General features: G+C 37.2%; 1 protein-coding gene across 5 annotated transcripts; it reads right to left on the minus strand.

Annotated features, from left to right (window-relative positions):
- Nucleotides 1–21,045: 21,045 nt before the first annotated feature.
- HSD17B4 (hydroxysteroid 17-beta dehydrogenase 4) lies at nucleotides 21,046–113,596 on the minus strand. Of its 5 annotated transcripts, none has more exons than XM_035291032.3 (25): nucleotides 113,558–113,596; nucleotides 110,488–110,541; nucleotides 91,087–91,194; nucleotides 90,646–90,705; nucleotides 89,082–89,103; nucleotides 88,934–88,980; nucleotides 87,337–87,421; nucleotides 85,744–85,931; nucleotides 76,363–76,454; nucleotides 73,996–74,020; nucleotides 72,328–72,456; nucleotides 69,633–69,736; nucleotides 67,061–67,297; nucleotides 64,298–64,349; nucleotides 60,232–60,303; nucleotides 58,179–58,282; nucleotides 52,408–52,473; nucleotides 38,051–38,120; nucleotides 37,345–37,451; nucleotides 36,165–36,251; nucleotides 33,000–33,086; nucleotides 31,598–31,736; nucleotides 26,500–26,627; nucleotides 23,022–23,088; nucleotides 21,046–21,471 (listed from the first exon to the last, which is right to left on the minus strand). In XM_035291032.3, exons 7-25 carry the CDS (start codon nucleotides 87,357–87,359, stop codon nucleotides 21,461–21,463), a joined length of 1,788 nt encoding a protein of 595 aa, XP_035146923.2. In that variant the 5' UTR covers nucleotides 87,360–87,421; nucleotides 88,934–88,980; nucleotides 89,082–89,103; nucleotides 90,646–90,705; nucleotides 91,087–91,194; nucleotides 110,488–110,541; nucleotides 113,558–113,596; the 3' UTR covers nucleotides 21,046–21,460. The 5 variants fall into 5 exon arrangements, with proteins under 5 accessions (XP_035146923.2, XP_008989881.2, XP_008989882.1 ...); XM_017969723.4 differs by having other exon boundaries at nucleotides 21,336–21,471; nucleotides 113,399–113,596; XM_008991633.5 differs by lacking the exon at nucleotides 23,022–23,088.
- Between the last annotated feature and the right edge of the window lie 30,583 nt (nucleotides 113,597–144,179).

Here is a 144,179-nt window from a genome sequence, read left to right on the forward strand (position 1 = left end):
TTGGTCTCCTTCCTCCCTCCACTCCGCTCCCCTCGACTATAATCATCATACAGTAACTGCCACAGTAACCTTTGCTAACAACATAATATATTGGGACACATTTTTCCTATAGTGAAAAATCTTCCTCTATCATTGTGCTTTAGGTGTGTATTATATTATAGCATATAGCTGAATTTTCTTTTTTTATGTCACTATTGTATTTTCCTAACATTTAAATGTTTAAATATACAATAAACTGAAAGAATTTTACACTAGGTACCTCTATACCCACCTCCTGAATTAACATTTTTGTAATTATGTATTTGTAATTATGTACGTAATCGTTGCAATTATTGTAATAGTATACCAGTACTATTGTTACCAGTGGAGGGTATCCAGGTACTTGGCGTTTTGAACAAAGAACTGGACAAAATGCACGAAGAAAGCAAGGAAAGAATGAAGCAACAAAAGCAGAGATTTATTGAAAATGAAAGTACACTCCACAGGATGGCAGTGGGCCTGAACATAGGGACTCATGAGCCTCTTTACAGAATTTTCTGGGTTTTAAATACCCTCTAAAGGTTTCCCATTGGTTACATGGTGTGCACGATGGAAATGAAGTAGTGGCTTTGCAACTGCTTAAGAGGCTGATGTGAAGTTACAAAAGTTACACCCTATGCAAGCATCTGATTGGTTGTGGAAAGCAACCAATCAAAGGCTAAAGTGAAGTTACAAAGTTACACTTCTATGCAAACAAAGACTTGGCTTACAGTCAGTTTGATTGGTTGTGGAAAACAACCAATCAGACTCTGAAGTGAAGTTACAAAGTTACACTCTATGCAAATGTCTGATTGGTGGCAAAAAGCAATCAATCAGAGATACTTTCAATTACCTATCTGCCACACAGAGAAAAGCAGGGAGGAAGGGTTGCTAAGGGAGTAACCTCCAATTTTTTTTGTCATTTACATGTGGAAAGTTGATTTAGTTCTATGAAGTCAGCATGAATTGGCCTTAGGTTCCCTGACTCCAGACCCCATTCTCCTGCCTCATTATGCTTGTGCTATCACATCTGTCCATCTATTTATCCATCCTTTTTTTATGCATTTCAAAGTAAATTGCAGATATCAGTGCACTTTATCCTTTAGTCCTTTGGCATGTATTTCATGGATGAGAGTTTAATATTTATTTATACTTTTTACTAACAAAATTTATGTACAATCAAAGGTACGAATCTTCAGTGTAGAACTCAATGTGTTTTGACAAATGTATTTACCTGTGTAATGCAAATCCCTATCAAGATGTAGGATATAACTACCAGAGGACTCTCACCTTCCTTCCCAAACAATCCAAACTGCCCTCCTCAGCACAAGAACTTTTTTCTGAACTTTTCCACCATATTTTAATTTTCTCGTTCTAGAATGCCATTCACTCAGTGTTATATTTTTGAGACTTATCTATACTGCATAATGTAAAAATACTTCACTATTTATTTATTTAAGAGACATGGGGCAGTGGCTATTCACAGGGCTGATCATTGCACACTGCACTCAAGCTTCTGGGCTTAAGCAATCCTCCTACCTTAGTAGTAGCTGGGACTAAGTAGCTCCTAAGTAGCTGTGACTACATGTGCACACCATTGCATCTGACTAGTTCACTTTTTAAATGGTTGAGTGGAATCCCATTGTATCATGTCATACCATAATCTGTTTATCCATTCCCTACTGGATGGACTTTTAGTTATAAAAAAAAAAACTGTTATAAAAATTCTTGTATAAGCCTTTTTGTAATATGTTTACATTTATTTTGAGAAAGTAGCTAGAAATTGAATTAACTCACAGGAAGTGTACATTAGTTATAAGAATACTGCTATAACTTTTTCTAAAGGGATCGTACCATTTTACACTGCTACAAGTGTCTTAAGACTTCCGGCTGATCCACATGCTTACTAAGATTTGGTATTCTCAGTCTTTCTCACTTTCATTTCAGTTAGTATATAATGGTATCTTACTAAGGTTTTAATTTTTCATTTCCCTGATGACTCATGGTGTTGAGTAATTCTAAGGTGACATGTGACATGTCCTAAACATTTGCCCATTTTTAAAAATTGGGTTATTAATGAACCTTACTATTTTTGATATTTAGAAAACAAATGGGAGGAATGGGATAAATTGTATGCATAGTAATTCGACATCTTGCCAAGAATCTCAAGTTGTATGCCAATCATTTGGTCTCATTAATATACTTTATTCAGTTTAAAGATTATAAGATAGAAAGAGCCTTAAATGAACAGAAAGCATATGAAAAGACAAGTTAAATGATGACTAAAGTGACTTAAAATAGTTATTCTCTAATAATGAAAATTTTATGTGAATATACTTAAATAAGATGGCAAAAACAAAGCTCCATTAGTAAGCAAAATATAAATAAGCAACTTTTTAAACTATTTCTTGTTTCTTCACCCTAGTTCTGTCCCTTGCCATTTATAATTAATAAAATCTTCCTTAAAGACATTCATACTTTCATAAATTGTTTAAGGCAAATAAAGATGACAGTTCTTTCAGCTGGAACCACTGTCTTCCAGTAGTTTTTGCCAAAATGACAAACACAAAGGGAAAGAGGAGAGGCACCCAATATATGTGCTCTAGGCCTTTTAGAAAACAGAGAGTTTTGAACAAAACCTTGTTGGAGGAAGATCCAAGATGGTCCTTTAGGAGCAGCTCAGGATTGCAGCTCCCAGTGAAAGCACAGAGGGTGAGTGAATTCCACATTTCCAGACAAATCTTTATTGCCCACAGACGAGGAGATTCCCAAATGGAGGAGCCCCACGGGTCGCCAGCATGGCTGTTTTGGCCAGTGTGGCTGTTTTGGCCAGCATGGCTGTTTTTCCAGTGCCCTGGCACGGCGGTTCTCCATACAAAATACACTGGTCTGGTTGCCGTTTTAAGCTAGCAATTGGAGCTCCAAGAAGGCAGATTCGCCCATTCATCTGATTAAACAGGGGTCTGAAACAGGGAGCCAGGCCAGGAGATTCCCGGGCAGTGCCATTGTTTCAGCTGGCACAGCGGGTCGCCGCATGGAAAATCACACAGATCCCGGCACCCTTTCAGCAGGCGACTGGAACATGGGAGACGGTCAACCATTCAACTTAAAAAAAAAGCGGGGGGCTCTGAGGCAGGGAGCCAGGTGATCAGGTTGGCGGGTCCCACCCCACAAAAACAAAAAAAAAAAACAGCAATTGGGAACGCTCAGGGTTGAGAGTTTCAAGGCAAGCACAGCTGAACCTGGGACGGCCCAGCTCTGTGGAGGAGGGGCGTCTGCCATTACCGAGGCAATCCACCCCTATAGAGGTAGTCCGCCATTGCTGAGGCAGCCTGCCATTGCCAAGGCAACCCACCATAACAGAGAGAGTCTGCCATTACGGAGGTGGGCCACCATTGCCAAGACAGTTCTAACCACACCCATATAAACAGGACTGCAGGGAAGTTCACATGGCAGCAGGGCAGAGCCCACAGAAGCTCAGCAAAGCTTCTGCAGGCAGACAGTGATTAGGCTGCCTCCTTTCTGGGCAGGGGAACCCTAAAAAAAGGCAGCAGCACAATGGATACTCATAAATAAAGCCCTAATGCACCAGGACAGAGCACCTAGGAAAAAATGGGGAGGAAGGGGTTTATGAGTTCTGATGCAGCAGACTTAAATGTACCTTCCTAGCAGCTCTGAATGAACAATGGAGCTCACAGCTCAGCACTTGAGCTCCTATAAAGAACAGACTGTCTCCTCAAGCAGTTCCCTGACCCCTGTATATCCAAAGAGTCAACTCACAAAAGACTGTTCAGACTGACATTTGGCAGGCATCATTCAGGGACAAAAATAGCAGAAGAAGAAACTGGTAGCAATCCTTACTGTTCTGCAGCTGCTGCAGGTGAACCCCAGACAAGCAGGGCCTGGAGTGGACCTCAGCAGTCCTACAGCAGAGGGGCCAGACTGTTAGAAGGAAAAATAAAAAACAGAAATAACTTCATCAACAATCTGGATGTCCACTCAGAGACCCAATCTGAAAAAGAGCAACTACACAGACGACAGGTATATAAATCCACAAAGATGGGAAGAAACCAGCGCAAAAAGGAGGAAAACACCCAAAACCAGAACACCTCTCCTCCTACAAGGGATCATAACTCCTCACCAGCTGTTGTGGTTCCCTCCTCATGAGGGAACAAAGCTGGATGGAGAATGAGTGTGATAAAATGACAGAATCAGACTTCAGAAGGTGGGTAATGAGAAACTTCTGTGAGCTAAAAAAACATGCTCTAACTCAATGCAAAGAAACTAAGAACTTTAAAAAAAGATTTGATGAAATGATAACAAGAATGGACAACTTAGAGAGCAATATGAGTGAATTGATGGAGCTGAAAAACACAATACGAGAACTTTGCAAAGTGTGCACAAGTTTCAATGGCTGAATTGACCAAGCAGAAGAAAGGATATCAGAGGTCGAAAATCAACTCAATGAAATAAAATGAGAAGGCAAGATTAGAGAAAAAAAGCACAAAAAGGAATGAACAAAGTTTCCAAAAAATGTGGGACTATGTGAAGAGACCTAATCTATGTTTGATAGGTATACCTGAATGTGATGGAGAGAAAGAATCCAAGCTGGAAAATACTCTTCAGGATATTATCCAGGAAAACTTCCCCAACCTAGCAAGACAGGCCAATATTCAAGTCCAGGAAATACAGAGAACACCACAAAGATATTCCTCAAGAAGAGCAACCCCAAGGCACATAATCGTCAGATTCACCAGGGTTGAAATGAAGGAGAAAATGCTAAGGGCAGCCAGAGAGAAAGGTCAGGTTGCCCACAAAAGGAAGCCCATCAGACTCACAGCAGATCTCTCAGCAGAAACCCTACAAGCCAGAAGAGAGTGGGGGGCCAATGTCTTCAACATCCTTAAAGAAAAGAACTTTCAACCCAGCCAAACTGAGCTTCATAAGTAAAGGAAAAATACAATCTTTTGCGAACAAGCAAGAACTCAGAGATTTTGTCACCCCCAGGCCTGCTTTACAAGAGCTCCTGAAAGAGGCACTACACATAGAAAGGAACAACCAGTACCAGCCACTCCAAAACCATACCAAATGGTAAAGAGCATGAACAAAATGAAGAATCAGCATCAACTAACAGGCAAAACAGCCAGCTAGCATCAAAATGGCAGTATCAAATTCACACATAACAATATTAACCCAAAATGTAAATGGGCTAAATGCCCCAATGAAAAGACACAGACTGGCAAATAGAATAAAAAGCCAAACACATCAGTGTGCTGTATCCAGGAAACCCATCTCACAGGCAAGGATACACAAAGGCTCAAAATAAAGGGACGGAGAAAGATTTATCAAGCAAATGGAGAGCAAAAAAAAAAAGCAGGAGTTGTAATTCTCGTCTCTGATAAAATAGACTTTAAAGCAACAAAGATCAAAAGCGACAAAGAAGGACATTACATAATGGTAAAAGAATTGATACAACAAGAAGAGCTAACGATCCTAAATATATACAAACCCAGTACAGGAGCACCAAGATACATAAGGCAAGTTCTTAATGACTTACAAAGAAACTTAGACTCCCACACAATAATAGCGGGAGACTTTAACACTCTACTGTCAATATTAGACAGATCAACCAGACAGAAAATTAACAAGGATATTCAGGGCTTGAACTCAGACCTGGACCAAGCAAACCTGATAGACATTTACAGAACTCTCCACCCCAAATCCACAGAATGTACATTCTTCTCAACACCACATCACACCCACTCTAAAATTGACCACATAATTGGAAGTAAATCACTCCTCAGCAAATGCAAAAAAAACGTAAATCATAACAAACAGTCTCTCAGACTACAGTGCAATCAAGTTAGAACCCAGAATTCAGAAACTAACTCAGAACTGCACAGCTTCATGGAAACTGAACAACTGGCTCTTGAATATTGAATGGATAAACAATGAAATGAAGTCAGAAATAAAGAAGTTCTTCAAAACCAATGAGAATGAATACACAACATACCAGAATCTCTGGGATACATTTAAAGCAGTCTCTAGAGGAAAATATGTAGCAATAAGTGCCCACATGAGAAGAAAAGAGAGATCCAAAATTGACACCATATCATAAAAATTGAATAAGATCAAGAAAAATAAAAACCTACCAGAAGACAAGAAATAACTAAGATCAGAGCAGAACTGAAGGAGATAGAGACAAGAAAAACCCTTCAAGAAATCAATAAATCCAAGAGCTGCTTTTTTGAAAAGATCAACAAAATAGACAGACCACTAGCCAGACTAATAAAAAAGAAAAGAGAGAACAACCAAATAGACGCAATAAAAAATGATAAAGGGGAAATCACCACAGATTCCACACAAATTCAAACCATCATCAGAGAATATTACAAACAACTCTATGCAAATAAACTAGTAAACCCAGGAAAAAGGAATAAATTCCTGGACACTTGTATTCTCCCAAGCCTAAACCAGGAAGAAGTCGAAACCATGAATAGACAAATAACAAGATCTGAAATTGAGGCAGCAATTAAGAGCCTACCACACAAAAAAAAGCCCAGGTGCAGATGGGTTCACAGCCAAATTCTACCAGACACACAAAGAGGAGCTGTTACCATTCTTTCTGAAACTATTCCAAATAATCCAAAAAGAGGGAATCCTTCCCAAATCATTTTATGAGACCAACATCATCCTAATACCAAAACCCAGCAGAGACTAAACAAGAAAAGAAAATATCAGGCCAGTATCCATGATGAACATAGACGCAAAAATCTTCAATAAAATACTGGCAAGCCAATTAACACATCAAAAACAGCACATCAAAAAGCTTATCCACCATGACCAAGTAGGATTCATCCCGGGGATGCAATGCTGGTTCAACATACACAAGTCTATAAACATAATTCACCACATAAACAGAACCAAAAACAAAAACCACATGATTATCTCAATTGATGCAGAGAAGACCTTTGACAAAATTCAACAGCCTTTATGCTAAAAACCCTCAATAAACTTGGTATTGATGGAACGGATCTCAAAATAATAAAAGCTATTTACAACAAACCAACAGCCAATATCATACTGAATGGGCAAAAACTGGAAGCATTACCTTTGAAATCTGGCACTAGACAAGGATGCCCTCTCTCACCATTCCTATTCAATATAGTACTGGAAGTTCTAGCCAGAGCAATCAGGCAAGAAAAAGAAATAAAGGATATTCAAATAGAAAAGGAGGAAGCCAAATTGTCTCTATTTGCAGATGACATAATATTATATCTAGAAGACCCCATCGTCTCAGCCCAAAATCTCCTGAAACTGATAAGCAACTTCAGCAGTCTCAGGATATAAAATCAATGTGCAAAAATCACAAGCATTCCTATACACCAATAACAGACTTAAAGAGAGCCAAATCAAGAACGAACTGCCATTCACAATTGCTACAAAAAGAATAAAATACCTAGGAATACAACTTACAAGGAACATACAGGACCTCTTCAAAGAGAACTACAAACCACAGCTCAACAAAATAAGGGAAGACACAAACAGATGGAGAAACACTCCATGTTCATGGTTAGGAAAAATCAATATCGTGAAAATGGCCATACTGCCCAAAGTAATTTACAGATTCAATGCTATCCCCATCAAGCTACCAATGATCTTCTTCACAGAACTGGAAAAAACCACCATGAACTTCATATGGAACCAAAAGAGAGCACGCATAGCCAAATCAATTCTAAGTAAAAAGAGCACAGTGGGAGGCATCCCACTACTGGACTTCAAAGTATACTACAAGGCTACAGTAATCAAAACAGCATGTACTGGTACCAAAACAGAGATATAGACCAATGGAACAGAACAGAAGCCTTGGAGGCAGCACAACATATCTACAACCATACAAACTTGGATAAACCTGACAAAAACAAGCAATGGGGAAAGGATTCCCTGTTTAATAACTGGTGTTGGGAAAACTGGCTAGCTATGTGCAGAAAGCAGAAACTGGACCCCTTCCTGACACCTTACACTAAAATTAACTCCGGATGGATTAAAGACTTAAACATAAGACCTAACACCATAAAACCCCTAGAAGAAAATCTAGGCAAAACCATTCAGGACATAGGAGTAGGCAAGGACTTCATGACTGAAACACCAAAAGCATTGGCAACAAAAGCCAAAATAGACAAATGGGAGCTAATCAAACTCCACAGCTTCTGCACGGCAAAAGAAACAGTCATTAGAGTGAATCGGCAACCAACAGAATGGGAAAAAATTTTGCAGTTTACCCATCTGACAAAGGGCTGATAACCAGAATTACAAAGAACTAAAACAGATTTACAAGAACAAAACAAAAAACCCATTCAAAAGTGGGCAAAGGATATGAACAGACACTTTACAAAAGAAGACATACATGAGGCCAATAAACATATGAAAAAATGCTCATCATCACTGGTCATTAGAGAAATGCAAATCAAAACCACATTGAGATACCATCTCACGCCAGTTAGAATGGCGATCATTAAAAAATCTGGAGACAACAGATGCTGGAGAGGGTATGGAGAAATAGGAACACTTTTACACTGCTGGTGGGAGTGTAAATTAGTTCAACCATTGTGGAAGACAGTGTGGTGATTCCTCAAGGATCTAGAAATAGAAATTCCATTTGACCCAGCAATCCCATTACTGGGTATATATCCAAAGCATTATAAATCGTTCTACTCTAAGAACACATGCACATGAATGTTCATTGCAGCACTGTTTACAATAGCAAAGACCTGGAATCAACCCAAATGCCCATTGATGATAGACTGGATTGGAAAAATGTGGCACATATACACCATGGAATATTATGCAGCAATCAAAAACGATGAGTTCGTGTCCTTTGTAGGGACATGGATGAACCTGGAGACCATCATTCTCAGCAAATTGACACAAGAAGAGAAAATGAAATACTGCATGTTCTCACTCATATGTGGGTGTTGAACAATGAGAACACATGGACACAGGGAGGGGAGCACTACACACTAGGGTCTGTTGGGGGGAATAGGGGAGGGACAGAGGGGGTGGGGAGTTGGGGAGAGATAGCATGGGGAGAAATGCCAGATGTGGGTGAAGGGGAGGAATGCAGCAAATCACACTGCCACGTGTGTACCTATGCAGCTATCTTGCATGTTCTTCACATGTACCCCAAAACCTAAAATGCAATTTTAAAAAAAAAACCTTGTCAAAATGATTATTATGCGATGATAACCAATTTCAGCAGCTAAAGCTAAAAGACTTTAGTGATTCATTAAATCCAGAACCTAATACAAAATTCCTTCTAGAACATGTTACTAAAAAACTTCCCTGAATTTTAACTGTCTGTAGTTCAACCAGATAGAGATATTACTGATGTGCCAGCAGAAATTGTGTATGCTGTTTAATGAATCAAGAACAATCTAGAAGCTGTAATGCTGAGAAACTGTTCTACTATAAGGTCAAACTTTCAAAACAGAAAAGTTAGGTATTAATAAATGTATAAGACTGGTTACATTTTTTTTACTACCTCATATTCATTCTTGTATCCTGTACCTTCATTCTATGCTGGTGATATTCTCCTTCAGCCAAATACTGATTTTAGTGGAAATGTTTATTCAACACCCCTGTTTTTTTCTTCTTTCTCTAATCACTTCCCTTGTCTTCCTAATCGTTCTATTTCTGCTAATAATAAAGGCAGGTAAAATGTTCAAAAAAAAAAAAAAAGAAAACGGAGTTTTTCCTTTGGCCATGTATATGCAAATGTATAAGAAAGGTGATATTGTAGACATCAAAGGAATGGGTACTGTTCAAAAAGGAATACCCCACAAGTGTTATTTATCCTGGCAAAACTGGAAGAGTGTACAGTGTTACCCAGCATTCTGTTGGCACTGTTGTAAACAAACAAGGTAAGAGCAATATTCTTGCCAAAAGAATTAATGTGCATATTGAGCACATTAAGCACTCTAAGGGCCGTGACAGCTTCCTGAAATATGAGAAGGAAAATGATCAGAAATAAAAGAAACCTGAGAGAAAGGTATCCAGTTCAACTGAAGCGCCAGCCTGCTCCACCCAGAGAAGCACACCTTGTGAGAACCAATGGAAGGGGCCTGAGCTGCTGAAACCGATTCCTTATGAATTCATGGCATAATAGGTGTTAAAAAAAAAAAAAAAGATCTCTGGACTGTAAAAATGTTTCTCTTCTTTGACTAGAAGTGTGATGTTCTCTCACTAAAATATTCAAATCGAATTTTAATTGTGTCCTTATTTATTATGTAGTGTCTTTACTATTCAAATTTAAGGCATTTCTTGCTGAAAGATGTGAGGTGGCTTATTGCACAACAAGTTACTTAATTGGTTAGAAAATGGACAGATATTATTTATGAAATATTTGTACTGGTTTGAAGATAGTCCCTCTAAATCATCATAAAAGAAATAATTTACAAAACTAAAAAGTAAAAATTTTAAATTTATTTAAAAATAAAGATGACAGTTGAAATTTTTGTTTTCTAAAGGAGTGGCAGTCAGCACCTATATCCATGTCCCACCCTACCGACAAAATCCAGTCCCTAGCCTGTTTTTTGTCCAGCTAGCAAACTGAGAATGGCTTTTTCAACTTTACAGTTGTTTTTTTTTTAAGGAATATGCTACAGAGATCATATGTGGCCCATGAAGCCTAAAACCTTTACTGTCTGGCCTTTAAGGAAAATGTATGCTGACCCCCTGCTTTAACCCATCATTGTTCTTTACTGACACTCATGTAACTTCAAGAGATTACGGTGTATAACGCTGTTCAATTTCACTTCAAATGAAACTACTTAGTCTGTTTTCTGGGTTAATTTTATGACTTCTTCCATGCTGCCTACAAAAACTACCCCCAGCCAGTGCTCCCTGTAGCAACACATGGTTCTTTCTACTTGTCTATTTTTCAATTCTTGTCAGCTATGGGTTTAAAAGTTATATAACCAAGCTTAGCTTCTTAAAAGATGGATTCTGAATGAAGCTACAAACAGATCTTATATGGTTAAATTTTAAATTTTAGTGCCTCAACACTCTGCAGTCTCAGGTATTTTTTTTAAGCGATGTTAACCCTGATGTCTAGAAATCAGTTAATTAGGAAACTTCAGCCAATATACCATGTATAGATGTAATATAAATCTAGATGCATTTTTAGCCAAGGCTTGCAATTTCTGTATTTTTTCTATTTATGCATTGTAAAATAGGTTTTCTCTCCTCTCCCCTCATAAAAATAGCTTAGTCCACATTGACCTAAAATGTTCTTCTCTTCAGAAAATTGCTTTCCATAACTGACAGCTTTTAAAGTTTCTGAACTTCAGAATTTCTCAGTGGAAATGGATTATCATTTAACTTTTCTGCTTTATTTGTTGACCTAACAGGCAAATTTAAAACGTTGGGTAATACTATTCAAATCTATTTATTTCCAATGGAAAAAAACACCCTTATTGTTTGCCTTAAAATATACACAAAGTTCTGTGAGAAGTCAGAGATTATTCTACTAAGATGGATTGAGAACAGTCTCACGCAGGTAACACTTGGAAAGTTTAAGGATATATAGTTTACCTGATGTTAAGGTAAAGAAGCAAATTAAGAGAGCTAAAGAACCTTTGGGGTGGGTATTTGGGATTTGGCTTTGCAGTCTTCCAAATCTCCTGATATTAGAACTGGTGTGCTCTCAGGTCTTGGTTAGGGTTGATCCTATCAGTGTACAAAAGAGCTAACACAGCAGACCTTGAGCCTGCTGCCCTTAGATATACTTTTAAAGTTGACCCCTGGCTGGTATCTGGGAAGTTCGATTTGGGGAATTTTCCCACTATTCCCTCACTGAGTGGCTCTCTGTGCCCTCTTTGTACAATCAATGTGGTTTATGCTAAACACCTGCTTTCCTCCTGCGTTTGGAATTTGGGGATGTGTTCAGGAAGAGGAGCCAATGTGAATAAGGTCCCAGTAAAAACCTGGGGAACTGACTCTAAATGAACTTCACTGGTAGTCAAAGGAAATCACAAAAGAGGCAAGTAGAAGTCAGATTTACAGATGCATTAAGAAGTTAATATAGGGATTTCCACCAACATGGCCTAACAGTAACAGCTCCAGAGTGCAGTTCTCAGCAAGAGTGACACAAAAGGTGAGTGATCTCCGCATTTCCAACAAAGGTCAGGTTCTTTTCAATGGGACTGGTTGGACAGCGGGTGCAGCCCAAGAAGGGCAAACCAAGGCAGGGCAGAATGCTGCCTCACTCAGGAAGTTCAACTGGCCAGAGGATCAGGGTCTCTTCCCCTCCAGTACTATGGTTCAGATACCGCACTTCTCCCATGGTCTTTGCAACCCACAGACAAGGAGATCCCTGCCGGACTGAAAAATGCCACAAATTCCAGCACAGATCTGAGCTGCAGCTCCAGTGGGTGCTGTGGGTTGTCAGCACAGATCTGGGCGGATGTTTCGACTAGCAACAAGAGCGCCTACAGGACAGAACTTCCCACTCCCCAGAAAGAGGGGGAACTGAAAGCAGGGAGACAGGTGATATGGCTTGGTGGGTCCCACACCCATAAAGACAAGCAATCTAAAGCCCTGTAGCTTGACAGTTTCCCAGAGAGCACATCAGTTTGAGCTTGACCTGGGACCATTGAGCTCGGTCGGGGAAGGGCATTCACCATAGCTAATCTTACCTGTGTAAGCAAAAGCCAGAGGAGACTTATACAGAATCCGGACAGAGCCTGAGGTAGCCCAGCAGCACCTCTGCAAGCAGACAAGGGACAGACTGCCTCCTCAAGCAACTCCCTGACCCCTGTATAACCAAAAAGATGAAACATACAGGAGAGCTCTGGCTGACACCTGACAGGTATATTTCAAGGACAAAGCTACCAGAGTAAAGATCAGGGAACAATCCTTGCTGTTCCATAGCCCCTGTGGATCATTTCCAGGCAAGCAAGGTGTGCAGTGGACCTCCAGCAGTCCTACAGCAGAGAGGCCTGACTGTTAGAAGGAAAACTAAACAACAAAAAGAAATAGCTTCAACATTAACAGAAAGGACATCCACTCAGAGACCCCATCTGAAATCAACAACTTCAAAAATCAAAGGTAGATATATCCACGAAGATGGGAAGAAACCAGAGCAAAAAGGATGAAACCATCAAAGACAAGAACACCTCTCCTCCTCCAAAGGATCACAACTCATCACCAGCAAGGGAACAAAACAGGATGGAGTATGAGTTTGAGGAATTGACAGAAGCAGGTTTCAGATGGTGGGTAATAACAAACTTCTCTGAGCTAAAGCAACATGTTCCAACACAATGCAAAGAAACTAAAAACCTTGAAAAAAAGGTTAGACAAAATGCTAGCTAGAATAACCAGCTTAGAGAAGAACATAAACGACGTAATGGAGCTGAAAAACACAGCACAAGAACTTCACAAAGCATACACAAGTTTCAGTAGCGGAACTGATCAAGTGGAAGAAAGGATATCAGTGATTGAAGACCAACTCAATGAAACATAACAAGAAGGCAAGAATAGAAAAAAAAGAATGAAAAGAAATGAACAAAGCCTTCGAGAAATATGGGATTACATGAAAAGACCTAATCTACCCCTGATCAGTGTACCTGAATGTGACAGGGAGAATGAATCCAAGCTAGAAAGCACTCTTCAGGATATTATCCAGAAGAACTTTCCTAACCAAGCAAGGCAGGCCAGCATTCAAATATGGAGAATACCAGAAAGATATTCCTCAAGAAGAGCAACCCCAAGGCACATATTCATCAGATTCACCAGGGTTGAAATGAAGGAAAAAATGCTAAGGGCAGCCAGAGAGAAAGGTAGGGTCACCCACAAAGGGAAGCCCATCAGACTCACAGTAAATCTCTTGGCAGAACCCATACAGGTCAGAAGAGAGTGGGGGCCAATATTCAACATCCTTAAAGAAAAGAACTTTCAACCCAGAATTTCATATCCAGCCAAACTAAGCCTCATAAGTGAAGGAAAAATAAAATCCTTTACGGACAAGCAATTGTGGTGAGATTGTTGTCACCACCAAACCTGCCCTACAATAGCTCCTGAAAGAAGCACTAAACATGGAAAGGAACAACCACTGCAAAAATATACCAAATGGTAAAGACCAACAACATAATGGAGAAACTGCATCAGCTAACAGGCAAAACAACCATCCAGTAACAAAATGGCAGGATCAAATTCACACATAACAATATCAGTGTAAATGTAAATGGCCTAAAGGCACCAATCAAAAGACACAGACTGGCAAACTGGATAAAAAGGCAAGATCCATCAGTGTGCTGTACTCAGGATACCTATCTCACATGCAAAGACACATACAGACTGAAAATAAAGGGATGAAAGAAGATTTACCAAGCAAATGGAGAGCAAAAAAAAATCAGGGTTGCAATCCTAGTCTCTGATAAAATGCCCTTTAAACCAACAAAGATCAAAAGAGACAAAGAAGGGCATTACATAATGGTAAAAGTATCAATGCAACAAGAAGAGCTAACTATTCTAAATATATATGCACCCAATACAGGAGCACCCAGATACATAAAGCAAGTTCTAAATGACCAACAAAGAGACTTAGACTCTCAAAAAATAATAGTGGGAGATTCTAACACTCCACTGACAATATTAGACAGATCAATAAGACAGAAAATCAACAAGGATATCCAGGACTTGAACTCAGATCTGGACCAAGCAAACATAATAGACATCTACAGACCTCTCCACCCCTCTACAGAATTTACATGCTTCTCAGCATCACATCGCACTTACTCTAAAACTGACCACATAATTGGAAGCAAATCACTCCTCAGCAAATGCAAAAGAACAGAAATCATAACAAGCAGTCCCTTAGACCACTGTGCAAGAAAATTAGAACTCAGGATTAAGAAACTCACTCAAAACCACAAAACTACATTAAAACTGAAAAACTTGCTTCTGAATGACAACTGGATAAACAATGAAATGAAGGTATAAACAAAGATGTTCTTTGAAACCAATGAGAATGAAGACACAATGTACTAGAATTCTGGGACATATTTAAAGCAGTGTCTAGAGGGAAATTTACAGCAATAAATGCCTGAGAAGCAAGGAAAGATCTAAAATCGACACCCTATTATCAAAATTTAAAGAGCTAAAGGAGCAAGATAAAAAAAACTCAATAGCTAACAGAAGACAAGACATAACTAAGATCAGAGCAAAATTGAAGGAGACAAGAGACCCAAAAACCCTTCAAAAAATCAATAAATACAAGAGGTGGTTTTTTGAAAAGATCAACAAAATAGATTGCTAGACAAACTAATAAAAAAAAGAAAGAAGAATCAAATAGGTGCAATAAAAAGTGATAGAGGGGATATCACTACTGATTCCACAAAAATATAAACTACCATCAGAGATTAATACGAACAACTCTATGCACATAAACCAGTAAATCTGGAAAAAAATGGGTAAACTCCTGGACACTTACAGCCTCCCAAGACTAAATCAGGAAGAAGTTGAATCCCTAAATAGACCAATAACAAGGTCAAAGTCGAGGCAGCAATTAATACCCTACCAACCAAAAAAAGTGCAGACCCAGATGGGTTCACAGCCAAATTCTACCATATGTAAAAAGAGGAGCTGGTACCACTCCATCTGGAACTATTCAAAACAATACAAAAAGAGGGAATCCTCCCTAACCCATTTTATGAGACCAACATCTTCCTGAAACCAAAACCTGGCAGAAACATAACTAAAAAAGAAAACTTCAAGCCAATATCCATGATGAACATTGATGCAAATATCTTCAATAAAATATTGGCAACCCGAATGCAATAGCACATCAAAAAGCTTATCCATCATGATCAAGTAGGCTTCATCTGGAGCTGCAAGTCTGGTTTAACATACCCAAATCAATAAACGTAATCCATCACATAAACAGAACCAAAGACAAAAACCAAATGATCATCTCTATAGATGCAGAGAAGGCCTTTGACAAAATTCTACAGCCCTTTATGCTAAAAACTCTCAATAACCTAGGTATTGATGGAATGTATCTCAAAATGATAAAAGCTATTTATGACAAAACAACAACCAACATCATACTGAATGGGTAAAAACTGCAAGCATTCCATTTGAAAACTAGCACTAGACAAAGATGCCCTCTCTCACCATTCCTATTCAGTATAGTATTGGAAGTTTTAGCCAGAGCAATCAGGCAAGAAAAAGAAATAAAGGGTATTCAATTAGGAAAAGAGGAAGTCAAATTGTCTCTATTTGCAGACGACATGATTGTATATTTAGAGGATCCCATCATCTCAGCCCAAAATCTTCTGAAACTGATAAGCAACTTCAGCAGTCTCAGGATACAAAATCAATGTGCAAAAATCACAAGCATTCCTATACACCAATAACAGAGAGCCAAATAAAGAATGAACTCCTATTCACAATTGCTATCAGATATAAAATACTTAGGAATATAGCTAATAAAGGATATGAAGGACCTCTTCAAGGAGAACTACAAACCACTGCTCAATGAAATAAGAGAGGACACAAATAGATGGAAATATATTCCATGCTCATGGTTAGGAAGAATCAATAATGTGAAAATGGCCATATTGCCCAAAGTAATTTACAGATTCAATGCTATTCCCATCAAGCTACCATCGACCTACTTCACAGAACTGGAAAAAACCACTTTAAACTTCATATGAAACCAAAAGAGAGCCCGCATAGACAAGACAATCCTAAGTAAAAAGAACAAAGCTAGAGGCATCACACTACCATCCTTCAAACTATGCTACAAGGCTACAGTAATTGAAACAGCATGGTACTGGTACCAAAACAGAGATATAGACCAATGGAATAGAATGGAGGCCTCGGAGGCAATGCCACACATTTACAACCATCTGATCTTTGACAAACCTGACAAAAACAAGCAATGGGGAAAGGATTCCCTGTTTAATAAATGGTGTTGGGAAAACTGACTAGTCATGTGCAGAAAGCTGAAACTGGACATCTTACACTAAATTTAACTCCAGATGGATTAAAGAGTTAAACATAAGACCTAACACCACAAAAACTCTAGAAGAAAAGCTAGGCAGTACCATTCAGGACATAGGCATAGGCAAGGACTTCATGGCTAAATCACCAAAAGCAATGGCAACAAAACCCAAAATAGACAAATGGGATCTAATTAAACTCCAGAGTTTCTGCACAGCAAAGGAAACAATCATTGGAGTGAACTGGCAACCAAAAGAATGGGAAAAAATTTTTGCAATCTACCCGTCTGACAAAGGGCTAATATCCAGAATCTACAAAGAACTAAAGCAGATTTAAGAGAAAAACACATACCCATTCAAAAGTGGGCAAAAGCTATAAACAGACACTTTTCAAAAAAGACATATATGAGGCCAAGAAACATATGAAAAAATGCTCATTGTCACTGGTCATTCGAGAAATGCAAATTAAAACCACATTGAGATACCATCTCACACCAGTTAGAAAGGCAATCATTAAAAAATCTGGAGACAACATGCTGGAGAGGATGTGAAGAAATGGGAACATTTTACATTGTTGGTGGGAGTGTAAGTTAGTTCAACTATTGGGGAAGGCAGTGTGGTAATTCCTCAAGGATCTAGAGATCAAATTTCCATTTGACCCAGCAATCCCAGTAATGGGTATATACCCAAAGGATTATAAATCATTCTATTATAAAGACACATGCACACGTATGTTCATTGTGGCACTCTTTACAACAGCAAAGACCTGGAACCAACCCAAATGTCCATCAATGATAGACTAGAAAAAGAAAATGTGGCAAATATACACCACAGAATACTACACAGCCATAATAAAGGATGAGTTCGTGTGTTTGCGGGGACATGGATGAATCCGGAAACCATCATTCTCAGCAAACTAACAGAAGAACAGAAAACCAAACAGTGAATGTTCCCACTCATAGGCAGGTGTTGAAAAATGAGAACACATGGACACAGAGAGGGAAACATCACACACTGGGGTCTGTTGAGGGGCTAGGGGAGGGACAGCAGGTGATGGGAAGGTTGGGGAGGAATAACATTGGGAGAAATGCCTGATGTGGGTGATGCGGGGAGGGAGGCAGCAAACCACCATGACATGTGTATACCTATGCAACAATCCTTCAAGATCTGCACATGTACCCCAGAACTTAAAGTGCAATAAAAAAAAAAAGAAGTTAATATATTTCTCATTGAAAGGGAAGAAGAATTAAGGAGAATGGGGCATTTGACAATATTAAATATTACAGAAGGGTTAAGGAGCATGACTAATAAGTTACCAAATCTTGATATGAGTAGTTCTCTGATGATTATTATTGACAGAGATGTGTAAGATAATTAAATCATAACTTCCTTACATTTTAAGTATCTAGTGTATATAATCAACACTTTCATTAATGTATGGTGGTATTTATTTTAAAATGCTATTTCTATTGGACACTAAGTTTTTCCAAGCTGATCAAAAACAACTATTTAGTACAATAGACCAACAATGAAAATATTGCCATTGTTCTTTTTAATTCAGTTGGCATAACAGATCACTATGAATTAAATTTTCAGATAGTATACAGTTCATGAGAAAAAGGCATAATTGCCAGAAATATAATTTGTTTCTATGCCTACTACTTATCTTGTTCACTCATTAAAATCAGTTAACATATTGAGGTCTTCTACTATGTTCCATCACTCTTCTGAGTATTGCAATTCCAAATTTCTGAAACCTTCTCCCCGATCCCTGAATCTACATTCTTGTTTCCTCAAATAAAGTGTTGTGCTGAGTTCTACAAAGCCCTGGTTCGGGATTGAAAGATATATTCCTCAGCATGGTACTGTTACAAGAACAGACACACCAACCAATGGAACTGAATAGAAAACTCAGAAATAAGAAGACTGCAAACCTACAACCATCTGATCCTCATCCAACTTGACAAAAACAAGCAATGGAATAAAGATTCCCTAATAGGTTTAATAAATGATGCTAGGAGTGCTGGTTAGCCACATGCAGAAATTTGAAATTGGACTCCTTCCTTACACCTTACACAAAAATTAACTCAAGATAGATTAAAGACATAAATGTAAAAATCCAAAACCATAAACTCTAGAAGAAAATCTAGGTAATACCATACAAGGCACAGACATAGGCAAAGATTTCATGACAAAAATGCCAAAAGCAATTGCAACAAATGCAAAAAAAGGCAAATGGAATCTGATTAAACTTAAGAGTTTCTGCACAGCAAAAGAAACTACAATTAAGTGAATAGACACCCTACAGAATGGGAGAAAAATTTTGCAATCTATCCATCTGACAATGGGCTAATATCCAGAGTCTACAAGGAACACAAACAAATGTACAAGAAAAAAACAAACAACCCCATTAAAAAGTGGTCAAAGGACGTGAACAGACACTTCTCAAAAGAAGACATATATGTGGCCAGCAAACATGAAAAACAAACCTCAACACCATCACTTATCATTAGAGAAATGCAAATCAAAACCACAATGAGACACCATCTCATGTAAGTCAGAATGGTGATTATTAAAAAGGCAAGAAACAACAGACGCTGGTAATGCTGTGAAGAAATAGGAATGCTTTTGTACAGTTGGGGGAGTGTAAATTAATTCAACCATAGTGGAAGACAGTGTGTAAATTCCTCAAAGACTTAGAAGCAGAAATACCATTTGACCCAGCAATCCATTATTGAGTATTTACCCAAAGGAATATAAATCATTCTATTATAAAGGTACACGTACACAAATGTTCACTGCAGCACTATTCACAATAGCAAAGACATGGAATAAACCCAAATGCCCATGTTATGATAGACTGGATAAACAAAATGTGGTACACCATGGAATACCATGCAGCCATAAAAAAGAATGAGATCATGTCCTTTGCAGGACATGGATGGAGCTAGAGGCCATTATTCTTAGCAAACTAACACAAGAACAGAAAACCAAATACTGTTGTTTTCACTTATTAAAAAGCTGAATATGAACATATGGTGGGGAACAACATACAGTGGGAGTGTTGGGGTGGGTGAAGGTGGGAAGAGGGAGAGCATCAGGAAGAATAAGCTAATGGATCCTGGGCTTAATACTAGGTGATGGTATGAGCTGTGCAGCAAACCACCATGGCACATGTTTACCTATGTAACAAACCAGCACATCCTGCACATGTACCTCTGAACTTAAAAGTTTAAGGATTTAAAAAAAAATTTTTTTAAAGACATATTACCCCAATTGCTAGGTAAGCCAACTACAGGAATTGCCCTGCCACTTTGACTAAGGTCATGACCCCACTGCAGAGCAGGTCATAACCAATGACTAGTTGCCTCAGGACAATTCTGAATGGCCATGCCAGCTTCGGAGTTCCCCAAAAGATCGTTCAAGGCCTATGATAACAGCAACCACAGCCTAATGTCCCTGTCTGCCCAGTCCTGCTTCCTTTGCTTCCCCTGGCAGGTGCTGCTTTTAAAAGCACTCCCAAATCAACTTCCCGTACAGGAATCTCCATCTCAAAGTCAGCTTCCTGGGAAACTCAGCTGTACTAGCCACCCACACATATTCTCCTCAGCTGTGTTACATGATTGAAATTTACTCCATCCCTGACCTTAGCATCCCACTTGCTGGTCACCTCTGCAGACAACTCATCCAAAGAGCATCTCACAGCACACTTCATCCAAGCTAAATGTTGAGGAAAATAGTGACGTGGCAGTACTTGCTACTGACCATCTTTTTTATTTGAGACTGCTGATTATTCAAGAGAGCTATACTTGGTAGATTAATAAACATTATATGTAGTAAAGAATTTCCAGCAAACAGAAGGGGAGAAGAAAGAAAACTATTTTGAAACACAAAGAACTTTCTCTTGCTTTAAAACAGAATACTATCAGAACAAAGTGTGAAAAATGAGTGCATACACATGGAAATTCACATAAAAACTGGAGTATCAATAAATAAAAAAAATAAAAACAGAAAATCACAAAAAAAAGTATTAAAGGCCTTTATTGATTTAATTTTCCTTTCAACTTATCAATGCTATTGCAAATTCTAAAGAAACTGGATTTGGGTGAAATTTTTTTATTATGAAGATACAGATCTAAGAACAGAAGGATAATTACGTGCTATCTTATATAGAGTTTCTTGTAAAAATAATGATACATGAAAAATTAGTAGAAAATGAAAATCTGAAAAGTTATCTCATATCTGAAAATGTTAAGCAATTTCCCCTGCATCTTAGGTCTAATCACTTTTGCAGAATAATCAAGTATATTTGGGTGAAGTGAGTAATTATTCCATTTTTATTAATAGTGCAGTATGCCCTTCAGAGCTTGGCATAGTCTTTAAGAATCATCTGAAGTTTCTGGCTCAGCATGATGTTCCCTTTGGCCTTCAGTCTGCCACTAAAGAATGCCTGCAAGGAGAGGAGGGAAAAGAGTGCCAACCATTAGCATGTTATAGTTTATTAATTTTTTAAGATCATTATTCAGGCTGAATACAATTGAGTTAATAATTCTAGACAACAAAGGCAACTTTTATTTCACAATGACAATTTAATAACTATACATAGCATGTATTTTTAAGATATCTAAGGAAAAAAGAAAAAATGATTCCTATGTATTTTAGAATACTACACAATAATTCATCTGAACTCACAGATCTGGGAGTTCTGTTTCAACCTACATTTCTGGCTTTACTTTATATTCTTACATATGAATTTGAGACCATATTAATAAAAGGCGATACTGTATTCCTCATAATAATATTCAATTCTGAACTTTCAAAAGCAGATTTAAAATATTTATATTTTCATGAACTAGAAAGCCATGTAATGACAAATTAAAGAATATAACACAATAGTAAATAGATCATAGCTACAGCTTCAGAATGCCTGAGTTAAAATCCAGGCTTTGCCCCTTAACAGCAAGGTGAGCTAGAGCAAATGCTTAGATGCTTAGCCTCTTTGAACTTCAATCTTCTCATATATAAAAGGCATGACAACAGTACCTATATAACACAACTCTATTGTGTGAGTTAAATAAAATAATGTTTACAGTGCTTAGCTTAGTAGTTTGACATGTGATAGGGAGTCTCACTTCATCATTATTACCAAGCAAAAGCTGGTGTGTTAAAAAATGAAGGGTTCCTGTACCACTTCTGTAGCTAACCTGATACAGAAACTTGTGCAAGTTGCTTAAACTCTCCTTCAGTGCAAATTCCCTGTTAGTAAAATAAAAGTAATAAAAAATAAGTTTTTATAGCTTACATAAAATATGAAGTGAAAAAGCCTCTAGATTTCTAGCTAAATGGAGAAAATAGTGGTATTTTATACACTTAGCATTATAAAGCAGCTCCACAAATATAATCTCACTTAAGAATCACAGCTGGCAATTTGAAGTGGGCACATCAGCAGTTGTTACCCCAGTTGACATATGAGAAACTGAATTTCAGACAGCTTATTAAATAATCTGCTCAAGTCTACAAAGTCAGCAAGAAGTAGGGCTAGGGCTTAAACTGAGGTCTCTGCTCAGCAACGCTTGTTAACAATATTTGTTAACTCGCAGCACTTAGTCTCAGAAGCAAACCCTCATGAACTGGAGAAAAGGCAACAACTTTTTATTCCAGAAATACTGAGAGAGAGCTCATTCAGTCATGATCAAATGCATTCAAACAAGAGACCAGGATTTCAAAACTAAGATTTTTTCCACTATGCAGTTACAAAAACAAACAAACAAACAAAACAATGATCAGCAATTCATGCAGGGAAGGAGTCAGTACTTAGACCCTTAGACAGGCTGCTAAGTACTAAACTGTGAAACGAATTTATAACCTAAAACAAGAACATCTAATAACTTTAAGTAAAAATATCCATTTTAAATAGTTATTTTTGAGAAGAATTTTGTACATAAATCTTTCCTTCTATTTTCTTATTTCTTAAAGTTCTTAACCATATACCCAAATTACCAGTTTCCCAACTCTTCTCTGCCATGCACCTGACATCACAGCAAACTCTCAGGGGCACTGGGGAATACTGTAAATTTTGGAGGAAAATACAGTTATAATGGTCAAACACAAAGAAACTAATTGTTTCAAACTGCTTTATAAATACAACTGTTGGGTAGATGGTTTGGCCTAGGAGTGCCATGCAAAAAGTAGTAAGACTATAAATTGCCATAAAGGAAGAAGGTCTGGAAGCACTGTGCTTTCCAGAAAGACTATACCAACTATCGATTGACTGACTGAGACAGGGTCTTGTTCTGTCACCCAGGCTACACCCAGCATGATCACAGCTCACTGTAGCCTAAACCTCCCAGCTCAAGTGATCCTCCTACCTCAACCCCCAGGTAGCTGGGACTGCAAGTGTGTACCACCACACCAGCCTAATTTAAATTTTTTTTTTTTTTTTTTGGTAGAGACAGGGTCTCTCTATGTTGCCTAGGCTCAAACTCTTGGACTCAAGCAATCCTCCAGCCTCGGCCTCCCAAAGTGCTGGAATTACAGGCATGAGACACTGTGCCTGGCCTATACCAATTTTATATTCCCTCCAGCTGCATATGAATTATCTTATCCCAACTGTAAAAATAGTATTTTCTTACACTTTGAAAATATGAGGCAAAAATAACATGCTTTAATTTGCATTTTTGGATACTGGGAAAAATCTTTTTTCTCTTGTGTGTCAGTCATTTCTATTCATGTCATTAATTACCGTTCCATATCTTTTGTTCACTTTTTCTATTGAGGTTGTAGTGCTTTCCAGAATTTTTTCTATATTAATAATATCAATATGCTATATATTATCATTTTATTTATTCCCTTGATTTATGGAAATATACTAGAGTCTGACATGCAGAAGTTTCTAATTTCTATATAGCCTAATCTACTGTTATTGAGCCTTCATTCCTTACTTCTATACTTGCTTTAATCTACCCAAGTATTAACTGAATGTCTACAGCATACTAGGCAATATTCTAGGCTAGGCTGAATATCTGTACCTGTTCTCACAGAGCTAACATTAAACTAGAGGAATCAAAAAGTAAAATGCAAACAAATAATTAAAGCCTGTTATAAATGCAATGAAAGAGAAAACAGGAAGCTGTTAGAATATAGCAGGAAGAAACTACTTTGGATGAAATGAAGCCAGCCATGCAAACAGCTAGGAGGAGAAATTCCAGCAAAGGCAAATGCATAGACATTGAGGGAGTAAAAGCTGATGGGAAGGAACTGAGAGGAAGGACAAAATAACTAGAATTACCATTGCAGCTGATGAGGCAAGTGGCATGGGATGAAGCCAGAAAAATGAGCAAGGGAAAGAAACATCACATACAACACGGTACCAGGTAGCTTGGATTTTATACACATGCAAAAGGAATCTTGGAGATTTTATCAAGTGTGATGATAAATATGAACCAGCAATTAATGACCGTAGTAGAGATGACTAATATACATAAATAATCTGATTTACATTTTTAAAGGAATACTCTGGCTCCTGGGTAGAGAACAACAGACTGAATAGGAGAGACAAGCCAGGAAGAAGTAAGACAGGTGAGAGATAACAGAGGCTAGGATCACAGTGATATCCCTAGAGAGGGAGAGAAGATGAATTCAAGATATATTACGAAGAAAGATCAGAGAGAAGTAAGGATGAAAAGGATACAGAAGGGCAGAAGGAATCTAAGATAATTTTTACATTTCTGGGCTTACTGATCTGGGTAGACAGATGATGGTGCCACTGATTAAGAAGGAAGAGACGGGAGAAAAATAAATCACAAGTTCTATTTTGGTCACAGTAAGTTTGACATGCTGGTAAAATTTCCCATTAGACTGGTTAAGTCAAGGGGTAGTTCTATCACTACGGAGCTCAGAGAAGGCTAAGTGGTGCCAAGTTCCTCCCACGGTGGCCTTTGAACTAGTTGTTCCCTCAGCCTGATGACTCATTCTGGTACTCTGTTCAAGTCTCTAGCAGGCATTTCAGGTATCTTAGAAAACCCCCATCAGGACTTTAAACAACCCTATTTAAAATAGTTCCCCTGTCCTGTCACACTCTAACCCAAGGGTTGGCAAACAACAGCCAGAGAACCAGATCTACTCGGCTGTCTGTTTCTGTAAATAAAGTTTTACTGGAACACAGTCACACTCCATTGTTCACATATTCTCTATGGCTACTTTAAGGCTACAATGGCAAAGCTGAAGAGCTGCAACAGAGAGACTATCTTGCCCACAAAGTCAAAAATATTTACTATGTAACCCTCTGCAGAAAAAGTTTGCCAGTCATTGCTCTAACACTCTATTCTGCCTTATTCTTCTGTAACTTGAGATTTTATTTCCTTTGCATTAGTACACTAAAAGGAAGAGTTTTGTCACAATTCAGTAGGGTTTTGTCACAATTCAGCCAATACCTAGAACCTGAATCAAAGTAGGTACTAAATAAATTCCTGGAAAGAAATTAACAGAGGGTTCACTGCATTGCCAAGCACTATACTAAGCTCTTCGTACATATTACTGGGTTTAGTTCTTACAACAAGCCTTTGTAAACATTACAATTATTATACTCATTTTACAAATAAGAAAATTAAAGTTCTGGATGAAGTGACAGAGCCAAGATTCAAATTTAGATTTTATCGGATGCCAAAGACTACTTTTTACCTACTATACTATTTACAGTCCCTTTTAGTTTTTCTATACAAGAAAACTAAATATTTCCTCATTTATTTAAACTACTCCTATGCAAAAGCTATTTTTTAATAACTGCACTCATCCACTTGTTTGAACGCCTTCATTCTAACTAAAAGTTAGTTCTCTTGGGATTTCCAGCTACATAATCACAAAATGAAAATAAATTTTTCTCCTCCATGCTAATTGCCACATTAATTACTTTACTTGATAAAATTTTGTATATTTACTTTAATTTTGTGTATTTGTGGACTGGCCAAAAGTTTCAGAATAATATTAACTAAACAATGGTCACAGAAGGCACTCTTGTCTTAATCATGATTTTCCACTGAAATGCCTCTAAGATTCACCTTAAGTAAGACATTAGCTATTATGTTAAAATATTCTATTTTCAATATTCAATGATTTCTTAATTTTATATATTGGGAATGTCTAATTTTATGTAGTATCTACTAATATGTGGTTTTTCACCTTTGAACACACAACAGAATATTATTTAAAAATCTAGATGTGGGTTCTACATTATTATACTGCATCCTGAAGAGAAATTTCACCACCCCCCCCAAAAAAATCAGTCTTAAAAAGTGTCAGCTGAAACTCCATTAAAAAAGAAATACAGGATCTGTCAACCAGAATATCAGTATCAACTGTGTCATCTTCAGAGTTCTAAGAAACCTGTCTTATAAATCAGACTTTGGGAGTCAGCTCAAAAAGTGCACCTGTCAAAGAAGAAGCAATAAAACAATGAATAATGAACATCTGAGAACATTACCTTCTGAGGGTCAAGCCTGCCCAGGACCACCTCCATGAAATCTTCATCTGAAAGTATGATTGTTGTATCGGCAGCACCTTTTGCAGGGCCTTGGTACACTTTTCCAGAGCCACTTTTCAGGTCAATAGCTGGAAAAAATAGGAAGAAACCAATGTGTATCTTTTTCTCTCCACAAAATAAGGGTAAAATAAACCAAGTCAAATGTTTCCAAGTTAATACGGCGTTTATTCTACACTTATTCTATCGATCGATTATACATTATTTGTCATTTAGAAAAAAGCAAAATATAGAAATACAAGAATACAGAAATTTGAGGTGAAGAGGTGGAACTTCAAATTCTGTAATGGCTCAGGTCACGGTCTCCAACCACCACCATCACCTTAAGTTTACAGATACCTACAAGATCACATCTAATCTTATTGCAGAAGTGAAGAAATAGATTGTATTAATTTTCTCTTAGTGGCAGAATTCATTATAGCCATCTTACTGTTGATTTTACACTCTGTATTTATGTAATTAAGCTTCTGAAAGGGTCCATAACAATTTCAGTTATACTTTAAGCATTTAATAAGGAAGGGGTGAGGTAACTTGGCATTTGAAATGAGAATATGACATTTGAAAACTTGGAGACCCCTGAGGCTCTTATTAGGATATATACTTTACAAATCACAAAGGGCTACTACAGGAGAAAGAAGGAACTGTTTTTGTTTATGCCTCCTTCCCTTAATATTAGAAGGTCTTTGCTGGCACAAACACGTTTTGTCTTTGTATCCCCTATACTTCCTTGAAGAGAAAGTACTTAGGAATATTTATTAAATGGAAAAGCACATGAAAGAAGGATATCTACCCTCCAAATATATATATAAAATATATATATTAATAGTAACAAACACAAATAAAAAAATTCAGGCTAAAAATTAAGGTTAAAAAAAAGTCACACCAAGAGCACACCACTTTTGTGTTATTCTGCCAAAAGTTCATAAACTAAAACTAGTCATAAAAAAATCAATTAAAAACAAACTAAGAAACATGCTATAAAATAATTGGTCTGCAGTCTTCAAATATCTCAAAATCAGGAAAAGCAAAGACTGAGGAACTCCTCCAGATTAGAGCAGACTACAGATCTAAGAACCAAATGTAACGTACAATCCCAGATTGGACCTTGATCAATTCTTTTTCTTTCTTCATTTTAATAATAAAGGACATTATTGGGACAATGTTTGCTATAAAGGATATTATTGGGACAATGTTGAAATAGTAACAAGATCTGTGGATTGGATTACCTAATATACTGTATCAATGTTTATCTCCTGATACTGATCATTGTTGTGTGACTAGTTAAGAGAATGTCTTTGTTCTTAGAAAATGCTACTAGGATACTCTCTTAGGCATAAAGGGACATCTTGTCTGCAAGTTACTCTTAAATGCTTCAGAAGAAAAAAACACATATGAAGGAAAAAATTAGTAAAGAAGATGGGATCAAACTTTAACAATTTGACAAAACTGGATGAAAGACAGACAAAAGTTCTCTATAGTATTTTTGCAAATTTTCCATAACTCTGAAATTGTTTCAAACAAAAAAATTACAAAATGATGTTACTAAGATGAATAACACACAGAAGATAAAAAGTCAGAATTGTTTTAAATAATGTTGTGCATTTGTGTGTACTTTTGAAGATAAATGTACATGAGCATGCAGCCAGGAGCTGCAGTCAGTAAGTCAGAGAAGAAGCAGTCAGTGTTACTTAGGGAATAGAGAGTGACCCTGAGGCAGATATGTCTCCAACAAACAGGACCCCACTTCTAAATGGAGAACATATTTCTTTCCAAATAATATCTTTCAAGGCTTTTCTATAATTGAATGAGACACTCACTTCAATCCAAATCCAAAATTTGGAACCAACACCCTTGATATTTAGTTTATATCCAAGTTGAGAGACATAAGCAGCAATCTGGTTTGACTGCTAGATGAGCACCAACCCAGGAGCTCACAGGTTTTAATAATCACATGGTATCCTCAAGAATTAATAATTCTGGTATCAAAAGAATGCTAGTTCTCAAACCTCTGTATATTCTTATATATTGTGACAAATGTCTAGGATTAAAAATAGCTAAGCTCTAACATTTAAAGAACATCCTCATCCAGTCACATTGTCATATAGTACATATACAGTACATAACGGAGGCTTGGATTTAGTACAGATATGCAGACTTAATTCTATGAAATTAATTATAGGACTTTTTTAAACTTGAGTTATTTTATTATTTAACAAATAATATTCAAACAAAAATCCATAGTATTTGTACCACCTTGCTATCTAAATGTAAATTCCACTTATGTTCCTATAATGGAAAAGATTACATATATGTGAAAGGAAACCAAATTTAAATTCAGAAGGATAACAATCAAACTGCTCGATGACAAACACAGCTTAGATTATCACCCTAAAAAAAACAAAACAGATTTTGCTCGGCAACATTGTATTTAGCACATGGAAATAAATCTTTGTAAAAAGTTTCAGTAATATTATTTTACAGGTATTGGATACATACAGACAATAGATTCCTATTTGAAACTATAGGACTGCCTGTGCCTAGAATACCAATAAATTACATATTTAAAACCTGTGGGCCAAATTCTATGATATTCATCTTGTTTACAGACAAATGGAAATATTAGAACCGCTGTTCTATAAAGTGAACAGGAAGAGCAGATAATCCTTCAGGACCAGCAAAGATTTTCCTTCCATTTTCTTCCTGCATGTCATGAAGCAAGGTGGTGAAGCTAACGTTCTTAATTCCAATTACAAATTCCTCAAATATGGTTTCCAACTCTCTGCCTCCAGTTATGAAGTTACTCCTAAATTCCAGGTCCACAGTGCCCACAATTTAGTCCAGATCTTGGTTGGCTATAGTTTTGGTCACAACTTAATCATCTTCTCTCCCAAACCTCCCTCCTCTACCTGTTTCTTACTTCTAGTAATGGAGCCAACATCCTCAAGCACACGTGCTCAAAACCACAGCATTAGTTTTGACTCTCTCATTCCTGTTGTTTTTTAGACATAATCAGTAGCTAAGTTAGTCAATTCAATCTTAGCAATAGTTCTACATTGGCCCTCTCCTGTCCTTTATTACCATTTCCTTAATTGAGGTCTTCCTTCCCTTTACTCTGCAATGCAACAACCTTTGTTTCCTCAACCCCAGTATTTCAGCTTTCCTGACACACTGCCTCTAAATAATTATTCCTATGGATTTAAAAAAAAAGGCGTCCTGTCTATTCATATTTGTAGTTTCCACATAACAGAGAACTTGACACATATTCAAATGTTTAATGAATGACATAATCCTCCCATTCTCTGAAAGCAGAGCACCCTTTTCCATGTCTCTTATCACTTGTGCTCTATAAGAATTATTTATGTACATGTACAGGTCCACAATTCCTTATCTGAATGGATTGTTTCAGGCTGGGTTTTGAAATTGGGAATCAGATTTTAGGAAAGAAATATAATGCATAAAACATGTATTACATATTATGCAACACTCTAGAAACAAGTATATTACTTCTTTACTTGACTACCTCACACTAGGTGACAATCGACAGCATCATGTAAGTTCAAGTCAGGCTTCACCAGCAGTTATGAGAAAAAAACTGTTCATTTCTAGAGCTTTTTGGTTTCTGGAGTTTCAGATAAGAATAACTATGTTTTAATTTTCAGAAGGAGACTGTACTGTAGGCCACATAAATCCTCTGATTCTTTTTCTTCCTTATGCCTTTATATCATCTTTCATTTTCTCTGCATTTTTACTGTTGCTTAGAACAATAAAATAGTTTTCAAAGGGTTTACTACAACAACTTCTGCTAGTTTTAGAAATAATTAGCAATAAATACTATAAAATATTTGTTACTTATTGTTTCATTATCATATTATACTGATTTCACTCATACTAAATAAAAAATAAACATCACTATCCATACAACAAACCTATTATTTTAATAGAAGGTACAGTATCAATTTCAGAACCTTTTGTTAAAAAGGGAGCCATACTATTTTCTAAAACTATGCTTTGTACATGGCTTTTAGCACTCATTCAACATGTACAGAGTCAGGCTAGTTATTGTATGTTATAGACCATATTAGAAGCTAGAAATAGACAAACTGCAGCCCTTTCTCAGGGTTAAGCCCAAGGTCAAATAAGAGAAAACATATAATTATAAATCCTCAAAATACAGTAAGAAAACTGTGGCAAGCAACAGACTGTTGAAAAGGAATTGAGAGACTTCTCTATCTCCTATCCATTTTCATCTTTTCAAACTAATTGAAGAATCTCTAGGAAAATAAAGGTGTATTTCCTTTATTTTCCAAAATGAGGAATATTCTATTATTTTAGAATATTCTATAAATAAAATTTGTGCCATGATTAAGGATGTGAGTTATACAGCAGACACAAAAGATCTGATAGAATATTTTTTCTTGGCTCTTTTTATCCTCTAATTTCTCTTTCTTTACAAAATGGTACCAGGGTCCATTTGGACCTCCATATTAGTGAAAAAGAAATATGACTGCTTTCTTTCTGCAGCAAGATGTTTTATATTGAGTGCACAGAACTCTAATAGATAATTTCCCTAGACTAAAACAAGTACCTTTGATTACACTCTGTATACAGCAAGAAAATAGTAATTTTATACTGATGATTAAGATAATACAAACTACTATTTTGATATTAAGAAAATAATTTTATAACTGTCAAATATAATGACTTAAAAATACTTCATTTTGAATTGATCAATTTGCCTTATGTTTAAGAAGCTAAAGATTAGATAGATAAAGATGCATATAGCCAAGATTACTGTTTAAACTACTTTCAAGGATTACGATGAAATCTTAAAGCAGGTATTTTCATTTCAACTGATTCCCTGTATCCTACACACACATACACATTTGGGCATTCCCAAACCTGTTCATTCCCACATGGGGGAAAAAGCAACTTACCTGAAAAGGTAAGATTTACCTACCTTCAAAGGTCTTTAATTGTTAAAAAGATACTTTATTAACTAAAAGTCACCTTAGAAAATAATAAAATCACGGCTATAACTTACTCCACTTAGCTCCAACATTTCCGCCTTTAGTTATATGCCACTCAAACACAGCATTTACTTTCTTCACCACCTCATGCCCAACATCCTTTAGGCGGCGTCCTATTTCCTCAAACACAAGGGTACTCTGAAGCTCCCCGCCCTAACAACAAAAAAAAATTTTTTAAGTTCTTTAAAAATAACTCAAGGAGAAAAGTGATTACAAAATATATGGAAAAAAAGTGATTTTTTAAAAACTGCACAGTTACAGTTTTTTCAAACAATGTGTCTTATATAATTTCTTTATATTTATATATGTCACTCAGAACCTCAGTCCTCTTAATAAGAAGATTTTACTTTTATTAAATTTCAGAAATAGTATTTTAAAAGAAAAATAGGAACTGGACAACCTATGTTTCAGCTAACTGCAGGAAGATCCTGATGAAATTAATCAACTTCTATGGTCTCATGTTTTTATTTATAAAATGGGACTAAATTACATGAAGTCTGAATTTCTTTACAACTCTAAAACTTCTTAAGTTTTTGGGGTTTTTTTTTTTTTGTCTTGTTTTGTTGCCCAAGCTAGAGTGCACAATCTCAGCTCACTGCAACTCCACCTCCTGGGTTCAAGCAATTCTCCTGCCTCAGCTTCTCGCATAGCTGGAATTACAGGAGCCTGCCACCAAACCTGGCTAATTTTTGTATTTTTAGTAGAGACTGGTTTTCATCATGTTTGCCAGGCTGTCTTGAACTCCTGATCTCAAGTGATCTGCCCACTTCAGCCTCCCATAGGTCTGGGATTACAGGCATGAGCCACTGAGTCCGGCCTAAGTTTTTTTCCTTAGATTATTCTTAAGGGACTTTAATTTTCAGTCACCTATGTGGTTTATAATAGACAATTCAAGATCATGGGTATGAAAACCTCAACATTACAAAGTTAGTATTTCAGAGATAGAATATAAACATTTTTATCAAAAGTCTCAGCATGCTAATAAATAATAATACAATATTTTAATAAGTTATATATACTATTTGTTTATATATTTGCATACAAAGCTTTATACAAATCTTTAAATCAAGAAAAAGTACAGGATATTCAAGTTTTTAATCTACTTTTCTCCAAATTGTTGTTTGCTTAAGATTCTGATTAAACAACTGATCTATTTACTCTAAAACTAGAAAATCATGTTCTCTTGAAATATATCCCAGTATCCTGCAAAACAAATTGCCAGAGTATTCCTTTTATTCCAAGTAGTTCTGAATCAATGTTTTGAAACATTGATCAAAGTTTGAAAAACTTTCACTTCAAAAATTAAGAATAGTTTCCTGTTTGTTAATTTTCTAAAGTAGCCTAACCATTCTTAAAGTCACCTTAACTGAAATTCTTAATGAGAAAGTGGCTCGGACACTAATTTTTATAACCTACTTCAGAGGGTATCTTAGCTGAAATATCAGATGTTGGTGCAAGATCCACATATGCATTTGAAAGGACAATGTCTCCAGTTCCTTGGACCTTAGAAGGAAAAGGGAAAAAAAAAAGTTTATTCTGAATTACAATGGAAGTGCAATTTCACTGTGAAACAGTACATTTAAAAGAAATTTATGTTTGCCTCATATGAAAAAGAATTTAATAATCCAAATAAAAGGCTGATATATCAAGTAAATGTCAAAATGAATAAACACAAAGGCTTTCTGATTTAATATAACTGATACTAGCCCTGGCTTTAGAATAAATTGGAGCCCTTTAAAATATATATATATATATATATTTTTTTCATTCTCATATATATATAAGAATGAAGTCCCATCTCCCAAAATTCCAATATAAATAGGCTGGGATAAAGCCTGGGCCTTGGTATTTTGTTTTTTTTTTTTGTTTGTTTGTTTGTTTGCTTTGCAGGAGGGTAGTCAGGGGATGAACTCTTATAAATAGAATTCAGTCTATGCTGAATCCTTACAAATAGTAAAAGGCATAGAACAATAGCCACATGAGGTAATGATACTCAAAGTACATTTTGTCTGCTAATATAGAATAAAATTGGCTAGGAACTAACAGTAATAGTGTTTTTAAGTAGTAATTCCAGGTCTTATTTCAAAAAGAAGTATACACAGCATAAATTAAATGCCTAAATAGGCTTTGATCAAAATAGTCATTAAAGAAACTCAAATTCAAATTCCTCATCCTTCATTTCAAATTATTCCAATGGCTATTCTTTCATACAAATTATGATATTGCTACAAATGTATAGGATAAATTTCTAAAGTTTAAGGTAGCATTTATTAAAACTTTGATTTTTAACAATCAAGAAGATCTTCTCTTGACTACATCCCATCATATTTTGGAGAAAACAAAAGATCTTTCAAGTAATTTGTTCGTTTTACTTCAAATTATATACATTGAAAAGCATGGAAAGATATCATTAATGGACAAAATGCACTTTAGTAAATTACTTTGTTACCAAGTCAACCAAATCATTTTAAAACACTGGCTTAAAATGTTTCTTGTATATTAAGAAGGAAAGGAAAAGAGGAATTCCTAAGAAAGGAAAAGAGGAATGGAGGAAGGAAGGGAGAAAGTGAGAAAAGGAGAAAGGGAGAGAAGGAGTACTAAAACTAATAGAAAAACAGTATCTATCAGCTCTGAGGAAAAATATAGCAAATATGCTGGAAAGATAAGATGGCACACTTAGAATTTAACAAAATGGCAAGAATATATTATATTCAGACATTTAATCATTTCTCAGCCCTTCAAGTTTGTATCCATAGAAATTATTTACATACTACTCATCACGAGAATTGCAGGAAAATATCATGGTCCTCAACACTGTTAGAGTTCATAATCTTAATCAAAAAGCAAAACTTACTCATATGAAACAAATCAGAAAATGAGAAGGCTCCAAAATATGTGGCACATATATTAGCTGTAGAGGCTTTCAGAGAACACCAGTGTGAATGTATGTATGGGTAGAAAAGTAGGAAGTAGTAGTAACAGCCTGCCTCTAAGAGAAAGTGGAGCTTGCACTTAAGTCTAAAGGACAGGAGGAATTTGTAAAGTAAAATAAACAATATGTACAGATTGAGCAGGAAAATGATATTGCAACCAGCAGAAGTAAGAAGAATTTTGCAAAGTTATCTATTTGTGAAAGAAAACACAATACAGAAAAGACATTTAGGGCCTGTGATCAAAGCCCTGAAGCCATGCTGATCGGGTTTCTATCCCAGCTCAGCTACTTGCTGTGTGACTATGAGCAAGTTATTTAGGACACCTAGATTAGATTTTCTTTGGAATCTAGATTTTCTTATATTTACATGCAGACTTATTATGCATATTAAAGAAAATACTATTGCCAGTTTACAAGTTCTCAGTAAGTAGAAGCCGTTACTATTATTGTTGGAGTTGTTTAAAATGCTCTATATAGCATGAAATGATGAGGCCAAAATGTATTAGCCTGGTCAACTCTGTTAACAAAAACTGTCTTTTAATTAATTGCAAATAAAACAATGATTACATGTCCTTTTAGTATTTTACTGGAGCATTGCTAACAGCCTCACCCCAAAAACCTCACCCTACAGAGAGATATACCTTTATTTGGCTTGTCATCTACTATTCGTTAGGCCAGGACTCTGTGATAAAACTTGTTAATTTGTGGATTTTTGTATAATAAAGATGCATATGATTTCTGTCCGGAGAAAAATCATAAAGGATAAGATTTTACTTTCCTGTAGGAAAGTAAAATTTTTGTCTCTAACATTGCAAAATTACTTTAGAATGCCTTTTGTGTTGGACCATATAAACATTTGTTCTAATTGTCTTTTGAACATGTTTTATCATATTGCAAGATCCTTCATTAATGAGTCAAATAGATTGCTGTCATGTTTTCATTGCATATTTGTACAATGCCTTTAATTTTTTTTTTAAGTCATGCCTTTTTTTTTGAAACAGAGTCTTACTTTGTCGCCCGGGCTTGGAGTGCAGTGTTGTGACCTCAGCTCACTGCAACCTCTGCTTCCCAGGTTCAAGCAATTCTTCTCCCTCAGCCTCTCAAGTAGCTGGGATTACAGGCATGCACCACCATGCCCAGCTAATTTTTTTTTGTATTTTTAGTAGAAACAAGGTTTCACCATATTGGCCAGGCTGGTATCAAACTCCTGACCTTGTGCTCCCCCAAACTTGGCTTCCCAAAGGGCTGGGATTACAGGTGTAAGCCACCATGCCTGGCCTAAATTTTTTAAGATGATATTTTTGACAATGATTTGGTTGACTGGTTGAGCCAAAAAGAAATGGTTGGTTGAGTTTTCAGAATAACTGTGCCACTGCTACATAGGTAAGTACCAATTTAGTTGAAAAGAAAAGAGAAAATAAAACACAAGGTGCAAAACACTTCTATTTTATTTTTTTAAGTGTTGCCTGATAAAAATTTTGAAAACGCCAGACAAGATGTTTCTTATTTTTAATTAAAATTTCCCATTACTTAAAAAGAAACTTTCTAGGTTTTGTCTCAAATCCATAATAATACCCCACCCCCAAAAAAATGCTAAGATGGAACACAAAGATAAAGCATGTGAGAGGGTGGCAAAGCAAAATTCATACCTTGGTTTGAAAATGAATTCTGTTTCCTTCCTTCCACATCTCAGTTTGTAGAGTTTGTCCTGGATATACTGGTTTTGCAAAACGAGCCTTTAAAAAAGAGTTGTAGGGTTAAAAATGTTTTAAAATGAAACTGGTTTACTTGTGGAAGAAAAAAAAAATTGGAAAGGAAGTTAAAGAGTACAAAAGAAAGAAATGGAGGTTTAAAGATATTTAAACTCATAAAGACCTAAATATAATATGATACAATTAGTAGAATAAAGATGTAACTAGTATAAGTAAGCTAATTCTTTATCTTTCAAAGTATGGAATAAAAAAATAGTGTTTTTTTCCTTGACAAATCAAGAAATAAAACAATGATTATATTAGGTAGAATTATATAGGTACCACCAGAACAACTTAAAGAAATAATTAAAAGTGGTACAAATTAAGTCTGAGGACTGAGGCCTAGGGTGGGTATACAGGGAAAAATAATTCCACTCTTTATTCATAAGTTTCTGTATTATTTTCTCTGCATATATATTATTGGATAACAAAAAATAGCTGTAATAAAATAAAAAGCATGAGAGTTATCAGTGCTATCAAAGGCAATACATCAGAAAATGCATTTTCACTGGTGCATGGGGGATAAATTAAAAGCTTTTGGAGCTATTTGATAATGCCTTAAACTTTTTCAGTGTACATCTTTTGGCTTAAACTTGCACAAAAATAATGTCAGCATGGATTTTTTTCTCGTTATTTATAATGGACAAAAATTTGAAATCAACTAAAAAGTACAGATTTAAAACAATATGCAGTCATCATATTGCTAGAGATGTATGCTTATTAGACTTCAGATCAGCCACTTAACATTTTTAATTAAATTAAGGCAAATTATAAAAGTTTTTAAAAAAATAAATCTTTAGGTTTCAAGGCATATGTGCTGATATGTATATGTACCTAATTAATTTATGAAGCAACCCAGTTAATCTGTTAAAATTACAACTGTGCATCCTTCCTGGTGCATGTGCAACAGAGCTATTTATAGCTACAAAAAGACAGTGTGCTGACTGTCAGGTCAATAAAATAATAAAAATGTAATTGCTGTAGTACAATACCTATTTTAAATTATATCACTAAAACCCCTTTTCTTCTCTAAAGATAGTGGAATTAATATTCAAATTATGTAATAATATACATTTACCTTAATTGCCTTGAATCTTGACACATCATTATCCGCAAAGTGCCGTAAAACATGCCTGGCAGAAAATCCAAATGTACATAATCCATGTAATATGGGCTTGTCAAAACCTGGGAAAAGACAGAACACTGAGTTAGACACAGGCACCTTTAAAGTTTAAAAATCAAGTATGGTTAATTCAGGACGTTAAAAATGTCTTTAAACTGCATTAGCATGAATTATATCATCTATTTAAAGAAACACAGAAGGTATTTTTTAAGGAGTATTTCAAGGGAAAAAATTATAAAAGAAAGAAAGAAAAAAAACAGGAAAAGAATGTGAGATATCTGGAAACAGAATTGTTTAGTTTTGGTTCTGACCATGAAATCATCCAGGGTACTCTCAATATCCGCGTAGGCAGATGATCTTTCCCTAACCTTTCAGTTTCTTGCTCTCTCTCCAAGGACCTTGTCCTTTGTGATAACTCAGACACCCTCATGGTCCTATCGTAGACCTTGCACTAGAAGAAAATTCCCTCCATCATAATCTGAATTTCAAGCGCACTATTTTCTGAATACATTTCCTACCTTGCCATATCCTTTGCATAAATGTAATAACTAACATTTTTAAATGTTACTCAAACTACCAGTCATAAGTAGTAGTGTCTTTACATTATTTAGTTAGTTAAATAGCTAATATTTTTCTTTGATACATATTATCAGCAACTCACCTGCTAGGCTAGCAAAGTTAGGATCAATGTGTAAGGGATTCCAGTCTCCACTGAGGCGGTACAAAGCAGCCTGTGGAGAAAGCATTACAAACATAACTAGAACTCAGTGTTTTCTTAGAATACATTAAATGAAAAATAAGAAACATGGCTGGTTATTGTATAAGCACTGCATCGTAATGTACCTGAGGTTCTGATCTTAAAAATAATTATTTTTAACGATAAAGATCACCTATAATTAAATGTTTTTTAACACTTGTCACTAAAATCAATGGGAGGGGAAAAAAAATGTAGAGAGAAAAGCCAAGAATTATACCGGGTTAAAACACTGTTACTACTGCCTAAAGAGAAAGTCACAAAAAGAAGTCAATCAATTTACTCCCATTTATACACAGATAAGGTAAATGTTTATAGTCTATTCTAAGCAAGCAAAATTTATGCCAACTTTCTTACTGGGTTGTTTTAAATTGAAGCTTCAAAGGCAATATCAGACATAGAAACATCAAAGACTTCTCACCATCTTTCATTCTACTGGTACACTATATCCTGAACATTAGCTCACCCTGCAGGAAAACTGACTGAACTGATAGGTTGCTATTATGATAAAAGTTTTGCTGAGTCTAGATTTCCATATCACTAGTTTACTTAGGTAAGGGAGGATTAGCAGCAAGGCCTGGATAACAATAGGGAAAAAGTCACCATACTTACTGGCATTTAAATGATACATTCTTCCAAGTTAGAGAGCACTTACCAGCACTGAAAGGAAGAAATTCACCAAAGAACTAATAGTAAGTATATTTAATAAAATTGTAAACTTGACCCGTTTAGGTCAGCCTCAAGACTTCTTCCCTTTTTCATTAATTGCTGTGATGTTTTCCAAAGACTACTGAAATGTGTAAAAAATAGCCATGTCGGAAGCTCTCGGTGAATCCGCGGAGAGGTGAGTCACAGCTGCATTTCCAGACTGATCTATGTTGCCCACGGAACGGGGAAATTCCCAAGTATAAAGGAGACGCGGGACACCAGGCAGAGGTACCGCCTGGCGAAGCCGGCAGCCGGGATGGCGGCGGCCGGCCCTACCCAGCGCTCCCCACAGGGCGCGCTTGTCCGGGTGCCCTGTTGAACCGGCAACCTGAGACTTGAGAGGGCTGGACTTGAGACTGAACAGGACTTAGACAGTGGGCCAGCCCAGGGGATTGCAGGGACACAGCGTTTGGGGTAGCCCAGTGGGACGGACAAAACCACGATTCCAAACGCTCCCCATGCAGACGGTCCCTGAGACACTCTGTGGGGGAGGGGCGTCCACCATTACCGAGGCAACCCGCCCCTACTGAGATACACGCCCACTGCTGATGCACCCTGCCATTGCCGAGGCAACCCTCTACAACAGAGAGACTCCGCCGCAGGGCATAGCCCGTGGCGGAGACCGCAGCAGAAGAGCAGAGCCTGCAGCAACAGGGTGAACCACACAACAGCAGGGCAGAGCCTCAGCAGGCAAACAGTGACTAGACTGCCTCCTAGCTGGGCAGGACACCTCAATGGACATCCAAAAATAAAGCCCAAACCCCCCAAGACAGAGCATTTGAGAAAAAAAAAGGGTTTTTTTAATGAGCTCTGTTGCAGCAGAATCAAATACAGCAGCCTAACACCCCTGAATGAACAACAGAGCTCACAGCTCAGCAATTGAGCTCCTATAAAGTACAGACTGTCTCCTCAAGCAGCTCCCTGACCCCTCTATATCCAAAAGACTGACATTTGGCAGGCATCATCCTGGGACAAAGATAGCAGAAAAAGAAACTGGTAGCATCCCTCACTGTTCCGCAGCTGCTATAGGTGCACCCCAGACAAGCAGGGCCTGGAGTGGACCTCAGCAGTCGTACAGCGAAGGGGCTAGACTGGTAGAAGGAAAACCAAGTAACAGAAATACTTCATCAACAATCTGGGTGTCCACTCAGAGACCCAATCGAAAAGTCAGCAACTACGCAGACGACAAGTGGATAAATCCACAAAGACGGGAAGAAACCAGCGAAAAAAGGAGGAAAACACCCGAAACCAGAACACCTCGCCTCCTAGAAAGGACCAAAACTCCTCACCAGCAAGGGAACAAAGCTGGATGGAGAATGACTGTGATGAAATGACGGAATTAGACTTCAGAAGGTGGATAATGAGAAACTTTTGTGAGCTAAAAGAATATGTATTAAATCAATGCAAAGAAACTAAGGAACTTGAAAAAAGATATGAAAAAAGATTTGAGAAAATGATAACAAGAATGGATAACTTAGAGAGGAATATGAATGAATTAAAGGAGCTGAAAAACACAATACGAGAACTTCGCGAAGCATGCACAAGTTTCAATAGCCAAATTGACCAAGCAGAAGAAAGAATATCTGAAGTTGAAGATCAACTCAATGAAATAAAATGAGAAACCAAGATTAGAGAAAAAAGCGCAAAAAGGAATGAACAAAGTCTCCAAGAAATGTGGGACTATGTGAAAAGACCTAACCTACGTTAGATAGGTGTACCAGAATGTGACGAAGAGAATGAATCCAAGCTGGAAAATACTCTTCAGGACATCATCCAGGAAAATTTCCCAGACCTAGCAAGACAGGCCAACACTCAAATGCAGGAAACACAGAGAACACCACAAAAATATTCCACAAGAAGAGCAACCCCAAGGCACATAATCGTCAGATTCAACAAGGTTGAAATAAAGGAAAAAATACTAAGGGGAGCCAGAGAGAAAGGTCGGGCCACCAACAAAGGGAAGCCCATCAGACTCACAGCAGATCTCTCGGCAGAAACACTTACAAGCCAGAAGAGAGTGGGGGCCAATATTCAACATTCTTAAAGAAAAGAACTTTCAACCCAGAATTTCATATCCAGCCAAACCGAGCTTCATACGTGAAGGAAAAATAAAATCCTTTGCGAACAAGCAAGTACTCAGACATTTTGTCACCACCAGGCCTGCTTTACGAGAGCTCCTAAAAGAGGCACTACACATAGAAAGGAACAACCAGTACCAGCCATTCCAAAATCACACTAAATGCTAAAGAGCATCAACATAATGAAGAATCTACAACAACTAACGGGCAAAACAGCCAGCTAGCATCAAAATGGCAGGATCAAATTCACACATAACAATATTAACCCTAAATGTCAATGGACTAAATGCACCAATCAAAAGACACAGACTGGCAAATTGGATAAAAATCCAAAACCCATCAGTGTGCAGTATCCAGGAAACCAATCTCACATGCAAGGATACACAAAGGCTCAAAATAAAGGGATGGAGGAAGATTTACCAAGCAAATGGAGAGCAAAAAAAAGCAGGAGTTGCAATTCTCATCTCTGATAAAATAGACTTTAAAGCAACAAAGATCAAAAGAGACAAAGAAGGCCATTACATAATGGTAAAAGGATCGATACAACAAGAAGAGCTAACGATCCTAAACATATATGGACCCAAAGCAGGAGCACCCAGATACATAAGGCAAGTTCTTAACGACTTACAAAGAGACTTAGACTCCCACACAATAATAGTGGGAGACTCTAACACTCCACTGTCAATATTAGACAGATCAACCAGACAGAAAATCAACAAGGATATCCAGGGCTTGAACTCAGACCTGGAGCAAGCAAACCTGATAGACATTTACAGAACTCTCCACCCCAAATCCACAGAATATACATTCTTCTCAGCACCACATCACACCTACTCTAAAATTGACCACATAATTGGAAGTAAAGCACTGCTCAGCAAATGCAAAACAACTGAAATCATAACAAACAGCCTCTCAGACATAGTGCAATCAAGTTAGAACTCAGAATTCAGAAACCAACCCAGAACCACACAGCTTCATGGAAACTGAACAACTGGCTCTTGAATGTTGACTGGGTAAACAATGAAATGAAGACAGAAATAAAGAAGTTCTTTGAAACCAATGAGAACGAAGACACAACGTGCCAGAATCTCTGGGACACATTTAAAGCAGTCTCTAGAGGAAGGTATATAGCAATAAGTGCCCATATGAGGAAAATGGAGAGATGCAAAATAGACACCCTATCGTCAAAATTGAAAGAGCTAGAGGAGCAAGATCAAAAAAACTCAAAACCCAGCAGAAGACAAGAAATAACTAAGATCAGAGCTGAATTGAAGGAGACTGAGACACGAAAAACCCTTCAAAAAATCAATAAATCCAAGAGCTGGTTTTTTTGAAAAGATCAACAAAATAGACAGACCACTAGCCAGATTGATTAAAAAGAAAAGAGAGAACAACCAAATAGATGCAATAAAAAATGATAAAGGGGAAATCACCACAGATTCCACAGAAATTCAAACCATCATCAGAGAATATTACAAACAACTCTATGCACATAAACTAGTAAACCTGGAAGAAATGGATAAATTCCTGGACTCCTGTGTCCTCCCAAGCCTAAACCAGGAGGAAGCTGAAACTATGAATAGACTAACAACAAGGTCAGAATTCGAGGCAGCAATTAAGAGCCTACCACACAAAAAAAGCCCAGGTCCAGACGGGTTCACAGCCGAATTCTACCAGACACACAAAGAGGAGCTGGTACCATTCCTTCTAAAACTATTCCAAATAATCCAAAAAGAGGGAATCCTTCCCAAATCATTTTACGAGACCAACATCATCCTGATACCAAAACCCGGCAGAGACCCAACAAGAAAAGAAAACTTCAGGCCAATATCCATGATGAACATAGATGAAAAATCTTCAATAAAATATTGGCAAGCCGATTGCAACAGCAAATCAAAAAACTTATTCATCATGATCAAGTAGGATTCATCCCGGGGATGCAAGGCTGGTTCCACATACGCAAGTCTATCAACGTAATTCACCACATAAACAGAACCAAAAACAAAAACCACATGATTATCTCAATTGATGCAGAGAAGGCATTTGACAAAATTCAACAGCGCTTTATGCTAAAAACCCTCAATAAACTCGGTATCGATGGAACGTATCTCAAAGTAATAAAAGCTATTTATGACAAACCAACAGCCAATATCATACTGAATGGGCAAAAACTGGAAGCATTCCCTTTGAAATCCGGCACTAGACAAGGATGCCCTCTCTCACCACTCCTATTCAATATAGTACCGGAAGTTCTAGCCAGAGCAATCAGGCAAGAAAAAGAAATAAAGGGTATTCAAATAGGAAAGGTGGAAGCCAAATTGTCTCTATTTGCAGACGACATGATAGTATACCTAGAAGACCCCATCGCCTCAGCCCAAAAACTCCTGAAACTGATAAGCAACTTCAGCAAAGTCTCAGGATATAAAATCAATGTGCAAAAATCACAAGCATTCGTCTACACCAATAATAGACTTAAGGAAAGCCAAATCAAGAACGAACTGCCATTCGCAATTGCTACAAAAAGAATAAAATACCTTGGAATACAACTCACAGGGAACGTAAGGGACCTCTTCAAGGAGAACTACAAACCACTGCTCAATGAAATCAGAGAGGACACAAACAGATGGAGAAACATTCCATGTTCATGGTTAGGAAGAATCAATATCGTGAAAATGGCTATACTGCCCAAAGTAATTTACAGAATCAACGCTATCCCCATCAAGCTACCATTGACTTTCTTCACAGAACTGGAAAAAACCACCATGAACTTCATATGGAACCAAAAGAGAGCCCGCATTGCCAAGTCAATTCTAAGCAAAAAGAACACAGCGGGAGGCATCACACTACCGAATTTCAAACTATATTACAAGGCTACAGTAATCAAAACAGCATGGTACTGGTACTAAAACAGAGATATAGACCAATGGAACAAAACAGAGGCACCGGAGGCAACACAACATATCTACAACTATACAATCTTTGATAAACCTGACAAAAACAAGCAATGGGGAAAGGATTCCCTGTTTAACAAATGGTGTTGGGAAAACTGGCTAGCCATGTGCAGAAAGTAGAAACTGGACCCCTTCCTGACACCTTACACTAAAATTAACTCCAGATGGATTAAAGACTTAAACATAAGACCTGGCACAATAAAAACCCTAGAAGGAAATCTAGGCAAAACTATCCAGGACATAGGAGTAGGCAAGGACTTCATGAACAAAACACCAAAAGCATTGGCAACAAAAGCCAAAATAGACAAATGGGACCTAATGAAACTCCACAGCTTCTGCACAGCAAAAGAAACAGTCACTAGAGTGAATTGGCAACCAACAGAATGGGAAAAAATTTTTGCAGTTTACCCATCTGACAACGGGCTGATATCCAGAATTTACAAAGAACTCAAACAGATTTACAGGAAAAAAACAAACAAGCCCATTCAAAAGTGGGAAAAGGATATGAACAGACACTTTACGAAAGAAGACATATATGAGGCCAACAATCATATGATAAAATGCTCATCGTCACTGGTCATCAGAGAGATGCAAATCAAAACCACATTGAGATACCATCTCACGCCAGTTAGAATGGCAATCATTAAAAAATCTGGAGACGACAGATGCTGGAGAGGATGTGGAGAAAAAGGAACACTTTTACACTGCTGGTGGGAGTGTAAATTAGTTCAACCATTGTGGAAGACAGCGTGGCGATTCCTCAAGGCCTTAGAAATAGAAATTCCATTTGACCCAGCAATCCCATTACTGGGTATATATCCAAAAGACTATAAATCTTTCTACTATAAGGACACATGTACACGAATGTTCATTGCAGCACTGTTTACAATAGCAAAGACCTGGAATCAACCCAAATGCCCATTGATAATAGACTGGATTGGAAAAATGTGGCACATATACACCATGGAATATTATGCAGCAATCAGAAATGATGAGTTTGTGTCGTTTGTAGGGACATGGATGAATCTGGAGAACATCATCCTCAGCAAACTGACACAAGAACAGAAAATGAAACACCGCATATTCTCACTCATAGGCGGGTGATGAAAAATGAGAACACATGGACACAGGGAGGGGAGTACTAAACACTGGGGTCTACTGGGGGGAAAAGGGGAGGGTCAGTGGGAGGGGGAGGTGGGGAGGGATAACCTGGGGAGAAATGCCAAATGTGGGTGAAGGGGAGAAAGGAAGCAAAACACCCTGCCATGTGTGTACCTACGCAACTGTCTTGCATGCTCTGCTCATGTACCCCAAAACCTAAAATGCAATAAAAAATTTAAAAAAAAAAATTAAAAATAAATAAATACATAAAAAAAGCCACATCTTTCAAAAATTACTGATTTTTTACTTTTAAATTATTTATTATTTTTAACAAGTTTTATTTATAGAAATATAACATTTTCTATAATTCATAAGAAAAATATCATTTTCTTTTTAATATGCTTTGCATAATTCCAACAAGCTCTTTCCCTTTCCCATCACTCCATATAATGGTTCTATAGATTATTCACTTTCTCAATGACTCAATATTCTTTCTTTTACATTTCTTCTTAATATAATGAAATCAAATAAACAATTATTGAATACTAATTACTTGAAAGATCCTATATGAGATGCTAAGAGAAATAAATAATTTTTTAAAAGCACTTTATATAATAAAATGCTAGGAAATATATATCATGATGTTATATACAAATGAAAGAAAGACACATTTCAAGGCCTCAACAGGAAACTGTCAAACACATGCTAGATCACGGCATTTGGTAACAGACAGATCTGGATTCAAAGCCAGCTCTCCCTTTAATGGGCAAGTTTCTTCACCACTCTAAGCCTTAATTTCTCATTTAGAAACATTTTGAGGTTAACAGCACTTACTCTCACAGAATAGCTGGAAAAAGATAGGATACAGTTTACAAGGTATTATCTTTGATAAATAATACCTCAATAAATGTCAGCTATTATTTTTTAAAGATTACAGCAACAATATAAAAAACCAAGATTCTCAGATTAGTACTAATATTCTTATCCCACAGATATCAGTCCTATAAGTGGAAACTGTTCTAAATAAATCATATTAACATGAAATATCTCACATTATTTCAATGATGGCATTGCTTCGTATACATAGTAGAGTTAGTTAAACAAAAACAAAAAAGGTTTGCTTTAAGGGAAATAACAAAAGCCAACTGACTGGATGTTTGGCCCATTCAATTATAACACAAAATAAGCATTGTTCAATTGATAATGACCACTGCCAATGCTTATTTTCTAAGTGTTTTGAAGAAATGGCATATTTCAGAAGGAAAGCTAAAAGTTTCTTGTTTTGTTTCATTTCTGCCTAGAAATAAGTCATTATAAATAACAACCACCAAAAAAATAAGAAAAAGAAAAATAGCTCTATCTTTTCTTGCATATTAAAAGTAAGTAGGAAGATAATCTGTATACAAGTAAACTATTTCTTAATTTGATTTTTAAAAATTAAGTTGACCAATAAGTCAAACTAAATGCTAAGTAAACAGGCTCAGGAAACTAGTGCTTTCTAAGTCCTCATATCTGCCAAAAATATATAACTAAACAAATCTCAAGCCCATAGTGTAACTAGAAGACAACACTGCAAACTTGAAATTCCAGTAAATTTCAAAATAAATACCACTTGTCTATCAGTGCTAACTTTTGAGCACCCTCTGAGAGCTACCTCAGAGAGTGGCAGGGCTGGGGGGTACAAAAGCAGTACATGGAAGAGGGAAAAGGAAAATCACTCCCAGATTAATCTATCTTAAGGGAAAAAGTACTGAAATGAATCCTGGAAGATTAGAGTAATGACTACAGTGAAAAGAATGAACAGAACACCATCCTTCCAGTGGCCCTCCCAGAAAGGTACCACTTTTGGGGGAGAAGAGAATAAAACAAAGATATCCCCTTTGGAGACTGGATGGTGAAGAAAAAAAGAAGCAAGAGAGGAAATTAATAATCCTGCAAGATAATTTTTTTTAATTTTTAAAAATAAAACACCTCCCCACAGTGCCCCTTCTTTAAAGCCATCCACTATAGAAACTGCATTTTGCTACACAGAGAGAAAAGGGCAATTTTGACCTAAGAATCTTAGAAACCATCCCAAACCAAAGAATGCACAGAGGTAAATCTTCTTCATCTATACAACACTGCCATAAAACTAAAACTGAAAACACAAAACAAAACCTTTTAGTAAATAAACCCCCCCCCACCGCCTCAAATAAACACACTATAAAACTCAAGCATTTGGGGATATGAAACAAAAACTCTGAATCAAAAATCCAAAAACTAAGAATATAAATGGAAGATGTACATGAAGAAATAAATAAGTGGTGATTAAGTTCAAGAAAGAAATGGAAAGAAAAAATCAAAATCATATAAGAAATGGAGACTAAATTATAAGGTAACCAAAGGAGAACACATTCAAATAAAAATGAAATAAGGGGTATGGCAGAAAGGGAGGAAATGAGCCATGAGAAAAAAATGAGATTGTGGAGGAACTAAAAAAAAAAAAAAACAGAAGAGAAGTATTTGACGGACATAAAAAGATCCAGCATACAGATAAATGGAGTACCCAAAGAAAGGAAAACAGAACAATGAAAGAGAACTAATATTTAAATTTTTAATACTATAAAACTAAAAAATCTGAATATACATATTGAAAAGGTCTATCAGGTACACAGGAAGACTGACGTGTAATAAGCAAGACTGAGACATATCCCAGCAAAATCATTAGTCTTTAAAGATGAAAATAATCTTGAGGGCCTCAGGGTAAAGTTACTCAGATCAAGTAACTTACAGAGGAAGATAATTAGATTGGCATCAGACTTTTCAAAAGCAACATACAACAATGATGCAGCATCTTTAAGAAATAAGATTTTATATCCAACAAAGCTGTCCCTTCAAGTAGCTAGGGTAAATAGTTTTAAGCATATAGAAACCAAGGCAACACTATATACATGAGCTCTTCTCAGGGAACCTTCCACAGAAGGTGTTTCATCCAACTAAGAGCTAAGAAGTTTTGGCAAATGGGTTGATATATTCAATTGCAAATCTAAGACTAAAAGATGCAGAATAGAGGAAATAACATATAAATGTTAAATGCTCTAAAACAGTAAAAATAATGCATCCCCCAAAATGGGAATAAGAGGGGAAAAGAAAGTAAAATAAGCCCTTTTGACTGTTACACAAGAAACAAATGAAGCCAACGGACAGCAATAAAAACTAAAACACTAGATAGTGAAGGATTAAATGGAAAAATGAGGCACTAAGGGCATTAAAAAGGGTATATAAGACTCCTGCTTCTGGCCATAATGAAGGACCTGGAATGGACTTACTCTTCCATCACAAATAACTAGAAAAATTATAAAGGAGAAAAAAAAGATGGGGGTTACCACTGCTCCTAGACATTGGACAGTAGGCAATGCAGGACTACAATTCTTTATGGAAAAGAAACAAATAAGATGAGCTCTACAATTGAACAGCTTCCTTCAGATAGCAGTTTCCAGACCGCAATGAAAGAAGGAAATCTTGAACGTAGCAAAATGGTCTCATTGAGTTAAAAGATAGAGATTAGAATTCTGTAAGGATAAAGCAGCTGAATTTGTGTGTACTGAAGAGGAGGAAGTTACACAGAAAAATAACTCGCTAAATGGGGGATTCTCAATGAGGGCCTTTAGAAAAAGGTCCTGGAAGATGATATGCCACATGAAGAAAGAGGCCACATGGGGAAGATTCGAAGCACCCCAGCCAGTAGCTAGCACGAAGACCCCAAATATGCGAAAGCCATCTTGGAGGTTTCCAGCCCTGTCCAGCTGCCATCTAAAAGTAGATACATTATTTGTAGCAGAAAGATCACCCAGTCAACTCAGAGTCTTGGAAAATAATAAATCACTGTTTGTTCGTTTGTTTGAAAAAAAGAAACAAACAGGTAGTAGTTATAAAATGCGTGGTAATTTTTGTGGCTTCTCAGGACTTATTTTTGATTTCCAATGACTTATGTGAAATTTTCACCCACAAAGAATCAGTGAAGTGAAGGTGACATGTATTAAAAACTAAAGGTGATGGGTGCTGTGGCAGCCTTGAGAAAAGTTCAAAGGAGTCTTTTCTGGAGCTGCAAGTAGGGCATAGAACATGGCAGTCAGCGACATCTCTCAGATGATGAGACCAGAGGATGTACAAGAGGTTTTTTCTTTTAAAAATTGACAATTGGTTTATCATACTGTGATCATTTGGTAAAAGAAGAATTAATAAAAATTATGAAAATATTCTAGTGAAACTAAATTAATGCTTGGACTCTTCTAGATTAGATGAATGCTTGTGTTGCTTTGATTCTTAATGACTTTGCATGCGTTATCTATGGTCCCAAAGGTCCAAATAAAAATAAGACAGAAAGAATACTCTAGAATAGATGACTTGGTATTTGCAACATCAGGAATGCAATAAGTCTCTGCATGTAAAATACAGAGCTGATCAGCAGTTCACTTTAGATAATCCCATCAGATAAGAAGTACTTTCTGGTAGGTATGTGCAAGTGACTCAGATGCTTCAACCAGCATCCATGATCTTTCTACAGCTTTGTGGCCCCACAAGGGGTGTTGTAAATGTGCAAAGATCTCCTACTAGAAGAACTGTTTTTGAGCCTATGTCTGTATTCAGTTCAACGACATTAATTTTATCAAAGAATTATATTTTACTGGATACTAGAACTGATATGCCAAATATTAACTTTACTTAATAATAATAGTATATGTATAGTATAATATATGTATCTGGAGAAACTATGGATATTTGTTCTCATTTTCCTCAAATGCCAAGCCTGACATCTCATAATTACTTATTGTTTGATCTTTCTAGATTATTGTAGTAGAACTGTCTGTCTATTAATAATTCGAAAAACTACAAAGTATACTTATATTGTCATACTCATTTGTTTTGTTTTGAGACAGGGTCTTGCTCTGTCACCCAGGCTGGAGTGCAATGTGCAATCATAGCTCACTGCAGCCTCAATTTTCCAGACTCAAGTGATCCTCCACCTCAGCCTCCTGAGTAGCTCGGACAACAGGCATAAGTCACCATGCTCAGCTAATTTTTTTAAAATTACGTTTAGTGGAGACAAGGTCTTGCTATGTTGCCCAGACTGGTCTCAAACTCCTGAGCTCAAGTGATTCTCCCACCTCAGCCTTCCAAAGTGCTGAGATTTAAGGTATGAGCCACTGTGCCCAGCCTGTCATACTAGTTTGAAGATGAAGAAACTCTCCTAAAGACATTATAAACAGACATTCCAGAAGTGATACTGGTAGACTTAAAAATTTATAGTTTCCAGTTTTCTTACTGACTGAAAAGTTACTTAGTTAATATAAATACCTAGCATAAAGTTTATGTATAATGGCATCATTTTTCCTCATTTCCATTTATCTTTAAAGATTTGCCAATCATCCTCCACTAGTCTCCAATGTGAACACTCTAATTCTTAACCCTTAAACACACATCATGCTCTTCTCCTTTCTTACACTCGATCATTACTTTTCAACACACTGCAAGCCCTACATATCCGGAGAGAGAACACCCATATGCCATCTCAGTTAAGTACCATTTTTACTACCGAACTCTTTTATGTGTCATTCCCTAATGAGTATCCCTTCTCTGAATGTCTACTACACTTATACTACAAATCAAAACCTTAAACATTCATTGCTTGGAATAGGTACCCCTAGTTATTTCAGACAACTATATTTTGAGTATCCAAGCGCTCTTTCCATTCCTTGACAATAGATGAAATTTCTTCTCATTGACTTGTATTTCTTATAGCACGGACCCAATTTCAGATGTCCCACAAATTCCCTGAAATTTAGGCAAAGTTTTATGCAAAATGTTTTTTGGGGAACTGATATGTAGCTTTCATCATATTCTCTAATTATGATATGATACAAAATGACCAAGAACCTCTGCTAAATGATGAGTGCCCATTATTCACATAAAAAATATTGTTAACTTTAAAACTGTCCTTTGTCACACAACAAAACCTACCTTAAAACTAACAAAACGTTTTAGTCATCTGAAAAAAAAGTGACAAGAAAGAAAACTCCTCTACTTACTGTGTGTAGAAATTCAAACCTTGGAAACTATTCAGCTTTTATTTATAGCAGATACATTTTTTATTTCAGTATAATAAAGAAGCATTTCTTGGGTTTTCTGAAGCATGAAACCATGAGCCTTTTCTGTTTTTTAGTACTATAACAGAATTAGTTTCTCAAGCCTTATGTAAACATAAATATGAATGCATTCTTAAGAAACTGATAAGAAACATTAATGGATAGAAAAAGTATTTAAAGGCAAGAATAAAGCAATGTTACCTCCATCACCTGATTATAAAGTACTGAAAAAAACCACGATACATATGTACCAACTTTAATTCTCTCTGGCTCATGAGATTACATTTCTATTTGCTAGAAAACGTAAGTCCTGCAGAAGTTTTCATATCAAACATACCAAAAAAATTTTTTTAACTTTTATATTGAGTTCAGGGGTATATGTGCAGGATTTTTACACAGGTATTCGTGTGTCATGGGGGTTTGTTGTGCATATTATTTAATTACTCAGGTATTAAACTTAGTACGCATTAGTTATTTTCTCTGATCCTCTCCCTCCTCCCATCCTCTAGCCTCTGGTGGACACCACTGTGCGTTGTTCCCTTCTAAAAAAATGACAAATTTTTTTTAAAAAGTGAATTTTATGAACAATTTGCTGTTATTACATGCTCACATCACTCCAGAGGTTTAAAGATTTTATGCTATATCAGCATGATTAGTTTGCTGGCCATCTTAGAGAAGAATCTTGAGGTCTCTCAAAAATAAACTTGCTTTTCTCATTTTTATGGTTGTCTTTTCCTTCTGAAACAAATTTTGGTATGCTCACACAATTTGTGAACTGACAGAACATTTTATCTCCTTCACTAGTAAACAAACTTTTTATGTCAAACAAAAAAAAAAAAGATTAAATCACCTACTGTTTCTAAGATGCTTTATTTGCCTGTTCTTTAAAGTTAGTATAAAATAATCTGTTTCCAAGCAGTGTGGCATTGCTTTCTTTCCCAAAGAGGAAAGGATGACTAATATTTGCCTTTTAACTATTTTATCCTGCACTTGCTCTGAGGCTTTCATGAAATTCTTCACTATTAAAGTGGGCAGTCTCTTCAAAGAAAGCACTCCACTGCCAACAACATGCAATGCTTTTTAAATTGGCTAATAAAAAACAGTTTTATATTTTATTTTGGTATCTAGTGGGAAAACATTAATAACTTAAAAATTTAGAAAGAATAGCTTGCAATCACAGGAAACATATCTTTATGTTTATTATGTTGAACAGGCACCACTTTTTATAGGGTATCAGAGTTATAAATAAAAAAGTATCATCAACCAGGTAGATTAATCACTTTTCAAAAATACAATCTTACCTGATTAAGAGAGGTGGTATCTGTAAGCACAGCATCAGGAGGTCTATTAGGTACAGCTACAGCTACCTGAAATCAAGACATTATATATTAAATCTTAAATACAAATTATCATTGTTCTCTTTAACCAAACATGGTTTGTGTAACATTTGATACACAACCATGTTTCAATATAATAAACTCTGCAAATTGAATAAAAGGGTTTTTTAAAAACAAAAATCATGTTCAGGAAATAATGATTTAAAATTTCATAACACCTATCTTCATCTACACTATGATTTACCTGAAATGACCTTTTTAAATGTAAAGAATTATGTAATCAGATTCATTCTCCAGGCCACAATGAAGAAAAGGTTAAGGAAAGTTTTTCCCTATGTAAAAGACGATAACAACTACAAGAACTAGACATATAATTCACATCTAAATTGATTCAGTCTTTAAAACTGGTCTTTTAAGACCTTGCATATTTTAATTTGCCATCTTAACAAAATAATACATTTTAAAGTTAGCTACCAAAAATATTTGAATTATTATGACACCTTAATGCCAACACTTAAAACTACTTTTTGATGAAAATTTTGCAACATTTACAAAGTAAGTATCTGAGTGTCAGTTTATGGTTGATTTAAACCAAAGTAAACATAAAAAATTAAAGTGCTAATATCTGCTTTTCAATAATTTATAATAGAAGTCAAATTATATTACACATTTATTCTCAATTAGGTAAATTTTCCACAATAAAATAAACTTTTATTCTTTGAAAGAGTTAAGAAGAAATTAGTGATTTTTCATTACTAAAATGCCACACTTAGATATATTCCCAAACTTATCCTCACAATCCCCCCTCCACCAAAAAAAAAAAAAAAAAAACATTAAAAAGACCATGGTGGAAGTTGCTGCTTCTAAAAACAAACAAAAGGCAGGCTGTTGTTTTTCAAAAATCACTGCATGAATTACACTCCTTTGTTTCAGCTGCATCCAGTGTATTTTGCAGGATTTATTTATATATTTATTTTCAATGCATTCTACTAGGTTTTGGAGGACCTGACTTCAATCTACAGGTCCTGGGCAGTCTTTTAAAATTTTTGAGTTCCAAGAATGCTCTGAATCTGTCTTGACTCTGAGGGCTGCCTGATTGAAAATAAATAAAAATTTTGAGTTCCCTTTATTCCACAAAATCCATTGTAAGCCATATATACAAAGGGCATTTAAGATGGACAGTGTTGCCATGGTAGTTTAACTGTTAACAGACTGGCAACTCATTATGGCATAGGGCTTCACCATGTCTTGGCATTATCTCTGATTTTTTTCTCAAATCAACAAGTGATACTTGTGAAAGTGCTTAGAGAATGATATCTAGTTTAGATTATTTCTGGTCTACAGTAATTCATTACTGCCCAATATTAAAAAGAACATACAGGAGGGCTGAGGTAGGCGGGAAACCTGAGGTCAGGAGTTCAAGACCTGCCTGGTCTGAAACCCTGTCTCTATGAAAAATATAAAAATTAGTAGGGCAAGGTGGCAGATGCCTGTAATCCCAGCTATATGGGAAGCTGAGGGAGGAGGATCACATGAAGCCAGGAGGCAGAGGTTGCAGTGAGCCAAGATCGCACCACTGCACTCCAGGCTGGGCAATACAGCAAGACTCCATCTCAAAAATAGAAAAAGAAAAGGAAAAAAAGAAAAAGAACATATAGTTAAAAAGGAAAAACAAATAGCATGTTATGTTTCCTTCATCTAATACAGCCTGACTTGTATTTTGCCCTTTCTAAAATAACATCTTTACTAAAAGCTTGGAAGTTTCCAAAGTGAATATAACATTTCCAAGCATTTCATTCAGACAATCCCACTGCATATGCTTGTGTAGTGTGCAACTTGCCCTGGGGTTCTTAATAACTCATAATTTGCTACCTGTGAACAGATACAACCTCACATAAATAATATTTAATACCTGTAAAGGTAATTTTTTCACATCCAAGCAATAAGTGAGCACAATTTTTTTTTAATGTGGGCCCAGGACATTGTTTTCGTATAGTATTGATCAATATTAATTTTTCAAACAGCTTTACTGACAAAATACACATATAATTCACCCATTTAAAATGTAAAATCCAAAGGTTTTCATTATATTCGCCGAGTTGCCCAATCATCACCAGAATCAACTTCAGCACATTTTCTGTCCCCAGTAGAAAATCCTATACCCATCAGCAGCCACTCTCCATTGTCTTGTTTCACCTCCAGCCCTTGGCAACCTCTAATATACTTTCTGACTTTGCAGATTTGCCTATCCTGGGTATTTCATATAAATCCAGTATGTGGTCACTCGCTATCAACCTGAAGACCTTTCCTTAGTATTTGTTGTAAGGCTGTTCTCTCAGATTTTGTCGTCCAGGAATGTCTTGATTTTGCCTTCATTTTAGAAAGATCATTTTGGTGGTTATAAAATTCTTAGTTGATCATTATGGTGTTTGTTTTTTTCTTTCAGCACTCTGAATACATTAGCCCACTATCTTTTGACTTCCTTCTTTTGTGATGAGAAGTCAGAGGTCAGCTCTTATTGGGGTTCCTTTGTAAGTAATGAGTCATTTTTTCTCTCATTATTTTCAACATTTTCTTTTTGTTTCTGGCTTTCAACATTTTTACTACGATGCAGAGAACATAGATCTCTTTAGATAAATAATCAATTTGGAGTTGACTGAGCCTCTTGGATGTATACATTAATGTTTTTCATCAAAAGCCATTATTTCCTCAAATTTTTTTATGCTCCTTTCTCTCTTTCTGATACACCTATTACATGAATGTTAGTGCGCTTAATGATATTCCACTTTTCTCTAAGGCTCTTCATTCTTTTTCCTTTTCTTCACGGAGGTTCTCTCCGTTCTTTAGTTTGTATAATCACTATCAATCTATCTTAAGCTTTTTTGATTCTTTCTTCTGTCAGCTCAAAACTACATTTGGCCCTTCCAGAGTAAATTTTTCATTACAGTTATTATACTTTCAGCTCCAAAATTTCTATTTGGGTCTCTGTAATAATTTATGTCTATTTAGTCATATTTAAGCATGGCTTCCTTTAGTTCTTTGAACATATTTATAATAGCTGCTTTGAAGTCTTTGTCTACTAAATCCTCTCAAAGGCAGTTTGTGTTGCCTGTTTTTTCTGTCTATGCGTCACACTCTCCTGTTTCTTCCATGTCTTGTAATTTCTTGTTGCTAACTGGGCATTTCAGATAATAGATTATAACAACTCTAGACACTGATCCCAAACCCCTTCCAAGGCTTGCTGTTACTGTTTATTTGTTTAGTGACTTGGTTAGACACTTATATGTGAATCTATTCTCCCAACAGCATACAGCTTCTGATACTGTTCCTCAGAGGGCATGCCTTGAATATGAGCAGTCACCCTAGGATGACACTGGTTCTCTTTTACTGTCTCTCCTTGATCTCTCTGTTAAACTGTCTGCTTCTTTTGGTATCATACCTAGTTGTTAGGTTCCGCTAATTGCCAGATGACTACTCCATTATTTTCAACAGTGTCCTGGGGTATAAATTGTTCAACAATCTGAGCCCATTAAATTCAAGCCTCTTTGCAAGGGTAGTCAGTGAGGTCAGTCTTTGAGGTTTGTTACAATCCCAGGAGGGATTTTCTTAGCTATCTCTTTTTCTGGTTCTTTCTAGTAAATGTCTAGCTGGGCTACACTTTAGCTTCCTTCAGCCTTCTCTTAATTGCTTATCACTACAGTCACACCTTGCTTTTGACAGTATGCTTATGCTTGAACTTGCAAATACTCAAGTTACAAGAAGTGTCTGTTTCCTTAAGAAGAGCATCAGAGCTTTGTGTTATTACAGGCTGCCTCTCTCTCTAGGCAGAACTTCTGCCGAAATAGTGACATACTTCCCTCCAAGTGATACACTTTCTTTACAAGAAGGAAGCGGGGCAGGGGTGGTGGCTTCTGTTCTTCTCAGCTTGTTCTCCAACCATGGAACCTCCATGCTTTGGGAAAGATAGGGCAAAGGTAATCAGGGACCCAGTATTCTCAGCCTGCCACAGGTAGGGTAAAGTTTCCACTCTATACTTAGGGCTGAATGGAGAAAAGAGGCTCACGAGTCAGTAAATTTTACCTCAAATAGAGCATCTGCAATTCAGAGCTAGTGGAAGGGAAAAAAAAAGTTAATAGCCTTCCCTCCTGGAAAGGCAGCATGGCAGAGGGCTCCTACATTATTGGCTGCAAACACTTGGGGTACAGTTTCTGTCATGCTCAGTCAGGAGAGGAAGAACGAAGGGAGAGATTATGGCTCAAATTCCACAGAATCTCACTGTTCTTGCCAAAATGTAATAGATTTTCTTGAGTAAATGTTTCTTTGTTTGCTCTATATCCTTAGGACAATTTCCAGAGGCATTAAATAGCTGTGTTTTAAAATAATTTTTTACATGCCATGGTTGTTTCACTAACAAGAAAGTCCAAGGAGCTTCTTATGCCACCATTCCAAAAGTCTTCTCCCAATATTGCTTTAAATAATACTTTATTTACTACAGAAGAATATTCACTAAAGAATAATCTTATTATCACAAATAACTTAAAGCCAGATTAATGTGAAATCCAAATTATTAAACATTTTTAGGAAAAATATGTTTTTATAATTTGAGAACAAAAGAATAATCAGAATTGTCTTATATAAGAGAAATACTTAGGTCATTTAATAAATGAAGATTTTAATCTATACAAGAATCACTTGTGTTAGATTTTTCTAAAAATTTTTGGGTCTGCAAAGATTGTACAAGAAAATAACAAACATCCCCATTAGTATCTCAGATTCATTATATTTAACTCAATAAGGCTTTTCTATATATAAAATACGTTGTATATAGAATAAATATAAACTGCACTTCAAATTCAAGGAACACACTCTAATTCAAAGTATTGATTACCAAGTCTCTACTCTATAAGATTATATATACGGTAACATGGCAAGATCAACAAGCAGTTGGCCTTTAAACAATGTGGGGCTTGGAAGCACTGACTCACCATGCAGTCAAAAATTCATGTATAACTTTTGACTCCCTAAAATCTTAATACCTAATAGCCTACTATTAACCAAAACTCTTACCAATAACATAAATCACCAACTGAATTACAATTTGCGTTATATGTATTATATACTGTATTATTACAGTAAAATAAGCTAGGAACCATTTTCTACATTGGCTGCCGCCTCGTCTGAAATCAGCACATTCCATGGAGGAAAGAGTCCTGCTTTGTTGCATCTTGTATCCTAAAGATTAATGTTGGTAAATGAGTAACTCTAGCATTTGTACAAGGCTCCCTAAAGATTCCTGTAGCACTCAACCAAGCCTAGGGACATAAATGAATCTGGAGATTCCTGGAGTCTTGTTTTGAAAAAGACTTGAAATACACATAAGAAGAAAGGCATAACGATAAATGTTCACTTGTATCTACAACAAAAATTAATATTAATAATTAATAAGCTAGAAAAAAGAAAATGTCATGAAAATCATAAAAAAGAAAGAATATTTCCTATTCAGTAAGTAGACATAGATGATCATAAAGGTCTTCATCCTCATCATCTTCACATCAGGTAGGCTGAGGGGGAGGAGGAAGAGGAGGGGTTGGTCTTGCTGTCCCAGGGGCGGCAGATGTGTAAGAAAATGTGCCTAAGTGGACTCTTGCAGTTCAAACTCAGGCTGTTCAAGGCTCAACCACATAGGTAAGAATACTTTACTACATATATATTTTGCTTATAAAGCCATGGCTTACCTTGACTTTGTCTGATGTCCGTTTTCCACCAAAGCCTCCAGAGCCAACAAGAAAGAGAGAGAACTGATTGTAGCATGTAAGTTCCTTCTCAGAGTAAGAAAAGACTGAAAAGTAAACAAAAGAAAAAAATAAAAGAAGTTACTACCAAAAGACATAACTAGTTAACCTAGAAATGTTCAAGATATGTTCAAGACGTAACTAGTTAACCAAGATATGTTCAATTTCCTTTCAAGGTTTCAAAAACAAAATCCAATTACTGAAAGAGTTCTACCATGTAAAGGTGTCCAAGTTTGGATTACAAAGCATTCATTTTAATACATTCACTACCTGACTCTGAAAGATAGAGAGAAGAGGAGCTTCAAAATCCTTTCTTTACTGTGAAATAGCAGTTTCTTTCACTTTTTCTTAAGCCTCTCAAACTGCTATTCAGATCCCAATTCTTTCCACCTTAAACATTTCAAACAATCCCACTAGAAAGAACAAGCAACCACTCTCAAACTTTCAAACATTCTGCCAAAGCAGTCAAGAAAAGCATGGAGAGAAAATAAGTGGGAATGAAGGTATAAGTCACTTGATGGCAGGATCATGACTGTTCTGCTCACTCTTATTCTCCCATCAACTAGATTAGTTCTCGTACAAAAAAAAAGGCACCTAATAAATGTTTATTAAATTAATTAATAAATCAGTGAATATATGATATGAGTGAGCAAGTTAGCAAGTAATGAGTAAGACAGCTGTCCCTCTATTTACTAACTTAGTAAGGACAGATTAAGTATTATCTGTTTGATGTCTAGCTCTGCAAAACTAGAAATATGATTTTCAATTGCATACTAAAGAAAAATCTAATTATAACCAAAAATTAGAAAAGGCGTGTCAATGTATTTAAAATAAGATTCTTATTTTTATCACACAGGCAATTGAATACCCAATTTCACCTATAATTTGTCTACAAATTCAATATACTATTACCAAGTTATATTTCAATAAATGGAGCAGATCAAGAGAGAATAGTAAAGACTAAACAAGGTTTCTACAGGACTTTTGGTTTTTGGTATATTACATTTGGTACAATGGTGAGAAGACTGAAAGAGAACTGACAGAACAGTAGCCAAGTGTTGGCCAACATCTGGAATGACAAGTATGAAAACCTAAAAAGAGAAGAGAGAAGAGGAAAAGCAGGAGAAGGAAGGAAGAGAACATATGTAATATTTAAGAGTATCAGAAATGTTCTCAATAGATTATTAAGCAAAAGCAAAGCAAGTTCCAAAACAGCATATACAGTATAATCTCCTATGTATTTATAACAAAAATTATAAACTTATATCTAAATATTAAATAATGTCCAATTTTATACTGTTCTGTTTCCCAAATTACTGACAATGAATATCTACTTATACGTTCTTAAACTTTAAAATTTATCAATTTAAATTTCATTTTTAAACTTTAATTTATAAAATTTACAAATTTTAAGCATATCTTTAAACTTATGTTTAATTACTAGTATTTCAAAATTTATTAAACTACTATACTCTTTTTTCCCACTGCAAATAAACTGTGGCTGTGATGTTTAAACCACATCATAAGTTAAAGTCTAGAAACTTATAAATTACAATTCTAGGAACCTAACTACCATTTGTAAGAATAATTCAGTAGTCAAATATGTTTCAAGTTCCAGATAACTAACACATTAAAGAATACCTAAAATATAGCCTAACTGCCAAGGGAGGACTAACTAATATTTCTTCCTGCTAAAAACAGATGCCAGAAAGCTTAACTCTCCTCTACATTATCAACACAAGCTACATTTTTCAGCTTTGTGCTTTGGTTATATTGTTTAAATCCAATGAAATGTGCCCCACTTCCCAGCCTGAGTTCAGATCTAATTCCTTCTCCCCCTCCTTCTTTATTATTCTTAAAGAGTTTTAAAAAGTTTATCTTGTTTTCTTACAAACTGGAAGACAAATACAAACTTATTAATCAATTTCTATAGTGAAGTATGTCACACACAAAGCCTATCAATCTAACAATATTATAAGAACTGTAGATTAATTACCATCAATAATTATCACTACACCGGATCCTTTATCTAGGACATCAGCAACAACTGCTTCACATTTTAATTTTCCTAGAATGAAAAGTAAAAGAAATACAGTGTCTTAAAAATGAAGGATTACTATAAAATTGAAAGAATTTAATAGCATTTTCCCTGTAAGCTCAGCAAAATTGAAAAAACTATAGTTCGAAATATGTTCCTGAACTCACTAGAAAAAATAATTCAATATTAAAAGCAGTCAGAATACCTGAATCACTAAATTTTAAACATCAACATTTGATACATTAGATCTTTTAAATAACCATTGTCAATGTCAAGGACTCCTCTTGGTCCTTTTTAACCCTGTTATTCAACAAACATTTGTTGAGCATATAACCAATACCATTTACCCCATTCTTTCTTAAATCTCTACTCCTGTTCAACACAGTACAATTCCTACCCAGAGCAATCAAGCAAGTAAAAAAATTTTTTAAGACATCCAAATAGGAAAAGAAGTCAAATTATCTCTCAATGAGATGATTCTATACCTAGAAAATACTAAAGAGTCCATCTACCAAAAGATTCCTAGAACTGATAATGACTTAGGCAAAGTTTCAGAATATAAAACCAATGAACAAAAAAAAGTATCATTTTATACACCAATGATATTCACTCTGAGAGCCAAATCAAGAATGCAATCTCATTTACAATAACCACAAAAAAATAAAATGCCTAGGAATACATCTAACCAAGGTGGTAAAATATATCTACAAGGAGAACTATAAAACAGTGCTGAAAGAAATCACCAGATGACAGAAACAAATGGAAAAACATTCCATACTCATGAGCTAAAAGAATCAATATTGTTAAAATGGTCATACTGCTCAAAGCAATCTGTAGATTCGACACAGTTGCCATAAAACTACAAATGTCATTTTTTACAAAATTAGAAAAAAAACTATTCTGAAATTCATATGATACCAAAAAGAGCCAAAATACTCAAAGCAATCCTAAGTAAAAAAAAAAAAAAAAAAAAAAAAAAAAGCTGGAAGTATGACATTATCTGACTTGAAACTACTATAAAACTACAGTAACCAAAACAGCATGGTACTGGTACAAGAAAAGACCAAAGGAAAACAAAAGAGAACCCAGAAGTAAAGCCACACACCTATAACCATCTGACCTCTGACAAAGTTGACAAACATAGGGAATGGGGAAAGGCCTCCCTATTCAATTAATGGTTCTAGGATAACTGGCTAGCCATACATAGAAAAATGAAACTATACTCCCACCTTTCATCACATACAAAAATTAACTTGAGATGGATTAAATATCTAGATGTAAGACCTCAACTATTAAAATCCTAGAATAAAACCTAGGAAATACCATTGTGGACATCAGTCTTAGGAAATAATTTATGGCTACATCATCAAAAGCAATTACAAGAAAACGCAGATTAACAAGGAAGACCTAATTAAACGATGAACAGCGTAAACAGATAACCTAAAAAATGGGAGAAAATATTCTCAAATTATGCATCCAACATAAGTCTAATAACTAGAATCTATAAGAAACATAATTCAACAAGCAAAAGACAAAGAATCCCATTAAGAAATGGGTAAAAGACATCAACAGATGCTTCCCAGAAGACATACAAGCCACCAACAAACATTAAAAAAATGCTTCACATCACTAATCATCAGAGAAATGCAAATCAAAACCACAATGAGATACCATTTCACATCAGTCAGAATGGCTATGATGAAAAGTCAAAAAATAACAGATGCTGATGAGAATGCAGATAAAAGAGAACGTTTATACACTGTTGATAAGAATGTAAATTAGTTCAGCTACCATGAAAAGCAGTTTGGAGATTTCTCAAAGAACTGAGAACTATCATTTGACCCAGCAATCCCACTACTGGATATATACCCAAAGGAAAAGAAATCATTCCACCAAAAAGACACATGCACTCATACATTTGTTGTAGCACTATTCACAATAGGAAAGACATAGAATCGATCTAGGTGCTCCAAAATGGTGGAAAGGATAAATAAAATATAGTACATATATACATACCATGGAATACTACACATTCAATGAAAAGGAACAAAGTCATGTGCTCCACAGCAACATGGATGCAGTTAGAGGTCACTATCCTAAGCAAATTAATGTACAAACAAAAAAACAAATACCACATGTTCTCATGTGAGTGGGAGCTGAACTCTGGGTACATATGGACATAAAGATGGGAACAAGAGACAATGGGGGACTACTAGAGCAGGGACAGCAAGAGCTGAAAACTACATATTGGATACTATGCTCACTACCTGAGTGATGGGATCACTCATATCCCAAACCTCAGCATCACACAATATTCCCTTGTAACAAATCTGCACAGGTACCTCCTGAATCTAAAATAAAAGTTGAAATTATTTTTTTAAATAATAAAAGAAAGCACTGGTGTGAGGTTTCCTTCACTCCAACTAGTGGTTATTTTTAACATGATGAAGGTAAGTCAGCCTATGACACTACCACTACAACCAACAAACGAGCCATTAAGAGATGCTGATATCAGTCTCCTGATGCTTGACGCCCTCTATCTTAACAATTGGTGTTTTATAAACAGTAACAGATTATAAACAGTAGTCTTGACCATGGTTTTCTGCAGTTTAAAAGGTTCCAAACCACAGGTATCTCATATTTTGAACATTCACATTTACTAGACAGTAAATTTTAAAACTACTTAAAGAAAATGCACAGGTTCTACTGGGGAAAAATAATTCATGAGAAATGTAACTTGAGGCTAAGGAGGTAAAAAAAAAAAATGTAAGAGTTATTCTCCATACCTCCTTATTCATATCACTGTTCAGTTATAATCATTCTGGAGTATACATCTAATCTCTCTTTCCATATTTTAAAATCCCTAAAGGCAGAAACCTATCTTATACATTTCTACTTCCCTTATAACAATGGTTTCCAAGGGAATCCATCAGGCTGGTTATATATGAAACATGTAAGGAGCTTCCTAGCCACTGTCACCAACACCACTACCCTACCATATACATACATACATACATATATGCACACATGCACACACACACACACACGCGATTTCCAGTGTCGGCTTTCAGAATTAACAGGTAATATAATGTAATAACTCAGGTGATTTTGATATGCAGCCAGTTTAGAAAATTACCTAACAGTGTGCCTTGCAAATACTAGGTATCCAGCAGATATTTGTTTAATGCACAATTACCCAAAGTATACTGTTTCAGACAAAAAAAGAAAATTTATGCTATAATACTTACACTGTTTTTGAAAACTTACGCTATAATACTTACACTGAAATAAAGCTATTAAGCTTCAAGCAATAAAAATCTCATACATTTTTTAGAAAAATAAAAAGGTTTAAGAAATATATTCAAGTAGGATTCTAGCTACTTGTTGACCTCTACAATTCATAATGTGAAATGATAAATATTAATAAAACATTCCTTTTTGTATTCTACCACCTTATATGACAGTATGTAATTAGACAACATCAAAGGAGAGAAATATATCAAATTATAGTAAAAAAAGTAAAAAGATTTACTAAACAAATAAGATTATTAAGAAAAGTAAAAATGATTATTAAGGCAGACTTCATTTTATTTTCTTCAAAACAAAACAGAAAAAAAAGAATTATGAGAAATTCTGTATCTTTTAACTTTAAAAGATATGAAAAATCAGTATTAAGATAAATACCTGAAAAAAGAATAAAGAATAATCATAAGAATCATAATGGATTATACATTGTCAATAAGTTTAGAGCACAAACACAATGTTCCTTTCAGTTGTTAATAACACATACATCAACAAATATATATTATGAAATGAATTTTTAAGACTACTGAAGGACAAAGCTTACAGTGACCAAAACACGTATTAGTTAACATCAATCTACTCTGATGGTTCACATACACATAATAATTTGTCATATGTTTTATTAGGTCACTCTACACCAGTTTAACACATTGATGCTGTTTAGAAGGTTAATCAGAAAATGAAAGTATGGTATTAGGGAATTAGTATATCAATAACTCACCTGCTCTGGGAAGTGGTTTATATAACTCCAAGTATTGCTCTCCATGAAGAACCTATGTGAGGGTAAACAAAATTTTATTAGCAAACAAACTTTCTTGCTCCATAGGTTCTGCCTGTGGCTACACTGTTACTTGCAAGTGACATTCTACTGTCCATAGGCTCACATCTCTCCCCAAGTTATCTATCTTCGCTTGGCTTCTTCTTAATCATGTGATTCAAAAGTAATCAATCCCCCAATCTAAAGACAGTCAGCTCTTCTGGAGCAGAGAAGATATATTTGTGTTCTTTCTTGGCATTCATAGAGCCTTGTTGACTGTTAATCACATATTATTTGTCAAGAGACAATAAACTAGGCTGTATTCCCAGAACTTATAACAGTGCCTGGAACATATTGGACATTCAATAAATATTCACTGAATAAAAATGAACAAATGGGACAGTGCTAGTAATTTCAGGTCACACACACCAAATACAAATGACACAACTAAAACACAAAGAAAAATCTTACAACTATGTTCAAAATGAAAGCACTGTCAATGTGAATATCCCTTTCTTGTAATACTTTGTAAACTACTTACAGAATAGATACTAAGGACACTGTGTAACTTAATAGCCACTTAACCTCAATGTATCAAAGGAGGAATGCACCAAGGTATGTAGGAAAATAACAGGAAAGGAAAACCAAAACCTGAGGCATACACACAAATGACCCCACTTCACTACAGAGGGACGGTTTCCCAGTCTTCCTCAGAAACCCAAAAGGGTAACAAAAAAAGAAGGGGAGGTGGTTGACAGGAAGACAAATGAGGTTGGGCTTACTGTGTCATATAGCCTGAAAAAACTCAAGATTAAAAAGGTCAGGATTCAAGTTCCAAGATGTATGAACACCATTTAAAATTTCCAATTGTTAGGGGGGATTTTGAAACGTTTTGATTTTTTACACTAACATTGTTAAAGTATTTAGCAACTAACCATGGGAGTATGAATGAAACACCAAACTACCCAGCACATATTTCTTGCCTTCCTCCCAACTTCATGAAACATTCTAATAAAATAAGTGGCCATCAACTCACAGCACCAATGGGCTAACTGATCCACCAGTAAATAGGTTCTTTAATCTGTCAAAGTTACAGATAGAAGCTCACACAGCTCCATGATTCAAAAATTATTGCCAGGCTCATAACCTGAACCTTACTCCAAGAAATAAAATATACCCTATGTCAAAGAACTTCTCACCATTGTTCACTCCTCCCTTGAACCACTTTCTTCATTTGGCTTCTCAAATATCACGTTCTCCTGACACTCCTCATACCTCACCAACCATTCCTGCTCAGTCTCTTTTTGCTAGTTCCTCTGCATCTCTTCACCCTCTCAACATTGGAGGGCCTCTAAACTCAGGCCCCTTCTTTACTTACAGTCATATAATAGATGACTTCATCTAATCTCCAGTCTTTAAATACCACCTAAATGCTAAGGACCCAGTCAGAACTCTCCCTGAACTCCAGACTCATATATTCAACTGTCCATCTTACATCTCCACTTAAATGTATAACAGCCATCTCAAACATATCTGAAACCAACACCTAATCCACCACACCTTAAAATAAATGTGTATCTATAAATTATACATAATGCTATATGTAACTACTATACATATTAAATATACTATATATATTATATATTGCATATAGATGTGTATTGTATAATTATATGCAAAGTATATATATGCCCACATCATTATATATATATACATAGCTCATCCCTTGACTCCTCTTTTCTAACCTTCACATGCAGCACTTTTACTTGTATTATTATAATAGACTCTTAAGTGGTTTCTCCACTTTGGCTCCCATATAACCTATTCTCCAACAGCAGCAAGCTTGAGCCAGTGAGTGAACATACCCAGATCATGTCACTACTCAGCTCAGATTAACAAATGGCTTCCCGTGTTCATCAGAGTATACACTGATAGCTTTACAATTACTCCATGGCCTTCTCCTACCATTGCCCCCTGACAGCTATGCTGCCCCCCTTACTGTTCCAAAAATAAACCAAGTATGTGCTATTTGCTTTAACTATTCCTCCCTGGATTGCTTCTTCACCACTGTCATGAGGTGAGGATTATCATATCCATTTTATAGATAAGAAAACTGGACCGGGCACAGTGGCTCAAGCCTGTAATCCCAGCACTTTGGGAGGCCGAGGCGGGTGGATCACGAGGTCAAGAGATCGAGACCATCCTGGTCAACATGGTGAAACCCTGTCTCTACTAAAAATACAAAAAAAATTTCTGGGCGTGGTGGCACGTGCCTGTAATCCCAGCTACTCGGGAGGCTGAGGCAGGAGAACTGCCTGAACCCAGCAGGCGGAGGTTGCAGTGAGCCGAGATTGCGCCATTGCACTCCAGCCTGGGTAACAAGAGCAAAACTCCATCTCAAAAAAAAAAAAAGAAAACTGAAGCCTAGAGATGATACTTACCCTTGGTCAAGTACCAAGTAAATGGCAGAGAGAAGATAAATAACATCATGTCAAGATTATGGGACTACACATACTCGTTACTTTCTTCTTTTTGCTGGCATTTTAAACTAACTCTCTGCTCTTTTATTCTTAAAAAGATATGCTAAATGTTTACTCTTGAACCACCATAAATAATTATATAAATATATATACACACACTACACACATACATGTAAAATATAACATTTATAATTAGTATTTACAAAAATTGAAGAAAAGCAAAATAAAGGTTTCTTATTGGGCATACCTTTGCAAAGTTGATTGAAAGCCCAGGAATTTCTGCTAATCCTCCACCCATTATAGATTTCTGACCTATGATAACTCCGAAGGTGGGCAAACAGGAGAAATCAGAACTTCCTTCATAAACAAATTTCAAATCTTTTGGATCCTTGATTGATGCTCCCACTCCAAGGGCGTACATAATAGCTTCCAGTTCCGTATAAGCAGAAGAAAATGAAGGGAGCTTCTGGCCGACAGCTCCAGCCTACAGGACAGTTTTAAAAAGTAATTTCTTTCATTGATATTTTTGTCAAATCCTTGAAATTTTAAATTTCCAAAACTAATAACTTCTTACATACCTAGTTTTGCTTTTGAATAGATAGGAACAAAATGTCAGTGAATTTGATGGAGCATAATTATTGTAATTATTTTTGAAATTTTTTTAAATGAAAACTAATTAGATAATGTGTAGAAAAGAACTTCATTTATAGATAATAACTTTTTTATTGCTTGCTTCTTGCTAATAGTATGCCTCCTATTCAACTTTCCTGACTCTAATTCAGCAACTATTAGCTACACAAAAATTCAAAAAATAATGAATTTATTACTAAGGACAGTAAATTGCTCATACAATCTAATGTATAAAATACACTGTAAACAGATGAGCAAAAAACATTGCTTAATGCATGTAAATTTGACTGCCTCATAATGTTTTTAAGTAAAATAAAATTTAACTTGAATTTCCTTCCCAGTATATTCCCAGGAATATCCTTTGTCTAACTGAATGTTGTCTTTTTCTATTTAGTGATAACATGCATAGTTAACAAGTATATATTAGGTTATAAAAGAATAATGTCCAATTTTCAATCATATTTATTCTAAATTAGAAGTTGGTAAACAAGGACTAAATGGTTTATACAGGTTGATTAAAAATAAGAAAAACAGAAAGAATATGTAATAGAAGCACTATGTGTAGCCCACAAAGCCTAAAATATTTATTACATGGTCCTTCCTTCATCAAAAAGGTTTGCCAACCCTTATTTTAAGCTAAAAATCTCATTTACATATTGACCATATTCTCAGGCTTAAAAATCAGAATTTTAATTTTCTTTATTACTATGCCTACCATAGGTTACAAAACACCAGAATCTAATATGGCAAATGACTTACTTCTTCCTATTTATCCAGTACAATTTTTTTAAGAAAGGATACAAAGAGGAGAGAGTAAATAGGCAAATTTCACAGGAGCTATAACCACAATTGTTATATTTTACTTACAGCCATGTTGAAATTGTTCTAAAATATAGTATCAGTGCTTCCCTTAAGAGAAATGACCCCAAAGAGCCACTAAAATAGATATCCTTTTCTAAAAAGCTAGAAAATCTTACCACTTAATAATAACACACACTAAAGTAGAATTATTGATAGTCAAAAAAAAATTTGTCTAACTGTACTGAAAACGAAAAAGTTTAATATTTGAGCTTATGTTCACTCAAATTCTATTAATAGTATATATTTTATATAGTTTTATTATCACTTATTTAGCAATAAATTAATAGCTTAGAAAATAATTTTTGTATGTGAAAAAAGTTTCAAAATTATTTACATTTCAAACAAAATTGCTGATTATAGGCATTTTCAACAGAGGTATAAAGCCTTTTGTATGTTAGGTAAAGGGGTAAAAAACTCAAGGAAGAACAGGGAGCGCATAGCATAACCTTCAGAAGTCGTGGTGTCATAGTCTCCCCTCCCACACACAAATTCCCACACAACTCAAATCTACTTAAAATCAATTCATATCTATCCTTAAAGATATAAAGAACTATGAACTATGGAAGGCAGACAGGCCTGATATCCAGATATCAGGACTAGATATCAGTTTAGCCTCAAGCCATTTTTATCAACAGTTGAGGTAATCCCTTTCCTCCTCTTCCATCTAGTACCTCCCTGAGTCAATTTCCAAACAGCACTGCAGTGGGTAAAAACGAGGTTGGCTAACAACCATGCAGGCAACTAACTTGATTCACTACACCCCCCAAATGGAGCCTCCCAAAAATTATATGCAAGTAAGGAGTATCCCTCTGAAAAGTTCCTGATAAGCTTTCAGCAGTTCTGTTTCCAATCAGGGGAAGAAGTTGAGTGGGTTACCTCCATTCTTCAAGCCCCACTCGGCTACTAGGAAAAACCTTGGAAACTGATAACCAATTGCTCTGATCTCCTTTCCCATTAGGGAAAAGAAACGCATAGTACAGTCCAGAGAAATCTAAGAGATGGAAAACGAGGAATTAAAAAGACAAATAAAGTGCCCTGGACAGTGTTAGAATTCATCTTCAGCCATCTCTTCATGTGGCTCAACTGTCCTGAATTCTCTGTATGTTGAAATCAGGCTGTATGTTATAAAGTCAATAAGTAATGATGTCTGAATAAATCCTCTATTTTAAATTATCTCTGCACTGCTTCTCTCCATTATTAAAAACTGAAAGAAAGTAACTGTAACCAAAAGAAGAAAGAAAGCAGTGGGGGAGGAAGAAAGCAGGGAGGGAGGAAGGGTAAAAAAGTCTCCAGAGAAGGCAAAAGCTTTAGGTTTTTTCCCCACTTACAAATCCTGATGTTGCTGTAGATGTTGCATGACTAGTATGATTTGCTGAAATTCCTCCTTCTGAATCTATTTTACTTAGAACTTCAATTATACTGCCAGTTGATTCTAAAATTAAACATGAAAAACAAAAAAATAAAGCTTTGTTAAAGATGTGACTAAGAAGAGTTACAGTATGCTACATAATTATTCCTGTAACATTCAGCAAACCCGCTACAGAGTCTCCATTGCCACTCAACAGTTCTGAATGTATGATGTCAGGCTATTGCAGGAAAAAACTGTGAAAGAATGAAATAGGCCAAAAATAAATGGACATCCTCAATGAAAAACAAGACATTGTCTAGCATATCCTTCCCCAGTTATCTGATTCTAAGGGGCTCTGAGCTTTCCAATGTCTTTAAGCTTTTAACAACCTGTAAAGAGGAATACTTGTCTATAGACATGCAATTTGTCTGGTAGAGAGATCACTGATTTCTCTTCTTAACTGATTTCCATTCTCCTCAGTTGAAAGAATGCCAAGATTATCTCCTCACACCCATCCCCATCTCTCTGTAATAGCTCTAAAGATAGTACCAAAAATTCTTCCAGAGAAAACTATCATCACAATCAATGACTCCAGACAGGGATCAAAAGCTGCTGCTTTGGGGGTCTAAAGGGTTAATAAAGGAGGCTCATGAGGCATCCACATATCCACAAGATATTCTGAAGGCCCTGGGACCTCTCTAACAAACCTTAGAGATATAAGAATCTGAACCCAGACAATAATATAACCAAGGACAGGCACAGTGGCTCACACCTGTAATCCCAACACTTTGGGAGGCCAAGGCAGGCAGATCACTTGAGGTCAGGAGTTCAAGACCAGCCTAGCCAACATGATGAAACCCTGTCTCTACTAAAAATACAAAAATTAGCCAGGCGTGGTGGCACATGCCTATAATCCCAGCTACTCGGAGATTGAGGTGGGAGAATCACTTGAACCCAAGGGGCAGAGATTGTAGTGAGCTGAGATCATGCCACTGCACTCCAGCCTGGGAACAAGACTCCATCTGAAAAAAAAACATAAACATAAACTATACAGTCTGAGAAGACCAGAAATATCTGCCATTCCTAATGACACCAGTAGAGAGGTTTCTTGCCTATTACTCATCCCCCTACCATCCCATTCATATTGCTACCTAGAGGGAAGGCTATTTAGTTGGAAGGCACCTTAGTATAGGCTAAAAGTACTCCTTTCAGAGATAAACAATTTAAATTACTTGTTGGCTCAAACACTGGCTAGTTTAGTTTTTCTGGGATTTAGTTCCATCATCTGTAAAATGTAAACACTAGAATAAATGCTCTGGAAAGTCAACTCTTACTGAAAAGATCATTTTTTTAAATTGTGCTTCAAATAGAGTTACCTTTTCATTTATAATTAGTTACGTATAATAATTCAATTAGTTTGCTTTATAATAAATCTAACACTTTTGAGGTAGAAATACTTTTTGAGATAGATATCAGAGGAAAGTTTTTAACTATACTTCTTTTCTTTCACTTGTTTTTATGGATTGGTGACTATCATTCATAGAATAAATTTCTCAAATGTCTAAATATAAAATACAAAAATATTACCACTTATGACATAACAATCATGATATCATCTGATTGAGAATAAGCATAATGAAAACTTCACTGAGTATTCCAGTAGGTAAGAAAGTATCATTAAGGAGGAAAAAAACAGAATAGTCATTTTTCAAATATGTTCTATCAAACTCTAAATATTATACTACGATGAGGAAAAAAATGTTTTTCTATAAATTTACTCTGACTCATCTTTTCAGACAAGTATTTCAAATTTCATATATTACATGCATATATGAGTTATGCTAGAAAAAAAACCTGACTTTTATTTGGTTATCTGGTTCTGTGGCATGTCATAAGAGATTAAACAATTGAAGTTAATGAGCAATTATTAAGTCTCTTCTATGAGTTCAGTACTATGCTAACACCAAATATATACAAGAAGTAAATACAAGAAACAGTCTCTGCCTCAAAGGAACTTAGCAGGCAATTAAGAAATCACACATTCATGAAACAAAAGAAGTAGAGAGCAATTATAATTAGATGCTCAAGTAGTAGGAGTTTGGCTAACAGAAGGATCAATGTACCCTAGATTATCTGGGCAGGTTTTGTTGAACACTTGGGGCTTGAGTTTTTCGAAAGAAGGGTTAGGATTACCAGAAGAGAGAAAAGGTAGAAGTATGTTAGAAAAGCAAAGAAACAGTAGCGAAGACGAAGTGCTAAAACAAAGCCACATTTATGCACTAAACAGAAAAGAACTAAGCCTAAATTTTTAAAAAGGCTGAAATAATCTTTTTGAGAAAGAAAAATATGGTAAGATTGAGAGCAAATGGGCAGATAATGGAAGACTTTGAAACCAACCATCAGCAAGGGTGTTAAGTGCATTCAGCACAAATGAGAAAACATGACATCCATCTCCTAATCACACATAAATCAAAAAAGCAGGATAATAACAAAGCTGAAAAACTGACAGTGAGAATAACATAAATATCTTTAAATGTGAAGAGTTCTAATACCTACTAGAGCAGAAAATATGCTATAGATAATCTTAGTATTACAGTTAACATAGAAGATAATTCCATAAGAGAAGAAAATGCTTGCTGCCTCTGTGAGGGCTAACTGACAGCAACTCTCTTTACCTTGGATACTCTGAGGCTTGCTGGCATTCTCAAAGTTACAGATCTTCTTCCAGTTAGCCTTCACTGCCTCAGGAGTCATTGGGTGATTCTTTTGTCTTACAATGGCTCCAAGCGTCCGTTCCCAGCGTACTGGTTATAGAAACAAAACTAACATACTGAGCATATAGTTGAGAGACAAAGTAAGATGCGTAAGAACCCTTTCATTTTTTAACTTTAAGACAAAGTTCAGAAAAAAAGGAATTCTAACTCCTAAAGAATTTTACTATAATCATTAAAATAAATTTTTCCTAACAAACCCATTAATATAAGGTCAATTTAATGAAAAATTTGAAGCTAAAGGGAAAAATTTCTCTTCTGTCTACGCTAGACAGTACTAAAGGTAGAATGTTATAATGTCTGTGAAAAAGTTTAATTATATAATAATCACACCAAAAGATGGACTTCATGACCACAGATTCCCCAAGTAATACAAGTCATTCTTCTTGTTTATAAAATGAAGATAACAGAATAGAGCTTTGCTGAGTTAGCATACTGAAGTCCAATGGTAATAATAGGTCAAAGACTTCAGTTAACAAAAAATTACTGTAACAGGTGGCCCCAAATAATTCTCCCTTTCTTTCTCTTTGCTCTACCTCTATTTCCACAAGAAGTCAGTAGAATGCACAGATTCATAAAAACCGTTACTGCTGCATAAGGAGAATTTTTAACATTGTTTCCTCTTCAAAAACCAGAGGAATAAATAACTACTAATAACCATATTTAAACATAATAGTCAAACATTGATGATTGTTAAACTGAAGATTTGTCTTTGGGAATGACAGAAATGCCTGCGTCTATAGCTTTCCTATTAATAAAGTACTGGATATAGCTTTTATTGCAAAACCTTATATTCCTTTTTTAAATGGATATAATAAGACCCTCAAAAATGCTGGAAGAATATAAGCCACTTTAAACATTAAAGAAAATGGCCATTAGTGCTAAAAATATTGTACTATTAGAGCAATGCCCTCCTGAGATAGCAACCTTTTAAATGATTCAGTTAATTGGATTAATTTTGATACCCATAGCCAACTAAATATAAGTTTAGATACAGGAATTTTCACAACTTTTTGTAATTTCATAAAGCAATTCTCAAATTTGGAGTTCACAAGGTTTAAGAGATGGGATAGGAGAAGGTAGAAGCCAAGTAAATTTACTATTGGGCTAAAGCAGAATAATTCCCATAGATCAGCTGCAATTTCTGTCCCAGAAAGTTGTCCAATGTGATTCCTTACTCCTTTTGATGTATCATGCTCCACGGAAGAAAATAATTACATGGGAAAATTGGAGAACTTGCCTGCTGCTCTAGAATAGGCTCAACCCATCTTTTCCAAAACAGCTCTCCCTCCCACTCACTTCTCTGCTGAAACAGCAAGAACAAGCATGTGGGAAGTCAGAGACATGGGAGGATGAATATCAATATATATTGTCTGAAGGAATAGCCAGTTCTGAATAAGACAGGACAAGTCCTGAATAAGGACTGCCTACAGGAAAAATATAGGGTCTTGAAAGGGCCACAGGACTAAAGGACAATCGCCATGTTCTAAAATACCTATTTTGCTATAGCAATGTTTTAGGTTTAAAGATATGGAAATAATTTATGCAAATCAAAAACTGAGAGAGACTTACATTTTCCAATCCATCCTGCACCAACCTACCAAAAAGAGGAGGAAAGCATTATACCATCTAATGTGAAATCACTAATACAATTTTTTAATTAAAAAAAAGGCAGCAGCACCATTACTAGGAGTATTAAAATTCAAGATGACTGTAGATGAAAATAATACAGCTCTATAAAAGTCCCCTGGCCCCCATGACTTTGCACTGTTCACATTATCAGAGCACAAACATAAAACAACACAATGAAGTAGAAATGCATGTAACAGAAAAGAACGAATCTGATGTCAGAGACTAAGCCTTGACACAAATTTGTCTGACTACCCTGGCCAAATTATGTAACCTGCCTAAATCCAAGTTTCCTCAAATGTAAAATAAAAATGACAGTACATATTTCATGTGGTTACCATGAAGCAAACAATATAAATTGTACGCTGCCTTGATATAGTTACACTAGACAAATCAGCAGTGATTTTGATAAAAGGCAAAATACCTATCACTTTTTTACTGTATTTTGGAAATGAGGTAATAAGCTACAAGCTCCTCTCAGGTGCTAAAAACAACTGCTCCAGGTGAGCCAAAAATATTTGTATCTGCCACTCAAGATACCTATCAGAACTTCAAAAAGTAGAAATTTAATTTCAAGGCTTAAGTCAGGATGTTAAGCACATTCATAGGATATTCTGCCAATCATGCATGCCAAATGTTCCTCACTAAAAACGTTCACAACATAGTAAAAGAAAACAGCAACATATAGGACTTCATATGCAGCATGATCCCAATTGTCCGTTTCTGAGTATATAAAACACATATCTAGGCCAGGCATGGTAGTTCACGTCTGTAATCCTTGCACTTTGGGAGGCCAAGGCAGGCAGATCATTTGAGGTCAGGAGTTCGAGACCAGTCTGACCAACATGGTGAAACTTCCATCTCTACTAAAAATACAAAAATTAGCCAGGCTTTGTGGTGAGTGCCTGTAATCCCAGCTCAGAAGGCTGAAGCAGAAGAATCACCAGGCAGAGGTTACAATGAACCAAGATCATGCCACTGCACTTCAGCCTGGGCAACAGAGCGAGACTCCGACTCAAAATCTAATAAAAATAAAATATAAAACACATATCTAATAAAAGACTGGAAGGAAATACAAAAATAATATTAATAGTAGTTCTCTCTAGATAGTAATAATGTAGGCAATTTTTATTTTATTTTTTATGTTCTTATATATTTGAAATTTTCACAAAAAGCACATATTTTTTTGTTCACAAACTTAGTAATAAACATAATTGTAAAAGATAAATAGTTTTAAAAAATTCCTTAGTGAGGTAAAAGAAGGGCAGGCAAAGTTTTGAATTACAGATGGCTTGATATTATTAAATTTTCCTCTTCTAGGAAACAGAGTTGTTAAGTTCTTTCTGCCTCTAATGTGCCACGATTCACCTTCAGTGGCTGTGATTAGGAAGGCAGAGGTGCACATCTCTGCTTAGACATATGTAGACTGTTTTTTTTCTTACTTTACCCATCAGTTTTTCATTCAAATGAAATAAGCTAATTATCCTTCACTTCAAATTGAGCCAGGTTTACAACTGGTTCTGTATACAACAGGTTCATTATTACCACAGAGAATTTAAAATGGGGCAGGGTCTAATATACAGCAGTTTAGGCTAGAAACAAGAGATCAAACTCAAATGCATAACCAAAAAATGTATCAATTGGCTTTAAAAGGTCTAAAAGAACATTCACCAAAGTAGTAAACAATGGATCTCACTACATGATGGGATTATGTGTGGATTATGATTTTTATAATAAACATTTAAAACTTTGCAATAAAAAAACAGAAAAGTTTATTTTTTATGTAAAAATAAATAATGTTATATTTATTGACCCATCACACAAGATGAAATTCCTGCTATATTGATAATTAAAATTGGCGGGTGAGTGCTATGTATTAGTTTAAAATATGACTTGTAGTTGTCACAAGAAATCCCAAGAAAACTAAAGCTCAGGAAGGTCAAAGCAGCAATTCCCAGAGTAAGAATTCAAAATCTGGCTTGGTTGACTCTAAACTCCAAGCTTCATCTTTTCACCTTATCATTTATCTTCTTAAATAGTGAAACAGCCCACATTTTGACTGAACACATCAAACCAGCCACATTTTCATTTAGTAGGAATATTACAAATGTAGAATTTTACTACATTTGTAGTAAAAAAATAGTTTATAAAGTTGCTATTACTTTCAAAAAAAAGGATATTAGTCGACACTTTTAATTATAACATAGACACAATACTTAAAAATACACAAGTGATGTCCACTGGTGCAGATTTTCACAAATGTAAGCAACTGGAGAAAACTAGTAAGAGAAAACAGAAAGGTGCAAATACCTCAAACAAGCCACCATTCTCCTCACAGCTCTCGTGACAAAGCCAAAGGACAAGGGGTGCCACGTACTCTGGCTTCAGGGCTTCCACGAGATCTGAAATAAAGAATATACACATATCTTATCAATCATTTTACTTTCTAAGAATTTCTTGCTTATAAAATTATAGGTAACTCAGAGACCTTTAAAATAAGAACAAACTTAGTATGTACATAACTAGTCTAATATTTAAGGTTTTGGAAAGACTTTTTTGAATCTCAACTAAGCCATTTCTAAAGAGTTCTTAAGCTTCTAAAATTTAAGTACAAGACACACCTTTCCAAGATGAGTAACATATTAATACTGCTCAGTAGAAGAAAAGTTAGAATTGCCCAAAGATTGGTGAGCAAAACTGTATTTAACACGAGAATCTTGAGTAGCATTTACTCCCAAAACTATTTTATTCTCACAGCTATTAACAAGAATCTAGAAAACCACAAAACAGCTTTGACCATTGTAATGGCAGGTAACTATTGACACTGCTGAATCCTAACCACTAGACCACCAGGGTAGGCAGATAATGATTGAAATGTACCATGCAAACATCACTGATGAGTACACAAAGTATAAGAACTACTTTCCCATTACATGCTTTACTTTTTTAAAACTTTTTAAAAATTAATATATAATAGTTATACATATTTTGGGGGTACACATGATATATCTGATACCTTATACAATGTGTAATGACCAAATCAAGGTAACTGGTATATCCATCAACTCAAACATTTATCTTGTCTTTGTGTTAAGAACACTACAAACCTTCTCTCCTAGCTATTTTGAAATACACAACAAATTATAGTTAACTATAATTTTTCTATTGTACTATCAAATACTAGAATTTATTCCTTCTATCTAATTTCACTTTTGTAGCCCTTAACCATCTTCTCTTTCCCGTTGCACCCTTTCTGTGAGTAGGTTCGTGAAGCAGAAAGGTACTACATAAGGAACACAAAGACCTGGATTTTGGTACTGACCCTGCTGTGTAAGCAACTTAGGAACTTGAGCCCATCATTCAACTTTTCTGGGCCTGTATTTTCATCAGTAAGCTAGTAATTTAAACGCTTCCGCTTCCTATTCCACCAAGTTCTTCCAAGGCGCAAATGAGATACAATTTGTATCTTATATATAACACCTTAAATATCATACAATTTTATCTGAAAGATCAAATAAATGCAAAAAGTGTGAAATGACAAAATACAATTTTGTATTAATGTGCTAAAGTTAAAAAGTTGGTATATATAGTCCCTGTAAATTAAAAAGCAGTTCCAAAAACTCTTCACTTTATAGCCTCTAAAAGCTCTCAAGTACACAAGCATTCCAGTGGCACTGTTTTCGAATTTTCATTATATGCATGAAGAAAAAAACAGAGGAAAACTCCAATCATCTCAAATTACACAATAAAACAAATTATTAACTTATATACCCATTCATCTCAATACGCAACATTCCTCTAATTTTCCATATGTCCACTGGCAAAACTGAATGGTAAAGGATATTTATGTATAAGAATTCAGATATTTGAGTTGACTAACTTCAAACTGAATGCAAAATAAACACATCTATAAAATGCAACAAAGCATCTATTATGTTAGGTGAGAAAAAAAAAAAAAAGAACGTAAGTCACATAGAAAAAATATGTCTGCCCTACAGTTTATTTTGTATATTATCACTAATAACATAAGCAAATATTTTTGCTTGCCAGTTCATTCTCAAACTCCTAGGTTAGCCAGACAAAGATTTAATAGATATTAAACTCAATTTTGTAAAACGAAAACCTACCTCAAGAGAGTCAATAAAAGATCAGAGAAGTCCCATAGCTATTAAAATATCAAGTTATATAAAATCAAAAACAGAAAGGTTTACTTACTCAACCCAAAGTTTCTTCCACAACACTAGATGTCAGGATATCTAGCATTATAGTGAGCCAAGTACTCTGAAGAATACTTCTGTTTCCAGCAATGAGATTATTTTAAAGCATTATTGAGATAGAGAAAGTATCCTCCAACCAGAAAGGAAAAAAAAAAAAAAAAAAGAAGAGTCCTTAGTGCCATGCTGCAGGGAAGGAAGGGTTGCCCTGAGAATGACATGAGTAACAATACTGACACCTAGGTACTCAGAGGTAGGCCAGCATCAAGATGGGGTCCAAAACCTACTACAAGAAACTTCAACTCTTAAGGAAAACTGAAGCAGACCAAAATTGGCTATGCCTCCTGGTAACCAGCAGTAGCAAAAACAGATTTTCTCTGAAGAAAACATTGCCGTTCTCACTCATAGGCGGGTGTTGAACAATGAGAACACATGGACACAAGGAGGGGAGCACTACACACTGGGGTCTGTTGGGGGGAATAGGGGAGGGACAGTGCGGGCTGGGGAGTTGGGGAGAGATAGCACGGGAAGAAATGCCAGATACAGGTGAAGGGGAGGAAGGCAGCAACTCACACTGCCACGTGTGTACCTATGCAACAATCTTGCATGTTCTTCACATGTAACACAAAACCTAAAATGCAATTAAAAAAAAAAAGAAAACAGTGCCAATTCAGAACACAGAATAAGATCAGGTAAAGAGCTGATAATTAGAAATCACCAAGCAAAAAATGAAGGGAAGCCACTATGAATAAAAGTTAAAAGAAATAGCAGATTTAAACTACAATGAAATAGAAATGTTGGAATTTAAAATATAATATAAAGAAAAGTTAACTATTGATTAGCATGTGTACCCTCCCTGACTCACAATTTTAGTTCAAAGTACATATTCTAGAAAAATTCTTGTTCTTGTGATCCAGAACACATGTACAAAAATAAAAGCAAATTAATTAAAAAGCAACCCATATATTCATTAATAAGAATTAAATTCACATAACAGACTTGCAGCAATAAAATCGAATGACCTACAGCTATATATAAATCTTAGAGCCCTAAAATTGCATGGAAAGACAAAGTGCAATTCCCAAAAGAAAAAAATTTTTAAATGACAATGTCAAAAAGATCAAAACCAAGAAAACCAAACAATAAAGTGTTTATCCATTTAATTCTCTTTAAAAAAAATTAAAGGTAAGGGAATGAATAGTCTCTAAGCAATTACCTCTTGGGGAGGAAATGGGGTGAGGTATAAAAGATAACAAAAATAGACACAAGTTACGGAAATGCTCCAGTGGGGGGCTGCACAACAGCAAGTCAGTAAGATGATTCCCAATGACCCCCATGTGCTTTTTGTGGTCCTCTTTCACAGTGTCCCAAGGCTAGTCTGTGTCATCTACAGGATATAATAAAAGTGATGGTACATATCTTCTAAAATAGGTTATAAAAGACACTGCAGCTTCTGTCTTGGTGTCTCTCTTTCAAATCGTTAGCTCTGGGGAAAGCCAGCTGCCATGTCAAGAGCAGTCCTATAGAAAAGCCCACATGGTGAGAAACTGAGGCCTCCTGACAACAGGTAGGAAGGAATGCCAGAGGCCTGTTGGCAACTGCCATGTGCATGAATGAGCTTGGAAGTAAATCATCCAAGCCAAGCTTTCAAATGACTAGAGTGCCAGGAAACATCTTAACCAAAACCTCATTAAAGACCTAGAAGCAGAAGCTCCTAGCTAGGCCACTCTAAATTCCTGACCCCAGAAATTGAGTGAGATAATAAATGTTGGCTGTTTTAATCCACTAAGTTTTAGAGTAGTTTACTACACAGCAATAAATAACTAATACGGCTTGAAAAGTTAGTTCCTAGATACTCATTATAGGGTTATATTTTATTTCATGTAAGAAACATGTAAGTTATATACATTACTTTTCATGCATCAAGTATATTGTGAAGGGGAAATGAAATAGCAAAAATGTCTCCACACATTACTCATAATATCTGGTTCTTTAACAAAAAATTCCTTTAATTGCCCATAAGGAAATATTTTAGAGGAGGAGAAGAAAAAGTTCTGGTTAAAATAAATTTTCAGATATTCTAAACTATGAAAGTTAAGAAAAAAGCAGAATTAAAATAACAGACTTTTAGGACTAGAAATAATAGTCCTAAAATTAAGAGTAATTTTTAAATGATCTACAACTCTCTTACTTTATGGAAGAGAAAACAGATCCAGAAGGATTAGGTCATTTGTCTAAAGTAGACTACTTTCTAAACTTCTTTTACTAGAGCATGGTTGGCATAACGGATTAAACATTTACCTAATGCCTTTAGTGGTCCAGAACTGTTCAAATAAATGGTAGCATACACTGAAAGGAAAACAAAGTTAAAATCTAAAGTTTTAAATACTTTCTTGAAAATGTACTGCTTCCCAAAGAGTCTAGAACTCACAGCAAAAAGTGACTAAAGGCAGAAGTCTAACAAAGGGATGACAGGCACGAATTCTAATTAGTGGTTTGTCTTGGTATGAAGCAGGGAGGTGGAAAGAGGTACAAAGTTAGATTCAAGTTACTGACAATGTTCCAATTATTGGGTTGAAAAGTGAGTTCAAGAATATTCATTATATTTTTACGCTTTATTTCTTATCTATAACCTATACTGTTTTGTGTCTATATAGTATTATACTTAAAAGGAAATAAATAAATTGTATGTCTTTCACATAATATGATTCTTTAACAAGAATTCCTTTAACACAAATATGAGAACATAAAAAGTTTTTAAAGAATAAGGGACTTTAAAATGGCTCTGCTATCAAAGAAACAGGGGAAAAAATTAGATCTCAGGTCCAAATAGGTATTCTACACTAAAGAGAACTGGTTAGACACAGCACTTAGCAAAGGCTGCAAAGTACTGCTATAGTATTACAGATCCCAAGTTCTAAAATGCATGTTAGTTCAAATGTGAAAATAAATGGTACTGCAAATATTTGTGTTCTATGGAGTAGCTAATTTTAAAATAATTCCATCGATTATTTTGTACCATTTCACAGAGGCTACTTATCAAGTATTATGTAGATTTTCTTTTCAGAAATATATAAAAATCAGGAATACCAAAAAACACAGTTCTCCATAGTCAACTATTATATAAGTAAATAAATAAAGGTAGGCTCTCAATTATCCATTTAAATTTTTAACTTTTATATTTTTAAAGAAAGTTGAAAGACACACACTATCTCATTCCAAGACTTAGTATAAAACTAGAGTAATCAAAACATCATGATATTGTTAAAAGAACAGGCACACAGATGAATGGACTAGAACAGAAAAATCCAGAAACAGGCCCAGGTGTAAGTGGTTGATTAATTTCCACAAAGGTGCAAAGGCAACCGAAATCAAGAATGAGGAACAGTCTATGGAACAAAGGAAACAGTTTCTTGAACAAACAGCTTTTTCTCTTTTTAAGGCAGGGTCTCAGTCCATTACCAGGCTAGAGTACAGTGGTACAACCATAGCTCTGCACCCTCCAGTTCCTGGGCTCAAACAATCCTTTCACCTCAGCCTTCCAAGTAGTTGTGACCACAGGTACAAACCACCCTGTCCAGCTGGACTTTATTTAAAAAGGGAAGATAAACTATTACGTGTTAAAGGAAACTTAAGAGATATAAAAAATGCCTATGGACCTTGTTTGGATCCTTACTGGAATAAACCAACTCTAAAAATATCTCTTTCTAGACAACTAGAAAATTTTAATATGAATTTGATAGTAGGTGATGTTAGCAAGTTATATTGTTTGGTTGTAATAATAGCATTGTGGTTATAATGTCCACATCTGTTAGAGATTCATTTCCAAGTGTTCATTAGGTGAAATATAATGTCTAGGATTTACTTTGAAATATTACAGAAGAAAAGGGAGAAGGCGACAAAAAAATCAAACAAAATTGGCTAAATGTTGATACTTTGCTAGAGCTGAATGATGAGTACAAATAGCTCTTAACTTTCTTTACTCTTATGTATATTGGAAAGCCACACAAAAAAAGTTTTTTTTTTTTTACACAAAGAAACAAATGACCATAAAAAGAATTTTATTTAATTAAATAAGGTAAAATGCAACCATTAAGAGATACCTTATTAAATGGAAAAATGTTCATGATACAGGAAATAAAAAAATAATAACTAGACTTCCAGTCTGCACTCCAACATAAAAAGGGCTTGGAAGTTGTTACTTCTATCCTCAAACCAAGACAAAAGCTTAAACTAAAAATCAACAACTCTACTTATCGCCACCAGAGAATTCAGGTCATGGATCAAACCACCACTGGGAAAACTGAAGACACAGGTAAATTCAGAAAACCCAGCTTACTAGGAACAGAAGCATCCAGAGCCCAAGCAGTTAGAACACTTAAACAGTAACTGACAAATTACCAGAGGCTGAGTACAGACTTGTCTCATCTTAGGAAGGCCCAATCTTAGGGGCACGCCAACATTTCTTTAAGTTTTACCTACAGAATTCCCCATGACACAGTAAAGATCAGAGAAAAATCCCTTCATGCTTTGGACAAGAAAAGGGGAAAGAAACCATTCTGAAATATGCTCAGAGCATTCTGTTCTACTTAAGGCCTGCTCTCAAGAGAAACTACTTTGCCAGCGCATCCTCTGACCTAGGGGAAGAGTGATTAGACAATTGGAGCTTATCTAGCTTTCCCAACTCAAATAAGGAAAGGAAAAGAAAAAAAGGGGAAAAAAAGCTAAAAAACTCTTCTGAAGCTCCCAACCCAGGATTCTGACCCACTAAAAGAATGGAGATCTAATAATAACAGTACAGAACACTTACCCTCCCTGATACCTTACCGCTCCATCAACAGGGCTCCAGAATAATAACAATCACAAGTGAGAGAGCTCCAAGACACACACTCTAATTAACAAAGAGTTTCTAAGGAAAAGCAAAGACAACAGAATATTTAAAAAAAAAAAAAAGAACATAGCCATAGTAAATAATAAACACAGCCTAACTCCTAACGAGATAAAACCTCACATTAAAGGCCTATTAATCTCATTTGCTATTACTCAACATATTATTTTTGACTTTCAACAAAAAATTGCAAGCCATGCTAAAAGGCAAGAAAAAGCCTATGATTTTAGAGACAAACATTAGAACCAGATTCACATCTGGAGATTATCTGATAAAAAAAATTTTAAATAACTATGATTACTGTGCTTAGGGCTCTAATGGGAAAAGTTGGTAATACACAAGAACAAATGGTCATTGTAAGCACAGAGATAAAACTCTAAAAAAGAAAGCTAAAATAAAATGCTAAAAATCAAAACCATTGTAAAAAAAAATGAAGAATCAGAAATAATCAGCTTGAAGACATGTCAATATAAACTTCCTGAACTGAAATGCAAAAAAAGAATGAGAAAAATAGAACAGAACATCTAAGAACGGCGGGACAATTACAAAAGATATAACATGCATACAATGAGAACCCTAGAAGAAGAAAAAGATAAAGAAGCAGAAGAAATATTTGAAGGAATGATGGCTGAGAATTTTCCAAATTAATAACAGACACCAAACCACAGAAATCTCAGAAGACACCAGGCAGCATAAATATCAAAAAACTCCACCTAAACACATCATATGCAAACTGCAGAAAACCAAAGATAAGGAGAAAATCTTGGAAGAAGCCAGAGGGAAGAAAACACCTTACTTATACAGGAACAAGGTTAAGAATTATGTCAGACTTCCTTTCTGAAATCATGTAACCAAGAGGAAAGTGATGTGACATGCAGGCATACCTCATTTTATTATATTCCACTTTATTGTGCTATGCAAATGTTGTATTTTTCACAAACTGAAGATTTGTGGCAAATATGCATCAAGGAAATCTATCAGCGCCATTTTTCCAACAGCATGTGCTTACTTCATTTATCCATACTGGCATTTTTTAACAATAAAGTGTTTTTTAATTAAGGCATATATATGGTTTAGATCTACACATAATGCTATTGCACATTTAATGAACTACATTGTAAACGTAACTTTTATATGCACTGAGAAACCAAAAACTTTATGTGACTTGCTTTATTGCAATTTTAGCTTTATTGTGGTGATCTACAACCAAACCTGCAACATCTCCAAGATATGGTCATATATAAAGTGTTGAAAGAAAAAAGCCACAACCTAGAATTCTGTATCCAATGAACTTATTCTTCAAAAATAAAGATTAAGGGAATAGAAAGACAAGCCACAGACTGAAAAAAAAAAATTGTAAAACATATATCTGATAAAGGACTTGTTTCTAAAATATACAAACAACCCTTAAAATTCAAGATAACAAACAATCCAATTTTAAAATGAGTGAAGGATGTGAATAGGCATCTCAACAAAAAAGACAAATAAATGGCAAATAAGCATAGGAAAAAATGCTCAATACCATACATCACTAGGTAATTGCAAATTAAAATAATAAGATATCACTATATACCTATTAAAAAATCTAAAATCCAAAATGCTGACAATAAAAAATGCCGTGAAGGATGTGGAGCAACAAGAAGTCTCATTAATTGCTGGTGGGAATGAAAAATGATAAAACCATTTTGGAAGCTGGTTTGGCAATTTCTTACAAAGCTAAACATAGTCTTATCATACCATCCAGCAATCACACTCCATGGTATTTACCCAAACAACTTAAAAACTTATGTCCACACAAAAACCTACACATGAATGTTTATGGTAGCTTTATTAATAAATGCCAAAAAATGGAAGCAACTAAGATCTCCCTCAATAGGTATATGAATAAACAAATTGTAGTACAGTCATACCATGGAATATTACTGAACAATAAAAAGAAATGAGCTTCAATCCCTGAGAATTCAGGAAGAAAAGGGGAGAGACAAACAGGTGAAGCACAGTGGATTTTTAGGATAGTAAAACTATTCCGCATGACACTGTAACAGTGGACACATAAGTTTACCCATTTGTGAAAACCCATACAATTGTATAACACAAAGGATGAATCCCAGTGTAAACAATGAACTTTAGCTTATCATAATGGATCCATACTGGTTCATCAATTGTAATAAATATACCACTCTGACCAAAGATGTTAATAACACGGGAAACTATGGAAGGTAAAATATGTAAGAATTCTCTGTACAATTTTTCTGCAAATCTGGAACTGCTCTAAAACATAATCTATTTTTAAAATAATCATTATGAAACAGGAAGAACGTCATTACCCCATTCTGTAAAAAAAATTATGAATATCTATACAGAGAAAAAGAATGAAGGTTTTTATCAATGTGGTAGAATTATGGGTCACTTTTTTTTCCTTTGTGCTTTTCTAAATTTTCCACAATGAATACAATTTACACATAATGCTTTCAAAATTGAAAAAAAAAATAATTTTTAAGTATTCAGAAAATTAAATACTTTTGCAAAGCTCACTCCACATAGATTAGTAAGTAACGCCACTGAAAAAATATAAGCTTGCTTACTTACCTTCAGGCATAACTGTCTGAGTCATCCGTGATCCAGCATTAGGAGCAATGGTGTTACAGTGAATGTTGCTTTTCCTGCCCTCTATTGCAAGAGTATTTGCAAGGCCCAGAAGACCCAACTTTGCCGCACTATAATTTGCCTGGCCAAAGTTGCCATATATTCCTGAAGCTGATGAAGTCATAATAATCCTAAAAAGAAAATCAATCTCTCAATATCATCTTTTCCATAGTTTGATAACATTGTAACTCTAACTCTGTTTTGGTACTACTGGACCCACCAAAAGCAACTATGTGTACTGTCATTAGCTTCTTACAATCATGATTCATGTATCTAAAATAATATTAATTTAAAAGTAACCTCTCAAAATTCAACTACAAGATTTAACTGTTTCAAAAAGATTCTCTGGCCAGAACCAAATGATCTTACACTTATGCTTAAATGTAAGAATGTGTGTATTCATTATCTATCAAAAACAATATATATTTACAACTATAAAATAACCTTGTAACATCTAAGTTAAAATGTTAGCAAGAAATATTGGATCAAACAGTTCTAATATTTCAGTCCTCATCACTTTGCCTCTCTCCCTTTATGAATAATATTAAATGCCTCATTAAAACAATGCCATCTCAAAATCTGACACAACCTTACCCACTCTACTTAGGTTAAGTAAAATAAATCGTATCATTTATTTTCAGAAACTGTCAGGACCAGGATAAACTAGAAATCTCCAACAAAAACAGGCATCACAAGCAATTTGCTTGTATTAGGTATATATGAACGCTAAAGTAACAGGAATGACCTCAACTCTAGAGTGCAACAGAGGACATATATTAAGAGTACTAGCACTGCCACAATGAGTTACTTATCTACAAGCAATCATGAGAGGCCCTACAGTTCTTAAACAGTTTATAAAAACTAACTCATGTCTGACTAGCACCAGCCAGCAGGAAATAGCCATTCATCTCTCCCCAGTTGGGAAGATATAAAATAACATTCGAGTTACAGAATAAGCTACAGCCGAATCCTCAATGTGTGCACTACTTTCTAAAATGCCAGAAATTAAGGCAGGAAGATCACTTGGGCCCAGGAGTTTGAGACCAGTCTGGGAAACAAAATGAGACTCCGTCTCTAACAAAAAATTAAATCATTAGTCAGGCATGATGGCACACACCTATAGTCACAGCTACTTGAGAGGTGGAAGTGGGAGAATTGCTTAAGCCCAGGAGATAAGGCTGCAGTGACATAAAGTGCATGCTCATGCCACTCTACCCCAGCCTGGGCAAGAATGAAACTATGTCTCAAAATAAAATAAAATAAAATAAATTGCCAGAGAACAGCAAGAAAATCTTTAATAATAAAAAGGGGTAAAAAGTAAATACAAATCTGTCCAGCTCAGCCAATCTGTGACTAAATAATACCAATTTAATGAGGGTATGTGCCAAAATAATCTGTTAAAAGCATGTATATATCTAAAGATGTTTTCCTCAATGTCAAAAATCATTTCACAACACTTCATATAATCTTTCCCTATACACAAGAAACCCCCACACAACATCTTCAATCCCCCTTGACAACCACATGCAATTCTACCTTCCATATTTCTGTTTCTTCATGTGATCCCATGCTGCCCTTGTCACTTGGAATGAGCCCCGCAAATGAACTCTGTGGATTATATCTAAAACAATAAATTATTTCTATTAAATATTTTATTAAATTTAGATAGGCATGTCTGAAAGTTAATAATAAGCAATGTATTTATACAAAGATGTTCATTTTATACCTAATGTATAAAATCACCTACTGTCCCACCCCAATGAGTATTTTGCCTTTGTTCCAGTTACGCTACTGATCAATAGTTCACACCCAGACTTACAACAGCTTTCCCCATAATTTATAAAATAATTGTAATGCCTATGCATATCTAAATACTATTACTTTATACCCATGTTATGTAAAAATGTGCTAATATAAATATCTAAGATTTTTACAAATATAATTGGCACTCAACACTAACATCAGTTAAAGCATAATAATAAATCACATCATTCATTAAGAAATACTTAGAAAATACTCACTAGTTCCCTATTGTTACCATTTGCAAACGAGTGCATAAAAGAGAGGCCTGTTTTCACAAATTTCCATCTAATGAACAGACTACTTATGAAACATTTAGATAGAAAACTCTAGATTTTAATTGTCAAGTTTTTAAGCATTCTTACTTTTCTTAAAACAAATATTTTCATGAGTATATTAGAAGAATGTAAGAGTGAAAAGAGGAACTTTAAAAAAAAAGACAGAAAGGTAGTCAGGAGTAGTGGGCTTGGTAGGTGAAATCAGAGAAGGAAATACCTCAGTCCCATCACAGCACCAAGAAAAGCACCAACATAAGCTCCCTTGCCAGCAAAGCCTATCTTTCTCAGCTTGTTTTCTACCCCAGTTGTTGTAAGAGAAGCAAAAACTAAAAGCTCTTCTTAGTTTAATTCTAAATCAATGATATTAACTCTTCTTCCAAAAGATGGTAAGGCAATATTCCCCAGAAACCCACTCTATAAACAATGATACCATTGTTTCACCTCAGTTGTCATGCCTCAGCCACCACTGTTCATTTTAGTTCTGATGGCCAATGAAAGTAAGGACAAAGAAGAGCAAAATTAAAAAAAGAACTATTCTTAACTGTGATTTATTCATTATCTAAACTCAATCTTGCCAATTCGGAAAGGATGGAAAACTTTCCTATTACTAGAAGCTTCAAAATTACATCCAGGTTTTGTCCTACCCTGTTCTAAGATCTCCATCATTTTTAGTGCCCTTCCTTGCATATCCTGCTCTTGCTCTTGAAAAAGATTCACACAACTGGATAAGCACGTTAAAGGCTGTTAGAGTTAATACTGCTAGAAAATGCTGACCACCTCTTAAGGAGAAAAAGGAGGGAGAGGGAAACCTGAAGAAATAAAATCCTTTTAGATAACTTCTGCAAAATGATTTACATTTTTTAAACGTATTAAATGTTTTTTAAAAGAGGCTACTTCTAACTATTCATCATTTACAGTATACAGTTTATTCATCATTTATATTAGCAGCAAAAGTAGGTAGAAGCAGATTTTTCCATAAATGCATAAATTTATCAAATATTTAAAAGGCTAAATGGATAAGTATGTTCCACAGAGACATATTAAAAACAACTTACCCCAGTCTTCATCACTTATCCTAGCAAAGGAACGATCCCTCAGAATTCTAAAAAAAATCGATGTTGTATAGGGTAAGAAGGGAGATAGTATACACTTTAAAAAAATATTATATGCACATCACTAAAAATGAAAAAAAGAAATACTCACCCAGCATTGTTGACCACAACATCTACAATATAGAAAGATGAAAGTCACATATAAAAGCAAGCCTATTCATTTCCATTTGCTTACAACTCACATTTCTCTCAAAACTGTTTTTTAAACCATGAAAAAGTAGATATAATAGGTAAAGAGTACTATCAAAAGTTTATATCTATATCAAAAAAAAAGGACTCACAAAAGCCTAAGTATCACATTATATCGAGCACCTTCCTCTCAAACTAATATCTGTAAATTTTCCTACCTCTCTATCAAAATTCTACCCAATTATTTATAGAATTAGCTGTAGTATAACTCTTAGGTTCTGAGGATTCAGAACCATAAGCCATTCTACACTTAACCTCAAAATTCACTTCACAAGTTAAAGTTGGAATTTTCCTTGCTACTCAAAAGTACAAAGTCCAAAAAGAAAAACATTAGAGTTACAAACTGATGCTTTATCTTGATACATAATTATTTTCTCACTATGAAAGAAAATTAGTTTTTAAGGTTCAGCCTTCTTGTGGCTATTTTCACTCTCTGATTTCACATTTTTATGTTCTCTATCCCTGTCAGATGACATGTGAACATGGTTCTTATTAGTTCAATCTAACATAATTAGAAAAATAAATATGCTAGACCAAACAAAAAAGGGGAGCGCACATTCAATTAACAATAGGCAATGTTTTTCAGATTGTAAACATGCTTGGCTTATCTTCTGTGATGTCTCCACCCAGTAATCCAGTAACTTTTATTAAGAGTGTGTGGGACTAAACTGGAAAGATTAGCTAGAGAAATAACAGACTAAACAATTAATTTGAAATACTTCTTAAAAATTAAGATTTTTATTATAGAGAAATCATCTTAAGTAATCTGCAAGACATTGGATCATCTTAATCCAAATCATTATAAGTATCCAAAAGAATCCACTAGAGGACGGGCGCGGTGGCTCAAGCCTGTAATCCCAGCACTTTGGGAGGCAGAGGCAGGTGGATCACGAGGTCAAGAGATCGAGACCATCCTGGTCAACATGGTGAAACCCCATCTCTACTAAAAATACAAAAAATTAGCTGGGCATGGTGGCGTGTGCCTGTAATCCCAGCTGCTCAGGAGGCTGAGGCAGGAGAATTGCCTGAACCCAGGAGGTGGAGGTTGCGATGAGCCGAGATCGCGCCATTGCACTCCAGTCTGGGTAACAAGAGTGAAACTCCGCCTCAAGAAAAAAAAAAAAAATCCACCACTGGGTCCTCTGTTGCCAAAATACTGGTTTACTTTTTATCTTGTAAACACCTTTGAGGTTTAACTGAATTATTTTAAAAAGGGCACTGAGCAAACACGTGTAAGTTTTTTTAAGCACTTAAGGTGCGGAAAAACAAATTCCATACATATATCCATAAAATTGCCACTCAATTAAGCCCTTTATGAAACAAGTAAAATAATTAACTAATAAATAAAATTTGTAAATCTGATTATGAAGAAAGAGATATCTGTTTAGTAAATAAAAGTAAACAAAAATATTTTATTAGGAAGGTAGAAGTTGCTCCATCAGGGCCGTAACGCACAGAAACATCACCTATTCTTCCAAACGCATCCAGTGCTGTCTTCACAACCTTCTCTCCTTCTTCCACTGAATCTGAGGAAAAGGAAAATTTGTATGAAATTTCAGCCATCTCCCTTCCAAATGACTTCTAAATTCTGTGAGTCAGAGTACACAACAGATCCTATTCACCCTACAGAAATTACAAGAGATATCCATATCTGTAATAACTAATTATATCATATGCTCACTAATAAAATGTTAAACAGAACAAAGGCTAGAATCATGAAACAGTCTACATTGAAAGTTTAAAAAATTCTCACAAATATAAAATATGTAGTCAGAGAACTTTGGCAGACTTAGAAAATCATAATTATACTGGAATGCTGAGATATTTGCTCAAAGATTACTAACGTGACAAACAGCATTAGTTGAAGGAAAATAAATAGTATAGTTCTCTCAAATACCATACCATACCATAGTTAGCCACTGCTTTTCCACCTTTCCTTCTTATTTCTTCAACAACCTTATCAGCAGCCAAGGAGCCTTTACCAACTCCTTTGAAGTCCCCTCCCAAATCATTCACTGTAATACAAAAACAAGCAAACAAAGCAAATAACAATTAAATTCTAGACTTCAAAATGTGTGTATGTGTATGTGTGTATGTGTATGTGTGTGTATGTGTCTGGGTATGTGTGTGTATGTGTCTGTGTGTGTGTTGAAAATGAATTTCTAATTACTAGCACATCCCTTCAGTAGTCTGCCCAATTCCTTCCTACCCTACCCCATTGTTACTAAACACACCACATGCATTTTCAAAATATGCCTCTTCATTTTTTAATACAAACATAAATAAACAGCAAAAATAGGTTCTCCTCATGAAAATTTTAACTATGTAGTGTTTTTCCTCTTTTGAAAATTAAAAAACACTGGGCATACTGGCCTACACCTGTAATCTCAGTACTTTGGGAGGCTAAGGTGGAAGGACTGCTTGAGCTCAAGAGTCCAAGATCATCCTCGGCAACATAGCTAAATCTCATCTCTACTAAAAAGCAAAACAAAACACAAGTTGGGCATAATGGCATGTATCTGCAGTCCCAGATACTCGGGAGGCTGAGGTGGGAGGACTGCTTGAACCTGGGAAATCAAGGCTGCAGTGAGCTATGATCATGCCACTGCACTCCAGCCTGGGCAACAGAGCAAGACCCTGTCCAGAAAAAAAAAGAAGAGGTGGGAAGAAAAGTTAAAAAAAAAAACACTAGGGGAGGGACAGCATTAGGAGAGATACCTAATGTAGACGACAGGGTAATGGATGCAGCCAACCACCATGGCACATGTTTAACTATGTAACAAACCGGCATGTTCTGCCCATGTACCCCAGAACTTAAAGTACAATGAAGAAAAAACATGATTTAACCCATTTTTCAGGAAAAAAAGAAAGAAAAGAAAAATGTGAAAATCATTTTAAGATTAAATACACAGGAAAAAAAACTACTATAAGATCGAGCAATCCCACTTCTAGGTTTTTATCCAAAAGAACTGAAACACTAGTCATATTTATAATAGCTAAGATGTGGAAACGACCTAAATGTCCGTGTATGGATGAATGAACAAAGAAAATGGGGTATATACATGCAATGGAATATTATTCTACATTTATAAAGAAGAAAACCTGCAATATGTGATAGTCTAAATAAACTCTGAAGACACTATGTGAAATGAAATAAGTGAGTCACAAAAGGACAAATACTGCATGAGTCCACTTATGTGGGATATCTAAAATATCAAAACACATTGAATCAGAAAATACAATAGTGGTTGCCAGGAACTACAGAGAAGCTGGAAATGGAGAGTTGCTAACCAATTAATAGAAAGTTTCAATTATGCAAGACAGATAAGTTCTAGAGATCTGCTATACAACATAATACCTTACCAATACTACATTGTACATTTAAAACCTTGTTAGAAGAATAGATCTCGTAAGTATTCTTATTACCACGATAAAAAAGTTTTTAAAAATTAAGCACACAATGTTGAAATAACTTCTTCATGATAAGAAAGCCTTTATGTCTAAGAATGGTTATTTTAAAACAAGCATGAGCTTAAAATATTAGACAGAAAATCATATTTTCAGTTTTTACAACACACACAGTGTCTAGAATAAAAGAAATAAAAAACATTTATTAAAAGAGGTCAAAAATTACATTCAGAACCAATATATATTTGGTATCTAATTTATACCATAACTCCATGTTCATATGTTTAACAACTGATCAAACTTACCATATAACATCTCCCTATATCCAATTATGTATTTACCAACATTAATTAAGAATTTACTATTTGCAAGAAAATCTACAGAGGGACACACAAATGAGTAAGAATGGTGCTTGCCCTCAAAGAATTTATAATCTATTGAAAGTTAAATATGTGGTGGCCACAGTAATATACAGATTTTAGCATAAAGTATATATCCAAGCCAATACAACCAAATAGACACAAATTACAAAGTTAATTTACACAATAATTTGTGAAAAAATTTACAAAATAACATGCAAAAGCAAATAAAAAGATACATAGCTAAATGCCAAATAACTTGGAAAAACATAACTTAAGAGAATTGCTTGAAATGAAGAATTTGCATTATGAAATGATCTTCTCCATAGGGTTATTGTATAGATTTTGAAAACTATAACAAGTTACTAATTAATAAATAGCATAATGGTATATATGAAAATATAGTTATGATTAACACAATTTTTAAAACACCATTTTTTTTCTTCTGAAAAATTGCTCTTTTTAAAATTGTGATGAAGGCTGAAAGTGGAATTGGATAAATAGGTAACGGGGTGATACAGAGGAAAAGGCAATGCCTAAAATCAGCTAAGGCACATATATTTTCACTTAACTTTTTAAAAACAGGAAATGAGTTTTTTTAAATGTGAACTGAGATTTTTTTCTGACCGTATAAGTCTTACTGCAAATAAAAATCCTACAAAGACACAAAATAATAGAAAGAGGCTTGTATTACACCTCAAGAGATAGAAAAAGTGTTATGATTCTCAAAAGACTGAATTCTTATTAATTGTACATTTAAATGCAATTATTCAAATGACAGGAAACAACCAATTAAAAAATACCAAGATTTTTAAGTTAGCTAACAATCTCTCATGACTCTTTTTAAGCAGAGGAAAGTTCAAAAGCAAATTAGAAAATATGATACTTAAGTGAAGAGAGAATTGTTTGTGCAATGAAACACTACCCCCAAGTGGAAATTTTACAAAGCGCAACAGAGAAGGCAAGCATTGAAAGCTGGACAAATAATTTATTGAGATCAATGATAGGCAGTTAAATAATATTGGGGTAAATTTATCTAAAACAAATCTCTACATTAGAGACCACTAAATTGACACTGACCCATTCAGCCATCCCACTATCACCAGAGCGAAATCACAGAGATTAAAACCTTAACTAGAATTCTAAATACTGGTTAAATGTCATCAAGATGGCCAACTAGAGGTGCCCAATGCTTGTCTCCACTGCAAAGAAGGACCAAAACAACAAATAACAGCACTTCATGTAGAATGTCCAAGGGAGAACATAAAAATTCAGCAAGGAAGTGACAAAAACCCTCTGAGGCACAGAATCTCTGCATGGCAGCTTAGAGGAGGAAGTGAAGCATCCAGCTGGAATCAGCTCAGAGCTGATATGGACTTCCCATTGTGAGTAGAAGGTTAAGTGGGAGACACCTAAGAGTCACCATTACCATCACAAATACCTATAATCTTAGCTACTGAAGAGTTCCACAGTTCACAGACCCTGGGGCTCAGTACAGGGACCTGCCTGGAGTATACACAGCTGAATTCTCCTGAAAAGGAAGGAACACATGCTGAGTCCTCCTATCCCATGAGACCCAAGCAGTTACAATACAACACCATTTGGGGAATGGAACCACTGCTGGTGTGTATCCTGACCCAGAGGCCAATAGCCCAGACATCTCCACATACTAGGGGTGCCATCTGCCATTATCCCACCATGTCCACACAGGAGACTGCAGGATCATGACCTCAGCTAGTTTCAGTGATACCACTATGACCTCAGCACCTAAGTCCATGCAGCACCCCACACTCCAAAAAAAAAAAAAAACAAGACATTCAAGTACAGTGGGGAAGCTCTCACTGGAAAGGGAAAGGCTGACATACACATTCCCCAGGGACCAAGAATTAGCCTCGCCAGCATCTGTCACCTCAAGCAACCATGATCTATCTAGCAGTAGAGCAACTATGTGCCACTTGTCACCCACCAGGGACTGAGGACTAACCCATCTGGCAATCCCTGTCCCCAGAAAAACTGTGCCACTGTCTCCAGAAACACCAAAGTCAAGACCACTGAGGCACATGCAGACATTGCTGATGTGCTAATATTGATTACAGCCAAAGAAATCACAAGGCAATTACACTTCTGTGCCCAACCAGAAGCTAAACCAAACACCCAACCCAAATGATTTACAGAGAAAAAAGTCTTTCCCTACAAAAGTTACTGCATGAAAGTGAAAGATGCAACTCTTCTACCAGACACACAAATACCAATGTAGGAACAAAAGAATATGGGAAAACAGGCCAGGTGTGGTGGCTCACACACCTGCAATCCCAGTACCTTGGGAGGCCAAGGCAGGTGGATCACTTGTGGTCAGGATTTCGTGACCAGCCTGGCCAACACGATGAAACCACATCTCTACTAAAAATAACAAAACTTAGCCAGGCATGGTGGTGGGCATCTTAGTATTGGTAGTTCCAGTACTAAGGAGGCTGAGGCTGGAGAATTGCTTGAACTGGGAGGCAGAGGTTGCAGTGAGCCAAGATTGTGCCACTGTACTCCTGCCTGGGCGACAGAGTGAGACCCTGTCTCTAAGTGAGTGAGTGAATGAATGAATGAATGAATGAGTGAATGAATAAATATAAAAAGATACTTCTCTTTAAACAATTATTTTAAGTAAAAAAAAAAGAAACATGAAAAAACAAGGAAACATGACACCTCCAAAGAAACACAACTCTCCAGTAACAAACCTAAATAGAAGAAAAATCTATGAAATGCCTGAAAAGGAATTCAAATGATAATCTTAAGGAAATCTAGTGAGATACAAGAAAATGTAGATAGATAATACAAGAAAATCAGAAAAACAATTAATGATCTATGAGACATTCAACAAGATATATATATATCATTGAATGATATATATTTTATGTATATATATATATATATATAATTTTTAAAAAGAGCTTAAGAATTCAATGAATAAAGTGTAATGATAGGGTGTTCACACTCGTGTTAAGACATGGCCCCCTCAAACTTTGCCATTAAATAAACACATTACCCACCTGATAAGGGAACAAAAAAGAATTCAATGAATGAAATTTAAAAATATAACTGAAAACTTCAACAACAGACTACATCAAGTAAAAGAAAGAATTTGTAAACTCAAAGACAGTTCTTTTGAAATAACCCAGTCAGACGAAAAAAAGGCAAGAAAAGAAGAAAACATTAAAAAGAATAAAGAAAGCCTATGGTAAACACAACATTAACTAAACAAATTTTTACATATTTGAGAGTTCAAAAAAGGAGCAAAGACAGGCATAGAAAACATTTTAGCTGAAAACTCCCCAAGTCCTGAGAGAAAGATGGACATCCATATTTAGGAAACTCAAAGATCTTCAAATGGATTCAACCAAAAAATGTCCTCTCCAAAGCACATTCTGGTAAAACTGTCAAAAGTCAAAGACAAAGAGAGAATATTAAAAGCAGCAAGAAAAAAGCATCAAGTCATGTATAACAGAATCCCTACTAAACTAATAGCAGATTTATCTGCAGAAACATTACAAGCCAGGAGAATGGAATGATACATTCAAAATGCTGAAAGAAGGTAAAAAAAAAAAAAAAAAAAACCTGCCAGCCAAGAATACTACTCCAGCAAGCTATCCTTCTTAAATAAAAGAGAAACAAAGTCTTTCCGAGACAAGAAAAAAATCGAGAAATTTATCATCACTAGACCAGTCTTACAAGAAATGCTTATGGGAATCCTACATATGGAAATGAAAGGATGAACTACCATCATGAAAACATGTGAAAGCTTAAAACTCAATGGCAGAACAGATACACAAATGAGAAAGAGAAAAGAATCAAATTTTATCACTACAAAATAAACCACCAAACTGAAGAGATATATAATAAAAGATAAAGAAAAGAACAAAGAACATACAAAACAACCAGAAAACAAATTAACAAAATGACAGAAGTTCTTAATAATCAATAATATCAATAATAATCTTGAATAGAAATGAATTATATTTCCCAACTAAAAGATATAGATTGGCTGGATAAATTTTTTTAAATACTCAACTATATGTTACCTATAAGAAACTCACTTTACCTGTAAAGACACACACAAACTGAAAATGAAAGAATAGAAAAAGAAATTCTACACAAATAGAAATAAAAAATAAGCAGGATAACTACATTCATAACTCAGTATGCACAAGGCATTTGTTCCAGGACACTCCACACACACCAAAATCCACGCATACTCAAGTCCTGAAGTTGGCCCTGCAAAATCCATGTACACAAAAAGTAGGCCCTCCATATATGCAAATTTCACACCCTATGAATATTGTATTTTCTACTGATATTTGACTTTTAAAATACATATGTATAAGTGGACGTGCACAATTCAAACCTATATTGTTCGATAGTCAACTATATACTTATATCAGATAAAACAGACTTTAAGTCAAAAACAGTATAAAGAGAAAAACAAGGTCATTATGTAAAGATAAAAGTATCATTTCGGCAAGAGGACATAACAGTTTTAAATATATATGCACCCAACACTGGAGCACCCAGATATATAAAGCTAATGCTACTAGATCTAATGAGAAAGACAGTCTTCAATACAATAATAGTTGGGGACTTCAATACCTCACTCACGGCATTGGGCAGATCATCAAGAAAGAAAATCAACAAAGAAACTTTGGACTTAAACTGCTCTGAAAACAAAATCGACCTAACACACCATTGCTCTATAAATAAAATGGTCATAATAACTGTTAACAGAACATTTGATCCAACAGCTGCAGATACACATCTGCACATGGAACATTCTCCATGAAAGACCATAAGTTAGGCCACAAAACAAGTCTCAATAAATTTTTTGTTTGATATGATTTTTATTTCTAACCACAATGAAATAAAACTAGAAATCAGTAACAAGAACTGTGAACCCAGTACAAATACATACAAACTAAACAACATATTCCTGAATAACCAATTGGGTAGCAAAGAAATTAAGAAGAAAATTTAAACATTTTTTGAAACAAATGAAAATAAAAACACAACATACCAAAGCCTATGAAAAACAGTACGAAGAGGGAATTATAGCAGTAATTGCCTACAGGAAAAGTAGAAAGAATTCAAATTAACAACCTAAAAATGCGTCTCAAAGAACTAGAAAAGCAAGAACAAACCAAATCCAAAATCAGTAGAAAGAATAAAGATCAGAGAAGAAATAAAATTGAAACAAAAAAAGTCACTGAAACAAAAAGTTGGTTTTTTGAAAAGATAAACAAAACTGACAATCCATTAGCTAGATTAAAAGAGAAGACACACAAATAAAATCAGAAATGAAAAAAAAAAGACATTTACAACTGATAAAGTCTTCCAAGAGAGAAAAGAGCAGTATCAGACAGCTTTACTGCCGAATTTTACCAAACATTTAAAGAAGAACTAATACCAATTCCTCTCAAACTATTTCAAAAAATTGAAGGAGGGGAATGGATTTCTTCCTAACTCATTCTAAGAGGCTGGCATTACATTGATACCCAAATCAGACAAGGACACAACAACAAAAAAAAAAAGAAAACTGAAGTCCAATATCCCTGATGAACACAGTCACAAAAATCCTAAACAAGATACCAGCAAAGTGAATCCAATTAGAAGATTATACATCATAATCAAGTGAAATTTACCAAGAGATGTAACAACGGTTCCATGTACGTGTATCAATAAATGTGATACATCATATCAACAAAATAAAGGAGGAAAAACCATCTGATCATTTCAAGAGACAGAAAAAGCATCTGATAACATTCAATATCCCTTCATGATAAAAACTATCAACAAATTAGGTATAGAAGGAATGTACCTCTACACAATAAAGGTCACATATAACAAACTTGCAGCTAACCATACTCAGCAGGGAACAGTTGAAAGCTTTTCCTCTAAAAACTGGAACAAAATAAAAATGCCCACTTTCACCACTCCTAGTCAACATAGTACAGGAAGTCCTAGCCAGGGCAATTAGGCAAGGGAAAGAAATAAAGGGCATCCGAATTAAAAAAAAAAAAAAAGGACGTCTTGGTGAGGCTGGTCTTGAACCCCTGACCTCAGGTGGGAAAAAAAAAAAAAGAAAAGAAGGATGTCAAACTGTTCCTGTTTATAGAAAAATCTAAAGACTTACCCAAAAAAACTCTTAGAACTGATAAATGAATTCAGTAAAATTGCATAATACAAAATCAACATACAAAAATCAGTAGCATTTCTATACACCAATATGTCAGGCTGTTTCTGCATTGTTATAAGAAATATCTAAGGCTGGGTAATTTATAAAGAAAAGAGGTTTAATTGGAGCATAGTTCTGCAGTCTGCACAGGCAGGGCTCCAGCATCTGCTCCTGGTAAGGCCCTTGAGAAGTCTCCAATCACAGCAAAGGCAAAAGGGGAGCAAGTGCATCACATGACAAGAGTGGGAGCAAGAGACAGAAGGAGGAGGTCCCAGACTGTTTTAAACAACCAGCTCTCACATAAACTAACTGAGTGAGAACTCATTTATCACCAATGGCTTGGTGTTAAACCAATCACATTTCAACATGATTTGGAGGAGAAAAACATCCAAACCATATCAACCAATAACAAAGTAGCTGGAAAAGAAACCAGAATGAGATTGCTCTCGTTTACAATCACCAGAAAAATAAAATAAATTCCTAGAAATAAATTAACCACCGAGGCAAAAGATCTCTACAATAAAAACTATAAAATACTGATGAAAGAAATCAGAAGGGGACACAAAAAATGGAAAGACATCCCATGTTCATGGATTGGAATAATTAATTACTGCTAAGATGGCCATACCACCAGAGTGATCTACAGGTTCAATTTAATCTCTATCAAAATACCAGTGGCATTCTTTTGTTGTTCCTAGACATTAGACAATCAGGGAACCAGTGACATTCTTCAAAGAAATAGAAAAAAAAAAAAAAATCCTAAAATTCACATGAAACCACAAAAGATCCCAAATAACCAATGCAATACTGAGCAAAAAGAACAAAGCTGAAAGTATTACATTACTTGACTTCAAAATATACTATAAATCTATAGTTACCAAAACAGCATTGGTAGTGACATAAAACTAGATACACAGACCAATGGAACAGACTAGATAACACAGAAATAAATCCACACATTTAAAACCAATTGATTTTCTACAAAGGTGCCAAGAACATACATGGGGGAAAGGACAGTCTCTTCAATAAATGGTGATGGGAAAACTGGATACCCATATGCAGAAGAATGAAATTCGACCCCTATCTCTCACCATATAAAAAAAATCCTCACAAAATTTATTAAAAACCTATACATAAGACCTGGAACTATGAAATTATTAGAAGAAAACATAGGGAAAACATTTCAGGACACTGGTTTAGGGCAAAAATTTTATAAATTGACCTCAGAAGCACAGGCAACAAAAGCAAAACTAAACAAGTAAGACTAGATCAAACTAAAAAGCTCCTGCACACCAAAAAAACAATCAACAGTGAAAGACAACTTGTAGAATGGGAGAAAATATTCGCAGACTATTTATCCAACAAGAGATTAATATCCAAAATATATATTTTTAAAAACTCAATACCAAAAATAAACAATTCTGTTTTTTACATGGCAAATTAGTTGAATAGGCACTTCTCAATGGCCAGGCATGGTGGCTCACACCTGTAATCCCAGCACTTTGGGAGGTTGGGACGGGCAGATCATTGCGGGTCAGGCGTTCAAGACCAGCCTGGCCAACATGGTGAAACCCTGTCTCCACTAAAAATACAAAAAAATTTGCCAGGTGTACTGGCAGGTACCTGTAGTCCCAGCTACTCAGGAGGCTGAAGCAGGAGAATTGCTTGAACCAGGAGGCAGAGGTTGCAGTAAGCTGAGATCACGCCACTGCACTCCAGCCTGGGTGACAGAGTAAGACTCTGTCTCAAAAAACAAACAAAAGACATATAAATGGCCAAGTTTACGAAAAAATGTTCAACATCACCAATCATCAGGAAAATGCAAATAAAAATCACAATGAGATCATTTCAAGTTAGAATGGCTACTATCAAAAAGGCAAAAAAAAAATAACAAATGCCGACAAAGATATGGAGAAAATGCAACTCTCACATGTTATTGGTGGAAATGTAAATTAGTACAGCCATCATGGAAAACAGTACGGAGGTTATTCAAAAAAACTAAAAAGAGAACCACCATGTGAATTAATCCCATTGCTGGGTATATACAACCCAAAGGAAAGGAAATCAGTATGTCAAAGAGGTATCTGCATTCCCATGTTTACAACAGTATATTCACGAGTCAAGTATGGAACCAGCCTAAGTGTTCATCAACAGATGAATGAATAAAGAAAATGTGGCACACAATACATAATGGAATACTCCTTAGCCATTTAAAAAAAAAGAATGACATCTTGTCATTTTCAGCAACATAGATGAGCCTGGAGGACATCTTAAGTAAAATAAACCAGGCACAGAAAGATAAATACAGCATGTTTTCACTCATATGTGGAAGCTAAGTAAGTTGATCTCGCAGAAGTACAAAGTATAATACTGGTTACTGGAGGCTGGGATGCGTAGCAGGTTACAGGGGAATAGGAAGAGATTGATTAACCAATACAAAATTACAACTAAATAGAAGGAATAAGTTCTAGCGATGTATAGTACTCTAGGGTGATTACAGCCAACAATAATTTATACCATATTTTCAAACAGATAGAAGAGAGAATTTTGAATGTTCCCAATGCAAGGAAAGAATAAATGAGGTGACAGATACGCTAATTACTGATTTGATCATTACACACTCTATACAGGTATCAAAATACCACACTGTACCCCATAAATATGTATAATTATTATATGTCAATTAAAAATAAGAAAAAAATCATTGGTTACATGCTGAAAAGCTTAGATATAGCAAGAACATTAAAAATACTTTTTGTAACTATATACAAAGAGATGTGTATCCATAACATCTGACACTGTTACCACTTAAATGCACAGCTAAAATTCTAGTAGTAATAACAACAACTTATATTGTTATGTGTGTACTTCACATTTCAATAAAACCACTATGTACATTGATGCATTTAATCTCCAGATAGCTTTTTAAGAGACTGGCAGTAACAACTGTTCCTACTTTCACAGATAAGAAAACAGTTTGGAAAAGATTATCTTACCACAGGTCTCTAGTCTGTAAGAAATGGCAAAGTTTACACTAGAAACTGGACCTACTACAATATCACTCTGCTTCTTTAATGCTTTAAGCAAGATTCTTGTACCCTAAAAAGATCATTATTTCCACTAAGACGAAAGAAATAATATTTGTCGGGGAAGATACAAAGGAAAAGATAAACCAACCACCAACTCAAATAAATAGCTTTCAAATGTAGCACAAAAATGGTAAGACTATGATAGTCAAGGGTCAAGTCTTTTCAGCCCAAATCATTAAAATATTCGAAAGTGTGATACATTTGGAAATTTTCTATACAAAATCCAGTTCATAACCCTGAAGGTTTTTTCTTAACATAAATCTTTTCCTCATTTTTGTCCTTTTAAATAAATCAGTGACTTGGATAGTCTATTAACTACAGAAGATTTTTCCTAGAAAGCATTCCCAAAATTTTACCAAATATGTGCTATATTGGGAATATAAGAATATTGGTAAATCCTTTATTTCTTGAGACAGGGTGGCACTGTCACCCAGGCTGAGTGCGATGGCACAGTGATAGCTCACTGAAGTCTCAAACTCCCAGGCTCAAACCATCCTCCTGCCTCAGCCTCCTGAGTAGCTAGGACTACAAGCATGTACCACCACACCTGGCTTTGTTTTTGTTTTTGTTTTTTGGCAAAGACAGTAGGTCTTACTGACAGCAGGTCTTGCTATGCTTCCCAGGCTGGTCTTGAACTCCTGGCCTCAAGCAATCCTCCTGCATCACCCTCCCAAAGTGGGATTAAAGACATGAGCCACTGCACCCAGCCAGGATCCAGGAAATTCTAAAAACACACTTAGAGCTAATAAAAAGTATTCTATAAGTAGGTAAATAAATACTAAGTACAAGGTACCAAATTATCAGGCAATGACAGCCTGAAAATGGAACCATCTGTTTGTGAGAATGCCTGTTACCCTACATCCTCACAACATTGGTTATCATGGTCTTCAGTCTGACAATTAAATGATTATAAGTTGTAGCTCATTATTTTAGTTTACTTTTTTTTTTCTTGAGACGAAGTTTCGCTCTTGTTACCCAGGCTGGAGTGCAATGGCGCAATCTCGGCTCATCGCAACCTCCACCTCCTGGGTTCAGGCAATTCTCCTGCGTCAGCCTCCTGGATAACTGGGATTACAGGCACGCACCACCATACCCAGCTAATGTTTTGCATTTTTAGTAGAGACGGGGTTTCACCAAGTTGACCAGGATGGTCTCGATCTCTTGACCTTGTGATCCACCCACCATACAATTGTTAATTGTATCCATTAACAATGACATATATATAAAAACTACTTTATTTCCAAAGTAAAATGTTGCTTCCAATTCTACAAAACTGAAATAATTTTTATATGTGCTAACAGTGACATTCTTTGTGCTGATTAACCCAAGAAGCATATATAAGGATAAGAGGGCAATAAAATATTACAAATGTATTTCCTTTTTGAAGGGGTTATTTACCTTATACATATACTTTTAAAGAAATTCAAGCCATGTATATTCAAGAAGTCCTTTTTCACCCTTTGCCCTTATTCTGCTCTCTCCCAGAGATATCTAGGTACCTGCTACTAACCATTTCTTGGATGTCCTCCCATACAGTTCCATTTTCTTTCTTTTTTTTCTTTTTTGTAGAGATGGGGACTCACAATGTTGCCCAGACTATTCTCAAACTCCTGGCCTCAAGCAATCCTCTGCTTAGCCTCCCAAAGCACAGGGAATCAGGCATGAGCTACCACACCCAGCCTCCTATTTCTATGCTTGATGTCTTTCCTTCCATTTTGATAAAGTTTCCCATGACAGACAATAGCATTAAGAATTATTTCATTGATTTTAGAGCTATGGGCCCAATGGAGATTTTTATTCCTCTATTATGTTTATGTCCTTACTGCTATCAAATCTATTTGAACTGATTTAAATTAAAAATGCATGTGCAACAGGACTATTAAAGATGGGAAAAATTAAACAACACGTTATGTCAGGGAAAGACAAGCGTACTAAAAGCATAAGCTAATGGGAGTTAGTCTAGTTGAAGACAGTGTCAGGTTCACCCTTAAGTTTCTCTACAGCCAAGGAAATGGGAAACACAGGGTTATCACACTGTTTTCACTTTTGGTAGAAGGATGCAATCCTCTTAGTTCATCAGGAATCTTTTCCAGAATGGCCGTAACTGTATCTAAATATTTGAAAAAACTCCAACATATCATGGTAGTTTAGACAGCAGTATCTTAAATTAGGTCCCTTTAATTGACTTTGCCTCAACAATAAGAAGGCATCAAATGTATCCTTAAAGGGAGAAAAAAACTGAAAATGAGAGACTGGGTCATTCAAAGTTCAGTCCTTCAACCTCTTTTCCTGTTTATTTGTACTCACTACCCAGATAATCTGACTTAGTCTTCTGGCTTTAAATAACATCTATAAACAGAGAATACTCAGATTTCTCTGTCTAGCCTCAACCTGTCCCCTCAACTACAGTGTCCTATATCCCACTGCCTACTTAATATCTCCATCTGAAAGTCTAATAGGATTGTCTCCTCTGTGCCAATCTGTTCCTCCTTCAGTCTCTACTGTCTTAGTAAATGGCCACTCTATCCTTCTAGATGTTTGACTTAAAAATCTTGGGACCATCTGGATTTCTCTTTCCCTTATAATCCACATAAAAGCCATCAAAAAATTTTGCCATAACTGGGCCGGGCATGGTGGCTCACACCTGTAATCCCAGCACTTTGGGAGGCCAAGGCAGGTGGATCACCTGAGGTCCAGAGTTCAAGAGCAGTCTGACCAACATGGAGAAACCCTGTCTCTACTAAAAATTTTTTTTTAATTAGCCAGATATGGTGGCACATGCCTGTAATCTCAGCTACTCAGGAGACTGAGGCAGGAGAATCGCTTGAACCCAGAAGGGGGAGGTTGTAGTGAGACAGGATCATGCCGTTGCTCTCCAGCACTCTAGCCTGGGCAACGAGTGAAACTCCATCTCAAAAAAAAAAAAATTTGCCATTGCTTCCTTCAAAATATATCCAGAATTTAACTTATTTGCACCATTTCCATCCCCATCACATTGTCTAAACCACCACTATCTCTTATGTGGATTACTGCAAAAACCTCCAACTGGTCTCTCTGCTGCTGCTTCTTTTTTATGGAAAATTACAAAGCATATATAAATGTATCAATAGCTAATAAATCTCAACGTGCCCATCTTCCTTCTCCACTTCCATTCATGCTCCCCTACAATCTAGTCTCCAAACAGCAATGAGATTGATCTATTTCACCCTTAAATCAGGTCATGTTGCTCTTCTATTCACAACCTCTAATGGCTCCCCATCTCAGGGTAAAAGTCAGTCCTTACTCCGAACTAAAGGTCCTATGTGATCTGGCCTTCTACAACCTCTCTGCCCTCATCTCTCACTTTTGTCCCCCTCATGACTTTGCTCACTACAACCACGTTGGCCCCCTTCCTAACCCTAAAACATACCAGGTCTTCTCTGGCCTCAGTAACCTGGCCATCAGCTGTTTCCTCTGCCAGGGATGCTTAGGCAGCAAATCTCTCCTCAAAGCACACTCCTTCACTTCCTGCAGTCTCTCCTTAAAAGTCTTCTTTCAGCATTTTCTGTCCCATTCACTCATTTTTTTTCTCCATAGCACCTACCTTTATCTATTTTTACATACGTGTTTGTTGATTATCTGCCCCTCCACTGCCCCCCACTAGAATATATGCACCACGAAAGCAGGGATTCTGTTTTATTCCCACTATATTCCTCCAGCATCTAGAACAGTGTTTGCTATATAATAGATGCCTAATAATACTTGTTGGTTGAATAAATGAATCTATTTAATGTTAAGTCTATTAACTTTAATACATTTGTAAAAAACTGGCAAATGACAAAATAACAAATTGCTAAGAGCTACTCTAGCTCTTAAAATGACAAATAGCTAAGAGCTATTCTAAATTTATTCAAGGTTTCCCCCCATAACCCAGGTTGGTGATAGTCACGGAGATATTTAAGGGAGATGTGGGTATTTTATGTATGGCTCATTTATTACAAGCTAGAATTCACATGTGCTTTCTTATAATCTTTCTCCCTGTATTGTGTAAGTTTAATTCATCCAATCAGTATATATTCTTGTTTACTAAGTAAAGTACTATACTTATCATTGCAGAGATTATATCAGTGCCTAAAGCAGCCTGCTATAGTTTAAACATTTCTCCCCTCCAAAACTCATGTTGAAATTTAATCCCCTATGTGGCAGTATTGAGAGTTGGGGCCTTTAAAAGGTCATTTAGTCATAAGGGCTCTGCCCTTATGAATGCATTAATCCATTCAAGGACTAATGGATTAATTGGGTAATGAATTAACAGGTTATCATGGGAATGAGACTAGTGGCTTTATAAGAAGAGGAAAAGAGACCAGAGTCACCATACTCAGTCCCTTGCCATGTGACGCCCTGTGCCATCTTGGAACTCTACAGAATCCCCATCACCAGATATAGCCCCTCAACACTGGACTACTCAGCATACATAACTGTAGGAAATAAATACCTTTTTTAAAATACACTATTCCGTTTTAAGTGTTCTGTTATAAGCAACAGAAAATGGACTAAGACATGAGCTTTTACTCTAAGCATCTAGGAGAAACATGTATAAGGGGCTGGGATGTGCCTTGAGTCAACAAGATCTCAGGTTCAATTGATATATCCAGTGCTTGAGCAGAGCGACTCATATATGGTAAGCAGGCACTGATACTGGTTCCTTTCTTTTCCTCTCTTCCCTTTCCAAAAGTCTTTAATTTTTTGTCATTTACCCTCACCATAATCCTGAAAGTTAGGTAAGGCAGCTACAAACAGAGAGGTCATGTAATTAGGCAGCAGAGTCAGGATATAAAGCTTGGCCTCACTTAAAAGGCAATGCACCTTCCCCACTACAGTTCATCTTCCAGCTGTCAAGATCCCACAGTGGTTAAAAACACTGGCGCTAGCATCAGCACACAGGAAGTTAAGACTCAGTTCTCCCATTATTATGGAACTGCAGCACCAAAAAGGCATGTCAATCTTACTTTAAAAGACTGTAATTTAATTTACTCAAAGGTGTTACTTCAGTTCAAGAGTAGAACTGCCTTTCTTACTAAGGGATTCTTTTGCTCCTTCTTGTCAGTCCTTCCTGTGTTTAAGTCCTCAAAATAAAACTTACTATTCAGAGAACCAGATATAGTTCACCTAATGAGGGAACCTCAAAACTACCGAATTCCCAATATCCTACTTAAGATATGCACAAGCATTTCCTGAAAGATGTAATTTACACAAAAGCAAATGTCCCTTTTTACAGTATCAGCCTAAGGCTTAGCAGTTCTTATACCAAATTTAAATATTCCATAAGCTTTATATTATGGAATATACAACAGAGCAATCACATTAACGCAAAATTGGAGAGTATTTTAAATGGTACCCTAACTTTGGGCTTAGCCAGGAGACTTCCTTTGGTCAATGAAATGTGAGAAGTGGCAGGCTACTTCTAAAAAGAAGCTTTAAGAACCACTAAGTAGATCCATTGTTATTTTCCCTCTGCCCCAACAATAGCAATGTCCCAGATAGAAGCTGCTTCTCCAGCTGGAATCCTGAAATCAGGAAAACACACAGAGAAGAATCACAGGTGACCAGAAGCATGAAATAATCCTTTGTCATTGTAAGCCGCTGAGATTTAGAGGTTGTTTTAAATGCAGCCATAACATAGCAAAAGATGACATATAAGAAAAAAGCTACTTTATTTCTTAAGGCCTTACTTCTTACTGGCTTCTGAGCTAGTCAGGACAATCTGATTGGTCACTTTTCCAAAAGCAAGATACTCTGATGTCATCATAACATCCTAAGTTTGCTTATTCTTCTTTACTATTTTTTGCTTACCCAGGTAAAAATTTTGCTGAGCAGAAGAAATTTAACATAGGAGAAATATTAGTGTGTGTGGGCCAGGCATGGTGGCTCATCCCTGTAACCCCAGCACTTTGGGAGACTGAGGCAGGTGGATCACGAGGTCAGAAGTTCAAGACCAGCCTGGCCAAGAAGGTGACTCCCCATCTCTACTAAAAACAAACAAACAACAAAAAAAAATTAGCCGGGAAAAAAAAATTACCAGGAGTGGTGGCGGGCCCCTGTAATCCCAGCTACTCAGGAGGCTGAAGAAGAGAACTGTTTGAACCCGGAAGTAAGAGGTTGCAGTGAACTGAGACTACGCCACTGCACTCTAGCCTGGGCGACGGAATGAGGCTCCGCCTCAAAAAAAAGAAAAAAATTAGCGGTGTGAAGCAACCTGGAAACAGAGTGTCTATGGCGTACATGTAAAAAGGCTCACATAGAAAGTAGTGTGGTAGAGAAGAAGACAATCCACTGGTGGTCTAGAAAGTTCACAGTTAAGACACAGACTAAAAATGAATAGAAAACATAGTCAAAATTTCTGCATTTCCACAAACATTGAGTTCTCAACTTTAACACTAAACTAAAACTGGCTCTTCAACCAGGTTTAGGAAATATTTTTCTTCTGTATTCTTGGACTTTTACCAGGACTTGATTCAATTATCATCCCTACTATAGTAATGCAATGACAGAATAGATAGACACAGCCTCTTCATTTAATTTTTTCTTAGAATTCAAACATTTCTAATCGGAATTTAAGAAATTCAGAAGGAACAGGGAAATAAAGTAAAACTGATACAAACGAACACACTGTTAAAAAATGTTTTATAAAACAAGTTTATAAACTAAGTTTATATTGTAGTCAAGAACAAAAAAAAACACAACAAATGTATTCAACCAATCTCAAACACACCAGCCCCTCCCCAAAAAAGACTATTTCAAGAATAAAAGAACCAATCAACACAGTACCTTCTTTGCACAAGGTAATATTCTAGGTCCTTTAGTAGATACAATAAAACAAGATCCTTGAACTGAAGGAATTGAGCAGAAAAGATAAAAATAAAAACATATAAAGCAGAAAAAATGAAAACATATAAGGTAAAAATACTAAGAACTAAATAGCAATAAAAAAAAGAGAAGAAAAAGAAAAAACAGTAACAGCATGTGTCTTTAGGCCTCAACACAAGCTATTCCTGGGAAAATCTGGCAGAGGGGCTGAAATACATACCTGCTGTCCAAATACTACAATGTCAAAATTCGTCCTTGCCACAAGAAGCAGACTGGATTATCAGATAGTGGCTATGATCGTAAACAAGGAACATCCAAAGTGTCTGTGTTCCTTTCATAAAGATAAGCTACACATCCACACTGAAGGAGAAAAGTATATTAAATGCTCAGCTTAGGGCTTCTTTGTTTAGAAAACCTGGTTGCTTGCTTACTCTTTTGTTATATGTATCTCCCTGAAAAAACTGATGAAAATTCATCTCTCTGTATTGCCTCATAAGATGTCAGGAAGCTGAAATAGAAGGTCATTGTGGGCCCACGATTTTATCCCAGGAAATACGCTAATACTGGGTCCTATATATCCTTCTGCACTTAGTACTATTTAGTTATTCCCCACAAAGGCTCAGTTGTGGACAAATTCATTTCTGTGTCCACATCAACAGTCAAGCACATTAGGTCAGTCCAAACCAGTTAGATTATTAAAATCTCCCCTCTTTGGGATTCTTCAGTATATCTGACCCCTTCACTACTAAACAAAAACTCACGTAACTGCCCCCTCAGTTAATTTTTTTTAAAGCTTCCAGTTGAAAAGTTTCCATGAAAGAGACAAGAAACCCATATTTTAGATACCTTGACTCCAAACTTCCAGTTCTCAAAATTCTGTTATTTCTTACTGGGCTCTCTTTTGATCTCACACCAGCAGATGAATCTCCCGCCTCAAAAAATTACAGCCCACAATTTACTAACGTCAAGAATTTCCTTTTATACAATAAATGCTTGTTCCCACCCTTTTCTGTGAGGAAAAGGGTTTCACGTCATCACCCAAGTTGGAGTGCAATGGCATAATGATAGTTCTCTGTAGCTGAAAACTCCTGGGCTCAAGCGATCCTCCCACCTCAGCCTCCTGAGTGGATGGCACTATAGCCATAAGCCACCATGCCCACTCGCTAGCCCTTATTTATCAATTCTGTTAAGTTGGGAAATCTGTGAAACTCATTAACTTTTAAAAGTAGGTTAAAAACGCAGCCTTAGTGGGGGTAAAACCTTCTGGCAAAAGTAAAAATTAATGATAAAATTCAGCCTTGACCAATTATTTGATAGAAAAACAAAGGTAGCTTGTGAAGATTGTATTTCAGTTATCAGCTACGGATTAAAAAGAAAAACACACCAACTTACCAACAACAAATGCTCCTCTTTCTGCAAAAGCCAGGGCATAGGCTTGGCCCAATCCTAATCAAAAACAAAATAATCAGAAAGTTGAAGAAATGTCAGCATAGTTTTTTTGGTCCACTCAACTCAATCCCCATTTAAAAAACTGGTGAGCAATTAATTATGTTTTAATGGTATTCTCAACCTATCCTACCACTGGTACTCTCAACCTAACCACTCTCTTCTGCTTGCAGAGGTTGGAAAACTTAAAACTGTGTTTTTCCTATTCTACTACCATTTCCTACCATTTTACTTAGCTGCTAGGATGCTGTGGATTGGGTTCCACCATCTGATGCATCTGCATAAAATTTAGAAGGTGGAAGTGAGACAGAGGCCACCTTACTGAGAGTTCTAGCTGTTGCTGTTAAGAAGTTAATTTTCTTGAAAGTTCCTCCGCATTAAAAAACAATGACTATAGAGGCAACTTCTTCATTCAGCTCCCTAATCCCCAGATGGTAGCTTCCATACTTCAGGTCCCTAGTGCCATTGCTACCTGGGCTGTGGCACAGCTCCAGTTTCAGCCTCAGAGGTATTGCCTCCTCTAATAGATCAATTTCCTATTGATGCAGAAGTTATTCTAAGACCTCTCTAAAACCTAATTGTCTATATTGAATCCTTTACTGCTTAAAATATCTAGTGGTTTCTGTATCCTGCCCTGAAACCTTGACTACACAGTCATCAAACACAAAAAATATTTCTGACTCAAAGCTATAAGGTATAAGTTTACATAGCCAAAAAGAAATAAAACTGTGGCATATACCTGTACCCCAAGCTACTTGGGAAGCTGCGGTAGAATTGCTTGAAATGGGTAGGTGGATGTTGCAGTCAGCCAAGATTGTGCCACTACACTCCAACCTTGGCAATACAGTGAGACTTCTTCTCAAACAAACAAACAAACAAACAAAAAGAACTAAAAACACAGAGTTTTCCTAAACTAGAAAATATCATCAAATAACTTATTTTAGAATTTAATCCAAGCAGAAGGATCGCTTGAGGCCAGGAGTTTAAGACCAGCCTGAGCAACAAAGCAAGATTCCATCTCTAGAAAACATTTAAAAATTAGCTGGGCATGATGGCACACACATAGAGTCCTAGCTAGGCAGGAGGCTGATGCAAAAGGATCACTTGAGCCCAAGAGTTCAAGGTTACAGTGAGCCATGATCGGGTCACCGCCCTCCAGCCTGGGTTACTGCACTCCAGCCTGGGTTACAGAGTACAACATTTTCTCTGAAAAAAAAAAAAAAAATTAATCCACACTGAACGAGTAAGAGAGAATTTAACCAGTTTATGAACAGCAGGTGCTAAGTTCATAACTGTCTAGTCACAACTCATTGTTTCACAAAATCAATTTTGTGGGTTGCAATTAAAATTTATAAATAAAACAGAATAGAAAATAAATTTCAGGATACAATGCAAGTACTACATATTGTATCATAAACTGGTTTTAAATACAGATGTGTGGGCATGTGTAAGTGTACTGAGTCCTGGTGTAAAATGCACTGCATACCATGTGTAAGTATGCTAACGGCATCATAATAAACAGTCCCTATTCTTGAATGGTTTTCAGATATAGCCCCTGAAAAGGAAAGTCCCCTTAGCAATGGCAAAAACTTCTCAGAATGTAATCCCTGGACCTTCTGCATGAAAATTATCCGAGAACTGTTAGGAAAGATTAAAAACACCAACCGTTTTAAAACACATTATTTCCATCAAAAGCAAAGTATAAACAAAACGTTTTCCTAAAAATATTTAGAAGGTATGAGTACACCCAAATACATCGAGATATAACCAGACAGCTATGAGTATAAAATACTTGGCTATTAATAAATACTAAAAGCGTTTCGTGAAAAGCAGCATAAGAATCCACTTTATCAACAGAGATATGAAAGTACATAGGAATTAACTGGCAGAATTCCACAGTTTGTAACGTTTAATATATAACTCAAATGATTTATGCATTAGGCCCTTTCCAGGTATATGGCACTACCATATCAAAGGTGCATATGTCAAGGTCCCTGCACTTGGAGGTCACAGAGGTGAGAAACTAGTGTAAAATCTCACTGCACAGCATCCATGTGGGTATGAGTAGTTTTAGTTTTTTGTCCTTTAAAAATGTTATTTTACAGAACAATTTTCCATTTTGCCGCTCCTGAAATACAGGAAACTTTCCCACTGGCTGGACCACTTGGGAAGTCTCTGCTTTCCAGTTCCTCAATGTCCCTCCACATTGTACTCCCATTTTCTTTCTCCATCATACGCCTGACCTCTGTCCGCATTTGAGTTTACAACCCTTGCCAAGACTCCAACTTCGAGCACAAACTCCAACGGGGAGGGCTCTTATCAGACGCCCTCTTTTAAAAATGCCCTCTCAAGAACTTAAAATCGTGTGACAGAGAGAAACCAACACTGAACGACTGACTTTTCAGGAGCTGAGGCGAATTACAGCCCCCGCCCCTCGCGGCTTTCCAGTCCTTTAAAAGACTATGCAAAGATCTAAGAGAGTTAATTGCAGGAAAAGTAACGATCAATGCCCACAGACAAGAGTCCGGAAGAACTTTCACCCAGTTTTGCAACCAGTACCCCAGCCTGGCCTCTCCACTTGGGACGCCTACACCGGGGTGCTGTACCTGCCTGAGCGACCGGGTGTTTCGGGCTTTTTCCTCCTCAGCTGATTCGGTGCCTCAACAACAGCCATTCTCCTCCCCACCACCACCACCCGGTGCAGCCGCTCGGTCCCCAAGCCTCCCAGTCACCACCGCCAATAGCCCCGGCGCCGGCACCTCAGCTGCGGCTGCGCTCGTATCCCCCGGGCCCGCAAAGGGCGGCCAGCAGCCCTTGGGAGAGCAAAGCTGGCCGCCTCCAACCTTCGCATGCTCACCTCCCCCCGCGCCGGTGACCAGCACCACCCGCCCGTCGAACCTCAGCGGTGAGCCCATGAATAAGGCCTGCAGCGATACACACACAAGTAGAGCCGCTGGGCTCCGACTGCCGGACAGAAGGAGTGGGGGAGTGGCAGGGGCGGACGAGGGTGAGTGACCTGCAAATTTCTGGAAGGAAGACGGCCGCCGTATTTTCCAAGTGCGCCTGCGCATGGCTCCCTTGGAATCCTGGGAAACGTAGTTCAGAGTGACTCCACTCGCTGGACGGTCCTGCCAAAGAGTCTGGGCTTGAAAGGACCGTTTCTGTGGCTGGAAGCAGTAGGAGTTGCTAGGACCTGTGACCTACTCACCTATCGTTTCGTCATCCACTCAATAAACGTTTTCTGAGTTTAGTTGCTGGCCTGGAGAAATGCATGCGACCCCTATCCTTAAGGGGCTTCCAGAGATAGACCCCGGGAAGGAAAGTCCCCCTTAGCTATGGTAGATTTATCAGCGTAATCCCTACACTTCCTACATGACAAACCTCAGGGAACTATCAAAATGCAGCAGAGGGAACTGGACCCCCACTGCTGACCTACCAAAACAGAATCTGAGGGGACAAAAACATTTTGACAAGTGTTCCTAAATGATCTTGCATTTGTACTTTGAGAATAAATATCTACTGGGTTTTGATAGGGCCCTCTTTAGCTACTCAAAGTCAGATGGTAAATTTTCAATAACGGTGCAGTTTAAGACTTGTGACAAATGTGTGTACGTATGCTAATGGTGTCAAAATAAACAGGTCCTATCCCCACTAGGGAGAAAGAGAAAAAACTTTCTGAAGGAGGTGAAGCAGGACCTAAAGCGGTGGCTCCCGCAAAGAAAGAAGGGCATTGCAGGCAGCACAAACACTAGCTAGGTTTGGGGAGAAAGAGGGTGAAGCTGCAAAAGTAAGCAAAGTCAGCAAGACCACGTTTAGATGTTTAAATTTTGTGCCGAAAATGGTTTTAAGTAGGATTACTCCAGAGGGTGATCAGAACACATTTACATTATGGAAAGATCACTTTGCCCATTATTCCCTCCATTGATTGGAGGTGGGCAAGGAAAAGAGGGAATTATGGCAGCTAGAAAAAGGCAGAGGAAATGTTGAAGAAGGAAAATGTTGAGTTATATTGTATTTGGAAATGGAACTGATTTCCAAAAACAGGAGGTGGGGAAATTCTGAACAGAAGAGGGCAGGTTCCCAGCTCCACCCTCAAGCCTGGATCGATGGCCCAAAGTGAGAACAGGCATCCCTGTTTTCCCTCTTGACTGTTGCCTTTCCTAAAACCACCTATGGCCTCCCAGCCCCAGATCATTTGCCCGTAAAAACTCCTGGCTCCACTGGCAGAGAGGAGAGGAGAGAAGAAACAGCTTCACTTCAGAGATATGGCCTGAAGGTGTTGCTCCTGGGGAAGATCACCTTCCCACTCCATCCCCTTTACGGCTCCCCTTCCCACTGAGAGCTACTCTCATCAGCAATAAAATCCTCTGCGTTCACCATTCTTCAATTTGTTCCTGTCACCTGATTTTTCCTGGATGCCAAACAAGAGCTTGGGTGCCACAGGTGTGACACTAAAGACTGTCACACTGACCCTCTGCTGCACTGGCAGAGAGCAACTGCCTCACACCAGAAAACAGAGGGCCCACTGAGCTATTTAACATTTAAGCCATCAGTGGATGGCAAAGCTAAAAGAGCACTGTATCGCACACCCTCTGCGGCTTCAGGGGTCGCAGGTACCCCCCCCAGACACTGCCAAGGGCCACACAGTTTTGCTCCTGCACACACTGGCCCTGGCTCCTGCACCCACTCACCTGTGCTCCCCCTCCATGAGGCAGCAGGACCCAGCGAGTGGAGTCTGCCCCTGCCAGCACCAAAGCAGCCTGCTAGTTCTAGAACCCGTGCACTCCAGTTCCTGTATCCACCCATAAAGGGGTCAGAAACATTTCCTGCTTCAGAACTAATTAAATCTTTTTGATTAATTAGATATAGAGATGAGGAAAGAATTACTGAAATAATTCCATATTTCTGATTTGAGAATCTAGGTTATGATGGGTCGTTCATCAAAATAAATAGTGGAGAAACAGCAGCTTCTGGAGGGGTATGGCTCCAATTTTAGACAAATTGCATCTGGGAAGAGAAAGTGAAGCTATGGCTAGAGATGCCAGCAGCTGGCTATGGTTCTAGAGCTCTGGCAGCTTGGTTTCAAGGCTCAGGTGTGTGTAGCAAGAAAAATCTCTCTGTAAGGCAAGCCTAAAATTCCAAAAACTATATCCTTCCACTGGCAGTTCATCCCTAAACTAGCACCTTGTTCTCTTAGCCATTTGTCCACATCTAACTTAGGTTTGACCCCTGAATTCTGATGCTCACCAAAGCCCATAGAGACAAGCTCCAAGAGCATAGGACCCAAAGATAAAAAAAGTTCTTGAGATAAGAGGTGCAGTCCTCCAACGGCACACTCTGTACTTCGGGCCAGGACCTCAACCCACTCAGCGCAGCCTCCAACTATGGGACACAATGCCTGGAGGTGAGTCCCACCTCTTGGTCTCAAAGCCACCCTGCCAGCACCCGACATACCTCTCTGCCCTTCGCACATATACCCCTGCCACTATCCCTGGTTTAAACAAAGGATGAAGTGCTTTGCTTATTGGTCATGAGAAAGCCCCTGGCCATTTCGAACGCAAGATTAAACCGAAGTGTAAAAGTGAGCCTCCAGCCCGGCCGCTTGTGAATCCACACGTCAAGGGTAAACCCGTACTGCTGCAACTCATTAAACTTTGGTCTTCAGGCTCCAGTAGTCCACTTTCCAGAATCAAAACTGGATATTGGCTAATCCTAGACCATGGACAACAGGGATAGGTAAATGCTGATGCCTAGTACAGTAACTACCCAAATAAATGTGACTCGAATATGAATGGGCGGCGATACAGATTAGAAATTACAGTCATCAAAGTACAATGACGTGTGTAATTTAGCACGTTACAAAAGAGTGTTGCTATAGAAGTGTGGATTATTTTCTTTAATGGTCTTATCTTGCTCTCAAATTCTCTTTTTTGTGGACACAAAGGCAGAAAAAGAGTCTTAGAGTTGCCAGTTTAAAGTAACTCTGTTTAGAGTAAATATTGTCTTTTTGGATTTCTTTCTTCTCTCTCTTCTTAATGTCACCGTAGCAGGTGATTTTTTTTTGTTTGTTTCTGAGACAAAGTCTCACTCTGTCACCCAGGCTGCAGTGCAGTGGCCCGATCTCGGCTCACTGCAACCTCCACCTCTTGGGTTCAAGCAACTCTCCTGCCTCAGCCTCGCAAGTAGCTGGAATTACAGGCACACGCCACCATGCCGGGCTAAATTTTGTTTTTGTTTTTGTTTTTGTTTTGGCAGAGATAGGGTTTCACCATGGTGGCCAGGGTGATCTCAAACTCCTGACCTTGTGATCTGCCTGCCTCAGCCTCCCAAAGTGCTGGGATTAGAAGTGTGAGCCACCACACTCAACCATGATTTTTTTTTTTTTTTACATTCACTAAGCTTGTGTAATAAACAAATATCAACAAATGCCTGTAAAATTTACAGGTTGATCTGGGGGACTGGAGAGTGATCCCATTAAGGCTCACAAATGGGTTTCAACACACACGACTCTGATCCATCAGCATTATACTCATTTGTTCTGGCTGCTGTGGTCATTAGAGAGAAACATTCATCTTTGTCATTTCTTAACAGCCTCTGGACTTTCAGACCCAAAAATACCATATGCTGAAGGTAGAGGGAGTCAGTGTCCACGATGACCCAGGTTTTAGCTGCATGGGGCCCTTTAAAGACATGGCAACAGTCAAAATCCTCATTGAAGACGCTGATGAGCCCCCGGTCTTCTCTTTACCCCCTTGAAGTTCTTGAAAATGCTGCTCTAAACTGTGTTTGGACATGTGACCACTTGTGACCCTGATATCACCTCCAGTCCTGTAAGGTATTTCTCTTTTATTTTTTATTTTTTTAAACTTCTAGTTAAGTTCAAGGGTTCATGTGCAGGTTCGTTATATAGGTAAACTCGTGTAGTGGGGATTTGTTGTACAGATGATTTCATCACCGAGATATTTAGCCTTGTACGTATTAGCTATTTATCCTGTCCTCTCCTTCTTCCCACCCTCCACCCTCCAGCAGGCCCCAATGTGTGGTGTTCTTCTCTATGTGTCCATGTGTTCTCATCATTTACCACCCACTAGTGAGAACATGCAGTATGTAGTTTTCTGTACCTGCTAGTTTGCTAAAAATAATGGCCTCCATCATGTTCCTGCAAAGGACATGACCTCATTCTTTCTTATGGCTGCACAGGGTATATGTAAACAGGTGACATGTTTGACAGGAAAGGTTTGGCAGGGTTAGTGGTGTTCTTTAAGGCCATGCTAGCCTCTGCTTTTCCCTGAGCTAATCCCCAGAGACTGAGAAAGTCTGTGTTTCTCAGTAACTTCTCCCCAGCTACTGAGAAAGTCTGTGGCAGGTGAAATTTGTGCTTTATTCTCTCAGCATATTTGAGGGATCTCAGGGGTCCTCAACCCACTGCATTTGTGCATTTGGCTCCAACTCAAATCTGTCTAGCCTCTCATTATATCTTCATCAGTATGTAGGCTTAGATAGTCCTAGAATCTACTATGCTTTCTCTCTTTCTATACTATTTTAACAACTTCTATGTGAGTCTAACATCATCCAAAATAAAAAGTTATTAAAATACAAATTTTAAACAAACAAAAATATATCTCTTCCCTTCCATCCTGGAAGCAAAGGTTACAAGAGTAGGATCTTCAGCTCACTGGTTGCATAAATCAACAATAAGGCCATTGCCTGCGATACGTTAAGATCACCTGCAAGGCAATGTCTTCTCAAAGACAAAATGTATCCGGTGTTTCTATCCTCTTCACTGCCCCATCTCTTCAGGTAGAGCTATGAAAAAGAAGCATTTGTTGATTCCCTGAAGAACCCAGGCAGATCACATCCCCTGTTATCCACCCTCCGGATTTTCATCTTTTTCCCAGTAAGAATTCTACTGATCTTTGCTGGTGGTTAGAACTCCTCCCATGGTTGTTCTCCTTGCTCCTGCCTTGTGAGTAAATCCCTTCTTTTTTTTTTTTATTTTTTATTGCATTTTAGGTTTTGGGGTACATGTGCAGAGCATGCAATACAGTTGCATAGGTACACACATGGCAGTGTGATTTGTTTGCTTTCTCCCCTTCACCCACATTTGGCATTTCTCCCCAGGTTATCCCTCTCCACCTCCCCCTCCCACTGACCCTCCCCTTTTCCCCCCAATAGACCCCAGTGTTTAGTACTCCCCTCTCTGTGTCCATGTGTTCTCATTTTTCATCACCCGCCTATGAGTGAGAATATGTGGTGTTTCATTTTCTGTTCTTGTGTCAGTTTGCTGAGGATGATGTTCTCCAGATTCATCCATGTCCCTACAAACGACACGAACTCATCATTTCTGATTGCTGCATAATATTCCATAATGTATATGTGCCACATTTTCCCAATCCTGTCTATCATCAATGGGCATTTGGGTTGATTCCAGGTCTTTGCTATTGCAAACAATGCTGCAATGAAAATTCGTGTGCATGTGTCCTTATAGTAGAACGATTTATAGTCCTTTGGATATATACCCAGTAATGGGATGGCTGGGTCAAATGGAATTTCTATTGCTAAGGCCTTGAGGAATCGCCACGCTGTCTTCCACAATGGTTGGACTAATTTACACTCCCACCAACAGTGTAAAAGTGTTCCTTTTTCTCCACATCCTCTCCAGCATCTGTTGTCTCCAGATTTTTTAATGATCGCCATTCTAACTGGCGTGAGATGGTATCTCAATGTGGTCTTGATTTGCATCTCTCTGATGACCAGTGACGATGAGCATTTTTTCATATGATTGTTGACCTCATATATGTCTTCTTTCGTAAAGTGTCTGTTCATATCCTTTGCCCAATTTTGAATGGGCTTGTTTGCTTTTTCCTGTAAATCTGTTTGAGTTCTTTGTAAATTCTGGATATCAGCCCTTTGTCAGATGGGTAAACTGCAAAAATTTTTTCCGATTCTATTGGTTGCCGATTCACACTAGAGGCTGTTTCTTTTGCTGTGCAGAAGCTGTGGGGTTTCATTAGGTCCCATTTGTCTATTTTGGCTTTTGTTGCAAATGATTTTGGTGTTTTGTTCATGAAGTCCTTGCCTACTCCTATGTCCTGGATGGTTTTGCCTAGATTTCCTTCTAGGGTTTTTATGGTGCCGGGTCTTATGTTTAAGTCTTTAATCCATCTGGAGTTAATTTTGGTGTAAGGTGTCAGGAAGGGGTCCAGTTTCTGCTTTCTGCACATGGCTAGCCAGTTTTCCCAGCACCATTTGTTGAATAGGGAATCCTTTTCCATTGCTTGTTTTTGTCAGGTTTATCAAAGATTGTATGGTTGTAGATATGTTGTGTTGCCTCCGATGCCTCTGTTCTGTTCCATTGGTCTATATCTCTGTTTTGGCACCAGTACCATGCTGTTTTGATTACTGTAGCCTTGTAGTATAGTTTGAAATCCAGTAGTGTGATGCCCCGCACTGTGTTCTTTTTGCTTAGAATTGACTTGGCTATGCGGGCTCTCATTTGGTTCCATATGAAGTTCATGGTGGTTTTTTCCAGTTCTGTGAAGAAAGTCAATGGTAGCTTGATGGGGATAGCATTGATTCTGTAAATTACTTTGGGCAGTATAACCATTTTTACTATATTAATTCTTCCTAACCGTGAACATGGAATGTTTCTCCATCTGTTTGTGTCCTCTCTTATTTCGTTGAACAGTGGTTTGTAGTTTTCCTTGAAGAGGTCCCTTACATTCCTTGTGAGTTGTATTCCAAGGTATTTTATTCTTTTTGTAGCAATTGTGAATGGCAGTTCGTTCTTGATTTGGCTCTCTTTAAGTCTGTTATTGGTGTAGAGGAAGGCTTGTGATTTTTGCACATTGATTTTATATCCTGAGACTTTGCTGAAGCTGCTTATCAGTTTCAGGGGTTTTTGGGCTGAGGCGATGGGGTCTTCTAGGTATACTATCATGTCGTCTGCAAATAGAGACAATTTGGCTTCCACCTTTCCTATTTGAATACCCTTTATTTCTTTTTCTTGCCTGATTGCTCTGGCTAGAACTTCCAGTACTATATTGAATAGGAGTGGTGAAAGAGGGCATCCTTGTCTAGTGCCGGATTTCAAAGGGAATGCTTCCAGTTTTTGCCCATTCAGTATGATATTGGCTGTTGGTTTGTCATAAATAGCTTTTATTACTTTGAGATAAGTTCCATCGATACCGAGTTTATTGAGGGTTTTTAGCATAAAGGGCTGTTGAATTTTGTCAAATGCCTTCTCTGCATCAATTGAGATAATCATGTGGTTTTTGTTTTTGGTTCTGTTTATGTGGTGAATTACGTTTATAGACTTGCGTATGTTGAACCAGCCTTGCATCCCCGGGATGAATCCTACTTGATCGTGATGAATAAGTTTTTTGATTTGCTGTTGCAATCGGCTTGCCAATATCTTATTGAAGATTTTTGCATCTATGTTCATCATGGATATTGGCCTGAAGTTTTCTTTTCTTGTTGGGTCTCTGCCGGGTTTTGGTATCAGGATGATATTGGTCTCATAGAATGATTTGGGAAGGATTCCTTCTTTTTGGATTATTTGGAATAGTTTCAGAAGAAATGGTACCAACTCTTCTTTGTGTGTCTGGTAGAATTCGGCTGTGAACCCGTCTGGACCTGGGCTTTATTTGTGTGGTAGGCTCCTAATTGCTGCCTCGACTTCTTCCCTTGTTATTGGTCTATTCATAGTTTCAGCTTCCTCCCGGTTTAGGCTTGGGAGGACACAGGAGTCCAGGAATTTATCCATTTCCTCCAGGTTTACTAGTTTATGTGCATAGAGTTGTTTGTAATATTCTCTGATGATGGTTTGGATTTCTGTGAAATCTGTGGTGATTTCCCCTTTATCATTTTTTATTGCATCTATTTGGTTGTTCTCTCTTTTATTTTTAATCAATCTGGCTAGTGGTCTGTCTATTTTGTTGATCTTTTCAAAAAACCAGCTCTTGGATTTATTGATTTTTTGAAGGGTTTTTCGTGTCTCAATCTCTTCAGTTCAGCTCTGATCTTAGTTATTTCTTGTCTTCTGCTGGGTTTTGAGTTTTTTTGATCTTTCTCCTCTAGCTCTTTCAATTTTGACGATAGGGTGTCTATTTTGGATCTCTCCATTCTTCTCATATGGGCACTTATTGCTATATACTTTCCTCTAGAGACTGCTTTAAATGTGTCCCAGAGATTCTGGCATGTAGTGTCTTCGTTCTCATTGGTTTCAAAGAACTTCTTTATTTCTGCCTTCATTTTGTTGCTTATCCAGTCAACATTCAAGAGCCAGTTGTACAGTTTCCATGAAGCTGTGTGGTTCTGGGTTGGTTTCTGAATTCTGAGTTCTAACTTGATTGCACTATGATCTGTGAGGCTGTTTGTTATGATTTCAGTTGTTTTGCATTTGCTGAGCAGTGCTTTACTTCCAATTATGTGGTCAATTTTAGAGTAGGTGTGATGTGGTGCTGAGAAGAATGTATATTCTGTGGATTTGGGGTGGAGAGTTCTGTAAATGTCTATCAGGTTTGCTTGCTCCAGGTCTGAGTTCAAGCCCTGGATATCCTTGTTGATTTTCTGTCTGGTTGATCTGTCTAATATTGACAGTGGAGTGTTAAAGTCTCCCGCTATTATTGTGTGGGAGTCTAAGTCTCTTTGTAAGTCGTTAAGAACTTGCCTTATGTATCTGGGTGCTCCTGTATTGGGTCCATATATGTTTAGGATCGTTAGCTCTTCTTTTTGTATCGATCCTTTTACCATTATGTAATGGCCTTCTTTGTCTCTTTTGATCTTTGTTGCTTTAAAGTCTATTTTATCAGAGATGAGAATTGCAACTCCTGCTTTCTTTTGCTCTCCATTTGCTTGGTAAATCTTCCTCCATCCCTTTATTTTGAGCCTTTGTGTACCCTTGCATGTGAGATGGGTTTCCTGGATACAGCACACTGATGGGTTTTGGCTTTTTATCCAATTTGCCAGTCTGTGTCTTTTGATTGGTGCATTTAGTCCATTTACATTTAGGGTTAATATTGTTATGTGTGAATTTGATACTGCCATTTTGATGCTAGCTGGCTGTTTTGCCCATTACTTGTTGTAGATTCTTCATTATGTTGATGCTCTTTAGCATTTAGTGTGATTTTGGAATGGCTGGTACTGGTTGTTTCTTTCTATGTGTAGTGCCTCTTTCAGGAGCTCTTGTAAAGCTGGCCTGGTGGTGACAAAATCTCTGAGTACTTGCTTGTTTGCAAAGGATTTTATTTTTCCTTTACTTCTGAAGCTCAGTTTGGCTGGATATGAAATTCTGGGTTGAAAGTTCTTTTCTTTAAGGATGTTGAATATTGGCCCCCACTCTCTTCTGGCTTGTAGAGTTTCTGCCAAGAGATCTGCTGTGAGTCTGATGGGCTTCCCTTTGTGGGTGCCCTGACCTTTCTCCCTGGCTGCCCTTAGTATTTTCTCCTTTATTTCAACCTTGTTGAATCTGACAATTATATGCCTTGGGGTTGCTCTTCTTGCGGAATATCTTTGTGGTGTTCTCTGTATTTCCTGCAATTGAGTGTTGGCCTGTCTTGCTAGGTGAGGGAAATTTTCCTGGATAATGTCCTGAAGAGTATTTTCCAGCTTGGATTCATTCTCTTCGTCACATTCTGGTACGCCTATCAAACGTAGGTTAGGTCTCTTCACGTAGTCCCACATTTCTTGGAGACTTTGTTCATTCCTTTTTGTGCTTTTTTCTCTGATCTTGGTTTCTCGTTTTATTTCATTGAGTTGATATTCGACTTCTGATATTCTTTCTTCTGCTTGGTCAATTTGGCTACTGAAACTTGTGCATGCTTCGCGAAGTTCTCGTATTGTGTTTTTCAGCTCCTTTAATTCATTCATATTCCTCTCTAAGGTATCCATTCTTGTTATCATTTCCTCAAATCTTTTTTCAAGGTTCTTAGTTTCTTTGCATTGATTTAAAACATGTTCTTTTAGCTCACAAAAGTTTCTCATTATCCACCTTCTGAAGTTTAATTCCGTCATTTCGTCACAGTCATTCTCCATCCAGCTTTGTTCCCTTGCTGGTGAGGAGTCTTGGTTCGTTCTAGGAGGCAAGGTGTTCTGGTTTCGGGTGTTTTCCTCCTTTTTGCTCTGGTTTCTTCCCATCTTTGTGGATTTATCCACCCGTCGTCTGTGTAGTTGCTGACCCTTCAATTGGGTCTCTGAGTGGACACCCAGATTGTTGATGATGAAGTACTTCTGTTACTTGGTTTTCCTTCTACCAGTCTAGCCCCTTCGCTGTACGACTGCTGAGGTCCACTCCAGGCCCTGCTTGTCTGGGGTGCACCTATAGCAGCTGTGGAACAGCTAGGGATGCTACCAGTTTCTTTTTCTGCTATCTTTGTCCCAGAATGATTCCTGCCAAACGTCAGTCTTTTGGATATAGAGGGGTCAGGGAGCTGTTTGAGGAGACAGCTGTACTTTGTAGGAGCTCAAGTGCTGAGCTGTGAGCTCTGTTGGTCATTCAGGGCTGTTAGGCTGCAATGCTTAATTCTGCTGCAACATAACTCATAAGAAAACCCTTTTTTTCTCAGATGCTCTGTCTGGGGGGGGTTGGGGCTTTCCTTGTGAGTTTCCGCCTCGCTGTCCTGCCCAGCTAGGAGGCAGTCTAGTCACTATTTGCCTGCCGAGGCTCCGCCCTGCTGGTGTGAGGTTCGCCCTGTTGCTGCAGGCTCTGCCCTTCTGCTGCAGTCTCCACCCTGTTGCCACAGGCTACGCCCTGTGGTGGAGTCTCTCTGTTGTACCGGGTTGCCTCGGCAACGGCAGGCTGCGTCAGCAATGGGCGTGTACCTCAGTAGAGGCTGATTGCCTCAGTAATGGCGGACGCCCCTCCCCCATGGAGCTGCGCTTTAAGAAAACCTCCTCACCGGGAGCGTTTGGAATCGCCATTTTGTTTGCCGCACTGCGCTACCCCAAACGCTGTGTCCCTGGGATTTCCTGGGCTGGCTCACTGTCCACGTCTCGTTCAATCTCAAGTTCAGCCCTCTCAGGTCTCAGTTTGATGGTTCAACAGGGCACCCGTAACAGTGCGCTTTTGTATGGAGTGCTGTGGAGCGCCTCTGCACTCCGACATGGCCGCAGCTGCACCGGCTGCCAGCTACACCTGCCAAAACCTCTGCCTGGCGTCCTGCATCTCTTTTATACCTGGGAATTTCCCCGTTCTGTGGGCAACTAAGATCCGTCTGGAAATGTGTCCCCGACTCACCCTCTCCGTGCATCCAGCGAGAGTTTCAATCCTGGGTTGTCTCACAGCACCATCTTGAGTCCTCCGAGTAAATCCCTTCTGAAGAGTCACTCTCCTAAGGGAGACGCTAGGCTTTTTGACTAACTCCTAACAGTGTATGGAAAACTGGGAGAGCATGAAGGGATACTACGATGAAACCGCATTCTTTTTCTTTTTTGCTGCCTAGTGTCTAAACTACCCCCCCATTGTTGGATAATACCTTACTTGTGTCCTCCTTCAGAGTCTGCAAACACCAGGTACTCATCTTCGCAGCCGCCACTGCAGCCAATCACAACACATGACCTAAGTTCTGCCAATCAGATACTTCCTCCAAAGGTGTTGAATTGAGAACGAATGATTGATGAGGTGAATGACAAACTATACAGAATGCATTCTGGTGATGGATGGTTGGAGGAGAAATGACATCAGTTCCAGCAGGAGTGAGTAGGATTTAGTGGTGGGAGTCTCAAGGGTGCAAGTGGCAGCATCTAGTATCCAGCTGTGAGGAAAACAGTATCTTCATCATACCATCTCTGTGGCATTATTTGGACATAGTTCCTGGCTGCAAAGCCTCAGAATCTAGCTTTCTTACCCACACCTAGAGATTCTGGCACCCACCCTGTGTCCTTTTAATAATATTTCCCTACTTAAATCAGCCAAAGTCTGTTTTTCTTGCTTATAAATAGGAGCCTAAGCGATACAGTTATTTCCAAAATATTTTTCTTGTCACATTGGTCAAGGCTGAAGCCATAGTTCTTGTCATGATTTTAAGCAGATGCTGTGCCTAGCACTTCCCTCATCCCTTGCAGTCTCAGTGGCCTACCACTAGCCATGATTACATTGTTCTATTAGCAGGTTCCTCTGGGCATGAGGAAACCTTTACTTGATTTTTTTTAACTTTATATAGATATGTAAATTTATATATATATATATATTTATATATAACTGCATTTTAGGTTCTGGGGTACATGTGAAGAACATGCAGGATTGTTGCATAGGTACATACATGACAATGTGGTTTGCTGCCTTCATCCCTATCACCTGTATCTGGCATTTCTCCCCATGTTATCACTCCCCAACTCCCTACCCCCACAGTCCCTCCCCTACTCCCTGCCTCCAACAGACCCCAGTGTGTGATGCTCGCCTCCCTGTGTCCATGTGTTCTCATTGTTCAACACTCACCTATGAGTGAGAACATGCAGTGTTTGATTTTCTGTTCTTGTGTCAGTTTGCTGAGAATGATGGTTTCCAGATTCATCCATGTCCCTACAAAGGACACAAACTCATCGTTTTTTATGGAGGCATAGTATTCCATGGTGTATATGTGCCACATTTTCCCTGTCCAGTCTATCATTGATGGGCATTTGGGTTGGTTCCAAGTCTTTGCTATTGTAAACAGTGCCAAAATGATCATATGTGTGCATGTGTCCTTATAACAGAATGATTTATAATCCTTTGGATGTATACCGAGTAACGGGATTGCTGGGTCAAATGGAATTTGTATTTTCAGGTCCTTGAAGAATTGCCACACTGTCTTCCACAATGGTTGAACTAATTTACAATCCCACCAATAGTGTAAAAGTGTTCCTATTTCTCCACATCCTCTCCAGCATCTGTTGTCTCCAGATTTTTGAATGATCGCCATTCTAACTGGCGTGAGATGGTATCTCAATGTAGTTTTGATTTGCATTTCTCTAATGACCAGTGACAATGAGCATTTTTTCATATGTCCATTGGCCTCATATATGTCTTCTTTTGAAAAGTGTCTGTTCATATGCTTTGCCCATTTTTTATTGGGTTGGTTTGTTTTTTTCTTGTAAATCTGTTTGGTTCTTTGTAGATTCTGGATATAAGTCCTTTGTCAGATGGGTAAATTGCAAAAATTTTTTTCCATTCTGTTGGTTGCCAGTTCACACTAATGATTGTTTCTTTTGCTGTGCAGAAGCTCTGGAATTTAATTAGGTCCCATTTGTCTATTTTGGCTTTTGTTGCCAATGCTTTTGGTGTTTTAGTCATGAAGTTCTTGCCTATGCCTATGTCTTGAATGGTTTTGCCTAGGTAAGGTTTTTATGGTGTGAGGTCTTATGTTTAAGTCTTTAATCCATCTGGAATTAATTTTAGTATAAGGTGTCAGGAAGGGGTCCAGTTTCTGCTTTACATACATGGCTAGCCAGTTTTCACAACACCATTTATTAAACAGGGAATCCTTTCTCCATTGCTTGTTTTTGTCAAGTTTGTCAAAGATCAGATAGTTGTAGATGTATGGCGTTGCCTCCGAGGTCTCTGTTCTGTTCTATTGGTCTATATCTCTGTTTTGGTATCAGTACCATGCTGTCTTGATTACTGTAGCCTTGTAGTATAGTTTGAAGTCAGGTAGTGTGATGCCTCCTGCTTTGTTCTTTTTGCTTAGAATTGTCTTGGCTATGCAGGCTCTCTTTTGCTTCCATATGAAATTTAAAGTGTTTTTTTCCATACGAAGTTCAAAGTTGTTTGTAGTTGATTCTTCCTAACCATGAGCATGGAACGTTTCTCCATCTGTTTGTGTCCTCTCTTATTTCGTTGAGCAGTGGTTTGTAGTTCTCCTTGAAGAGTCCTTTACATACTTTGTTAGTTGTATTCCTAGGTATTTTATTCTCTTTGTAGCAATTGTGAATGGCAGTTTGTTCTTGATTTGGCTCTCTTTAAGTCTGTTATTGGTGTATACAAACTCAATGCTTCTGATTTTTGCACATTGAGTTTGTATCCTGAGACTGTTGAAGTTGCTTATCAGTTTAAGCAAATTTTGGGCTGAGACAATGGGGTCTTCTAAATATACAATCATGTCATCTGCAAATAGAGACAATTTGAGTTCCTCCTTTCCTAATTGAATACCCTTTATTTCTTTTTCTTTCCTGATTGCTGTGGCTAGAACTTCCAATACTATATTGAGTGGTGAGAGAGGGCATCCTTGTCTAGTGCCAGACTTCAAAGGGAATGCTTTCAGTTTTTTCACATTCAGTATGATATTGGCTGTGGGTTTGTCATAAATAGCTTTTATTATTTTGAGATACTTTCCGTCCTTACCTGGTTTATTGAGAGGTTTTTTTTTTTAGAAGAAAAAAGAAGTGAAGGAGAGGAAGAAAGATGAAGAAAAAGAGGGAGAGAGAACAGGCATGTAGCTTAATTCTAAAAATGGGTATTAATAATGGCTGATCAATATTTTGTGTATTTAAGGTGGAAAATGTATATTTTGTGTATTTAAAGTGGAGAGCTCTATAAATATTTATTGAGTTTACTTGTTCTGAATCTGAGTTCAAGTCCTGGATATCCTAATTAATTTTCTGTCTTGTTGAGTCTAAATCTCTTTATGAGTCTTATGCATCTGGGTGTTAGGATCATTAGCTCTTATTGTTGCATTGATCCCTTTACCACTATATCTTTGTTGCTTTGAAATCTATTTTATCAGATGCGAGAATTGCAACTCCTGCTTTTTATTTATTTATTTATTTATTTTTGCTCTTCATTTGGTTGGTAAATCTTTCTACATCCCTTTGTTTTAAGTCTTTGTGTATCTTTGGACATGAAATGGGTCTGGATGTAGCATATAGTTAGGTTTTGGCTGTATCTTTTGATAGGGGAATTTAGTCGATTTAAATTTAGGATTATTGCCATTTGATGTTAACTGGCTATTTTATCCATTCGTTGGTGTAAATTCTTCTTTACGTTGATGCTCTTTACTTTTTGGTATATTTTTAGAAAGGCTGATACTGGTTGTTCCTTTCTATGTGTAATGCTTCTTTTAGAAGCTCTTGTAAAGCCAGCCTGGTGGTAATAAAATCTCTGAGTACTTGCTTGTTCATAAAAGATTTTATTTTTCCTTCAGTTGTGAAGCTTAGTTTGGTAGGATATGAAATTCTGAGCTGAAAGTTCTATTCTTTAAGGATGTTGAATATCAGCCCCCACTCTCTTCTGGCTTGTAGGGTTTCTGCTGAGTGATCTGCTGTAATTCTAATAGGCTTCCCTTTGTGGGTAACCTGACCTTTCTCTCTGGCTGCCCTTAGTATTTTCTCCTTCATTTCAACCCTGGTGAATCTAACGATTATGTGCCTTGGGGTTGCTCTTCCTCAGGAATATCTTTGTGGTGTTCTCTGTATTGTCTGGGGTTGAATATTGTCCTGCTTTGCTAGATTCGGAAAGTTTTCCTGAATAATATCCTGAAGAGTATTTTCCAGCTTGGATTCATTCTCTCCATCTCATTCAGGTACACCTATCAAATGTAAATTAGGTCTTTTCACATAGATCTTTTCACATATTGAGAGTTTTTAGCATAAAGTGCTGTTGAATTTTGTCAAAGGCTTTCTCTCTATCTATTGAGATAATCATGTGGTTTTTGTTTTTGGTTCTGTTTATGTGGTGAATTACATATATAGACTTCTGTAAGTTGAATCAGCCATGCATCCCCAGGATGAAGCCTACTTCATCGTGATGGATAAGCTTTTTGATGTGCTGTTGCAATTGGTTTGTCAGTATTTTATTGAAGATTTTTGCATCTATGTTCATCATGGATATTGGCCTGAAAGTTGAGTCTCTGCTGCGTTTTGGTTTCAGGATGAGGTGGGTCTCATAAAGAGATTTGGGGAGGACTCCCTCTTTTTGGATTGTTTGGAATAGTTTCAGAAGGAGTGGTACCATCTCCTCTTTGTATGTCTGGTAGAATTTGGCTCTGAACCCATCTGGACCTGGGCTTTTTTTGATTGATAAGCTATTAATTGCTACCTCAACATCAGCCCTTGTTATTAGTCTATTCAGAGTTTCTACTTCTACCTGGTCTATGCTTGGGAGGGTGTAAGTGTCCAGGAATTTATCCATTTTTTCCGGGTTTAACGGTTTATGTGCATAGAGTTGTTTGTAGTAATCTCTGATGGTGGTTGGTATTTCTGTGGAATCTGTTGTGATTTCCCCTTTATCTTTTTTTATTGCATCAGTTTGATTCTTCTCTCTTTCTTTTTTATTAATCTGGCTAGTGGTCTATTTTGTTGATCATTTCAAAAAACCAGCTCCTGGATTTATTGATTTTTTGAAGGGTTTTTTGTGTTTCTATCTCCTTCAGTTCTGCTCTGATCTTGTTTATTTCTTGTTTTCTGCTAGCTTTTGAATTTTTTTGATCTTGCTCCTCTAGCTCTTATAGGAGCTGAAGTGCTGAGCTGTGAGTTCCATTGTTCTGTTCAGAGCTGATATGCAGGTATGTTTAAGTCTGCTGCAGTGGAACTCACAACCACGTTTTTTTCCCAGGTGCTCTGTCCCAGGAAGGTGGGGGCTTTATTTATAAGTTCCTGTCATTCTGCTGCCTTTTTTCAGAGATGCCCTGCCCAGCGAAGAGGTAGCCTAGTCACAGTCTGCCAGCAGAGGCATTGCTGAGCTGCCGTGGGCTCTGCCCAGCTTCTGTGTGAACTTCCTTGCAGTTTTGTTTATAGGAGTATAGTTAGAACTGCCTCAGTAATGGCAGTCTGCCTCAGTAATGGTGGACTGCTTCGGTAATGGCGGGCTGCCTCAGTAGTGGTAGACTGCTTTGGTAATGGTGGATGCCCTTCCACCACCAAAGCTGGACTGTCCTGGGTCCAGCTGTGCTTGCTGTGAAACTCTCAATCCAGAGCATTTCAGATTGCTGGTCTTTGTCAGGGTGGGAGCAGCTGAACCAGATCACTGGCTCCTTGTTTCAGCCCCCTTTTTTTCAGTTCAATGGGCAACTCTGTCTCCCAGGCATTCCAGTCACCAGTTGAAACGGCACCCGGATTTGTGTGAATTTTTGTGCAGAGATCCACTGCATCAGCTGAACCAGCCATGCTGCAGACTCATGTCCCTTTTCCACCTGGGAATCTCCTGGTCTGTGGGCAGTAAAAATTTGTTTGGAAATGCGGTGATCACCTACCCTCTGCATTTTCTCTGGGAACTGCAATCCAGAGCTGTTCCTATTCAGCTATCTTGGATCCTCGTCCAGTTGATTATTTTTATCAAAAGTATTCCTAAATTACCCACAATTTCCAACATCACAGAGATTACATTTGAGACATGTACTAAAAAAATTTTAAGTACTTATTTCAGTACAAGGCAGGGTTAATCCTACTGAAAGCCAATTCTCCATGGACCTCTCATGTTTCTGCTCATCTATGAAAAGAGGTACTAACTACCCTTTTGTCCTTGACTATCTTTTTAAGGATGTTTGTGTCATGACTAAGACAATGAAATGAAAAATAGAAATAGCATTTGCCTATGGAACAAAGGACAGGTTTATTTACTGTCCTGTGTAATAAATATAATGTCTCCCTCTCAAGCAAAGTTTGTGAAGGTTTGCTTGCAGCCATTAAAAAACATCCGGGTTTTCTAGCCTCAGAATCCTTCAGCTGTGGCACAAAAACTGCTGCATGCTCAGCACCCACGTAGGCCCCTCTGCCTCTTGCTCACGGAGCATGGCAAGGACTAGGTAACCAATGAAAACATGAAACTCATAGAGTTTGTTGTGCTGTAAACAATAAAAGCATTTGTCTCTGACCCTGGAGTTTTATATCCTATCTCAGTATCCATTGAACTATGTTAGGCTAACTAGTCAGCTTGCCTTTAAGGTATAATCTCAGACCCTACATGGTTCTTGACAAATCCATGCTAAGAAAGAAAAGTAAGCAACATATTGTGCAAAGAAAAGAGCTCATAGTTCTAACCAAGGTGACATGAAAGACTTCAAGAAGAAGGAGGCATTTGATTTAAGCTTGAAGGACTTAGGTAGGCATGCTATTAATCGGAATAGGAAACACCAGGAGAGGAGTGAGTTTCTGGAGGGCAAGGCATAGAAAAATTGGGGGAACAGGGATGGAGTAGACAAATTTGGTTTGACATGTGGATTTTAACATGCAAGCGAGGACTTTCTGTAGCCAACTTAGAAAGCATTTGGAAAATTAGTTTTGTAAATTAAAAGATAATCAGGAGTTTAAGATACAGAAAAGAACAACATGAAAATTGAGTTGGTATTTTGGAAGTGGATGAAATTATCCAGCCAGAATACGCAGAGCTAGAGAAAGACAGAGAAAGGAGAGAGATACACACAAAGAAGGAGAGAGAGAGAGAGAAGAGATTCCCATATTTAAGACACTGTTAGAGGAAAAGAAACAATAAAAACATGAAAAGTGAGTGAGAACTGTGGACACTGACCAGAAAAATATAGCATTCACCACAGGGAGAGTAGAAAATGAAGAGGTTGATAGTGTCAGATGCTGCAGAGAATGCAGTTACAAAAAGTGTCACCTTAACGGGCTTTTCTTACTTGGGGAGAAGGAGAAATTTTCTGCAACTTAAACCATGATTCAACCTTGGCTCCGTAAAGAGAGACATAGCTAGCCCCTCTTTTGTATGTCTCCACTTAATATCTCTCCCCAAAGGAAGGAAGAAAAACCAATCTGATTGAAGAGAGCCAGAGATATTCACCAAACCACATTTCCTAATGGGTGAAGAAACCATGCTCTAACGGCAATAACAAGCCTCACCATTTCTTCTTCACTGCCTACAGCTATATGGTGGGCTTCCTTCTGCTTCCTTTATTCTGTTGCATGAATTCGCAGCAAGCTGATCAAGACTGCTACTCAGCTAGTAAGAGGCTAAGCCATCTCCTTTCTGTTCTTTATCTTCCAGTATGGCGGCTTGGTCCAGACTATCACTTGAAACTATGGAGTGACCAGCCTAGACCTGCTGGGCACTGGGCCCTGGGACAAGCATACTCTTTTTTGTGCTCTTATTTGTTTTCATTTGGTTTCTATGGGCATAACTTTCCTATCTCTGCAGTTACAGAACTTGAGGTGTGAAACACAGAGAGGCCCACATTGAATCCTGAATGTGTTGGTGCTCATGTGGCAACAAATGAGAACCACAATCTGAAACCAAAATAGGACAGGGAGAGATGAAAACTTTTGTATTTACCATGGCTGATTTGAGCTGTCACTGAGCTGCAGCTGGCTTTAGATGGCAGCTATGCAGGCTGAAACTTATGATTTAGCATTTTTAGACCACAGTTTCTGAGTTTAATAAGAAAATGGATCCATGTGGGGATCAACATAGGCTTTCCAGGAACTCACACTGCATAAGTCACCATCAAAGCTTGAATGGAGATAGGAATTCCTTTCCTGGGGTCACGAGAAGCTCTTTAGGGGACCCTACACTACAGCAGCAGCTGAATTTTGCATGAACTACAGAACCATTGTTAGAGCCAGGAACGGAGACTGGGCTTACTCTTGTTCTCAAGCTCAGCTTACTAGGTAGAAATCTAACTTTTTTTTTCTGATTTTTTTATCTTTTATCTTATTCCTTAGCATTGGACAGATGATCCAGGTTGAACCTGCTGCAGCAAGAAAACATTTGCAAGAAAGAAATGTTTAAGCATCCTTTGGAATAGCAAAGTCAGCGTTACTAACTGGTGTCTGACAAATGTCATTGCACCCTAACTGGGCCTCTGAAATCTTGTTATGGTGGTGACAAAAGGTACAGCACAACTGGAGAAAGTCTTGTGTTTCTTCAGAGTATCAGGAGGCGCACATAGAAGCACAGCTAACCTCGTTACACGAGATAATTCCCAATTGAGTTTAGGTTCTCAGACCCTGGCCAACTGGCAGAGCATGACTGGCAACCTGACAAGCTCAAACAAGCTTTTCTCCTTTCTCCATTCTGCAGATAATCCTAAATCACTCGGCTGGCAACTGCAATATAGATCTCAATTGTGCTGGGATCTGAGAGATATCAAACTGCCGCTCATGTTGTCTAAGTATTGTGGGCACGTGGCTGCTGCTACACTGTTCTTATGTATCCTGTGCTCTTTGGAAAAGTAAGGCATGTGAGAGAATCACAGTTGAGTTAATCCCACTTTGGAATTGTAAGAGGAAATAACATTCATTCACAGCCCAAGATACAGTGATAGCATCCAGTGGGGACCAGTGTATAAAATGGTGCTTTCACTGCATGTTTTCACTCATAAGTGGGAGTTGAATGATGAGAACACATGGACATAGGGAGGGGAACATCACACACTGGAGCCTGTCAGGAGTGAGGGGCAAGGGGAGGGAGAGCATTAGGACAAATATCTAATACATGCGGGGCTTGTTGATAGGCACAGGTGACAGGTTGATAGGCACAGCAAACCACCATGGCACACGTATACCTATATAACAAATCTGCACATCCTGCACATGTATCCCAGAACTTAAAGTAAATAAAAAACAAAATAAACTTTTACAAATTAAAAGAAAGTGGTGCTTTTAATAAAACCAGAACCACGTTTTCCATTTTAAACTTATCTCTTGGGCACACAGATCCCTATGCAGGAGGTAAGATTTAAACATGCATACATTCAGCCTTTATTTATTAAGGGCTTGTGTTAGTCTGTTCTTATGCTGCTAATAAAGACATACCCAAGTCTGGGTAATTATAAAGGAAAAAGGTTTAATTGACTCACAGTTTCACATGGTTGGGGAGGTCTCACTATCATAGTGGAAGGCAAATGAGGAGCAAAATCCCATCTTATATGTCGGCAGGCAAGAGAGAGCCTGTGCAAGGGAACTCTCATTTATAAAAGCATCAGATTTTGTGAGAGTTATTCACTACCATGAGAACAGTATAAGGGAAACCAGTCCCCATGATTCAATTATCTCCCCGCCGGGTTCCTCCATGACACATGGGAGGTATGGGAGCTACAGTTCAACATGAGTTTGGGTGGGGACACAGCCAAACCATATCATTCATTCCACTCCTGGCCCCTCCCAAATCTCATGTCCTTACATTTCAAAACCAATCATGCTGGTGGGGCACGGTGGCTCATACCTGTAATCCCTGCTCTTTGAGAGGGCAAGGCAGGTGGATCATCTGAGGACAGGAGTTTGAGACCAGCCCCGCCAAGATGACAAAACCCTGCCTCTACTGAAAATACAAACATTATCTGGGCATAGTGGTGCATGCCTGTAGTCCCAGCTGCTTAGGAGGCTGAGGCAGGAGAATCAGTTGAACCTGGGAGGAAGAGATTGCAGTGAGCTGAGATTGTGCCACTGCACTCCAACCTGGGTGACAGAGTGAGACTTCATCTCAAAAACAACAATGAAAAAGAAAAAAACCATGCTTTCCCAACAGTCCCCCAGTCTTACCTTATTTCAGTATTAACTCCAGAGTCCAAAGTCCAACGTCTCATCTGAGACAAGGCAAGACTGTTTTGCCTATAAGCCTGTAAAATCAAAATGAAGTTAGTTACTTCCCAGATACAACTGGGCATTGGGTAAATATACCTGTTCTAAATGGGAGAAATTGGCCAAAACAAAGGGGGCACAGGCCCCATACAAGTCCAAAATCCAGCAGGGCAGTCAAACCTGAAAGCTCCAAAATGATCTCCTTTGACTCCAGGTCTCACATCCAGGTCATGTTAATACGTAGGTGGGTTCCTGTGGTATTGGGCAACTCTGCCCCTGTGGCTTTGTAGGGTACAGTCTTTCTCCTGGCTGCTTTCACAGGCTGGCATTGAGTGTCTGCGGCTTTTCCAGGCGCATGGTACAAGCTGTTGGTGGATCTACCATTCTGGGGTCTGGAGGACGGCAGCCCTCTTCTCACAGCTCCACTAGGCAGTGTCCCAGTGTGGGCTCTGTGTGGAGGCCTCAACCCCATATTTCCCTTCTGCACTGTTCTAGCAGAGGTTCTTCCCAAGGTTTCTGCCCCTGCAGCAAACTTTGGTCTGGACATTCTGGAGTTTCCATACATCTTCTGAAATCTAGGTGGAGGTTCCAAACCTCAATTTTTTACTTCTGTGCACCCCCAGGCTCAACATCATGTGTAAGTTGCCAATGCTTGGGGCTTGCATCTTCTGAAGGCGTGGCCCAAGCTGTACTTTGGCCCCTTTTAGCCCATTGCTAAAGTGACTGGAGCACAGGGTACTAAGTCCCCAGGCTGCATACAGCAGAGGGGCCCTGAGCCCCGCCCACAAAACCTGGTTTTCCTCCTAGGCCTCCAGGCCTGTGATGGGAGAGGCTGCTGTGAAGCCCTCTTACATGCCCTGAAGACATTTTCCTCATTGTCTTGGTGAATAACCCTTGGTTCCTCATTTCTTATGCAAATTCTGCAGCTGGCTTGAATTTTTCTCAGAAATGAGTTTTTCTTTTCTATCACATTGTCAGACTGCAAATTTTCCAAACTTATATGCTCTGCTTCCCTTTTAAATACAAGTTCCAATTTCAGATCAACTCTCTCAAGTTCAAAGTTCCATAGAATTCTAGGGCAGGCGCGAAATGCCACCAGTCTCTTTGCTAAAGCATAACAAGAGTGATCTTTGCTCCAGTCCCCAACAAGTTCCTCACCTCCATCCGAGACCACCTCAGCCTGGGATTTCACTATTTATATTATTGTCATTATTTTGGTCAAAGCCATTCAAGTCTGCAGGAAGTTCCAACTTTCCCACATTTTTCTGTCTTCCTCTCAGCCATCTAAACTGTTTCAACCTCTGCCTGTTATCCAGTTCCAAAGCCGCTTCCACATCTTTGGGTATTTTTATGGCAGTGCCACTCTCTACTGGTACCTATTTACTGTATTCAGCTGCTCTCAAGCTACTAATAAAGACATACCCAAGACTGGGTAATTATAAAGGAAATAGGTTTAATTGACTCACGGTTCCACATGGCTGGGGAGGACTCACAATCATGGCAGAAGGTGAATGAGGAGCAAAGTCTCATCTCACATATCGGCAGGCAAGAGAGAGTTTGTCAGGGGAACTCCCATGTACAAAACCATCAGATCTCCTGAGACTTACTACCACAAGAACAGTATGGGGTAAACCGCTCCTGTGATTCAATTATCTCCCACCAGATCCCTCCCACAACATGTGGAAATTATGGGAGCTACAACTCAAGATGAGATTTGGGTACACAGCCAAACTGTATCAGGGCTGCAATGAGTCAGGCACTGTTTTTGGTCTCTGCATTTATAGATCCTATATTCTAGGGGGAAAAGAGAGATGACAAACATACAAATAAATAATTCCAGATAACTGCAAGTGCTAAGGGAAAATATTTATTAACCGATGTCATTATTTTCTAGGTATTTTCTTAGTATTTTACAAACATTAACTTAGCTGATTTCATAACAACCTAAAAAGTAGAGGCTATAATTATCCTCACTTTCAGATGAGAAACCCGTGCACAACAAGGTTAAATAACCACTAGCATATAGTGAAGTGAGAATTCAAACCCCAGTGATTTTTGCCTAAAACTGGGTAATTATGCCTAAAACAGGGTAATTCGATTTAAAAGAGATTGGAAGCAGAGGCAGGGAGGGCAGGTACAAAGATAGAGAAGGTATCTGGGAAAGGCTTGTAAGGAGGTGAATTTTGAGCTGACACCTGAATGTTGACAAGGAACCAGGCAAGCAAGGATTAGGACAGAGCCTTCTGGGCAGAATCAGCAGCACATGCAAAAGCTCTGTGGGGAAAACACCGTGACTTCCTGGTACAAGAGGAGGTCAGAGAAGTGGGCAGGGACCAGATTGTCCGGAGCCTTGTAGGCAACAGTTATGAGTATGGATTTTCTTCGAATTATAATGGAAACCACTTGAAAAGCCAGGGAGTAAAATGATCTGATACATAAAACTACAAATTTCATCACATATACTTATAAGAATGTATTTCCATAGAGAAAATCCCAGGGGGAGCACACCATCTGATAACAGTGGGTAATTCTGGAGATGCATTTGGGATCATGACAGTGATCAAAGAAACTTTCACTTGATCTTTTTCTTTTCACATGAAAATGTACTGGTGTAATTGTACAAATGAATAACGTTTTCAAAAACAATTTAAGCTCCTTAAGATATTATGTATTGCGAAGCATAAAACCTACTCAATTAAAAGCAGATGGAGCATGCTAAAGAAAACGCAGTATTTGGGATATACGTCTCCCTTAGAGAAACCACAAGCAGCCATGTGTACTGCACAGCGAGCGAATCAGCTTAGGAAGCAGAGAAGTTGGAAGTACTGAGAAGAAGCATGCTAAGTAGAGCTCCATGCTGATGCTGAGAAAATGCAATTCAGGAAGAAGAATTTAGCTGGTTCTCTAAATGGAAAGCCACGGATGGTCTGTGCATTGTATAAACTATGAAAACCACTTTCAGGGTAAAGCTGAGCTACTGTCTGCATTTGTCTCTCTTTATAGAATGTACCCGATGAAACGTGCTTTAGGAGTAAAACTGGCTTACCTCATTCACACTTAAGCCACTTTGACACTTAAGCCACTTGGGATTTACCACCCACTTTTACATTTCACTACGTTGTCTTCCAACTTCCTGCTCACAACCCCTCTTTTATCACTTAGTTTATTTTCTGCTGTCTTGCTCTCCACCTCAACTCTTTATTCTGCTTAGACACTTCAGAATGTATGTGCATTGGACCCACAGAATTGGGCCCATCCAATACTTTGCATCCTGGTTAATGCTCTCATTTCCAGTGACTTTTTACATTTAAACAACTGCTAGCACTTTCACCCCCAATGTGTTCATTACCAAAAATCTTACCATTTCTGAAATCTCCTGTCCAAATGTCCTGCCTTTCTAGCACAAGTACTCACACTGCGGAAGTCAGTGTACTCACAGTGCGGAAGTACTCACACCATGACCTCCCTCGGGGCTCCTAATACCTAGAGCCTTTTCCGTCTTACTCTCTTGTATTGCTTAGACTCCATGACCCATCATTACAATCTACAACTATAATCTCTTTTCCTTCTATCACACTCTCCTAGAAAACTTTAGTTTTTCAGTTTAAAATGTTTTCTAATTTCTAACATTTCTTCTTGATGCATGAGTTAACTGCAAGCTTGCTTCTTAATGTCAAACAAGGAAATTTTCTAGTAATCTTTTTGTTAATGATGTTGAGTTTAATGCATTATCATGAAAAAACATTCTCTGATTTCAAGCCTTTTAAATATATGGAAGGTGGCTTTATGATCCACCATACTGTCAATTTTAACAGGAATTCCATGTATACTTGAAAAGAATGTGTATTTGCAGTTTGGGGCTCAAGATTCTATATATGGTCATTAGGTCAAGTTTGCAGATCATATTATTCAAGTCTTCTATATTCTTACTGATATTTTGCTGGCTTGTGCTATCAGTTACTGACAGGAATATGTTTAAAATACCCCACTATGATTCCAGGTTTTTCTAAATCTTTTGTTATTCTTTCCATTTTTTGCTTTATATATATTTGAAGGCTTGTTATTGTCCTGTGATCCACTCTATACTATAGAAAACCAGACTCCAGGAAACTATCTACACCCTCTTGGGGGTCATGAGGACCTTAGCAAGTTTACGTTTTTAAATTCTGGAGAAACTGTCTGTTTGGTGTTTCACTGGGAAACAATCACCATGGCCAAGGAGTGTGTTGACAAGCGAATGCTAAGTCATAAGCTAATTATTTAGGGCAAGACCTAAAACTGTCAGCTCCCACAAAAAACGTGGAGAAATTCCTCAAACAAAGGCGGACTACTGCTTTGCACAGACAATACAACACATTTTCACTGCAGCTAGCCTTATACAATTGTAAACAGACAGCATGACAACTCTCTGAAGTTAGCAGTAAGAACTCAGATTCAAAGCAGTAGTGGTCCAATATAACCATGGGAGGGGCTAAGTATTTAACATAGATTAACAGAGAATATAGAATCAGAAAATGCAAGAAGTTATGGAAAGAGTAATACAAGTTACTTTTCCTTAAAAGTCATCCCTCAGTTTGAATTCCAACATCTTCCCTATCTGTATAAATATGCATAAATTATTTACCAACTCTAATTCCCTTCTGAAAGATATAATTTAAGTGCCTAGTAAATGCTAAGTACTCAATAAACGTTAATTTCCTTCATAAGGATGGATAGTTTACTCTAGAACACCACAGTGATTATAACTTTATACTCATAGATGATTGGATATATTTATGCTTAATTATGCATAGAGTTCATAGTATAAACCATGGGCTTAGTCCTTCTCATCTAATTCTCAGTCTTAAAGAATCTTGTCAACATTTGGATATGAGAGATGGCTTAACAGGTGTATCAGTTATTATTACTGTTTAACAAATCACTCCAAAACCTAGACAGCTTCAATCACAAGCATGTCTTTAATATCTCGGTTTATGTGGGTCAGAAATCTGTGCATAGCTTAGCCAAATACCTAAAGCTTGCAGTCTCTCAAAATGTGTCTCACAAGGCAATCAAGGTGTCCAATTCAGCTGCAATCATTTCAAAGCTCATCTGGGGAAGACCCACTCTGAGTTCACTTCCGCGGCAGTACACAGACCTCAGGCCTTTGTTGGCTACTGGCTAGAGACATCAGTTCCTTGCCACCCGGATCCCTCCATAAGGCCACTGACAGCATGCAACTGGCAACTCAGAGTGAGCAAATGAGAGAGCAAGAGAAGACTCCCCAAAAAAGAAGCTGCCAACTTTTTTAAAACTAGACTTTATGTTGTAGAGCAGTTTTAGGTTCATAAAAAAATTGAGCAGAAAGTACAGAGTTCCTATATACACTCTGTTCCCCCCACCACACATACAAACTCTTCCACTGTGAACATCCCCACCAGAGGCATACATTTGTTACAATCAGTGAACCTACATTGACACATCGTTATCAGTCTAAGTCCATTGTTTACACCAGGGTTCACTCCTAGTGTTGTACATTCTATGGGTTTCAGCAAATGTGTAATGACATATATATGTCATTATAGTATCACACAAAGTCTCTCACTGCCCTAAAATTCTTCTTTGCCTATTCATTCCTCCCTCTCCCCTAACCCCTGACAGCCATTGATCTTTTTATTTCATTCACAGATTTTCCTTTCCCGAATGTTGTATAGTTGAAATCATACAGTATGCTGCCTTTTTCAGATGGGCTTCTTTCACTTAGTCATATGAATTTCAGTTTCCTCCATGCCTTTTCATGGAAGTGCATTGACTCCCTTGGCTTTCCTAATACCCAGACCCTTTTCTGTCTTACTTCCCTGTCTTGGTTAGACTCCATGACCCACAACCTTGCCTCTCTTTTCCATCATGCCCTCCTAGTTTTCAAAGAAAACTGAAGTTTTCCAGTTGAAAATGTTTTCTAACTTCTGGCATTTCTTTCTTGATGCATGAGTTATTTACAAGTTTGCTTCTTAATATCAAACAAGGAAATTTCCTATTAATCTTTTTGTTAATGATTTTGAGCTTCGTGCATTATTATCAAAGAACAATTCTCTAATTTCAAGCGTTTTAAATCTATGGAAGCTGGCTTTATGATACACCATACTGTCAATTTCAACAGTAATGATGAAGCTCTGTTTTTTTGAAAGTGTTGAATAATAATCCATTGCGTGGATATGCCACACAATGGATTATTTTTCTTTCAGAAAAAGAAGGACATTTTGTTGCTTCCATCTGTGGCAAGCCATTGTCCTTTTGTAACCTAAGAAAGTGAGATCCCATTACTCTTTCAATATTTTATTAATTGGAAGCAAGTCAGTAAGTCCACCCCTTGCTCAAAGGGAAGAGATTGTACAAGGGCATGGAAACCAAGAGGGAAAGATTGTAGGGACAATTGTAGAGACTGCCCACCCCACCAGGAGAGATAAATGTTTACATTACCTTGACCATGCCCAAGCAGCCAGGCCAGTAAAGAATGACCTGAACACGGACGCTCACGCCTGTAATCCCAGCACTTTGGGAGGCTGAGGAGGGTGGATCACAAGATCAGGAGTTTCAGACCAGCATGGCCAACATGGTGAAACCCTGTCTCTACTAAAAATACAAAAATTAGCCAGGCATGATGACAGGCACCTGTAATCCCTGGGAGGCAGGAGAATCACTTGAACCCAGGAGCAGAGGTGGCAGTGAGCTGAGACTGCACCATTTCACTCCAGCTTGGGCAACAGAGCGAGACTCCGTCTCAAAAAACAAAAAAAGAATGCCCTGTAGAGAGTCCATACCTGTGAAAAGAGTATAGTATTCTTGTTTTAATGTCACATAATTTACCAAAGTACTGAAAACTTTAAGCCACACAGCAGATTTACTTGGCCCTATTGAGAATAATCATAAAGTAATGCATAGCACTTTAAAAATGGCTGCCAGCTCATTTTCCTTGAAAAATAGAATCTATTTCTGGCACATTTTCTTGGAGAGCTGCCCATACCATTTAAGTTTTCAAAAAAGGGACCTTTCAATTAAATTGTCATTTGCTCCACTCCTGTCTGTGCTGCATAGTAGAGCACATTACAGAAATTTAATTTGCAACAAATACAATAATTCCAAAAACATTACAAACATATATTACATCGCTGAAGCATATGCATGAATTCAGATCCTATGTTTTAATTTTTATAGGGAAATTTTATATTATTTACCCTCAGCTGAAGTAAAAGAGTAAAATTCTCGTGCTTTCTTTCTTCCAAAATCGTATAATTCCTGTACTAACCCAATATTTGGTGGAAAAGGAAGTTGGTTTTAGTTTGTGAAGCTATATATTGGCAGGAACCTTGGATATACATGCATATTTACTTTATACAGTTAAATTCTTTAACTCTCTGAGAAGTGTTTCCAAATGTACATAGACCCTCTTTCTTTGTGTCCTTAGATTATTACAAACTAATTATATTCTCACTTTGAACAACCCAGTGATTTATGCAAACATGGTCTGTGATAGAGAACACTAGCACCACATGGCCACAAGAGGGAGTAAAGAGCCACAGAAACATCAGCGTCTTTAAGGATAGGCGCTACCACCATTCCCGAGAAAAGAGAGAACTTTTGTTGTTTATCTGCCTCACTCTCTTTTTCCTTCTAATAATTCAGAGACTTTCTTCTGACCAAAGGCAGAGCCAGTATCTACAGATGTCGCTGTTACGATGAGGCAAAGTTAGCCGGGAGCAGCTTCTTTCTCTCCCGGCTGTCCCGGCTGACTTTCCCGAGGAACACTTTGCAATACCAAACCACCAGCGGTGGGCTCCTGTCTCAGTGCTGAGGGTCCCTTCCAGTGCCTGTCTCTGCTCTCTGATTTGCCACTAGAGCCCAAATATCTGGTTTATGAGAATACTTGCTATGTTGAACGCTTCAAGTGCTGCTTAAATTGATTTATCGGCCGGGCGCGGTGGCTCAAGCCTGTTATCCCAGCACTTTGGGAGGCCGAGGCGGGTGGATCACGAGGTCAACAGATCGAGACCATCCTGGTCAACATGGTGAAACCCTGTGTCTACTAAAAATACAAAAAATTAGCTGGGCATGGTGGTGCGTGCCTGTAATCCCAGCTACTCAGGAGGCTGAGGCAGGAGAATTGCCTGAACCCAGGAGGCGGAGGTTGTGGTGAGCCGAGATTGCGCCGTTGCACTCCAGCCTGGGTAACGAGAGTGAAACTCCGTCTCAAAAAAAAAAAAAAAAAAAAAAAATTTATCATGGCACTGAAGCAATTAGATGATGTATAGACCAATGAGTCACTTTCAAAGGCCTACGGTAAGCACTCAGTAAGAGGAGAAAAGTCAGATTGAGAGCCCGGGAAACACACCTTCCTCAGAATGACATAAATGGAAAACCCCAATTACATACACTCCCCATCCAGGGAACGTTCTAAAACCAAGCTCCATAAATGGTGGCGTGTTCTACCTAATTACCATACAGAGTGTTTTGGGATTTGTTGTTGTTGTTAAGTTCAGCCTGGACAAAGCAGTGATGACTAGGGCTGAGTAAGATAGTTTCGTCTCTCAGCAGAGTTACTCAGAAGCTGCATGCAATATGTCAGGCGAAAAATACAGGGAAGCGTCAACACAATGGGAGAGAAGTTATGACTGAGACAATAGAAGGTCGAGTCCTTGAGTTCTGGCTAGCCCTTACTCACACACACAGTTTCATCAGGACAGGTTGCCAAACTACCAGGGAAAAAACTGAAAATAAACTGCCAAATGTCTACCGCAAGAGTTTATTTTCTTACCACATTTCTCTGCTAACTCTTCTTCAAACCATTCCAAGAGTTATGCTGAGTGGAAATTTCTTTTAAACACTGCCAGACAGTAAGTGAAGTCTCACCTCGATGGCGGGAGAAAAGGCAGGAGAAGGGAAAAACAGTAACAGAGATGCCTTAAAGCAGAGAGGACTGGAGAAAGAGCAATGGCTAAATCCTTCAGTGCGCAAACATGCAACTAAAGGAAAGAGGGTGCAGCCAAGGGCCTTCACTACAGCTGTCTCGATAGCTTGGAGGATCATATTGCAACTTTGGAGACCAATCACATCCAGCATCTTGGAATCCTCCAGATTCCAAGATGTACTTAGAGGTAGAGCAGAGTTCAGATCCAGACTCCTCAAACCCCCTGATCCCCCCCACCCCAACACCCTTC

This window comes from Callithrix jacchus, chromosome 2, assembly GCF_049354715.1.
Source record: "Callithrix jacchus isolate 240 chromosome 2, calJac240_pri, whole genome shotgun sequence".
In the NCBI taxonomy this organism is placed as follows: Eukaryota; Metazoa; Chordata; class Mammalia; order Primates; family Cebidae; genus Callithrix; species Callithrix jacchus.

Bases quoted from the DNA above. Each gene is read 5' to 3' on its own strand.
- HSD17B4 (XM_002744721.6), bottom strand. From the start codon at position 113,456: ATGGGCTCACCGCTGAGGTTCGACGGGCGGGTGGTGCTGGTCACCGGC. The intron at 58,283-60,231 runs GTAATTAATCTA...TTTACTTTTCAG, and splicing joins TGTAGTGATAATTATTGATG to TCTTTTCTTACTCTGAGAAG. The intron at 26,628-31,597 runs GTAAGTTATAGC...TATTTTTTCCAG, and splicing joins AAATGTTGGAGCTAAGTGGA to CTATTGACCTGAAAAGTGGC.